Raw genomic sequence first — 107,953 nt, forward strand, 5'->3', positions numbered from 1 at the left:
CGCACTGACTCTTTAATTTTATATTTCAATGTTTTTGACTAGGAGTGGGTCTGAACTTTTTGCAAGTTTTTATCAGAGATGAATAAACATGCAAAATACTTCCCAGAGATTGCTCTGCAGCCCATAATCTAGTATAATTTCAGGTCTGAAGTGTGTAAACAACATGATCAGGCAACATGACAATTGCCATATAAGGTAAAACGGCAAGAACTAAGTTTCTAAAATTCCAAGCAGACTTTGGGGCTGTGTGGTAATAGTTAAACATATAAACTCCAGCTCTCTTAAGATAAACAACAGAAATCCACCAAGGCTGACTGCACTGAGGTATGGATGGATTTTCAGAGATATCTACTTCAAAATGTTTGTTAATCAGTATGGGAGGCCAGCTTTCTTGCGTTAGCTTGAAACTCTCCCTCCAGCAAGGTTATAGAGTGGCGTTATAATTTCCTAATAAGATGTAGAGAGGCACAGGAAGAGCACAGTCTTCCCAGTCATATGTATAAGACTATTTTGAACTGAAGGCACAGGGCAGTGCCTCACATTAAACGATGGGAAATTATACAGCCCAGTTATAATATTGACTCAGAACTTCACACAGCAAAGTGCTTCATCTTAAGTCCATCCCTTTTCAGCAAAGAACTTATTTTTGTGGGAAGCTTTAAGCACCAACACAAGTCAGTCGATTTTAATAGCTCTTTGCTGCATACACGCAGCTCGTTGAAACTAAAAACAGAAAAAAAGTTTAGCAGGAGCCATCCGGTTTTCCTGGCAGAGACAAGGAGGCATTAGCTCCTACATTAGCTTTTCTTTTGAGACCCCAAAGCAGAGATGAGATTTTGCTCCCTGCCAGCACAGCACCTTTGCCTTTCTCCAGCCCCTCGGCTCGTTTGCTGGCCGAGGGACAGGTCTGTCACTGTGCCAGGCTGGCGAAGAGATGCTTCTACTCTGGTACGTGACCCAGCGCAATGGCATTTCTGCTATTCCCTTCCATTTCCTGCTTGCATCTACCCCAGCATAACTCTTCTCATCGCTCCTTAGAGCACGGCAGAGACAGTAATCAGATATCTGACTCCATTTCCTTCCAGGCACCTGCTCACTTGCAGACTATCAAGGGCAGCAAGTGCTGCGAGATTAGAAGGATAATGAGCTAAAACCTTATGCTGCCAGATCTGCGAGGCTGGTTATGAAGGAACTAGGGAAATTTAAAGTCAAAAAAGTTTGTACCACGTATGATCTAGGATTGCAGTAATCCTGCTGATGGCAACTTACTTATGCACAGACACAAAAAAATCCATATACTTAAGTCTGCTGTTATACACCTATGATTTACCATCTTGGTATTCATCATGGTGTTGAAGCCGTTGCAAAGCAGGTAACCAGCATCAGATGGCCAGCAAACACACAGGACTTCAGAGTGTCATATGTCACTATTTGTGAGAGGGACAGAGATACAGAGGACTGGATGTATCATCCCACAATGAGGTTTGGTACCGCACTGCTGCTCCTAACACAGAACCTGCAAGAGCTGAAGTTGCTGAGATCTCTCTGGTTTATAAGGCCCTTATGAACCACTTAATCTTGTCTTATAGTATATTGTTGATATTTCCGTATAGGAGGGGGATTCACCTTTTCTAATTACAAGAAGGTGCTAGAAAATACATGAAAACAATTAGTAATAAAAGACAGATCTCAAGAGCATTGAATCCAGATTATCCATTGCAAATGTGAACTGAAGGCAGCTAAATGCAGAAGTCTTTGGTCTCTAACTTCTCAATTGAAATACTGGGGCTGAGTTGGTGGCTGTATTATAACACTATTTGCAGACACTGTGTGAAATCACAGGTGTAATAAATCCAGAGAAGGTGGTAGTGAAATTGAGAGGGAAATTCACACTTCATTGAATTCAGTGTCAACTTCCATTTAATTCAAAGGGACGTAAGAGTTTTCATGGGGTTACTGAGGATCTGTAAACATTTCCAAGTATGCCCCAAGTTACAGGTTTATTTTTCAGTTCATAGAAACCAGCCAGGCAAAGGTATGTTCATTTCTTATTATAGAAATAGGAGAGCAAAGAAGAATGAGATGATAGGCTTGATAAGAGAGAAGACATCTAAAATATTGATTTAAATCTTATGATGTTTGGGATGCCACACTGTTGGGAATGCCATTGCATAAGGGGAACCTAATCTAATATGATTTATGCTTTTTTTTTAATGGGTCCTGGCAATACATATTCATTCCAGTGTGGCCTCAAAGGCACTCAGCATCCTCACATTTCAGGTCTGATATGCTTCATGTTGAGGCACAGATATGTTTCACACTGGATCTTGTATTAATGAAGAAGATTGAAATGAGGAAAAACACCACCACTGTGGTGAGGTGAAAGAGCTCTTGTTCAAATAAATTTTCTTGCTTAAATAGCATAGGAAAAAATTAAGAGAAGAAAGATATCTAAACATTTCAGTGATAAACAAGATTTAAATCTGTGCCCCTCCCAACACTAACAGGAGAGGCAATCCTGAATGCTACAAAAGCAAAGTTGGTTTCTCACCCTTTTCTAAATGTGTGGTGAAGGTCATCGACACAAAAAAATTGCAATTCTTGGGCATGTGTGGCATGTTATTACTTGTACATACATCTTAGTTATAAATACGTGCTTAATTGTTTTGGAGTTTTTGTGTATGTGTGTCAAAGTATAACCCACGCATTGATGTCTGTTGAAAGAGCAATTGACTTCTGTTGAAGGAGCTGGGGTTGGTTCAGCTGCTAAATTAGGGTTCACCTTAAAGCTGACAAGCTCCAGCTGAAAGGCTGTCATTGACTTTAGTCACGTTTAGTTGAAGCTTCTAGTACAAAACAATGAGCCTATTTGCAATTAAAAAAAAAAAAACAACAAAAAAACAAACGAAAACAAGTAATCTTGGAGAATGAAATCAAAAGGTGATTGCAAATAATATCATAAAGTTTTCTTGAAATTTTGGGTTTTAATTGCTGCTCAGAGGTAAAAGGGCATACACAATACCTGGGGTAAACTCCGTCAGCCTGAAGCTTTAATAGTTATAAAGAACCACGTAGAGGGGTAGGAAAGACAAAATGATACTTGTTAAGAAATGGACTGCAGTTGAATTCTGTGTATGGGGACACCCTGGGTGGCAAACATTATGGAAAATCACCTTGTCTTTTTGTTTGTTTGTTTTTATGATAAAGCAAAACAGTACTGAGGGATCCTGCAGATTTTTTAAGGTTCCATGCACTAAATAACAGTCCAGGCAACACAGAGAGGAAAAGTGACAATAAAAAAGAGGGATACAAAAGGAAAATAGAGAGATTACTTAGTTATCAGTGAGAGATATTAATTAATGACAAAGGAAAACGACCTGAGTGTTTTGCTTACGTGAATTTGGATTGAAACTGGAGATTAAAAGGTATCATAATCAGGTGAACGCTGGATTCTGCTGTAGAAAAAAATATATTTATTCACATTATGTAACAACTTGGATTTTAACAATCTAAATATTGACTGGGATAAGTATTGCACATACACACAAAAGAGAGACTATTTGACTAGAGGAAACGGTACTTCTCTTTGAGGACTTTCTTGATTAATGAGTTTCATCTTTTACTATTTTACACTCCAGGTTAGACACAAATCTAGGTCTGAAGTTCAGTAGCTGTTAATCCAGTTGTTGGTGATGTTGCTTCTCTGGTTGGAAACCTGATGAAACTGAGTTCCACTAAAAGAAGCAGCAAAAAGTTTTCCTTCATAATGCAGGTAGAAGTGAAGAAAAACAACATTGTCAGCAGTTCTGACCACCTTTCTGGTTGTGTTTGGCAAGCCTGAAATCTACAATCAATCAACGAACTGAGCTTCTCCATAAAGTGTTGAATTATAGTGTGTCTCAGAAGCAGCTAAGATACCTGGCTAGAGAACTATAAAGTGAAGTCGAGCAGATAAGACCTGATTCCCAAACAATGAATGAGAAGTTCCATAATTCAAACAGAAATACTTGTGCAGCAGTACATGTATTTATTGCAAACCACAATTCATTTCTTTACATTTTATTTTACAAATTCTCCATTACTTGCTTCAGTTACAGTGAAACGGCCTACTGTATTTCAAGGTATTTCAAGCTGATCTTGTACTTCATTTTTCTCTGTCAAGAAATATTCAGACAATTGAACAATCAGATTACTGAAAAGCTGTTAAGTGCCGTGCGATGCAAGGAAGTGTGAACTATTTAAGAACTAATGTGAAAAATGGAAACTTATATGCTATCAGGTAGGTGTAAAAGGGAAAAAAAGTAAGAATAAGTCAATATGATTAGACAGGACTGTATTAAATAAGCACACTTTTGTTTTGAAGTTGTGAGAGAAGAATGATATTTCTTAGGAGATTTTAGATTGTAGAGGAAGATACTCTCTATGCTGTAATATGTCTTTTGCCCTTGCAGTTCCCAGACTTGGTAAGAGGAGTCTCATTAAAAATAATTAAATACACAGAAATAAGTATTTTTTTTACGCTGGTGAAGCTAAAATGAAGCCTTGCATTAATGATAGCTGTTTGGCAACTCTGCAGAGGTTTCTCTGGCATGAGAAGCTGTCGAGTTCATTTGAGTGGACACACCACAAAACCATGACTTTAAAAGGCTGGCAACTTTGACCAGCTCAGTGCCACATAAAAGCTGAATAAAAAGTAGAATTGTAGAGTCTTTGTTTTGCTGTGCCTTATTGATTAAGATTTCCCAAGCCCTCAGTACTGAACTAAACCTGCTTGCTCTGAGGTTAAACAGGTAGATAAATATCAGTGGATGAATTCCCACATCACAGAGGAGCAAACTGAGGCACAAGAGGTTTAAATGAGCATGTCCTTCTTTTGCACAAACTTTGAAAAAGCCCAACTTGCGCTCAGTTTCTTTCCTGTATGAAGCAGGCAGGAAGAAGTGCTGCTGTCCATTCTAATGTTGCGTGCTTTTTTTTTCTGCAAGATTTGCAAAATGGATAATTTAAGGAAAAAAGGAAAAATGACTTCACTGCAAAACCACAGCACCGCATTGAACAAGGTATATGTGAGTGAGCAGCTTCTGAACCAACCCATGGTGTGTCCCAATGGGAACAGTGGGTCTGGGTCAGCCAGGAGTAGAATCACAGAATAGTTTGGGTTGGAAGGGACCTTCCCAGCTCCCCCAGTGCCCCCCCTACCACGAGCAGGGACATCTTCACCAGCTCAGGTTGCTCAGAGCCCCGTCCAGCCTGGCCTGGGATGTCTCCAGGGATGGTTCATCTACCACCTCTCTGCACAACCTGGGCCAGGCTCTCACCACCCTCATTGTAAAATGAAATCTGGGTTTCAAACACCGAGGCTGTTCCAACTGCCAAACCTTCACTTCCCAGACTCAGAAATGTCCCTTTCCTGTAGCAGTATAATTTCTGCACTGGGCAAGTTAACAGCCTGAGTTTATCTTGCTAAAATTCTGTCAATCTAAACCATATTTATGTTGCACTCGAAGTCTACGTCTGTCTTGGAAGAGACTAGGAAATTGGCAATGCAGAAAATTCAGTAATTCATGAGTTGTGTTCATAAAGTGAGAAAAGCCTTATTTCAGAAAATATGGGGGGGATTACACTATATATCCAAAACATAGCAGAAACTGTGATTTTAATGGAGTCTGTGGAATGGAAATACAACCAACTTTCATTAACATTTGAAAAAGATCTAAGAATTTATGGTAATTGAAGATGGAGTGCTAAAGAATTTACCAGAGACAGGTGCCCATTTCCATCAAAATTTAAGTCAATGACAAGCCATTAAGATATTTTCATTAATTCCAAAGGATTACAAGGAAAGTTTATGGGTACTTTTAATTATAATATTTGGTATCAATATATAGTTACAGTAGTAGATATACCCTATGGAAAGATGGTATTTGTATGAAGGTGAAGAGGGTCAGAAAAAAAAAAGCATGTTCTACAGAAAATAGGGAATATGAGTGTTGTAATTAGTAGATCAAATTGCCAAGGAATTGCAAAAAGGATCAGAAGGTAAAAAGATAATTAGCAGGTCAAAGTATAGGAAGTCAAATGTTGAAATAAAGCAGTAGTGATACAGACAGCTAAAGGGGAATTATCGACCAATGATTGAATTGCTTTAGGCAATGTATGCTTTGCTAGAACTGTTATTAACAAGGGTTTTAATGGACTCATCTATTTTTATAAATGTGGAGTTAAGAAGGTCGAATGCCATGAATTCACTGTAGAGCCACAGTGTGTAACCTAGTTTTTAGGAGTTTGTAATACCGAGGGGAAATAGAAGGAACTGTGGCCAAAGTAGATGGTTATGTGGTCAAGGAAGCTTTCTTTGAATTTAGAAATAACATAGAGTGTGATTTGCAGAGATTTGATTCTTACAGCAACATAAATTACATAGTTTATTTGGGAATGGGTGACATCCTGGGCTAAAGCCTCCGTGAATCCTCTCCATTGCCCTGAGTGACTTTTCTTCCCTCTGTGATTCAAAAAGCTTCAAAAGTCTGGCAATGGAAGACCAACTATTTTCATGCTACAGCACAGCTGCCTCACCAATAACGAGGTCAAATTGAAGGAGCGAAAAGCTAATGGCAATCCAGGTGTTTCCAATTGTCCCCTTAAGTGCTGTCTCACCAAAAGGGTGAGACCTCTCCCTAAGTGGGGATTTCAGTCCTGTTTTCATCAGCCCTCTGGGTCACAAGCATTGGGTCCTGCTATGGCTGGCACCATGGGACACAGCCAGAGGTTAAGTAGGTGGAAAACATAGGTAAGACCCTGTTTTTACCCTGTATTTAGCTGACTTCAGCATGAAGTGTTGCAAGAAACCTCATACTATTGCTGTTTTACCACTGTTTGAGGTAGCTAAAGCTGTTAATCTGCCATTATTGTGTCCTGGGATAGAGAAAAAATTCAATGAGGTTTTCTTTATTGACTTCCTTGCTCTGAATTGTTGTCAAATTGCATTTCTCAGGTCCAATCTGGCTGTTTCTTGGACTCAGACTAGAAACTGGTAGGATGAGTTTTGATCAAGATCCCTCTTTGCAGTTCTGGACGCACAGGCGATAGTCACAGGCTTGGGAGCTCCTGAAGCAGCTGGTTGTCAATACCCTTCTCTAAATAGGAGTTATTGAATATACTTATCTTAATATTTTTAATAATACGTCCACTATCTGAGTGGGGATAGTGATGGGAACTGCTGCAGTAGGATCAGATTTATGGTACAGCCAGGGGTTACCAGAGGATAATTTGGGTTTCTGCTTTGATTTTTCGGAGTCCTTTCATTGGAGAGAGTCCTTTCATAAAAGAAATATATAAAAGGCAAAGTAAACAATTTAGTGGCATTTTTAGTTAGTATCTAATGGATTTTCCACCAAAGAGGAGTACATAAATACAGTTTGTCCACAGCTTTATTCTCCCATTTAGTTTGTCATTAAGAGGGGAAAAAAAATAGTAAACACCTTCTAGATTACTAAGTGATAGAGAAGATTGAAAATGTCAGTCAAAGGAACTCTTGTACTTCTACTGAAGGCAATGACAAAACTTTAGTTAAGTGAAAGTCACTGACAAGTCTAAAAATGGGAGTGCTGAGGTCATTCCCAAAGACTGATGCAATATAAAACTTCAGTTGAATAGGGGCAAGTGTGAGTACATAAGTATATAGTTGCAGTTTTGGTTTGTAATAATAATTCCTGGAACCAGGATTACACCTGCAGTGAGAGCTATAAGATTAAGCTCTTTATAGAGCAGAGGCTGAGAAAAATTACAGCTATTCAAATCACAGTAACACTGAAACCAAAACATGAAATAAGATGAACATCTAGATTACAAAAGATATGTTGAAAGATGATGAAACAATATTTTTCTGCAATTCTAACTCCTAATTAAAAGAAGTTAATATATTGGTTCTAAGCCAGGAAAAATGAGACATGGTTAGTGTTATTTAATGACTGATGTAACTCCTGTAAGCAGTATCTATAAAATTTGTAGTTCTGTAATTAGCGAGTGGGAAGAGTTTAATATTTTAGAAGTATCACTTTGGATGTGTGATTCCAGCTGGTTCTAAGAGTCCTAAATAAGGTCCATGTGAATTCCTTCCTAAACAATTCCTGATACATGACCAGTCACATCTCTTGTTGCCTTTTCTGGGTTAATACCCTAACTTACCTCACATGTGAGATAATAAAATAAGATCAGTCTGAAAACTCACTTGAAATGTATCTATTTTGTAAGAAATGGTGCTGCATAGGCTGTAATAGAGAGAGGAGAATGAGGTACCCTGAAGTGATTAGACGTGCTGCAAGAGGGAATTTAATTTGGAAGATGGAGAGGTGTGGAGATAACTGCTTTCTGCCTGCACACTTTTACCACTACTCAGTATAACTGAGGACTAATAAATACTTTATAAATTAAAGAAATTAAGCACAGCACTCCCAAACTGTGAGAACCACCTGCACCATTTGTACATTGTTCTACGAATAGCGGCTAAAATGTTAGCTTCTGCAACCATGGCATATATTAAAATGGAGCAGAATTGAAAAGATCAGAAGCTGGTGTTCTTTTTCCAGGCAAATATATGGATTTGGAGGGACTAGATACTTTTAAGTTTTGAAACAACAGTAATTTCCTGGCTATGTACAGATCCCTTACCAGAATGACAGAATTTTTAAAAATGATGGTGATATCTGTAGTGACCAGGTTCAGTAAATCCCAACAGACAAACCTTCACAGCCTCTGCGAGTGTCCTCAAGCTGATGTGATTTTGTCAGTGCAGAAACTTTTGAATAGTTCACTTTTGCGTAACAGATCCTGTGCTGGAATTAAGTTGCCTTTTTCCTCCTAATTCTCCTCAAACTATCTGAAATCATTATGTCACTAAATCCCCCTCAGCCCAGCACTTCTGCCTAGAAGCCTTATTTAAGCTCACCTACAATCCAATTAAAAGCCTCTCAAAAATTCACACCTGTGCTAATTGTAGATTCACATCACTGCTTTGTAGTCATTAAGTCTGTGAGTTTAAGTTTTTTATGAGTGCAACTAATCTAGTTTATCAACAAAATGCTGGAAGGTTTACGTGCTGAAAGAAGATAATCAGTATTCATGCTTCAAGATTTCAGCAGGGGTCAGGAAGGAATTATCTTGTCTTATGAAGCATTTCAAAATGGCTAATTATGTTTGTTCATAAGATTTGGTCCAAAAACAATTGAAATCAGAGTAAAAGCTTTTGAACTTTTAACTGTGAATGACTAATTTAGCTGAGGAGTTGATTTATATCAGAAAGTCCTGTGATCATGTTGTTGTTCAATAAAAAACAAAAAGATACACTTTGAAAGCACATAAAACAAATAACATATAAGCCTCTGTGTTGCCAGCAAAGGTTGGAAATACACTGTTCATAGGCAGCTTCTGATGCACTTATATTACTGTGTGTGTGTGCATGGATGTATATTATCTAAGAGACGTGATTTTAAAGCCAGTGTTCTCTCAGCTCACAGAACCAAGTCGAGGTTGTTAAATATTAACCTTGTGCCCAAAGTTCCCACATACCTCTTGTAGTTCCCATATATATATGGTATTCAAAGTGTCTAAAATTTTCTATTTTGCTGGTGGTTTATTTTTTTGTTTAAGGTGTCTTCACCATTATACAGCAGCAATCACCTAGCAATAGAAAACCCATCTAGAACTTTAGACAGATGAGGCCAAGGAAAAACAGCAATGAGAAATTCTTGTAATTCAGCCAGGAACTTTTTGTTTTTTTTTTTAATGGGTTTTTGCTCCTGGAGTAAATCAACAGGCATGTGTCATGTACTAGAGATGGATCAGCTGTGGTAAACATATCCAGCTGCACATATCTCTGCCACAGGTGCTTGGTTTAGACTCTCTGGATGGCCAAGAGCAGTCAGTTTTTGGCAAGTGCCCATAGTTGCAGGGACTGGAAGAGAAAAGCTTGACAAAGGAGGCAGCTGGCACCAGTGCTTTCCATAGCAGCCCCCAAGCCTGAGCCAAACCTGATGGCCTCATTCCTCACCCTGTATTCTGAATAACTGTCAAATTCCTAAACCTGTTTTGCAATCTAGTGAGGTTTTTTTTGGCTGGAGTTATCGGAACAGGGACACTGAGATACTTAATACCTCTGGGTACAGTACTAAGCCCTTCAATTGTTGATTGTTCTGGGGCAAAAGTGCTTGTGCAGGGTTTTTATAGTCTGTTTTTTAACACCTTTTTTTCCCCCCCTTGCTGCTTTTTCTTTTCCCCTTGCAGCACAGGCTGCTCTTTGCTCCCTGGACACGCTGCAGGTGTAACTGCAGTACAGTGATGTTTCTTACATCCCTCTAAATAGCTGCTACTGATGTTGCAGAACTGGTGCTGATCCAGTAGAGATGCATGAGCCATAATCAAGGCTGAAAGAAAATGTCATGATATTGACAAATACATATCTCTCCACTGTTATGTTCAGATTAATCCTGGTGATATCTGCAGATGACAATGGGCCAAATCACTTGCTGATGATCTGTTGTGATAGAAACATTAGAGAGGCCTATAGAGGTCATATTAAGCTTGTACATAATGAAATATATATACTTTTTTGATGATTCCATCAGTTTTTCATAATTTAAGATAATTCTCTCCAACACTCTACTTAATTATTAAAAAATACTTATATTCCTTATGTTGCAAAGATACCGTTCCAAATGTGAGCTGATATCTTTGCTATTAACAGAAGCATCTGAGTTGTCTGCTCATGAAGATCTAGATTCTGCACATACATCTTTGTGTTTATAGAGCATTAATATCTGTTCTATAAATAGCCTGAGCCTCTAGTGACCAAAAAGGGCCAAAAATTCAGGCTTCTACTTAAACAGAAATTTGACTTTATCAGTGTGATAAACCTAGAGCAAAGGCTAGAACTTAGCACAGCAAGGACTAACAACCTGTCCCAAAAAATCCAAGCTAGAGTGTAAAATCTGTAATTAGGAGGGAGTTTGGAAACCTTTTTGGGGGGTTTTAGTTCTGTTAGAGAAAACCTTTTTGGTCTGAGGACCCCTGTTGAAAGCTGGAAATCTTCAACCTTCTCTGGTCCAGCTCTGCAGATCTGACCTAGAGCAGGTACCTTGAATATCCGAACTCCATCATTTTTCAGTCCCCCCACAGAAGCACAGATGGGATGTCACTGAAATAAGGTTTTCCTGAAAGCTTATATAACCCAAATTCATTTAGACAAAATATTTAAAATGCAAGAATTGGTGTTTTTAATTAAATGGAGGTTTTTCTGGGAAATTTCTGACTTCAGTCCTCTTATGACTGTCACTAAAATATGTGTGAAGTGTCTAGAATTTAATCAGTGTGCTGGTAGCTTATAAACCTAATGACAACTGGTTTAATGCCAACATTTTTGTTGGCACTGTGGTTCATTTTATTATAATCTTTCACCAACTCTGGCACTAAATTCAGAATTCTTGCTTCAGGTATCAAGAATGATAAGAAAAAATTAACACATTTTCTCTGGTTTCACACAAAAACCTTAGTTTCTTGCCTCTTTTGAGCCAAGAGAGAACTTCAACTACGTTGTATCTTCAGTGAGGTCTGGGTGAGATCTCTCTCTAATATCTTTTTAAGCAATGACACAGTATCCTCAAACAATTTCCAGCATAAATTTGTTTGACCTTTAGTTTGAAGCTACCCACAATGTGGACTGATCTTTTTTCACTCTTCATTAACTTAGCTACTTACATCCAAGTACTTAAGGCTTTCCTACTTTTGCATAAGTGTGGTATATGAATATATGACTAAATGATATATTGATTTCATATTAATGATAAATGGAGACATTATTTCCCAGCATATGAAAAAATACGAAGCTAGCAATTTATTCACACCAAGAAAATCAGTAAAACCACAGTTCAAAAAGTGGTTTAACCTTTGTTTTATTCTGCTTTTTCCCCTTCCTTCCACCCTTATTCCTCCTAAAGAACATCACAGGCATCATATACATACTGTGGAAAGGATATCAGTCTTCATATAGACCTTCTCCAGCCTAGCACACAACACAGAGGACACCTTCCCAGCAAAATATTTTATAAACTGCTTTGCGAGCTGCCCTTCCCAAAGGTTATCTTTGTATTTTAATTAGCTCAGATTTCCCCCCCCCCCCCCGCCATTGATTAGGCTGATTAGACAGACAGTTAAATGGCCAAGAAGTAGTTATCAAAAGAGACAAATGCTGTTTTTAAATGTGCTTGGGTGTTGCTGGTGTGACAAGGTTCGCTGTGGCAGATCAACACCCATCACATCTATGAAGCACAACCCATAAATAAATCAGGGAGTGCCAGAACTGGCTTAATGATGGACAGAAAGCTCATCCTTCTGGCTTTTCTTTTTATTTCAGTAGCTCATCACTAGCATGAGGAATATCTGATAAATACCCAATACACTGTAGGCAGACGCAGCTCTCCATTAATCTATTAATAGCAGTAACTGTGCTAATATTTGTAATGAGCTAATTACCTGTGGTATAAACATGAAGTGCTGCATAAAGAGGGCTTTTTAATCCCAGATAATTTCAAGTTTTAATCAGCTTGCTCATAAATGATTGGGTTTTTTGATTGTGTGGGTTTGATTGTAGTCTTTGGAAATACTGTGCTGAAAGGTGGTTTACCATAATTTAGTCAGGAAATGATTGTATTCTCTCAGAAATAATTGAAAAGATGATAAGCCATCATTTCTTGCAGAATTTGGCCTTTCTGCAAAAAAATAAAATCTGTTCAGTGCACTGATCCTGTGTGGACAAAGTGATTGCCAGAAAGAGAATACTCTCATTATATGGATCTCTTCAGACTACTCAATTCGAGAAGGAATTTTGCAAGAGCTCACAATGACTAGAACAGAAAATAGATGCATTGAAATGTTATTACATTTACAGAAAGCTTCAGGATAATTTATTTATGAGATGGGTTGTTGCTTTTACATGCTCCTTATGTTTATCAAATTTTTGGCATTTATTCTTCCTGGTTGGGCCAGTGATAAGCAGCTCCTATTAAGGTGTTATTCAGGCATGCAACTTCCAACCCTATCCAGAAACAGAGAAGTAGAAAGAAGAATTATCCAAGAGTTGTGGGTTTGGATTTTGTGTGTGTTCGTGGTGTGTTTTTTTTGTGTGGGGGTGTGTGTGTGTTTTTTGTGCTGTTGTTTGTTATTATTTTTGCTGTAGTTGTTTTATTTGTTTATTTGTTTTGGTTTGTTATGTTCAGAAGTTTCTAACAGATTCAGCTCAAGTAGGCAGAAAGGGCTCCAGGAGATGCCTACTTGCATGGTAGCCAGAGCTTACTTGACCACGTTAAAAATTTGGGTCCTTCCCAACAAGGTCACAACTTCCGTCTGAAGTGATGTCCTTCCCAATCATCCCCAAGAGGACCAAGGGTTTTGCAGCCAGGTCCAACTCTCCTGCTGAGCTGGCTGAGCAGGACTTTCATGGCTGATTTCTGATGAACCTGTTGACACACAGATCAATACTCCTCTTCAGGTACAAAAACTCGTCCATCATTTTCCAGTGAACTTGAGGTTGCCCCTTGACTTGGAAGCAACTTGGTTGAGAAGAACATATCATAGTTGGAGCTCACCTCCATAGTGGAATCATTTACTAGTTGAAACCAGTGGGGAAAACTGAGTTCATTGCTTTGTCAATCTGTAGGTCTTTGCTCCTTGAAAATGAGGACAGTAGAAGCACCAGTTTTTCTGGCTTGTTTCACCATTGCACTTGCACACAGAGTGCCAATGATTTAGCTTGAATATTCGCCTCCTATGGCTTTGTCTTACACATTTGGCCATAAAGAAGCAATGATTTGGGCTAAAATGGCAGTCTTAAAAATGTTTGGTCTAACAAGAAAGTATAATTTGGGGTGTGTGTCCAACGAAGTTATTATCTATTTATGTTTATGTCAATTTAATTATATCTGAAGTAGGGTTTAGGTGTGGTGCATTTCAGCTAAAGATTAAAACTGATTGTGTTTTGCATGGCAATACTGTAAAACACAGCTATTTCTATTAAAAAAAATCCATTTCTCTATAACAGATTACATTGTTTCTTTGAGGTGTGAATTTAAGCAGCTAGTGTTTATAATAATATGTACATCATGAATTTTCAGACTTTAATCTCTATAGTCCTATTTAACACAGTGCAGCTTCAAAGAATATGAATGTCTTATTGTTTATTGAGATAAAAAGAAAAATAGAAATGAAAGATCTTGGGAGTCAAAATTATATCCATAACATCCTTTAAATCTGCATGATATATTTAATGCTAGATGTCTTAGAAAGCTACCTGTATATTTATCTGATGAACTGTAATACAGACATACTGGAAAGGGTAAACACATTAATTAGTGCCTGCACATCTCTCCTTCTTGCTAGTGTAATCATTAAATTGATTTTTCCAGTCTGACATGTAATTGTTCCAGCGATGGAATCCTGCTTTCCACTCTTGTTCTGCCTCATCAATATTTCCTGTAAAACATGAAATGGGTTACATTTAATCTAAATTTGAATCTCTTTATATGCTAATTGAAAAATTATTTTGATTATCAACGTTACTTGCTCCAAATACACCATAGGATGGTCTTCTGTATATTTTCTTAAACCTTGGAAAAAAAAAATGAAAATTTAGTGTTTAACACTTTATCTTTACATTGGGAAGGAAAGACTGCAAAGTTATTGTCCTGGAACACTGCAGGGTAATAAATATACTTATGTATGGGGTTGTTGCCTTTGGCTAATGCTTCTGTCCATCTAATTTGTCATTTTAAAGCCACTTTTTTCAATCCTCCAAATATTCCTTTGGTTCAGCACACTCCACAGTGAAACCCACACACCCTGCACACTATGATATGCAAACTGAGATAGTGGCTTGTGAAGATGCTGTGTAATTGAAGCATTGTTCAAGACAACAATAGCCTTGCCCTTGGTTTCAATGGATTTCAGTGGACAGCCAGGATTTTGCCCTACTATGGAATAAATCCACAAGCTTAATGCGTAAGGGGCAGAAGTTTGGAGAAGGATATTGTAAAATGTGCGCTGTGTCAACATGAAACCATCTTCTCTTTTCTTTGGAGTCTATAAAGCATTTGCCAGCTAATTCTGTGTCCCAAGACAATATTTATTGTCAAATTTGTTATAGGCATCAGAGCAGAGGGTGAGGATGAGAAGAGTAATAAAAATAGATCATTTTACAAGGTTCCCAGAGTATTTTACAGACAGGGATCACTTCTTCCAGTCCCAAAAGGTGACTAATGCCAGGGAGAAATGCAGTGACCTTGCAGGAACAAGCCATACAACAACCAAAGGAAATATTACATATGTAGGCTTTATCACATGCTGTGTCTTATTTTGGATCAGTTGTAGACTTTTTCTTAAAGTTTAGAAACCATTATATAACCTGTGAATGCCTTTATTCATTCTGAACTTAATTATCTTGGTGTCCCGTATTGACATATCTTGCTTCCAAAAAAAAGATTGGTAAATGTGTTCATGAGAGAACAGTTCCATGGTTTCTTTATGCTCTTTTGACTTTATGTTCTGCTGCAGTGGAGCACAGACCTTTTCCCTCTGTAAATACACCATTTCCTCCTTTTTTTATGATCTGCCAGCACTGCAAGTTTAGCTGGTTATGTGAAAATGAAATACTTTTGTGTTTTACACATCAGTAGAGAAAATATTCTGGAAAGATGGTTAACAGAATCAGAGATTAAGTTTGGAGAAGCATCCAGTAATTTGGTTGCTTATCTGCAGTTTAGCTCAATGTTTCCAAACCGTTTTGGTCTAGAAATCCAGATGGTAGTTTAATGAGACTTTGAAATGAGAGTTACATTACTACTTGGTTTCAGGCAGACCAGAAATAAAACTAAGATACTTTTTCATGGGGAGGTTCTATATTCCTGCTTGTAGTCAAGAGGTAAATTGTGAAGAACAAATACGTTTAAAAAATTAGCTATGTTCCTCTTCCCCTAGTTCAAAGATGTTATCCTGGTTTTGTCCATGTCTCTTTTCCTTTCTCTTTATCTTCCTTATCATTCTTCTGATCTAAAGGAGAGGGTGGAGGGAGGGTGAGGGGTAACAGAGAGCATCTGTCATGGTTTGTTGTCTTGCTTTAAGCCTTGACAGATGTAAATAAACTTTGTTACATCATAGATCAAAGATAAATTGTAACTTTTTTTTTTGCAGGCCGAAATTGTCATTAACTCAAAGCAGATTGGTAATGCTGGTAACAATAAAACCATGTTTTGATTCCTAAGCTATGCAGATGTGACTTGCAGAACTATGAGAAGACATGAACAACATTTTACTGTCCTGACTGTAAGAACTTGCCTTTGCATGTTTCTTAATTTAAAGATGTAGCTGCAGTCTTGGGTAAAGACCAGATTTTCCACATATTTCAAATGGATTGGTGTATTAAACAGTAATAGCATCATTTGGAGAAAAGTGCCTCAACAGCATTTCTTGTCTTATTCTTGACTATGGGTATCAGTTTTATTAATCCAGACAAAGTCTCCACTTATGAATTAAAATACCTTGTTCCTTCTTTTTTACTCAGGTTTAGATGTGCTTGAAGTCTGATCATAAACCAGAAACTGGAATACCTTTACACACACATGTTCCATTAAAAGTCACTGTTCTAGAGTATAGATTAATGAAGCATTTCAGCACTACTTAAAGATCATGGCAAAGTAGTGAATCAGCTAGAGAAAGATGAGAAATTCAGAGTAGCCACCATTATGAATCTAAAAGACAAAAGTAGGGGGGAAAACACTGAAATAAGAACTTGGATTGCCATTTGTTTGCTTTTTTTTTTTCAGTGATAAGATCCAAATTGAAGTCACAAGTCAATGCATCCCATTATCACCAACATCATCAATCTCCTTGAAGCAACCACCCGTGACTTAGATGAGCTGACAGGAGCGAGAATTCTACTTGACCAATAGTTACAGCTCAGAGCAGTGCATATTACAATGTGATACTGGGGAAGTCAGCTAACAACACAGGGAGCTTATTTTGCTGTAGGCAGTCATTTAGGCTATCCCAAACTTTATAGTAGTACTAATCAGCCTAACACAGAGCCCAGGGAAGTTTACAGGGAGAAAAGGGGAGGTTTCAATAGGCAATGAATAACACCTCAGTGCTCAGGTCCCAGTATAACAGGCAAAAAAAATGAAAGGTATGGTGTGTGTTGGCTTATTTTTATGTTTTTTGAATATTCTCTGGCAGTGTCAGCACAGACAGCTGGCTTTTCTTTTCTTTCCACACAGGCATCCAGCCCTTTAATAGCATTGTAGCGGAGTTAAATTTATGTCCATACCATCATTTGTTGAAGTGCTAGATGTGCCAATAAAGTGCTAATTTTAAATGTATTTTTGTGGTATTAACATTAAGATTGGGACAAAGGCCATATAGTTGTTACAATATAATATCATTAATAAGGGATGACAAGCTGGAATTATTTTTTCTGTCCTCATAAATGTGGGTGCCTGCAAAGTTTTTGATTCATTAGTATGATAAATGCTACAAATTTATCTATGCTGTGGATTTTCATGGGGATAGTTTCTACACAAATGTTCAGAGAGGAAAAAACAAATAGTATCTATACTTAAGTATCTTTATTCAATGTTCTTAATCAAACACTCTAAATATCAGTGTGCTCTTAACCACAACAGTGTGTGTGTGTGTGTGTGTGTGTGTATATATATATATATTTTTTTTTTTTTTTTTTTTTTGTATATATATTTTTAAGGACTTCAAGACTGGTTTCTTTTTAACTTTTGGTTTTTATTTTCTTCTTCCAAAAGTCAATAGAGCTCTCTGGGAGATGAAATATTGTAAGGGCTTTTATCTCTCCTGTGACCTGGGATGCAAGGTACTGAAGTCTGAAAGAAATCAGGTTGTTAAGGTAGATATTTTATTCCCCATAGGTGCACTGAGCACAGTCTGCTTTTGTCAGTAGGTGCAGTAGTATTGGTGGGGTTATTTTTGACTAGTTCACTTTTCTGTGTGCATAATGAATACAGAATCTAACTCTATGGAAATTAAAAACTAATTCTGATGGTGAATTTTATAATTAGTCACATTTTTTTAAATATTACTACCATGAGTATTAAGCTCCATGGAATCCAGATATTATTTGGAAGATCATACTAAATACGATCATTTTGATTATTCACTGCTCAAGAGGTTCAACTTTTCTGTCTCCACATTGAAAATCTTTTTAGGGTTGTTTTAAAATATAATGTATTTATGTTACCTACTTTGGTCTCTATAGGTGATGTATGATGCAGTAATATAAAATAATAAAATATGTATTAGGCACACAAAAATAGTAATGGAACACAAATGGAGCACTCAGCTCCCTGCAGCTTTCTATAATCAAAAAGCAACAGGCATATATAAATAGTTAGGGCTCTAGATGCATTAATGATTGTGTTAAGGAAGTAAAACTTAACATAGATGCTTTTATAATTAACATATGATTGCTCTAAAAGCTACTTAAGAGTCACTTACTGTTTACTGTTCCCTCAGTGTGTTTCTTTTAGAAGCAAGTAATCAGAAAACAGTTCTGCTTGTGTCTAGTTGGAACTGAGAGCCTGTGTAAGGTACTTCCAGGTCCAGCTTACCTGGTTAATGATTATATTATAATTAAGCTAGATGCAAAATAATGAGCTTTGACTCATGTTTTCAATTATATTTTTATGTTTTGAAATTGAAGAGAAAAACATTGAGAAATCTTCCAAAATTGTACAAAACACTTGTGATATATAGGCAAATATTTTGTATATGGCTGTTACTGTTATGTTAGTGTATGAGGCTTATTTCTTTCTTATCAGTTTCCTCAATCTGTAACCATGACAGTTTTTTTTGGAATGTATCAGATTTTGTTGCTTGAGGAAAATGGAAAATTTTGAATCGTAAACATGGCAGGGACCAAATATTTTCTTCTCTCATATATTTAACTGCCTGAAGGAACCTGTCTTACCCAGCCTGTCGTGGGAACACATTTGGAGTTGGCCATTGTACGCTGAGAGGACCCCAGGAGGGATAACAAGTCTTGTGCCAGGAGTGGATCAGTAACTAAGCAAGTGGTTCATTACCGAGCACATTCATGTCAAATTCTGACCTCTTGGCACAATGAGAAATCTCCAGGCAATTTCTGCAAAATAGGCCAGTTTGATTGTACTCTTAAAGTTCTACCTGATATAATTCCACTTTGTCTATCTGAACTATAACTTGCAATAATAACATAAAATTCCCTTCTTGTTCTCTGTTATCTTATATCGTAACCTATTAAAGCAACCTTCTTTTTCTAAGAATGTTTCAATGGAAGAAGTAATAGAAAAGATAGACACTCGGAAAATGAGAAAATACGTGTATTTATGGCATGCGCTGTCCTTTGTGAATAAAAGGAGATAGGAAATCCAAAATAATATTCCAGTGAAGAGAATTATTACAATATAAAGTATTAGATCATGTTTGTAAGCAGAATTTTAAGGTTTCTTTGTCAGAATTGTGTAAGATTGTATAGGGAACAAATGAAAAAAACATAGTATTTCTGCTACAGTATTTCAAGAACTGACAGATGTAGACACATGGCAAAGCATCACTTTTATAAATTATTCATTTTACCTACTGATTTTGTTTCTCTTGATTTAATTGAAAAATATCTATTGAGAGGGGATAAAAGTTGAGCCATAATACAGTTATAGGAATAAATTATTTCTGAAAGAATCATCTGTGAACTGTGAAATTTTACATATTTTTAAAGACTAACATTCAAACGGAATCTTACAGAAAGCATGTAAATTACTAATCAAGATTTAGAAATGATATTTTATTGTTTGAAATTGAGACTTCCCCCTGCCATGTCCCCTCAGTCAAACTGCAAAATGAAGCTTCAGAGCTGCAAAACCACTTCATAAAACCAATTCCTTTCAAAGTCCGGAAGCTTGGTCTGTTTGGGTTTTAGAAGGACATTGGCATGGAGTTTCTAAAGGAAACCTGAGTCCTTTGTGTTCAACTAAGCTTAAAGGTTCAAACTTCCTCTTCTATTTTTCTGGGTAGTGAAATGTCATGAACTCATTGTGTACACGGTCAGGTACAAATCAGTTCTACTTTGCATAGGCAAATCCTGAAGTGTCCTGGTTGTTATCAATGATTGACATTCTAGAAATAGAACACAATCTCTTATGAGATGTGGAACAGAATCCCCTTTTGGCAACAATGACGTGCTTAATATCCTCTGTGGATTAACTGTATAATAATATAATCCCATAAATAACAGATAATATTATCCAAATATAACATCCCATAAACATATCTTAGACACATGATGTTAGGCACATTATACTCTCATCATAACATGGACAGTTTTATTGAACACCTGAGCATCTCATGGAAATTCAGATTTAAACTGAAGTATTGTGTTAACATCAAGCAAATAATCCTTGTACAAAAGTTATATAAAAGCATCTCCAAAAGCATATTTACCTGTCATTTCCAGAACTTTGGGGTAAAAAATATTCCAGAATCGACACTGTTGGGCACGTAATTTTGTTAGTATCTCTGGAGTGTCAGTATTTAATGTCAAATATTTTTGTTCAGTGCTGGTGAAGACTGGCCATCTTGTTCCATTAACCAAGGTCCCATTTGGAGTTCTAAATGAGAAAAGAAACATTCCATTTGGAGTGAGAAATTACCTCAGCACAGCAATAAAGCATTATTTGTTTTTTATTTAACAGTTATTTCAGCTTAGTTTGGAATTACTGAAGGAGACTTCTGTAAGCAACAGGGGAAAAAGAAAGGTACCTTTTATTTAACTTCATTTAGAAATAAAGAAAATTATTTATATTTTCCTTTTGGAATGTTCTGAGTTGACCTAAGGGAGAAAAGTTAACAAACAACTATATACAAACTATACTTGTTGAGTTTGGAAGTTCTCATGGAAGCTGTAAATTATTATGGATGACTCAAGAGCAAGCTAACCAACCAGTTTAGGAAGCTGAGTGGTTTATGTTTTTAGCTTGAAATAATAGATTGGACTTTAATAGCTCAGATGAAAAAGCACGCAAAGCTAAAAATAATGTCTAAACTTTGTATGACAGCTATATTGGGAGAGAAAACAATTGTTCTTTATTAGGAAGGAACAGTTCCTCCTTGAAGCACACTGAGCCCCAGTAGTGGAGTGCCAAAGATGAGCAATCTCTAATCTTTTGGAAACTAGTAAGAGGTACAGAGTGCTCAGCCCTTTATAAAACAGGCTCTGAAAGTTAAAGGATCACAGCTGTCAGTATTAAAATTGTTGTGATAAATACTTATGATACAACAGAATTTATAAGGTTCTAGGGACAGATGTCCAGTTTTTCCCCTCAAAAAAAGACAGTATGCAGTATCTAATAGATAAAAAAATAATTGGTTCAGGTGTGTGGAGGAAGAACAAAACAAGGAGCATTCCACAGGGAACAAATGAAACTAAATACAGTTTTCAGGAAAAGATAACTTGTGACTGTTGAAGGTATTAATTTATGTTAGCTCAGAAGTAGTTAAGACTATAAATTAAATATCTTATTGCAGTGCAAGCAGGAGGACTAATTTTATTTTCTAGAGGCTGATGCCAAGGAATCTGGAGTTTAGGGCAGAACAACTGTATTGGTTGATTCTTGGTGGGATAAATGAAGGAGCACTATTAGCTAAGTGAATTCAGTGATCTCTGCTTCACTTTTCACCAGGACTCTTCCCAAAAGCAGAGGTCACAGTGGGGCCCGCTTGAGTTCTGCTTCCCAAGAGTGGGAACAAGTTGTCAGGTGTAGGTGGAAGCAACTAAAGCACAAGAGTCAGCCATTGAAATAATATCAATACCTCTTATTTCCTTCACAATGAACCAAGTTTTCTGCCCTTGTTCTAGTATTCTGCTTTATTCTGGAGTCTTTAGCACCAGGTTACAGAAATCTGATGTTAGAGTAAGGGATTCAGCATGTCATTTCCTGAATTGCTCACTTCTTTACTAATTTTTCTTTACTAATTCAGCTCTGATTAACCTGTGGCACCCTTCTTAACTGCACATTTATTTGTGGCTCATGAGAATGGTGTCTTAAGCAGAGCTGACTTGCACTTCAGTTCAAGATCAGAACGCTAATGGTGCTGTCAGTACTCATTTAACAGCTTTTATGCTATGAAATAAATCATGACATTCCACATTATAATTTACATGTGTGGGAGGGATTACACAATGGCTACAGATGTATTTTACTAAAAATGATTGAATGAACTGTCAGAAGAACACAGCATTTTGGAATTTGTGAACTTTCTGATTGTGACACTCTCCCTGCATTTCTAGGAATTTCCTTCTTAACACCATTATTGAAAATTTCCCAAGTTAAAAAGTACTTCCAAAATAGAGCAAAACAGATCACAGGAGTATAATTTTTAACTGGTAAGAACAAGACATATTCATAACCTCATTGTTCTATCATAATCACTGTTCATTCCGTCTTGCTAATAATTTCATGATGGGAATTGCAGTGCCCAGAACAGGCTGCAAAAATCACTGTTCTTTGCACCAAACTCAAAGTATGATAACATCCATATTGAAAATTGAAAGTATTGTGGGAACATCCTTCCTGAACAGAAAGGAATCCAATACACCGCGTAAACTTTTCTTTGTCCATCTGTGTTTGGATGGACAATCTTTGCTGACAGATGATAGAAGCTTGCTTCTACCGAAACAAAGCTCAAAATTTCAGTTGAAACCTCTATCTTATAGTCTTTTATCAACTCCTCAAACCTCTGTTCTTTCATCTGCTCTTACTACTTAGTCAATTCTTCTCCAGTACGTTCTAGTTTTGCCAACCTCAGTGTTGTCAATGGGGCCTGAACGTGTCCCAAAAGGGACACGTGTCTTCAGGATGGATCTACTTTGTTAAACACTAATTGCTTTTCTTTGACCTGTGTCCATATCTATATGCTCTAGTCAGGAAAGACTCTAATTTTGTTCAGGGAAAATGTGACCTGCTTCACTGAATAGAAAGAAACCAACTCTTTTTCTACATGGATTTTAATGTTTGTAGGAGCAAGTCTTATAGCAACTATGAAATACAATTATTTGAATTACTCATAGAGAAGAAAAGTAAGAGGGAAGGAAAAATCCCATACAAACAAAAAAAACACAAAAGCACCTGTGTTTAAACTTCAGTGTAAACAAAATTTGTTTCATTATTTAAGCTACTTTTTTCTTTGCATAAGCCCTGAAGTTATGCACTGGACTCTCTGTACTCTCTGATAGTGGTACAGCAGCTCATTTATAGTTAATGAAATAATTCCTTAAGATATGTCTTTAAGGCAACCAAACTTATTTTCTCATTAACTTGAAAAACAGGGTATCTTTTTGAGCTCAGTTTGCAGTAAAGTTGCTCTCATGTTCTACCTTTATACATATGGGTGCTCTTGGTGAAGTTCATGAGCCTTTTTTAATCTTGTGCTTGGTGGAAGTTGCTTGGAATTACTTGCTGTTACTAAGATCAGGTTCTTCCCATTTTGGGTATTATATGTCCATAATTGTCAATAACATTTAATTCTCTCGACTCATTTTATCTTAAACATGCTAGATTTGACATAGGAGTGAAGAAGGTTTTAGAGGAGCTTATTTATTGTTAATTTCTGTATATTTAATGTTCATCTTCAATAACTTTAGAAAGTTAGTTTGGTTGAGATGGAAAATGCAACAACCTGAATATAGTTCTTTTAGTCACAATAAATATACGTAGATTACTATTCTCTTTAATACAAGCAATAGAGCTTGAAATGCAATATTAGCTCACTGCATGTTTGTTACATAGCTTTGCTTTTACAGACAGTTTATCAAACACGTAAACACAACAATTTAATTCACCATCTAAGACTTTTTCTTTTGGTAATCATTCATAATATAAAGTACCCATAAAATATTCACTTTATTTTTGTGAGTGAGCTGTGAATAGTTTTCACTTTGCTGTGGCATCACCATTTAAGAGATTCTTTTGCAAAGTTATGTTTTAATATAGCTCAGAAAGAAAAATTTTCTCTGATAAGTTGCTTGAAAACAGTTTTAGGCACCATTTACCTTCCTAATGAGTGCTGTCAATGCTAGCCATACCACATGCTAGCTTAGATTGTCCCAGGCTTTCACTATATTCCTATTTAGCTGCTTTATTTGTAAATGGATCAGGTTAACATGTTGTGTGTTTCTCTAGAGGAAAATAAAAACAAACCCCACATCACTTTAGCCATCTAACACAGATGAATTACACCAAACCAAACTCATGAAGACATTCACAGGCTGAAACACAATTTTACTTCTAGTCCCCAGTAGCCCCTTCCTCCAGACAAACAAATATTTGTTCTGCCTGGCTGAAGCTGTTCATAGAGATCCTGCTCCCTGTGAGGATGCACACACTAATTTCACCTGAGCAGTGTGTTATTGCTCTTAATTCTCTTCTACTGCAGCTGGTTCCCTCTGACCTGCTCTGAGAAGAGCTTGTTTGCCTACAGCTCATTCCTCCGTGTTGTGTGGAGCAGCAGAACATGGCCTCTTCATGCACAACCTGCCTCCCTCCTGCTCTCAACAGGGCTGTACCAACCCCACCAAAGACACTAAGTTCACCGTAAAGCAATTTCTTCCTCTGTACCTTCTGCAGGTTATCACCAGCCTGGCATTCTGCTGGCATGTGTCTCATTAGCTGAACGGGTTGCCCGCTGAGATTAATGAAAAGTTATGAGAATGCCGCTGCACCCTGTGCTTCCCCTGTGCAGCATGAATTGAAATCAAATTAGAGACCTTTTCCTCCTCAGTGTGACTTTGACTTCACCCAGGTTGCAACTGCTGATGTTCATTTTCAATTTGCCCCGCTTTTTCTTTTAAACAGCTGGCTTAAAGGGAGGAGAGAGTAAATGTGAACCATTTTTTATCAGCTTTCATGCTTTCTGGTAGCTATCGGGCAGTACCAGCAATCAGCTGTTTTTCATGGGATAGAGTTTTACAGTGTGTTGCCATGGGCACAAGGTAACAGGGAGGGAGAATGGCCTTAGAGCAAATGCAACAGCAACAATAACCCTGTCTATTGCGCGTTTTTCCACAGTTGCATTGCAAAGCCTTTAAGAATTATGGAAATAGTTGGCTCAGCATCAAATAAGAAGCAATGCTGTGAGTCTTTCACCCCAGGGGTAGCTCTGGGGATGAGGGATGGTTCTGCATGTGTCTGTGCTGCAATCAGAAGGAGCTGCCAAAGCTCAGGCAGTTGTACCCGAGGTGGCTTCAGAGCAGACAGGTGTGAGGGCTGCCAGCAGCACAGTGTGGTTTCCACCCCTGCAAACAATTGAGCACCTCAGTACAGGTATAAAACCTGCTAGGAGTGAATGAAATTAATAATCCTTGTGCCTGTGGAATTACATAATGTTCTGCTTTTTCTATGGCATTGTAAATTTTGGATGTGTTGTCTCCTATATACATTTTTCTGCCAAGTGAAAGGGAGTAAGCACAAGGTAGAGAAATCCAAGGTTCAGGAAGAATGAACAAAAAGCAGAGAAGACATTAGCTGGGCTATAGTATCAACAGCTGCTTTCAGTGAGTAAGAGTTTGGAAGCAGAGTTGTGGTATACAACAAAGACACCAATCTAGCAACTGGTACCACAAATTAAGCTGTCACTGCACCACAAGTAAACATACCTACTCGCTTCAATGAAGCTACAGGTAGATTTAAAAAAATTATAGGATGGTAAGAGCTTCTTGAGAACATCATTATGTGACAAGACCCTATAAAATCTCTGGCCTCTAAATCTTGCTCCTCCAAGGGCCAGGCTATGCCAGACTTCTGTGCTCGTTTCTGCAGCATGGCCAAACCTGAGCCTCTGCTGCTGGTGCCTCATTCAAGAAATAATCCTGTTGTCTTCAGAGAGTCAGATATCATACTCTTCGAGAAAAGGCCACGAGGCTTACATGCTAAAAACTTAATTCAGTTTTACAATTGCTTTATTAGTGGCTGTGTTGGGTAGAATGCCTCTGTTAAGCATACTGGCACTAAACAACATACCAAATCAAAATATGTTTTCTAATCCAAGTGGATGAAATATGGGGTTTTTGTCTTTTTGAAACATTTTGTTGTTTTCCCTCTCTCTCATTTGGACAGAAGGGCACTCCTAATTAGCAGGAGAGCTGACGAGGAGCACCAGGCACCGCTTGCTGCAGAGGGGCGGGAAGTGTTTGCGGCATTAGTCAGGCAAACGCATCCAGATGTCTCGCATAATTTCTAAAGGCCACGATGCATTATATTTATACCTATGTTCATTTTCTCATTGCAACGACAACTGCCAGGTTAATATCAATTTTGGGCCGTGGCGTGATCCTCAGGGGGACAATGGTGTAGTGACAGTGTATGTTTGTGTAAGAATGGTATCTTAACAGATAGTTTCCAGCCCAGTCCTATTAAAAAGCAGAGCAGATTTTACTGTTAAGTACTGGTTGAATCTTCTCAAACCCTCAAACAATTTGGCTTAGTGCCGGTTTCTTCATACCAGGCTATTAGTTTCAGATGACTCACTGTTAAGTAGGCACTAGAGAGGGCTGTGAGGCTGGAGACTCAAAATTCTTAACCTGAGGAGCAGTCCTGGCTATTGGAACAAAGGAAATGAACCTGTTCTGGGTTGACAAGGGAAAGTATGAAGAAATATCTGTAAAACCTGTAAAAAAACTTAACTGTAAAAATATCTGTAGTAGCTCCAATTACTGTATAAGTTTTCTGTTCAGAGGTTGAAGCCTGTATAAATTTGAAGGCTTCTCACTGCATGGTGTACATCTGATGCCATGTCACCATTGACTGGGTCCACCTATATATGATTTAGTATAATGAGTTTTCTCTTAGATTTTTGAAATTCAGACAGTTACCCCCCAGAACATTTTCCCAAGTCAACTAATAGTCTATCACCTACTAAAATGGTTTGGAGGACTCCCTGGATTAAATCTTTACATTCAGTTGTATACTTTGAGGCTTTCAGTTATTAGAAACAGCAAAAGCAAAGACAAGCTGACAGGAGCACCTTTGTGTTCATTATTCAAAGTTTATTAATTGGCCCATTTAGAATAACAGGGCAAGGGGAAGTGGCACCCCTACATAAGAGAACTGGAAAGCTGACACACTATCATTTCACAAATACATGTATTACTTTTGATGTCATTACTGCTACCAGTTGGTGCTCTTTATACGTGATACCTCATAACAAGTTACCTTGCTAGTTTTCATTTGAGACAGCTCTTCAGAGTATTCCCTAATACCAGCTAATCAGTAACCATCCTATTTATTGAACTGATGGACCCTCTGTACAAATGTGCTGCCACACTTAATGTTTTATTTTAAAATATTCTCTTAAGGTCTTTATCCTTTTATAGAAATGGGAAAGACAGCAGCTATCTAATCTATCAGCCGAAAAGGGTGAGTGGTGCCATTTGTAATAAACAAGCCCTAAAAACTACCATACCAAAAGGTGACAATTCAGACAGGGGTACTGTCAGCCTGTGCAATACTGGGTGATTGGAAAACATCCGTGATTATCTGTTTCAACCACTAAGCTTCCTTGCAGCCTCATGGCATGAGCATTTTCAGGGTATCAGGCCTGTGCTGTTGTGACATTATGAAGGGAAACTAAGAAAAAAAAAAATTGGTCATATTTTAAACCATTTTTTTATTTATTAGAATTTAATACTTGTGAGAAGGTAGTAAACAGATTCTGAAAATCTGTAGTAGCTAAATCTTCCTCATTTACTTGTTCCTTAATATAATGCAAAGTCATTGGTCCTGATTCTGTGCCATTTGAGCCTTACTCCGATTCCCTCTGTAATGAATGAAAGTGCTCATAAGATTAAGTAGTACAAGTCTGAGAGAGGCTGCAGATTTAAATCCTCCAAATTAATTTTCTTAAGCAGCTGTTTATGGAAAGCTCATTATATTCTGTTGTGCTCGGTTCTCACAGATCACACACAAGTTAATAATCTAGTGACTGTGAAGTGCCCCAGATCGACAGCAAAAGGAAACTGCTTTGCAAGTTTGCTCGTAGGTAAATGTTATTTCTTCTGCTGATCCTTGAAGAAACCTGTAGGATTCAGCTATCATACTTTTTAACTGACAGAAACTGGAGAAGGACCTGTGTGTCTAGTCTTTCTTACACCTTCACAGGCTAAATAAAGCTCAGGATATTCCTTCCAGATTCCAGCTTGGTGACAGCACTTGTGTGTCTTAAACTATAAATTATTGTGGCATGCACTGTTACAACCGATATCAGTTTCAGGAAATGAAGCAACAAGCTCCTGCTGCTTTTTTGGTCGTCTTGTGCTCTGCTCAAAACAACCTCATGAAGCATCCATCAGGTTGAAATAATTGTGTGTGCATGTCTTGTTACTTATTTGTGAATTCCTGCAATATATAAGGGGTTGACAAAGTAGCTCTTAAGGTATTGGCCATAAATAATATATACTATTTGAGAAATTTAAATCCAGGATGTTCTGCCTTAGCATTTTGGGCATGCTTGCAATGCATTTACGAGCTGAGTGCCTCGAATCCCTGGCTCCTGTATTGGAGTCTGCTCTGGTATGAGGAGTAACAATGAGCTGGGTCAGTTGAGCCAGAGCTAATGAGCCCTTCAGACCCTGGCTGTGTAATTTCAACCTCCTGTGCCCACGCTGGCACTTCTGCACATAGGTGTCCTCCACCGTGAAAATGTTCCAGTAAAGAAAGATTGGTGCTATTTCAGGAACCACTGCCCCAAACTCCACTATCTTTATAGCATACGATGAGATGTCATTATCACACAAAGTCTGGAACAACAGTCCCACTGCTCTGAGAAACTTGAAAATAAGTTAAAATGTCCTCTCCTGAGCAACAGATAAAGATAAACATGGCCAGACCTTTCTCTAAATTTAGCTCTAATTAATAATGAAGACCATGTCCTCTCAGCAAGTCCATACTATGGTCCTAAAATGACATTCAGAGATCCCACAATATCTCAGATGGTACATCTCAAAAAACAACAACAAGACAAAAACCAAGAACAACAACAAAAAACCCCAAACCACTCAATAATCTTCAGCCTAATGGTATGACTTAGAAAGATTTGAAATTAAATTCAGTTCAGGGAAATACATGAAATTTTGACATTAATATGGAGACAATTTTAAATCACCAAAAATATGTTTTATCATGTCTTGTTTTAAAGAATACTTATCACTCAGTGTGATGCTCAGTCTCCCTAAGCTGAATGTGACAGGTGTTTAATATAACATATCTATTATAGAACACATAGTTGCAGTCATTTACATGGTTAAATTCTGTATCGTGATAAGCAGTAAAGAATTTTCAAAGTTATTTTATTCTTTCTGCTTAACATGTCTTGTGTCTGATGTGTTATTTTACATGATGTTTGAAGACCAGTCCAGCACTTTTTGAGGTGAATCAGCTTACTAGTTAGGGGCTGATCCAAATCCAAACAAATGGAACAGATTGATTGACGTCAAAAGCTTTGGATCAGGTCCCAGCTGGAGAAATACCTGTAGCTGTTTACAGAAGAAGTTTCTTTCCTCCTGGACAGAATTCACAATGATGATTTCACACCTTCTCCGGGACTTGGGGTTCTGGTGTGAATATTCACAGTTCATATTATATCATTGAATAGACATGAGAAAGGTTTAGTCCTTTACTTTAAAGAAAGTATTTTGTGAGATCCTTATGCTCTTTTGTATGGTGTCAGTTTTAGTTTTCAAGGCCCACTTTTCAAACTTGTATGTGTGTGTATATATATATATATTTATATATATATATATTTTAAATCGGCTGCAATATTATATCAGATTAAACTATACTTTTTAATCTTTCTTGTAGAGGTTGAAGAGAGTTATTCAGATATGGAAGAAGGTGCTGAACCCTATTTAGACCTTGAAGGAGGAAGTAACTTCCACAGAAGGTAAGGAAAAGAATAAGCAGTCAGGAAAGGTACATGATACTTGCCCTTTTACTCATCCTCTGATACTGGCTTATCTCCTCTACAACCTCACTTCTTCTCATGGCCTGGATAAACATTAACTTACATAGTATCTTAACCACAATTGCTCCCTGGGACAAACCTAAAGTGACTCTATAAAGGAAGAGAAAAATGCTTTTATTGCCATGGAGCTCTTAATACTGTGTTTTAAATTCCCAGTGGCTTTGGTAAAATTCATCAGCCCAGCTGGTTGTGAGAAAGAGTAAATACCATACTCACATGAATATGATTGCTGTTTCCATCTCTTCCTTTCTCTCCCATTAATCGAGTTCTTCCCAGACACTCAGAAATAGTTAGATAAATGGATTCAATGCTTTCCTTATCTCTAAAGACAAAATTTTCAATACAGACTGTGTAGTAGATACTATACTACGATATAATGTTTAAGATTTGCTTTCGATTGGAATTGCCCTAATCATGATTTCTTTTCAAGACTGATGCTCCACATAGCCCTACACCAAATAAAATAAACTAGATTCATTGTGTCTCAATGGACTTCATCATAGTAGCATTTCTGTGGTATTTTCCAGTACTGCCACTGTTTTATTATAGAATGGTTTAGGTTGGAAAGGACCTTAAAGATCTCCTAGATCCAACCCCTGGCCATGGGCAGGGACATGTCCCACTACAGCAGGTTGCTCAGTGACCCATCCAACCTGGCCTTGAGCGCTTCCAGGGATGGGACATTCACAGCTTCTCTGGGCAGCCTGTTCCAGGTTCTCACCAACCTCACAGTGAATAATTTCTTCCTTATATCTAATCTAAATCTACCCTTCTTCATTTTAAAGCCATTACCACTTGTCCTATCACACCACGCCCTTGTAAATGGTAGGAAGAGCATGAGTCATAAACCCCAACTACCATGTGATCTAGGCCAAATTGTGCAGTCCCATAAATAAAACCATTAGGCAGCTTTCACTAGCATGAATATGTTATTGCTTTCTCTGGAACAAGATCATTGATACTTCATGATGAGAAATGTGAATAAGAAGTTATAGAGTTCATAAACCCCCAAATAAAATGGTTATAAATAAAAAAAAATATGATTAAGTTATTTTCTTATCTCTGTTATAAAGCCATTATAGGTTTAACATTTACAAGTGGAGATCATGTAACTTTCTTTGATGAACACATTCAGATTATGTGCCAGCTTTATAACATCCTCTGGATCTGATTTGAACTACACCAAGAGGGAAATCTCCAAATACAAACATTGGACTGACAGTCATGAAAGATGTGCTCTTAAGAAAAAATAATATGTAAACAGGGGAGCATATCTAAGTCTATTCAAAGTCCTTCTCTTTCAAAACTGAGGAGGCAGGCTTTGTGGAACTTGGAGTATGCAGACTACTTCATAGCTAGGAAAAAACAACTGTTTAAACCTCTAAGCATTTTCAGTTATATAGAAAATTTCACCTGGAGGCTCTTACTTGGGAACATCATGGTGAATAACATTCGAGAGGCAGATATTTAAAACTTCATTAGTTAAAATGAAAATCACAGTATTTGAACAGCAGCTCTAGTAGAAAAAGGGTCTCTCTGGTGTAAATTTGAGGCAACGCTTTAGAATTTGTATTGTATGAAATTAGGAAGTTGTCTTATGTTCCCTCAAGGAAAGGTAGAGAACACAGATGGCAGCCAGAGATGTCTGGGAAAGCAGACGATGGCAGCTTTAATTTTGCATCTCTGTTAGCATGTAATTGTGTAACATCCCTAAGTATAAGATGCCTGATTTCTGCTTGTGCAGCTTCTAGATTTGTGGGGACAGAGTGTCACAAATCCTGTGACTAAACTGCTAACTACATTTACCCACAACTGCCTTCTCTTGCAGCTGATGGAATAAAAATTGAAGACCGTATTGAGCTACCTTCAAAAATATGGTGTTAGGTAACCTCTGCTGCTCCTCATTTCCTCTTTACTCCCCTTTGCCACCTCCCTGAAACAAGCCAATCTCCTGCATTGGGGAACAAATTAAAACGTGTACCAAAAGGTTTCCATTCTTCATGGGAAATTTCTCAGTAGAACTTCAGATTAGTGTACCAGAACCACCTGGAAAAATGGGGTTTGTGGACCTTTTAAACTTCAATTTCTGTCTTTTGATGATGAGACAAGGACTAAGTTGTAGAAAAGCAGCACAGAAGAAGAGTGCCCCATAAAGAGGATTAACAGCACATGAACACTAATTAGAATTTCACAGTGGCTTTTGCAACCATATGTTCACATGTCTGCAAAAGTTTTGATATAGGGAAAGCAGCCCCTAATCCTAACTTATCTCCGAAGTGTATCACTCTTATAAGTGAATGTGTCCTACATGTGACTCCTAATAAGTTTGTGCATTCATTTCCTTCATTTTACTGTTAGCAAGTCTCTCAGACATTTTCTTCTTCCCATCTCTTTGTCCTTTCTCCCTTCTTTGTGCCTTTATTCATTCACTTAGCCTCTTGCATCAGTTAACACTTCCCTCTCGTCTCATCTTCCTTACCCATGTACTTTCCATCAAACACTAAATTATTTCCATCCAGGGTTCTTATTCCCACTCCCAAATCTGAGGCAGCAATCATTCTATGATTTTATTTCAGCTCTTGGAACAATTGTATCTCTGCATTCCTCTGCTTTCCCCAAAACATATCCCTGTAGGCTCTGTGCCAGGTCCTGGGCACAGCAGGGAACCACATCCAAGACATTTCCCTCTCTTCTTGTACAGGGTCAGTCAAAGGCAGCATAATTGTACAAAAATCCACTTTGTAATTTATTTTCTTGAGGCTGTGTGTGTATGTTTATGTGTGTCTGACTGCAGACACAGGGAATTCACCTTGCCCAGTCCCAGGACTGTGAATTATCACTGGTGGTTTTGATTCCATAGCCTTTGACAATTACATTAGAGCTTACCCCTTTCTATAAAGCTTTGCCAGTGTTACATTTAAAGCAAACCTTTGCATTATGGTTTCAGGTTTTAGTTTTATGTATCATTCAATCACTCCTACAATATTTGGATATTTCCTTAATAGATGTTCTCATATCATGTTTGAAAATTGTCATATGACTTGTCTGTTGTAGAGAACAAAATCTATATGGACAGAATCACATTTGCTGCACATATGGAAACTAAGACAACATCCTCTTGTAATTTTGCAATATTTGTAGTAATATTAAGCCAATCTAAACAATGTGTATCCCAGACCTATTTTCAAAAGATGACTGAATCAAATACTCCTGTTTTCAGTTTTGAAATTCAATGACAGCTTGTCAGTCTGCGAGCCAGGGAGAGAGAGATGGCTGCCAAATGCAAGTCTCTAGTTACTGATTTTTTCCATGATGCTCTATTTCCAAATAGATTGCTGAAAAGGTGTTTCCATTACTGATTCTGAATATAACAATATATTTGGACCCTGGAAAGAAGATGAGTCACTCTTAAGAACCCAAAAACCAAAAGGGAAGGAGAAATAGTTTCCTAAAATTTGACTTTTTTGTTGTTCATGATTATGATTTCCCCAATATTTTTCATGGCTCTCAAATTATTCCTGTGAAAGAGAACAAGTGTGAGAATGCCTGTACTCTTTGGGGTCAAAATTAAAGCTTTGCTTTTCCCTAACATGGGAAGGGAAGACTTTCTGTATATCTTTTTGTATTCTTAGAAACACCTCCCATGCTGCAATTATACTCCTTCAGGTTTTACCTGATCTGTTCTGGATTCTTGACCTGATGTGGTCAAATCACTAGTTAAGATGATAGAAGATTTATTCAAGATAAATGTGAGATGCCAGAAGCAGCAGCCTCAGGGAAATCCTCCTTCTGGTCCCACTGAGCTACAGCTCTAGGTTGTTTTGAAGACCTTGGGAGGACCAGCACCAGGTCTTGTCTGAGTCCATCAAACTTGGACAGCTGCATCTCTTCCTGTGAAAGGGCCAATTTCAGGAAGAAATATTAATACAACCCACAGTAAATCTCTTATCATGAAACGGTTGAGCGGTACCTAGAACTTCCTAGTTTCTGAAGTATTAGAAAATCAAAAGTGGTCAGAGTTTGGTTTTTCTCCAGTGTATTAATTTCCTTCCATACACAGTGTATAGGTCCCAAGTTCAGTCTGCTGTGTGGACTCTATATGAGGCTGTTGTTTTTCTAACCACTGCTCTGAAACTACTCTCTATAAACATGTGATAAGTCGGTAATAAAAGCACTGGAATTTATTATATGTCTACCAGAGGAACATCAGGGAAAGGCAATAATAACCAAGCAAAGTGCTTCAGAGCTTTAGTGGGACAATCAAAGCCTCACAAATTCCCCTAAAACATAGGGGGAAATATTTCAGAGGCTTCACTTTATAGAAAAAGCTGCAAAGATTTGTTTCAGCAGTTGTAAAACTGGCAGTGAGACAAGTTTTGCCAGTTTCCTTTTATCTGAAACATTTTTCACAAAGCCTTAAAAATATTATCTTTGTGTGTAGCACTACATTCTTATTTGAGTTTTCATCTCATCTGATTTGTCTGTCTCTTTGTCACTTTATGTCACTCGCATCTGAAGAATACAGTTACCAAATCTAATGAATAAAGTAATGCAAAAGGCATAACCTAGCAACCACTGATCTGGGATGCCATATATTTTTCCAGGATAAATAAAACTTTCTCTTACTAGAGTTAGCAGAGCATTCTGCTGCTTATGATTGATAGTACCTGTTAGTGTCACTTGCTTACTTTCAAAAGCTTTCTGAAGAATAACGAAAGTGCAGCAGAGAAATGAATTTTAAAAGTGTTTAGAAAGAGAAATTTGAATTCTTTCAACACGGCCATAACTTAAAGTGTGCCAGAAAGCATTCAGGAGAAGGCCACTGAAAACTAACTTAATATTGTTAAAATGAACTTTACCTATACACGAACATAATCACACTGAGACTGATCCAGCCCCTTCCATATGATATCACACTGGTTTTCTGCTGAATTTAATTTTGTCACATCTATTTGCTTGTCTAATTTTGATGATGTCTGGCATTTTATCAAATTATTTTAAGGCTACTAATTGGTATTCAACTTGTTATATTCTTAAATACAAGTATCAGCTGAAGATACCCTATGTCAGTGTAATGGAAAAATTTTAAATCAAAATGGAAATCAAGGAGATTGGTTTTGAAATCTATTCTTTCCTATAACCCAAATAGTTTATTATTCTTTATTTATTCAGACAGCACCAGTAATAAGTTTTTTTTTTTTCTCCCTTGCTGGTAGAACAGGGACTTTTGAGGATGGGGTGACAATGTTGTTCTTCCTATTGCTGTATAAAGCCAGCATCTAACTTCAAGTCTCATAGATGAAATGTCCGCTCCTACTGAAAAATTTCCATTACCCATTTCCCTTTCATATTCTGAAATTGAAAATCTTTATCCCTGTTAATTTTCCAGCAAAAATGGTCAGTTATCACTATTATTTATTTTTAACAGAGGTGTGAAATAAGAAATGCCTTGAGGCTTAGAAAGTTGCATCAGCTATTGATGGGGGTGATGGTTGAGTAGGAAACCCTTGAGCTGGCTGACAATTTCCTTTTGTTTACTGAGAAATGTTGAAATTAAGAATTCCAAGTCCACTCTTAGCATCCTTTGAAGGAATCCCTTCTCTTTTTCTCCCTAACATATTTTCTTTTGTTCTACATGGCATTTAGTTATTTCTAAGAAACAGAAAATACTCCTACAGACCATACCTTTGACTTTCCATGTAATACTTTTTATTCCTAGTGCCCATGTGAGAATGAAAACCAGAGATCAGTAGGATCAAAGTATGGGCATGAAAACCCCTTATGAGAAACAGCTGCTGTGAGCTGAGTCACCTCTTGGTCCCTCCCAATGAGAAAGTACCAGGAGAAAACCAATTTCTTTCAGCTTTTGTTGACTCTACCTTATCACCTCTCAGGCTGCTCTTCCTTTCCTTGTGCTTTTGTACTTCTGTGCATTAGAATATTGGGTCAAACGCCCTCACTAAAAATGGTGCTGTACAATATTGCTGATTTTCATCTTTAGGCTGATTTTCTCTTCATCTACTGGAGATATCATGGTAATTTTCCCCTCAGATGTTTGCACTTTGATCATGTCAGATTTTACTAAAAACTTTATGTCAAATGGGTCTTCCTCAGTTCTTCATAAATGCTGCTTCTGTGCTTGAAAGTGTCAGGAAAATAAGTATCAGTTATTACCTTTGGATTTGCTAACAATTTTTGTTATTTTCCCACTAATCATACACTATGAATAATGTGTTACAGAGCCTAAGGCATGTGTTCTGGATGATGAGAAAAATGTCATATAATGGGTTAATACTGATCTGATCTTTAACTGGTGCATAAATTACATTATTGTGTTGTCTACCATAATAGTGACGTTTTTGATACTTGTGTTGGAAGCATAGGGAGGGATTATTTGCTGTTTGCTGTGGAAACTATTTGAAATTCAATCCTTAGGCTAATCTAATTATAGTGCGAATGATAATCAGACTAGATGATGGGACTGTCTTCTTTAAACTTAAATGTGAATGTACGTTATGTTGTCTAATTTTAGCTAGCTACAGTGACAAGGACAATGTACTCTATCTTGCACAGCAGGTTATTGAAATTTTATATATACAAAATATGTGTGTGTAATCCAGCAGAAATCACAAAAATGTAAATATTGTGGTGCAAAATCTAATATAGCCATGAATTTCTCTTTTCCTACTAAGAAATAGTTCTGTTTAATGGAAAGATCTGCTATCTCAGGTATAAGATCCTGATTGCAAACTCCTGTAGAGCAGACTTTACAGCTGCAGCGTGTAATAAGGAGCCTTCATGCTCAGTCTGCTCTCTGCTAAGGGCCTGATGACACCAGCTTCAAAACGATGTTGTCACAGCACATCTTCATGATGCAGGAATTGTGACCAAGTTTTACCCCACCTCATTGTGCAGACTTCATCTTGGCAATCTATCAGATGCATTTTTGGCATTGATAAATCAACCACACAGCTCAATTCCAGAACATACAGCCCTGCTCAATGCTTTCCTCTGTGCTTTGGTATTTCACACCAAATTCATATGGATTGGTGTCATCAGGCACCAAGTAAAGAGGGAAGCAGGAAGAACTCAGACAAAACTTTAAATTAAGTTTCACAAGAATAAAACCTGTATGAAGACATTATGCAGTGATGAGTATAGCTGTCTGTACAGTAATTTTATGAGTTTTAATATGCTCTTCACTTATGGGAAAAAAAAAGTTACAGGCTTCAACATCTAAAGGGAACAACAGGGTCAGAATAGATCACTGAGTCACACAGCAGCTCCTGATACACCACCAGGGTCAAGGCAAATAATATTTGCTCAGATGAATAATCAGGGGAATATTAGTTTGAAAAAGAGGGGAGGGAAGAGGGGATGGATGACATCTCTAATTAGGACTCTTTGGGAAGGACAGTTGTTAATTCCAACAAGGAAAGTACCAACAAGAAGCTCATGAGTCATGGTTTTAGAGAAGATGAACAGTTATTATTGAAGGACCTGACATGCATTATAGTGAAAGACTCAAGAGTAGAACCTGTTTTATTCAATAAAAAAATTTAAAAAAAGATTAAGGGTTATTTGAATAGACCCTAGAATTATCTCTATATGGAACACAAATCATAATATAAAGCTTAGAAATTGCCAAAGAAAACACACAATGTGGAAAACAGAGAAACAGATTAGTCAAATGCAGACCAGACACAAAACTTCCTTTTATAATTGTAACAGTTTTAAATGTAATTAAGCTTTAAAACAATGTACTAACATTTGTTCTGGATTTTCCATCATTGGAAATGTTTAAGTCCCACCTGTGTATTGTATTATGTACAAGGTTATACAGATTAAATGACCACAGTAGTCTCCTCTGATTTCTAATCTATTAAGAAAAACAGATCCTGTTCCAAACTTGATTTCAGCCTTTACAAATCCACATATCCTCCACAAATCTAAGGCAAAATCTACTACGGAAGAAAAAAATTATGCAGGATTTTAAAATTTAAGTTAATTAAACATTTTTAAAACATGAATTAAGTGTTTGATAGCATGTTTTCACAGGTACAAATATTTATATAGGTACTTTTTTCAGGAGCAAGTACAAACTGAGCTTCTGAGAAGACCAGATACCTCCTCATCACATCAGGCTTGTAGATTTGAGACTAATTGTACGTGACTGTAGTAGCGGCTGTTTTTCTTACCACACTGAAATGTTTTCATTTCAAACTGAATATTGCATTGAAAGCCCCACAACCCAGCCAAGCAGAGCAGGGGCTGTCTCACTTCTCTTGGACTCCAGCTAAATAGACTGAATGAGGAGTTGCATTTAATCCCTTTCAAACATTCAAATGAAAAATGCTTATTTGCTTCTTATACTGTTTAGGACATATTTCCTTTAAAGACGAGTCTAATGGAAATAGCGAGAGATTTTTCATCAGCTTCCGCAAAACCCAGGGTTATACACAGTACACAGGGGAAGATTTCCTTTCTGAAAAGAATATCCTGCAATTCCAATCACTTCATCATGTGAACATAACATACCTCCTTATTATCCACCTGCCTGTTCTGAGCAAATTACTTCTTAAAGGAAATTGAGCTTTTTTTTTTGTGTTCCTCCTACTACTGTTGGAATTCTTTCCTAGACTTTGAAATATTTGGTTTCTAAAACCTGAAACCATTATCATCCTTTGTAACAACTGCTGCCATGGAAAAAAATGTTTTGGATTTGCTTTGATAGGTGGATACAGATTGTTTTCTTAAGCTTGTCCAATAGCATGAGCCACACATCAAGAGTTTATTTTACTAAGGCAGTGTTTTTAATCAGACCTAAACCAGGAGTTCTGGATAGCTGCACAATTAATCCTTTCTCAACATTCTTGTCAGGCTTCAAATCACAACCAAAACGGTTAAACTTTTCCCCCTGACCAATCAAACAAACTGCCACAGTGAACTCACCCAGTTTTCGCAAAAGTTGCCCAGTATCTCAGCATGGACCGGCTTAGGATTTCTTCAGCTTTGGTGTAGTTCACTCTTCTTTCTAGGGGCAATCCGAACACAAACTCAATCTCATAACCATGCATCACTCCCATCCACTCTGGCCAAGGGAGCTTTGAGGATCGATGTTCAAAGAAGTAAAAAAATGCCTTGTGTCCCAGTTGTGCAAATTTTTTGGTGAATTCTATAGCAGGACATATTATGTTGTAGTCACCAATGATATCATCCATGGCATCACGGTAATGTTCTGGCTTCTGCTCATTTTCCCAATCTGTGTACTGAAAAACAATCGATTCTATTGCAAGCTGGCTTGCTTCTGGGAAGGACAGAGTTAAAGTTGCTTCAAATTCTGTTTTATTGATCAAGCCATCACCATCCTTGCTGAAGCTAGGGACTCTATATGCTAGAAATTCTGACCCTTCATCTTTATTAACACCGACTAAGATCTGTGTTTGTTTGAAAAGGCCATTCTCAATCAACGTTTCTGGCATGTCCGTGAGAAAATCACCATCCACAGTTGGACAAAAAAATATTTGTAAAAGAGGGTCGTATGTTAAAACTGAAACTTCATTGTCCAGTATATCCTTTGGGTCCTTGTCTTGGAGGCAGAGAATTAGTTCTGTCTCGTTGCTGGTGGGACACTGGAGTTGTTTAGCTAAAGCCACTGTTCTGTTTCTGGCTTCAGCTGCTGTTATTGCAGCCCAAGGGGCATTTGCGGATCCACTTTGCATGATGGCTCTTGTGAATAAAGCATGGCTTTTCGGAGAAAGGATATGGTAGCTGACAGAAGCCGAACCAGCACTTTCTCCAAATATAGTCACGCTCTTTGGATTGCCTCCAAACGCTGCTATGTTCTCCTGGACCCACTGAAGTGCCAATCTTTGATCAAATAAACCTGCATTTCCAGGAGCTTCTGGATTTCCTGGCAAAGCCAAAAATCCTAATGCACCAGTCCTGTAGTTCATGGAGACTACAATGACTCTTTCTACCCTGGCCAGAAACTTGCCATCATAGACCGGTAAGGAAGTTGACCCAGCCTCAAAGCCACCGCCATATATCCACACCATGACAGTTGCATTCTTAGGTTTGGGAGAAGGAATCCATACATTAAGATACAAGCAGTCTTCACTTAGGTTAGTTTTTGGATTCCACATCTCTGTTCCAGGAAATCCTGGATAAGTTGTATCTATAAGCTGGTAACAAGAGTTCGCATGTTTTGTGGCATCCCAAACGTCTGACCACTTCTCATGAGGTTCTGGTTTTTGAAATCTCAGTCTGCCAGTGGGTGGCTGTCCATAAGGTATTCCAAGGAAGGCTGTTACAGTTCCCCCCAGTACCTGCAGGTTTGTCCCCCTAACTCTGCCATTCCTGGTTGTAATGATGTTATCTTCAGGCATTACCTTCCTGATGAACATATACAGGAGAAGAAGCCACATAAGAAATTTGGTATAGAGACCTGTACCATTTGTCCAAATCATGATGCCTGAAGCACAGGAAAAAAAGAAATTCAGAATTAGTATTGCAACATATTAGTACCAGAGCTGAAACTATTTATTCAAAAAGGGTGTAGGTCATCCCAAAGGCATTGAAATTAATATGGTGCTGCTGTGCAAAGCTCAGCAGTGTTGAACAATAAGTTCTTCTTAGTTAATTGTGTTGCAAAGTCTGTATTTAGTATTTAGCATTTGGTGCAGTGTTTCAGAAAAATTCTGTCCTTGAATAAAACATAGAACTGAAGATTCCAGACCAGAGAAGGTGAAGTCATATAAGCAAACTCTGACTGCTTCAGTTAGCTTAACCACTTGCATTTCCACTGGCATGATGAGCAGGACAGTTTATGATCTGTGATGGAAAATGCCATGCCTGACTAGACATTACTCTGTTAGACGTTCCTTTGGCAATTTGTATTCTCAAATCAATAAAGAGCAATAACAAAGATCACCAGACACATTTTTCCACACATAAACTTGCATTCCTTAAACGATGAAAAAGGGCTTGAAGTCAAGTCTTAATCCAAGGATTTCCAGGTCCACAGAAGTTTTGAACTCTATGCTTGGGTCACAGAATCACAGAATGTTAGGGATTGGAAGGGACCTCAAAAGCTCATCCAGTCCAATCCCCCCACCAGAGCAGGAACACCTAGATGAGGTTATACAGGAAGGCCACCACAGATGCCTTGGCTGAAGCAAACCGTTGAGATGGCATTGCTATAAACCTAAAGCCCAGGGTGACTTCGTTGTCCTACTCATATATCTCAAGATCAGAATGTGTTTTCACAAGTACATGAAGTACCTCTGAACTTACTGTCAGCGTGTCAGCTCCTGTGGGTGACTGCATGGTCAATAGGTACAAAAAGACCTAAATGAAACATTTCTTACAAGGTCTTTTTTCTCTAATGCAACTTAACCAAGTTTACAACCATCACAGTAACGACAAGTAATTCTGCTACTTAGAATGTTCTAAAATTCTAAAAAGCAAAGGAGTGTTAATACATGTAGGTGGTACATAATAATTTAAGTATGGCCTGGTCTTCCTGAGAACTTTTTAAAGTGATTATTAATATTAAAGGTAACAGTATAGATGCTGATTATGTACCACATTTAAGCATACTATTAATAGTAGTCCTATTTACCCCAGACATTTCAAATATCATAAAAAACCCCATATCTTCCCCTTCAAAGTGAAAAGTCAAAGACTATCTGCATAAACCCATTTCTATGGTTTACATATTTGAAAATGCTTAACAAAGCTTCCTTCTATTTTTTGCTTGTTGCCCTGTTGTACACAGTGTACTCTGTCCTACCACTTTAAACAGGCCATTCTTTGTTAATGAGGAGCACTTGTGTCCTTAAAAGGAATGAGGCTAATTGCTGAGGAAAGTACAGCTGTGGCCTAATCTGAGCTCCTCCTGCTTGTTTGTGCATTCTTGAAAATCAACTAAAAAATAATGCAAGAGGGGGAAAGGATGATTTCAAGCAAAGAGATTCCTAACTTTGAGACAGCATCAAAAGAGCAGGGAGGGATCTTCAGAGATAATATTTTTAGCATTTCTATAAACAGATAGAAAATAGAGAAATTTTAGAAAACATGAACATTAAACTCTTTTTATTAAAAAAAAAAATAGATAAGGTGGTGCACGCGAACGATAGACTTCAGAGTTGGTCTAACACTCCACCTAACCTTCAGCTTGACTTACAGAAACCTGCAAATGCCTCCATGTCTACTAAACTTTAGAGATGTGAGGAGTCAATCTGGACGACACACGTGGTCCAGCAACTCCTGAGGAGTTTGAGTGAGCAGAGGCTCCCTCAGCATCCCTCATACAGGAGGCACACATCATTTTGTGGCATTTACCCTGTTTTGCCAAAAATAAGCCCTAGCCCCAAAATAAGCCCTAGCGTGATTTTTTCGGGATTTTTGAGGATGCTCAAAATATAAGCCCTACTCCAAAAAGAAGCCCTAGTTACAGTTCTTTAAAAAAGTCAATTCAAATAGTGTCCAGACAGCTATACATGTAAAAAAGTATGCATCTTTTGGAACAAAAATTAATACCGACCCTGTCTTATTTTTGGGGAAACAGGGTACCTCCTCTCTCTGTGTGCCAGTCATCTTTTTAAAATCTTAATTCATTCCCATAATAAAATCTTTCAAGAGCTGGGTGACAAATGTATGTAAAGATTAGCTTTCTGCAAAGCTCTCAGCACATCTCACAGCCAGCCACGGCAACCGGAGTGAGAAATGTAAAGGTTAGGGATGTATAATAGTCGGGTGTGTGTGCACCCAATGCACAGCACTGGGAGATGGGAGAAGGGATTTCTATAAGTCCGTCATTTCACTGACACTGTCTTTTTTGACATACTTTTAACACACTACCCAGAACCGAAATACAACAACAAACTGGAAATAGTATTTCAAACATTGTCATTCTGAAGGAAATTACACCAAGAAAAACAAGACATTAAAGCTCGTAAAGCTTTAATATCTAAATAGTAATTAAAATTAACTCACCTCTGCACTTTCATGTTAATTGAAAAGGAATGGGATGGGAGGAAAACACTGTAACATTGCAAAACACAAAGGTATAACTTTTGACCCTGAGAAGTTTAAGACACAAGTTTTAGGAAGAAAAAAATACTAATAACAAATTAAATTCTGTACATTTTTAAGTAGCTCTGCAAAAGAAAAAGTGGCATTTTAAAGAAAAATCTTGCAATAGATTAAGCTTGAAAAATGCAGAATTTTTGCACTACTTAACAAGAAGACTCATCTACTCTCAAGTTACTCTGCTAATATTAATAAAAGTAGCAAGTGACAGAGGATTATTATTACACCTTGAATGTATGGCAAATATTAATAAGGTTTTTAATGCTGCATTAATACAAACTCAACAACGTAAAGCACACTGAGCAAAACAAACATTACTCAATAACTACTATGAGAGTAAAAGGGTAGGAAGATTCCTTTAGCTCATCAACCTTAACCCAGCAGAGATACATCACATAATGTATTTGCACACTTTAAAAAGCTACTTCTGTAGTAGTTTCCTCCAGCAAAAGTTAAACAGACTATACTTTTGTATTCTTATTCAGCAAAGGAACACAATTTATCTCAATGATTTCTTCCTCTTCTTGCAAATCTTTACCCAGCCAAAAAAATCTATACACAAGACTATATAATCACTGTTTAAATAGAAAAGATGGTTGAATTAGTAAGTGATTTCTAGTTCAGCTTAATTTACTCAGCCCAGGATCCCTTAAATAACACCAAGGTCTGATACACACGCCTGCTTACTCGTTCCATTTGCAGAGCAGAGTGAGTTTTCCCAAGAGAGCAACAAATGGGCAGAGCGTAACATTTTAAAAGATCACAATCCCCGTGCAAATCAAGCTGAACTGTAAATTATCCTGGCAGACAGAGAGGCGTAAATAGAGAGTCACTTACCCCACCTCTATTACAAGAACTACAAAGTTTTTAAGAGTCAGGATCTTTGAATACTTGAGGGAAAATGAAGGGTGCAGCTGCTGCTTTAAGCCCGTAAATTGGACAGTGCTGACATTATAATCAACTGTTTCTGACACAGAGCTCGCGAGAGTTGGCAGCAGCAACTTGATCTGCAGGCAGCCGTCCCTTCCGATCCGACATCTGCCCAAAGGCTAATGGTCTAGATGTGGAAATGCTACAGAGATAAAGCTGTTTTGGAGAGAACTGTGAGTGAGCCCCTACAGCAAATGGAAGATGCAGTGATTTGCTCGTAGCATGGAGAAACTACTGTATAACCTAGAAAAATAAACACAATTATAAGTATAATAAAATCCTGTCTGTCTTTCTTCTTACTTAGAGCACCGATCTCACCTGTGCTTTTTTGCTGTTGTGCAGGTCAAGATTAGCACGATTTTAAACTATCTCAAACTTTCCTTTTCGCTGTAAGATAAGTAGTTATTTTTGACTGTGGCAGATAACAAAGGAGCGTCTTCTGCAATCACATGTCAACAACTTGCAAGCGTCAGTTGTATTACTTGACTCATGGCCATCTGTAGGCTACTGTGCAAATCTGCGTTGTCATCTTCTGATGTTAGGCTTAAAAAACGGTACCCATGTGGTTTCACACACTGCTTTCTCTCTCAGGTTTCAAGTAGGATATCGCCTCTGCTGCCTAGTATACCAAATATCCTCCTTTTCCTTGAACCTCTCATGTATTGTTTCCACCAGAATTCAGTGCTGCAGGTGCAAAGCCAGTCTAATGAAGGCAGAACAGAGGAGCGGAGAAGATAAATAACATACACACCCATTACAAAGTATCAAACCCACGTCTCCGAGCCACCACATGAAGCCAATTCGCTGGTGAGGCTGCTGGTCCCCAGCAGCATCTGCTCACCAACACTGCTCTGAAAAAAAACCCAAAGTTTCCACAATTTAAGGTTTTCTTCTGCCAAGAGCCTTTGCTCGCCCCGTTAGAGCTGAAGACAATTACTTCCTCTCTGCTTAATAATCAAACTCCAGCTCTGTTTCAATTACACAAAAGCAATATTTGGCAATGCATAGAAGAAGAATAAAACAGAAATAAAAAGTATGAAGTTTATAGACCTTAACATGGTCTACCAATGATTTTTTAAAGCTAGCATGTGAAATAGTGTTTTAATAGAGAAAAGCTTGAGAAAGCGTGGTCATTTAGTTTTTCCCAGTGATTTTGCAGTCTACCTTTAGGATCAGACGTTTGAAAGGTACATTTGCAGGGACTAATCCACTGGAGAGAACATGTCCTAGTTTAAAACTAAACCAGGTTTTAAACCCCTACACTTTTAGTATTAATGTGTTCAATAGAGTTGCTAGTTGGGAACTCAGAATTCTTAGCCAAGATTGTTATGCTTGTAATGTGAATAAAAATATTTAATAACTGAGTGGGATTAATTCAGAATCAACTCCAGTGGCAACTCTTGCTGACCAAAACTTTCCAAGTGCAGTTTCCTACAGGAAATGTTAAGTTGTGCTCTTTAAATTAAGGCAGTTTGCAATGTTCTGACGTGTGTATTCATTGATTTTGTCTAATGCCTCAAATACTTTTGGAAACATGGCCAGGTGACATGTATTTGCTTCATTTCCATGACATTAGAGAAATGAATTATAAGCTATTTAAAACCCTATTTAAATAGGGTTTATCTGATGCTTATGACAAACCGTTGTAATCTCAACCCTCATCACTACCTTCAGCAGTAGGGAAACAGCAGGAGACTCAAACCACTAAAAATGTTTGTGGCATTTTCCAGCATTGCCTGTGTTGTCCTACATCTGCTGCCACCACCACCCCTCTCTGCTCCCTTTGACCGTGTCCAAGACACCCAAAACAGCCTCCTCTGGGTCAGGTACACTTAATAAATATGAAATGTGGAGCATTTCTGTGGACCCTGACAAGGTGACACTTGGTAAGTGAATAAACTCTCTCAGTTTATCTTGGGTGGTAGGAAACACCAAGTACAGCCTTGGGGCTACTTGGAAGCCTTCAGGGAAAGGGGGCATTAGAACAGACTGTTTAGACCATTATACTTCTCAACTATTATACTTTTGTCTAATCTTAGGCTATTATGCTGTACTTTTTGAGAAAACTAGGCCCTCTTCTATAATTTTTCCTTTAATTAAAAAATTAACATATAAATTAAAGGTTCATAACTGTGTGCTGTGAGAGGAAACACTTATTTTACTTATTACTTAGCTTACTAAAAATGCCTGCAAGAAATTTAGAGATTAAATACACCTAATGCCTTTAGTAATTCTGTGTAGAGTGGACATTTTCTCAGTTTTCTTTGGGAGATTGTAAGGAGGTACAGAGGTATGTATGTATGTGTATATATAAGAGCTGTTATACATACACATATAGATGTAGATATACTGGTATTTTTAAATGTCTGTCCATCTAGCTACCTATTTATAATACTTATTTTTCTTTTGAGGCCATACAATTTTTTATTTAAGGCAATGTTCTTAAAAATCACCAAAGAGAAAAGTGTCTTTTCATTATTTAATGTGTACATATGAAACAGATCTCACACTGACATAAGAATTTTGTTAAGAGAGATGTCTCAGTCTCTTAAGAAATGAAACCAAAGGCCAGCTCTAGGAAACACTGGCATTTAGTGGGCTAAGAAGCTTAGAGAGTTTAAATACTATGCATTATAGAAATATTAAACAATTCTGTTATGATTTTGTTCATTATTAAACTGCCCTTCAGGGTATTATTTAAGCATATGCAGATGTTTACACTTATTAATGTCCTAAATTATTCATATACTGGGTTATCTTCAAGACTTACCTAACAGAGCTGAGAAACTTATGAGCAACAAAAGTGTTTGGGAAAAGGCGTATCTCAGATATTTCTAGTGGAAAACATATTCCTCTCTCCCAAGGTGCCCTCTGAGCTTTCAAGGTCTATTAACACATGGAGTGACCCATTCACCAAATTTGACCCTGTCCTTCCAAGCCATTTACAGCCTCAGAACAAGCACCTGGGCTCCTGTAAAGATAACTGGTCTGAAAAGCTTTGCAAATGTCACTTCACAGTAAAGAATATCCCATATGAAGTGTGCATGCATGAGGAAATATTTACATGATAATGGTATGCAAAAGTAGTGAACATTCTTATTTGTTTAATTGCTGAGAGGAATATCAAAAGGCAAATTATAGCTAAACTATATAAAATGCCATTCGTATGAAAATGTGGGGAGGTTTTGTTTCAACTCCAGCCTTAAGCTTCCTCAGGGGGTTCAGCCATCTCTGATCCCAGGCTGAGTTTCCATGCTGAGCATCTGTGTGACCTTGGCTTGAACCTCTGAGAAAACTGCTATGGTGTGAGAAAAAGCTGTGAAGAAAACATGTAAACTCAAGCTGTACGAGGCACAAAAGGTGAAATTGCAGACAGGGGTAAGATTGCTGAGATGGGGACAGTTTGCAGTTCAAGGACTCTGAGAGAAAAACACCAAAGCTGCAAGCTGTGAAATTTTCAGGTAAAAACCACAGATGACAGAATCTCGGCAGCAGCAAGAAACTACTGATGCTCAGCTTTGGGGCTTTCATTCACATTATTCTACCGTGTACATCAGGAAATAAATCACTGCCTTTACTTTTGAGGATACCCCGCTTGCCGAGCATCTTTCCACGGTACTTACTCAAATACAGTGGCCTTGAAGGGTGACACCTTTCTCCTCTTTCTGTATTTGTTTTGCAAATCTCATACTTGATACTGCACACAACACCTGTGTACACCTATGAATGTAAAACAGGGACACCCTGAACAAACCTTGGAGAGAATTTAAGTGTCACTCCAGAAGATGGTAGCTGGTGGTCAAACCCATTTGAAATTCTGTTGTTATGCTGATTTTTCAAACCAGCCTCAGTCCAGAGGAGCTTCCAGGACTAGCAGAAGTTCCCAACAATACATCTGAAGGATAATTTGATAACATTAAGAAAGGTATCTTAGATACATACCATGAAAATGGATGCAGATTTGTTAAATATACAGAAGACACTTACACTCATATAAGCCATTAAACATGATTATATTTTCTTCTTATTGATTCAGTTATGATCCACTGTACCTTTTTCCTCATTACTCTAATTATAGTTTGGTATAATTTCCTCTTTATTAGCACAATTATGGCCTGTACTTTTAGAAAATTTTTGTAGAAATCAGAGTCAATAAGAAAACATAAGCAATTAAAAGATGAAGTTATCATTATTATTATTTCTTTTGAATGTTCACATGCTCCTAATTCCTTATGGTACTCTTACATAGCTCAGTATTTTGTCTCATATAGGGATCAGATTCAATAAAGGAAATAAAAAAAGTGATTAATGTATACACAATATGTCTTGCATGACATTATTATAGCCTGGTGCTTAGCTTGTAAGAAAACAAGCAAAACTGGAGTGTCAGCAAAGAGCTGAAATCTTGTGTAAGCATGATAAAGCTAATTTAAGTTAGGTTTTGCAGATTTCTGCAGAAGATAAATTAATTGACAATATAACTGTTTTCCCTTTCTGTTTCTCTTTTTTTCTTATGGATAGTAAAGCTCTAATTGTTTAAAATTATGTAAAGATACCTGAATAACCAAGCTTGCTTGCAGTGTGAAGTTTACAACAATAATAATATGTCCTCTCATACCCAAACCTCTGTGAATAACTAAGAAGTCTGATGGATAAATGAGCTCATTTGAATCTGTTAAGTAGAATTTACATCTATAAGCTCTTCCTTATTCTTCCAAATCTCATTATTTATCTTAGGCCTTATCATTAATATGATCCCACATCTTTCAATTTCCGCACCCACAAGAGACATACACACGTCTAACGAAAAATACTGTAGAGATGTTCAGAGGTTTAACTTAAGCCACTACAGTTTTCAGATTTCAGTTTCATCCAGCGTGTTGGAAATAGGAGGGAAGGAATTGAGCCTCACACCAGGACCTGCTGGGACCTGCAGGTGGGAAGTTATAGAGGAAGTAAGTTCACCATGCCCTAGTCCACTTGCCAATAAGTGGGTCACAGCACCTGTACATGTCACAACTATGGATTTTAGTGGAAATAATTAGGTGTTTGTCATGAAAAATCTCATTACAAACATCTGTGCAACTTCATTTAGGAAGATTCTGTGACTGGTGAATATCAGGTAATTCATCACACTGCCAGCTGCTTGAAATAGATGTCAGAACAGGTGGTTTAGTGGTAGAGTCAGGTCTTACTATATGTCTATATATTAAGTACATAATATTAACTTAAAGGTAGTATGATGTTCAAAATACGGTATTTAATATGAAGTTCAAGGATACAAGTCAAAATATTGGTGGCATTTTGATTCCAACAGTGTCCTTAAAACATTGATAAAGTACAACTATTAGAAACATTATTTTATAAAAGGGTAGAATTATTATTCATCAGTAATTTTCACTAGTCTATTGGCAATATATTCTGCTCATTATTATTTTGCCCTACCCAGATTCCTGACGGATATATCCACCCCATAAACTCACCTTTTCTTATTTTTGGGTTGTTTTGGTGTTTTGTTTGCTTAGTTGGTTTTTGTTTTGTTTTTTGCATCAAGGAGATCATACAAGCCCAAAACAACACTGACTTTTCCCAGTCCCTTTCACCTTACCATGTAGCAGCATTTTAAAAACAACCCATAAGTGTATTTTCCCTTAGCAGGGGTTGCAGCAGGTTGACACAGGAAAGGAAAACTTCAGAGCATGGACAAACACAAGCACCACGGGTAGACCTGCTGGACCCCAGCTGGGGACAAGAGGAATTTTTAGCAGGAATGTTAGGACTCTCCACTCATTCTCTCACTTTTGCCTGAAGGAAGATTCAGTACAACAATGGTCTGTAACCTGAAAGACTTTCTATTTAAGTTATCAAACCCAGGGATGTGGGGAAATTAAAAGATGTGCCCAAGATCATAAGGAAAACTGAATTGCATTCAGACACCCAGAACCTGCAAACACTGTTTTTCTTGGTTTGTTTGAAACCCCACAGTTTTATGGCTGCAGTGTGGTAGGTTCTCTCTCAATGTATTATTAAAAATTGAAGACATTTTTGATGCTAATCTGGCATAAAAGCTGTATTTCCACCCATTTTCCACAGTAAACAGAAGTCAGCCCGTGGGATTTAGAGGCTGCATTTTCTAAAAGTCACCACAGGCAATCATCAAAAGAAGTTACTGCAGAATTCTCCTGGGTTCCGGAGCTGGTAGATACACCATGGGGAAGGAAAACCACTTCACAGAAGCAAGTCCAAGAGCTGCCAGGAGCCACCACCACAGCTGTGAATCATTTGTGCACAATAATTAACCATAATAAATGTTGTAGTGAGGATTTGGTCTGGAAATGGAGTTAGAAGGCACAGGCAGAATAAGAGGGCACAGAACCCTATGCCTTCATTTTGGTCGAAGTAGCAACTCACTTGAAGTGGGAAAAAACCCACAGGCAGGTGCTGCCAAGTGAGTTTTAGTTTTATAGGATTTGCCTTTTGGTACCTATCCTGCATAAGCACAGTTTTAATCAAATGTCAGTCTATTTCCCAGTGTCGCTGGAGGAATAAAGTGAAACGCTAACACTTGCTCAGTGAAAACATTCAAGTGATTTTAATTTTTGTGTTCATGAAAACAAATAAATAAAAATAAATCCCATCCCCAGCTGATGAAAACCTCAAAGGTTTTGAATGTTGCACAAAGAAATGCGAGTGCCTGTGGTGTTGCCTTTCTGATTAAGCACACTTGTACTTATATCAAATATGAACTGTCCTCCTCTGTGAAAGAGCATTTAACAGTGTTTAGGATTTAACCATGTAAAAGTGAAAGGCAACTTGCTAACACTCCTATGCTGCCTTTTCTCTCCTCCTCCTTTTATTCCACTCCCTCAATTTTAAGTCAGCTATTTGCAATGTTTCCAAAAAAATGTGCAGTAATGTTCTTACACACAGAGCATAAAAAAATAAAACGAATAGTTTTTCTAATAAATGCTAACAGCAGGCATAAAACAGCAAAATAAAATAAGGAAAACAATCAGTGAAAATCTGTATAATTAAGTATTGGTGCATGAAACAGGAAAAGGAGCTGAATCAGAGGAATCCTGGAAGCTATTTCAAGAGAAGATGGGCAAAGAGGAAAATTTATCAAATGTTTCTGAGTTAATTATACCAGAACAGACAGAAAACAAGATGTTTGACCAAAGGGAATGTAAGTGAGTGGATCCAGCTCTTTTCTATTCTTCCCAAATTATTGTCCTTTTGGGTTTAAGTGATGCCAGTGTGTCACCATGCAAATGATTTTAAGCTAATGCTGAGACAGATGTTTCAGCGATGGGTGCCTGGACCCCAGGGATTTAGTTTGGGCTAAGCACCTAATTCAGTCTATGGGACCAGTCTAGAACTTAGACAAACTGGGAACGGGAAAAAGAAAGAAGCCCTGCAGTGTGTGTACACCACTGGATCCTCAGAACTGGCTCTGTTGCTTTCACCAGGCTGCCCTGCCTGCCATGGGCACCTCCCTGTGCCAATATGCTCACCCAGAAATGTCCAAATCATCCCTGCAAACAAACCCGAAGACCATCTGGTCAGCAAGCAGAAGATGGGACCGTGCACAACCAGTACCTACCGGCCTTCAGAAAGGAGCCAGAGGAAATAAAAATAAGCATTTATTTTGGATGATCAAAGAAAGAGTCAATAGAATCAATACAAATAAGTAGCTCCAAGCTCTGGTTACATGGGCTTTGGTGTCTGTTCTGAGGACCAAGAACTTTTTACCCTTGAACAATCCACGTTAAACATGGGGACAGCCCCTCCATAAGCAGTTGGAGGGATTTTTGAGCTTGTCTTTTGGTACCTCTGGCATTCTGGATATGGGATAGCCATGGGACAAGCTATCAAAGGGCTGAGGGTTTATGTGTATTAAGCAGAGATTTTCCCTCTTAACCATTTCTTTTACATACGCAGAGTCCACATAATTTCTTCTTTCATCTCAACAGCTATTTATTCAATAAAAAGACAAAGCCAGACAGATTGCCTCTTCCTCCTCACCCAAAGATCGCTATAGGGGAAAATACACCCTGCTAAAGCCAACAACCTCACTTGAATAATGGATGTGAGAGTCACCGAGTGTAAGATAACACCAAATATCTGCTGGAGATGGTAGCAACACTGCAGCAAATGCCCAATTCAGTGGTGATAACCAGCATTTGTCATAGGAAACATCCAAAAAACAACTTTCATTTACAGATTTGTGGCACTTCAGAAACCAGTGTCACCTCTGCCTCATTACTTGGTTAAAGATATTTATCAAGATCTCTTTGAAGTTACTGTAGGGAAAATTTATTGCATATTTACACAGAGCAAACTCCATGCCTGGAGTTTCAGTCACGATCAGGACTTTTCATGTAATGGGATATGCAAGCAGATGAGCTATGAGCAGCCTTAGTGAAAACAAACAAAACCACCTTTCAATTTAAGGTAAGTGGCAACTGATGAAAGCAGAAAGACGGACACACACTGAAAGCCACAAAGCAACATTTGTCAGCACATAAAGCAAATACCCACATGAATGTCAGACAACAGAAGGTGACAAAGTTGTGGGGAAGAGCTTGTGGGAATCTCCTTCCCATGCACTGAAGAACACAGAGGTGTTTGACTGAGACAGGGTCAGCCAGAAATGAAGTCTGGAGTCTTTGACAAGACTTGGCATCTCAGCAGCAGTAAAAAGAAGAGGTAGACTGAGGGCAGGCACTGAGGACAATTCATCCAGACTTGGAGTTCAAGCATCTGCTTGCTAGCTCCTGTTGTCCCCATGGTGCCTCCAAGTCACATGGAATAAGCCTCAGCTTTGCTCACGTTAACTCAGTTTCTATAGATATTTGGCATGGAATACAAGATAACATCAGTAAAAATCGAGCAATTAACACGTGGATTTTTAGCACTATATAGAACATGCCTGGCATTACTGTAGTGCTGGAGCAGGAAGGGCTCAAGCGTTGTCCACAGCAGTTATTACCCTGTCCACCTCAGCCAGGATGCCTTGAGAGTTTCCCCACCAGACAGCTGCTATATTACATCACGTCTGTGCACAGGATAGAGCTATTAATGACTTCTAATGCGATACTCTGTATCCTGACAATGCATGCCATTAGGCGGTTCTTAATCACCGGATCACAGGTATTGATATACTGAACCCTAAGCGCTCTGAAGATGTATGGTACCAAAGAGTCCTCCCCATGTGTGCAACAGTATATAATAAAACCATTAGGCAAAGACTCTTATTTAGCTCAAAGGAAAATTATGACATTTCAAACATGGGCATCCACAGATCCAGTGTACTCTAAAATAAATCAGAATTTTCATTTTCCACGTGCCTACATATTCTTAGATTAATGACTGTTACAGCCAGCTTTTCAAAAATATAACAAAAAATATCTTTGCTCATTTTCCTGGCAGACTGCTTGCATCACTTTAATTTAGGAAGCAAACCCTTTTTACAATAATCACAGACATGTAAATGAGCCAAAAATGGTGTTTATTTTGTTGCTTTCCAAATTTAAGCTGACCTAAATAATTTAACATGAAATTTGTAGCAATGAGAATACAATTTGGTGGACACATATGGGAACACATTAAGCTTTTACTACAGAATTGTTACTCCTCTGAGTAAAAGATGATTCACCCTCTAAATGTACTGTAAACACTGATCCAGCTCTCACTGTGGTGGCACGAATGGCACTGTGGAAACAATATGGACCCTTCTCTGTTCCCTCCATTTCACATGGGAAAAAGAATCACAGAATCGACTGGGTTGGAAAAGACCTCAGAGATCATCAAGTCCAACCCTTGGTCCAGCTCCAGTCCATTGACTAGATCATGGCACTAAGTGCCATGTCCAAGCTCAGTTTAAAAACCTTCAGGGCCAGTGAGTCCAGCACCTCCCTAGGCAGCCATTCCAATGCCTGACCACTCTCTCTGCAAAGAATTGCTTTCTAATCTCCAGCCTAAATTTCCCCTGGCAGAGTTGAAGCCCATGGCCCCTTGTCCTATTGCTGACTGCCTGGGAGAAGAGACCAAGAAGTTGTTTTCACCCAAGCATGACAACTGGGTACATGCTTGTTCTCTGAGGGGGTGTTTGGTACCCATTTTCAAGACTGGCAGATGTCCCCAAGCAGTATATTAAGTTGCTGCTGACAAATTTTTGGTTAATATTAAAATATGGCATAACTTCAGCAAGCATTAGCAGATGCAGAGTAGAGGACCAGTCCCATCAGCGCTATCTGCTCCAGTATCACATCACCTGCCTGTGGTTCAGTGGACTATAGGGGAAGGTTGTGAGCAACAGGATTTAGTCTTTGACCATTTTATCCTCTAATTCAGCACTCAAGGAAAGGAAAACAATTCTTTCTTTCTTTTTCCTGCTCTTCCCTTTTCCAAAGCTGTTTGTACAGCTCCTCAAAAATATCTTCACTGGTCTTTGGAGTGTTTTATCCTATTTATGTAACAAATTATTTCCTCCATAATAAACTAAAGCAGAATAATAAGTATTTTTGTAAACTTCAGCACACTTTACAGTTCATATATATTAAAATACATTACAATAAATGAAACTTAAGTGTAAATTTAAATGTGCTGTTCATACTTCCATGTGAACTAAAGTGTTTTCTTGGACCAGGTTTGTAAGTCATACAGCCATTAACAGGACTAAACTACAAACATGCAGCAATGAGAAACCTCAGCATTTACTTGTGATGACAAGTAAAGAATCTATATTACATATAATAATCTTCATTACATAAAAATAATGCTACTTTTTGGTTCAGAGCACTTCAGCCTTTCAGTGCCTTGGTAAGCAGCTATTTAGACACCTTTTCCCTCAGGTGCAAACCCATGCAAGTTGGAATGAAAGGTTCTTTCTATCAAGTTAAGCAGGAGTGAGGAGTCTCTGTTTTGACACCGCCTGAAGAATAAATACTTGCACAGTCTCAGGACCAGCCTCAGCATTGGACTAGCACTGTCTTTCTAGTTACATCTAGTGGCTTTTGGCCCATTCTGTACAATCAGTAAATGAACTGAATATGTAGTTTGCAAGAGTTTTGTTCAGCAACCGCACCAGTGCCAGCTGCTTCACTAGTAATAACATAGCCCATCCTTCAGAATCAGGCAAAACAGAAAATGTAATTAACTTTATTTGAACATTCTATCTGAGCACATTCGGCACCCTTTTCATTTCACTGCCACATCAGAAGAGACACTCTGACCAACATCACATCCCCTGAAGACACAGAAAAAAAGAGAATAAATATTATTATTTCTGTTTGAATACTCAGCCTATGTAAATGCATTATATACTTTGCTTGGCTTCATCATAATAGAAAAAGCAAACAAGACAAACTTGTATTTTTTGCTGCACACACATTCCTTTTGTCTTTTTTCTCCAGCTTTTGCATAGTGCATATTGCAAGCTTTTCTTTTTAGTTATACGCTTCTAGCTATTACCTTAGAACAAAAATTCAGACACATCCAGCACAAAAACACATGAAATGGCTCATCATAGCGCTGCCTCGAGGTTTCAGAATCATATGTGCTGGAAAGGAAGAGACCTGTTAATTTATATTTTTGCATACGTCCCTGCAACCTAATCTTTTCTACTTATTCTGAAAACCTCAGGTAAAACAGTATTTTACAAATGATTTAATGAAAAACAGGATCAGTTCTCTACAGGCGATAAACTGGTTTCTGGGGAAGGGAAAGTCCTCTGTTTTCTTGTGCAGATACTTGATGTGAGGCATTAGAATAACCATAAACCACCAGGTTGTGCTGTTGCCCTTAAGCAACACACATCACCACAGAGCTACGTTACTGTGCTCATCCCATGGCTGTTCTTCGGCTGGAAAGACCCTAAAATCCCAGAAAACCAGAAAGAAAACAAGCCTCAGACTCATTTTCCTTTTGATTTTACAGCTCAGGATTTTCCACAGGACTTTGTCTCACTTTGGAAACCACTGGCAGTGTTTGCTGGCTGTGGAATTCAGGTATAAAAATAAATAACCCATCTGCACAGACTCAGGATGCAAACTGCAAAGCTGATCCAGGAGTTGATGTTGCACTCAGTACAGTTTCCAGTAAATGATCTATTAATGTTTATCACTGCAGCTTATTTTCACTATTGCGTCTCCCCCCACCTACACAGACTGTTTCAGTTTTTCAGAATTATTTACTGCTTCAAAAATCAGGAGTGTACTGAGGAGAGAGCTCAGAGGATGCCTTGAATAAGCAGAGATTGATGAAGATGCTGGACACCAGGTTTGTTTGAAGTTGGAATCTCAATGCTGCTTGCATGACTAACCCTTTGAACCTTATAAGCACCTCTGGCATTTTGGACTAAACTGTAATTTTTTCAGAATATCTGTCAGATTACCCTTTTATACTTGAGCTTTTTCTTTTCTTGCTGATTTCTAAATAGATTTAATTCTTTCAGGTTCCCCATTACAGAATTTCTAAGTAAATCACCGCTAAAAAGAACAGATAGACCTTTTTCTACAGGATTGATCACATCAGTGATGCGACTCAAAATTACTTTTCCACTATGTATGACTAAAGAAATATGTTACCTGCAGAGAAGTAATAACATCTTCCGTTAAATAACAGAACTGCTACGTAAGAAGAATGCATAAGAATCCTCATGCTGAGTGAGACCAAATGTAGACCAACAAATGTCAGGGAAGTTTGCAAAAGTAAAGTGGAAGAACAGGTTAAACATATAATGACAAAAGTAAAACTTTCCAGCCAGCAAAAAATGAGCCTCAGTCAGAGGTGATATTTTTGTATCTTATGGCCACCCAGAGGTTTTTCTTCCTTAAATTTGTTCAGGAACTTTTTGTGACCTTGTAAACATTTTGCATCCGGAACATCTGGCGACAAGATCCATTGCATAAGTACATGAGCCCTGGAAAAACTGTTGCTTTCAGTTTGCTTCTGAGGTCACCACCGGCTAGTTGTACACCAAGTAGTATAAAGAAAACTGGGCCAAGATTCAAAGCTGGATCCTGATACTTTCCCTCATAAAACTAGATAATTAGGTAAGATCTGTTTTAGGAGTTTGGGACATGAGAGACAGGACCACCCCACAAGAATTCCTCATTTTTCTTACCCTGTAAAAAGACAGTTAATTTCATACTCTTCAAATTAATATAAGAAGTGGAGGTATAAACCTTGATTATCAGAGGGAGATGATATAAATCTTTCCTACACTCCCCCTGTAAATTACCAAAAAACCCACAGAACCAAAACCAGGATCTCAAGTCTTTAAACGTAGGTAGAACAACTCAGAGATTATTTAATTTAATTTTAACTCCTATGTAATTAAATATTTGGGAATATTTAGAAGATAATACATAGTCAAACCTTTTGGGATAATTCTCTAGCTCCTCTTCAACTTTTTGCTTGGTGCTGGAGCAGCTTCTCCATGTTCTGTGCTTTGCCTTTGATGGATGCAACACCTACAGTCTTGTGTCTGCCCTCAAAGTACTCCAGAAAAACAGCTTTTAGCTGTGCTTAAAAAGAAGAGGGGCAAAGACTCCTTTAACTCACCTCAGTGGGAATACACTGGATCAGGAATCATCCAACACGAGAAATACAACTCAGGTTATTAAGCTCCCAGTGGGGACCTGGTACCATCCTGGCTTGTGGATCACACCGGAGTTGCAGATGATGTTCTGCACAGTCATTTTCTGCCCTAAAATAGTCTCCCAAAGGATGCAACCAGATTTTTAGCTATTGAAAATCACAGTAGCACTATTATAGAATGCTTCTGTACCTCTGTTTAGTTAGGATGTGAATGTGTCAGAAGTCAGGTAATTGTATGTGAATGTGTCAGAAGTCAGGTAATTGTATGTTGCAGATTTTCTTCTGTCTGAATTATTGAGAAGCAACCACTACTATGTCAAGCCCAATGTTTTAGAAGAGGTGAAAAATGTGAATATAAAAGTCCAGAACATTTACAAAGTCAGGAAATAGGGAAAAATCCCTCCTCCTTGGAAAGGTTAAAAATCTTGCCCCACAGATCTGTTCAATGCCAACAAAAAGGTTAAAAGCAAACCTAAAGAGGTCATTCAATTGTCATTTTAGAAGGCTTATGACACAACCCATCACCAAAGCCTCCTATGGAAATTTAAAAACTACAGGGTAAAAGGTAAATTTAGGCCACAGATTAAAACCTATTCATAAAATATAGAAAACAAAGAAGAAAGATCTAATTGTTGACATACAGAGAGGTTAATACAGAGTGCTTCAAGTCTTACTGCTGGGACTGATTTTTGTAACTCTAAATCCCTGGCATAATGCAAAAAAGTACTGGCTTACCCAGCAAATAATCTCCACTTCTCTATTGCAACAAATACTCCTGTTTGCTCACTTTGTATCGGGCTCCCAAGTATGTGCGTTTTAATTGTAACAGCACCCACAAGACTATCAGAGGAAACTTGATCTCAATGTGGTTACACTTCAGTAGAAATATCCCAAGGGGAGAGTCTGTGTTACTTGTGATTGCTCATAAATCAGAACAAAGACATTTCTTTTCTTTTAAACCAGCCAGTAAGTCTGGAGCTCTTCAAAGTAGATAAAATTTATTTTTCCCTTGTATATTGAAAAAAATGTGGGAACCATGCTGCTTCTGTGGAAATCATTGGTATTATGTCTGAATGAATAGCATTCAGTACCAAAAATTTCAAGTAAACTCCATCTTAAAGGTTTACATTATATCATGGATGTATGCAGATGTTCAGCATGCAATTAAACAGTATAGATTTCATTTTCCAGTAAGTGTAGCCAACTGGAATCACAGAATGGACTGGATTGGAAAAGACCTCTGAGATCATCAAGTCTAACCCTTGGTCCAACTCCAGTCTATTGACTAGATCATGGCACTAAGTGTCATGTCCAAGCTCAGTTTAAAAACCTCCAGGGCCGGTGAGTCCAGCACCTCCCTGGGCAGCCATTCCAATGCCTGACCACTCTCTCTGCAAACAATTGTTTTCTAATCTCCAGCCTAAATGTCCCCTGGCAGAGTTGAAGCCCATGCCCCCTTGTCCTATTGCTGACTGCCTGGGAGAAGAGCCCAATCCCCACCTGGCTAGAACTTCCCTTCAGGTAGTTCTAGAGAGTGCTGAGCTCACCTCTAAGCCTCCTCTTCTCCAGACTAAACAAGCCCAGCTCCCTCAGCCTCTCCCCATAGGAAGAAATGGTAGATGAAGTTTCATGCAGATGAAGATTCATGAGTCTACCAACACAGACACTAATGGATTCAGAGATGGTTGTTTAAATCTTACTAATAATCATCATAATCATCATCATCATCTAAACAAGAACTCAGTAAAAATCTCTGCTTATTTTTCAAAAGCAGCCAAAAGTGGTCACTGTGTTGCAGACGACCGGTAGAAAAAAAAAATAGAGTGCAATTGAAAAGTTTGCTGTTATTTCACATCCTCCTGATTTTGAATTCACTTTCAATCACAGCACAGGAAATGTGGAAAACATTCTGAAGAAGCACAACTGAAATATCTTCGAGGCAGCAAAACCTTTGAAAAGTGTAAAAGCAGTTTTTTTACACCTGATTCTGCCCTTTTTTTCACCAGCAAAACCAGGAAAAGTCTTTCAACTGTGCAACATCTCAAAAGCTGAAAAGCTGCCACGGTCACAACGATTAGAGAAATCTGACTCAATTATCCTGTGCACATATATCAAGATAAAAATACTGAGTACAATGAATACTCAGAGCATAAATTGATTAACAGTCAGTTCAGCCAAAAACTTGTCTTGGTGGTGTATTTCATAATTAGGCATCATGGCAGGAGGAATTGGCAGAAAACAAAGTTGAACATTTAATTTCCGTTGTCAGTTGATGAAGCGATGATCTCAGAAAAATCAGTTGCCTTACGCCAACCTGTATTGATATACATGACTATGTAATATTTTCATTTGCATCATGGATAATGATGCCTATTATATACCTAAAATATAGGGTTTTTTTTCTAAAAATGTGATTGGAAGCCTCTCCAGCTTATATGGTACAGTTTCCCTTTTGAGTATCATGTAGAAATAAAGTCAACAACTGTATTTTATTTCAGGTTGTGTGTGGCTCATACAAAACACTCACCTTCTATTCTCAGTATAAGATTAGCAGTTGTTAAGTCTTAATGGTCCCTGTGGAGGAACTGATGGAAATCAACAGTTTCTATCCGCCTACAAAGGAGTTCAGAAAGTACCCCTGAATTCTATATGTATTGCTAAGGACATCTACAATTTTTTTCAGTATCTCCTTTTCCTTCCCCTTGTTCTCAAATACACGGATTAAGGTAAGGCTGAGGGTACTGGTTTATTTTGTTAGAAATTTAGCATCTCAGTTTCTTTAGATTCCTCAGTGTTATACTTAGCTGATAAGAACACAGTTTAATTGAGCTGGAAAGCCTATTAACTGTAAAAATCCCAAAAGCATCTGTTTGCTGGAGCAGACGCTCAGCTTCTGCCCAATTGTTTTCCTTTTGAACACGTTGTTTCACAACATGTTTTTTTTGTATAGCAAAATTCCTTAAGACTTTGTACTCATCACATCCAAATCTCTTCTGTTACAGGAAATTTTGTTATTTAATTCATTACTTTATTAAGCATAATCTTTTAGCATAATCTTGCCCACTTTACTCCTAATAGAAGAACATTAAACAATCTCAGTCACTTGTGATTATAAATCTTGATCCCATTTCCTGAATAAATGTATACAAAATTATTTGTATTATGAGCATTACAATTTCCTATTATGTTTCCCCCACTTGGATATTTCTGTGTGGTTAAACTTATAAGAAGGAAACAACTGCATCAGCTATGTCATTTTTCTAAGCTAAGCCAACCTGTTTCAGTCTGGCTTTTTGGGTTTAGCAAAGAGTTTATTTTCCCCTCATCATTCAAGTAAACCTTGTCCACCCTGTCCCTATTTGAAAGCATCACTCTTGACGCAAAGGGATAAGAAATATATTCCTCACTATTAGCAAGTACATCAATATGTTATTTTTCATGTCTTATTTCCATACAGCTACTACGATGAAACTATTGTAGATTAACCAGCGCTGTTGAATTCTACCATTTGTCCCTGAGTGCATGACTTGGTTTGATTTGACATTACAAAACCAAATAAGCTTGCGTAATAGTTTGAGATAAACAAAAAACCAGGAATATTGGGAAGTCCTCTGAGATGTAAATTCTGCTTTCCAGCTATTCTGCTGTGTTTCCCTGGCTACTCTGATCCGGTACAGGGCTCGCTATCTCAGGTCCAGAAGTCATCAACAACAGCAGTAAACTGTGTGCTGGTAACTGTGTTATTACAGTCTTATTTGAAAAAAAGAAACTGAATCCACAATGTTTTCAGCATTGCAGAATGATGTGCTTATTTGAAAATACAATCTGCACTTTATATTCCCCAGCCTATCACAGTTCTAAAACTTCATCTTGTTTCTTTGAAATCAGTCTGGCGGAGAGTGGTCCATCAAAAGAGATAGAGCCAAGATATAAAAAAAGAGAAATAAATACTTTTGGAAAAGCAATTATTCTACACAGAAAGAGAAGGGCACTGGGCTATTCAGTCATTGCTTCTGCCTTCTTCACTGGGTTTATAGCACACTGGGTTCTTCCCTCTGGGTTCAACAACCCCGTCTATTTTGCAGCTTTGTTTTGGGGTGGGAAAAAAATGAGGAAAGATAACTTCTTGAATCAGAGAAACTCTGGGAACAGGGATAAAACAGCAAAGGAAATAAAAGCAGGGCAGGTTGTGCAAAGTAGGGCAGGTTGTGCAAAGTAGGGCTGAGAAGACACGGAGCGAGACAGGAATATCAAGACCTTGTGTGTTATTAGTAAGTGAGGTGGTAATTCAGCATCATCATTAGATGGTCTGTGAACAACACCTCTTTGCATTGCCCTGAGACAGGAGGAGTTTGGTACCCAGACTGGTTCTTTTTCTCCTCTTTTTGTTCTCACTGCAGCTTTGCAAAACTATTCCCTTTTGCTTGGTACAAATAAACTGCTTTGGCTGGAGATGGGAGACCACTGCATTCCCTGCCCACAGCACGCACCCACAATACACACCCCCCCTCTCCGTGGAAACTTGTTCAGATAATTTATCTCTTCAACAACCTGCTTTGTGTAATTCCATATGGACTGAAAAGATTTTCAGGGGAAAATACAGCCCAATTAAAACCAGCCACTCTAAAAACATGGAAGGAAAGTTGCTGTATAACACTCATAGTTCTGCCAAAGAAAAACAGGTGTAGAAATTAAAGACTTTCTAAAGGTTGAACAACTAAGAAAACCTGGGAACTTTATCTTCCAGAATTCTTAGAAATGCAACGATTTACTGCTCTTGCTCGCTAAAACAAGTATGCAAGTTAAGGTAGAAGTGCAGAGATGTTTACACAAAATTTGAAAAGACAAAGAGCCCAGGGAGCCCCACACAGTCTGACTTCTCCTGGATCCAAAGACCTGAACACAAACACTGACAGTCCACAAGCAAATCTGTGCAATGAGATCAATCCCAGCAGGAAGGATGCAAAGATTTAACTAACCACTGCTGCAGGATCACACTTGTTAATCAGCTTGATTACCTACAGCATTGCCCTCACCACTATATCAGCTAACTATTAACTTCATTTGTGCCACAGTCCATCTCTTGTTGCTGCAGGTGCCATCCGAGATACAACAGGCAGGGGAGAAGGGAAGGAGCTGAGCACAACTTGTGTGTGCTGAGGAAGCCAAGGAAGGAACAGCCACTTCTCTGGGCTTCAAGCAGCGAGCTGTCAGCCACAGAACATTAATAACTGTAATTTGTAACTGCGAAAGCTCTAGGATATCAGCAGCGCCTTGATGAGCTGTGACCAAGGATCAGCTGCAAACCACTGCCTTGTGCTGGAGGAGCTTCCCCAGACCACAAAGTCCACAGCCATCCCAGTAGAAAAAAACACCTCTTTGGAAAAGCACCATCAATCGATGGTAAACTTCAGTATCCGGGTTTTGCTAATCTGCAGTGCCAAGAGAAATACCTTTGAAGTATCAACCTTATTGCCAACTGTTGTGTGCAAGCAAGACTAGCAGGAAATCAGCTGGGAAGTGTTTGCTCTATTTCTTCTGTTTATAGCATGCTTTGCACAAAAGACATCTGACAGCATTGTCAGCTAGAGAGAAACGGCTGCAAACTGCAGTGTAATTTTAAGTGCATTTATTATGGCTGGATTTTTGATGATTGGAAAGTTCCCAGTGGGATCCAGGAGATGCAAGCAACTGACATTTAAAACATTTTAATTTCACCTTGATGTCCTGACAACACTTTAAAGAGGAAAGAGTACATGCAGTTTCATTCCACACTGATGCATAATTTTATCTCATTCAGTTTGCTCAACCTGATGCTAATTCTCACTCCAATATTACTTTGCAGTTCTAAGGCTGACATTTATTTCTTTGACCATGACAGATTTTATATTATGTCTTTTCCTGTTAACTCCTACATCAGTCCCCTTTGCACAGGGGAGACCCCATGTAAGCTGAGTACAAATAACCTCCTTGCATTTGCTTTTCCAAGTTGCAAGAATCACTGGGTGCCCCCCAGTGTGACACTAAGGTGTCTGTAACCTCTTTGTGGTTGTCCAAGATGAGATTATTTATCTGTAAAATATAGTGGTAAAGTATTGCAACATATTTAACATTCGCCTATGGCATATTTTTGCATTTTCAACAATAAGGAGTATAGAAAGAAATGATAACAGGGTGGTTTTAGCCATCAGTAAATAGTTAATTCTCTCTCAAGGTTCCCACAGAAGGAGAACCCACAGTTTCCAGCTTAACACAATTTCTCCATCCTTTGCACAGCTCAAAGCACAGGGCAAGGTACATCTAGCAACATCTTCCAGGCTTCGGGTGCAATTCAGTTCATTTTCCCAGCCCCACGCTGTGGGATTTGCAGGTTTGGGCACCCGGCAGCTCCTCTGGTCCATTGCCAGGGACAATCTTTACAGAGCAGACAGTCCAGAGTCCAGGACCAAAGGACACCAAAGCACCTGGAGCCCCCCCAGTGCTGCTTTCATCGTTTACCCCTAAAAATGTCAGACCCATGACACCGACAACAAATTAGCACAGAAACGGGGGGAGGGAAAGCAGCACGTATTTGATTATTTATTCTAACCTGTCTGCTCAAATCAGTGTTTCCACCCCTCCCGTTTTTAACGCTCTTTCACCTGAAAGGGAAACAGAAAAAGGACTAACCTCAAAAGCTGATTTTCCTGTCTTGCTACTTCTTTCTTGTTTTTCAGGCCAAGAACCAACTACCAAGTAGCCAAACTACTTACATCCACAATTGCTCTTTACCCTGGTGTCAGATAAGCTTCAGGTGAAAGAGCCAGGAACATCACATGACTCACAAGGTATGCTGCTTTTTATATGTAAACGAAGTACTGAATTAATGACACTTTGATAAACAGCTGAAGGAAACACATTTCTGCCCGGCTTTGTTTACACATCTGTGTGTTTCCCACTTTGCAGAGACTTTTGCCTATTATCGCATGTTTTTATAGCTGCTGATAGGACTCGAGTTTTTTGTTTGTTTTGAAATTCTTTCTAAGATCCATAACAAGTAGACGCAGATCTAATGTTTTTTTCTTTAATTTTTCGCAGTTTTAATTCACAAGGTCTATTTGTCATTTGAGTGAAATGTGCTGAATTCCACATTGCTCTTATCAGAAATAAAGAAGCATTAAAACCTGATGTAATGTTGGAGTAGCCATCCAACTCATTTATTCAATTTTCATGCCTGGTGTTACTTGGCTGCACGATTGTGGGATGTCCGTTCATTTCTCAGGACTGAGAAATAGCTTTGTAATTCTGGTCATATAGTGTCTGTGGCATTGAACTGCTTCCTTTTCCACTTCCAGTTTTCTGATGAAAAGTTAAACTGGTTTTTGTTTTGTTTTAAATGGTATTTTCTGTGAGTATTTTAATGGTATAAATGCCCTCAATTTTTTTTCCAGAAATAAAATACCTGAAAAAGAATTCAAGTTGAAGTAACTCTACTATTCAGTTCTCAGCAAATCCACAATGTTGTCGTTTGATTGTATCCTCAGTCCTGGATGTATTTGCCATCCGCATTAGAAACTCTTAAGTCTGAGCCGTTTATGTCCCGAGTTTTGGCCACCTAAGCAACACAAAGAAGTTAAGCTGGGTATAACCTTCGACCTACCCCAGCAGCTCACACAATAATTCACAGGTCAAAGAGCAGGTTGATGTTTTGCTCTTGAATCCATTAACTGAGACATTAAGCATCTTAAAAAGCTCAACCTGTACTGCTGGGAGAGACTGGAGCCACTTTTCATTCAGTGATAAGCTACAAATGGGTGTTTGCAGCACAAGTAGGCACAGCCACACCTGAATCATGTTTAGCTAATTAGGCTAATGCTAGTGATTAACTGGAAACGCCAGTAATTGTGGTGGTAACAAGTGGCCATTTGAAGGAGAGGGTGCTGGGTGGGTCTTCTAGTAGATACACGTGTATTTTTAGTTTTCAATAATATTGTGCAGAAAAGAGCTAAAGCACAGCAAAAGAACCTCCCATGAGCAGAGGTCTGGGTGAAGCTGGTGGGTGCAGCAGGTGTGTGTGATTGACCTGTGCTCTTAGGGAAAATGGTTTTCAGGATGACAAACTCATAAGGAAACCAGATTGGAGCATGTGAGTTGGGCTTTCTGTTTGTTTTTACAGTATTTAGAAAACATAACTTGTTTTATGTAACATGTAAAATAAATATTATTGCACCTAAGAAATACTTCACTTTTGCCAACACTGTATTATTTTATAGAAGGCTGCTGGAGTTATTTATTCTGACTATTACTCTGAAAAATGTTCACTGAGACTGAGATATTTTACCTGTGGATATCAGGCTTATTCTATATATATTGAGGTAGCTTTGATTTTCAGTATTGTAATTTAGGAACATAATTTACAGACACTTCGCAAGACTTTGCTGGCACTTTTGATCCTTGACCTGTTTGTATAGTAATTATTAACTAGCTTAATTCCAAGAACTGTGTTCACATTATGTTTTTACACAAGATATTTCGGCATGATAAAATGATGCCTATTACAAGTCAGGGTTGGTTTTGCTCAACAAAAACAGCCACGTTAATTCTAAATTCAGTGTAAACAAGAAACAGAATAAATGTTTTCCAAGTAGAAGAGCAGACCTGGCAAGGAATAAAACATATTCTTGCTTTTAAGTGCATAGAAATACAGAATTTCAGTTTTGAAGAATGTCAGAGTATTTTACAGTTTATGGTGGGTTTTTTTTGCCTTTCATTTTGAGTTAATTCTTCATCTTAACCAGCCTTAAACTGTTTAGTTTCAGGAATTTATAATTTGTCCACATATCCAAGCCTGAATTTTATTTGAGTCTGAGTTGGGACTGTTTCTGAATATTTTATCAGACAAGTGCAAATCAGAGCAGTCACTGACTGAAATTATCTGAGGATAAACTACAGCGCAGAAAGCTCCCACTACTAACTTAATCTGACTCACATAATATCAAGACTTCCTTGATGTCAAGGATACTACCATAGTTTGTATAAGGATCAGAAGATTAATTGGTTTTAATAACTTACTATTAGATGTTTTTTCACATCGGTGTTTCCTTGACTCCAAGCCAAGAAGGTCATCTCCTAAACTATGCTTGGATTCACCAAGTGCATTCAGTTTTGTAACTTTGTTTCTATAAAACATGTTTTCCAGACATCCTGCCATTCTTTTTCTGAACATTTTCATTATCAGTTTGGAAACTAGGCGGCGGAATTAAACAGATCATTGGGATCATTGTCTCCCCGCTGCTGCATGGGCATGTGCCACCGCTTCGCTGCTTTTTCTTCTTCTTGTCCTTGTGCCTTCAGGGGTCATGTCCTTGCTCTTTCTCTCAGCATTATACTAACACTATATATTCAGCTTGTTATCTATGATTCTTGTTCCTGCAGTGCAGGATATGTCAATTTTCTAAGCATAGATATATCTGACATTGCAGATGTAGAAAACATTTGTCTATATGAAAATATATGTGATTTACACTTAGACGTGGCAAGCCTTCCCCAGTATTTCCTTAACCCACAATTCATTTTACATTATTATCAAATCAAGACAGACTCCTGTCAGAAATGGCCTGAAGCTGTTTTTTAATTTGTTTTGCTGTAGACTGTAGTAGTATGTAAAGTCTAAAAATAGTGGTTTAATGTTGTCTAAGTCTACTGCTGGTGATTAAAAATGGTATTACTGTGAGTGAAGTCCTGTACTTTAACACATACTGAGATGTGATGCGGTGTAGATCCTCCACTAGTGTAAATAGTCACGCTGATATAAAAAGGAATGAACCTGTGATCATTTATACTAAGTAAGAACTGATATTTCCCAAGTTTACAAATATTTATCTGCATTTTGAATTGCCTCTTTCATAATGGAAGAAAAAATTCCCTTATTTTTAATCTAAAATTTGTCTTTGCTTCTGACATTTGGTAGAACCAAAATACAGGGGGTGGAAAATGGTAGAAATTGCTGAATAGAAATATCTGCCTCTTCTATCATGAACCATCTTATGGAATAAAAGTCAGCTTCTTGCATTTTCTCTTTGCTTAATATTTTTGAGTTGAATTTGTTGCTATGTGAATGAGTGGACACGTGCAAATGAACCAATATACTAATGGTCTTTAGTGTTATCAATAATTTTAAAAACAAAACATAAAAAAAGAAAATAATATGGCTAGAGAAGAAAAATCTCTGAAAATAAGTCTTATTATTGTATCACCTGTAGACATTATTTCCAGTAGAAGATAGAGTAACTTAAGACAAATCATAGTAAAAAATTACTAACAAAACTTTGGGTTATTGCTGCAAAGATCCCCATTTTCTATCACAGTAAAGCCTTGTTTGCCTCCAAGCAGAGCAAAGCAGTTTTAAGATATTGGCACGAATACTAGATTTGAGAAAAGACTGTAATCTTAATCAGAGAGGGGTGAAAGTAGAAGAGAAGATTTCGTGATGAAAAGATATGAAGAGCATTTATTCATTATTGAGAACAATTTATCCTATGCTATTTCTGCATCTCCTGCTTGAAAACATATGGAACCTGCACAGGAAGAGGCTGGAAGAAGTTATGAGTCGTTTTAAGACAGATATATTTCATAGCATCGCGGGGAATAGAAAAGCTTACTCTCTGCATTTCAATAGCTGGCACTCAATTTGATTTTTAAAAATCCAAAACCATATGACTTCCAACTCTTCTATTATTCAACAGTTTAATATGCTGCATTTCCTGATATTTATATCAAATGTCTTTCATCCCTTACCTGTTAAAATCCCTTACCTGTTAAAATTGTACTTTCATATAACAAAGTGAATAATTATTATCCTTTCTATGAGCTTATGTCATCAGACACTTGGAAGCTGTTATTGTGTTTCTGCTTATTCACTATTTGGCCAAATTATAACAGCTTAATTTTCCTCATTTTTCTTCCTACTTCAGTTCTCAAAAAAAACTTCATTTTTTTTATTCTGTCTCTTCTCTGATTTCCTTCCAATTTAACATATTTCTGGGAGAGCATTAATCATAGTTGCATGCAATGGCCATGACAAGGTTGCAGAAAATCCTTGTCTTGTGACAGCCATCCATGTCCAAAATCCTTTAAAGTCCATGGCTGAACTTCCATTGGATACAAAGAGCACTGGATCTTAAACTTGCATTTTATTTTTTAATATTTATTTTTAATATTTTTTAATAATTATTTTTATAATTCTTATATTTTTTAATAATTCTTGTAACATCCTCCACTCTTATCCATCACCACTGTTCAGTTTCCTACATTGCTTATTCTAATGGTTCATCTTCTGATTGGCTGTATGGTTTTTGTTTGCAAGAAAATATTTGTACTCTATTGATGAATCTTTTTTGGCCATGCTTCATCCATGTTTCTTATCCTTCCCTTTTTATTTCACTGTCCTTATTGGCATTTCAAATCTAGAATGAGCCTAATCTGTGCATTTCATTAAGATCTTATTTATGTATCTTTTTCTAAATCATTAATGAAGATACAAAGTAAACCCAGACTAACAATCACCCCACTGGACATTTCCAACCATCTTGTTACACAGCTGTTCATGATAAATTTTTTCATTTGTCTTTTAGCCAATATTCAATCCACACACAATTGTCTCCAGCCAAGCTGACTTGAATTAATTTTTCAGTTAAGATTTCATGACACAGTGTCAAATGCTTCACTAAAATCCAAATATCTGTCAACTCCTATACTGTTTTTTTCCTCTCTTCTCTCCTTTTCATTTCTCTGTTTACAGCTCATTCTTTCAAGTGCTTCACGCAAGGACATCAACAGCTGTTCCATGTTTTCTGATTATATGTGTGGAGCACTTGTGCTTGCCAAAAAGTAGGTCGGAATTGCTTCTTTGTCTAAGGACCATTTGGCTCAGGGTTTGCAGACTATGGAAGAGACATCTATCCCCTTGACTCTTTGCAGGGTGACTCCCATGTGAGCTGAGGAAGTTACAGAGTTCTCCTGACTAAATCCACTCTTAGATTCATAAGTCCCTCCATTATTTTAGTTTACACAGCTTGAAAATACCTTCTCTCCATTCCTCATCATCACATAAGAAGCAGGAGATGAATTTGTAATTGCACACACAGATTTTAATGCCAATAAGGGAGATTTCTTTCCACCTACAGACATCACCTGTGTCTGTGATGTGTCCAAGCCATCAAATCCAGGCTTGTTAAACCTGCTGTGCTGCTCCCCAAAGGGTCTAAGGATTTGAACTTTGCCAGTCTCAGTCCTGTACACTAATCCTCTGGTATTTCTGTTGCTTTCAGAGGGACTAATCAGGCAGTGAAGAGCTGTTTATTGATAATTTAAAAAGTATATCCTGAACGTTTTAGACCTGATCAGTCTTTCTCTCATGGAGGGGAGGTAAGGAAAAGATGGTAACTCAGCATATTTATGTATTATTCAACATTTAGTTAATTCTTTTTATTCACTGAAAACAACAGTGAAAGTGATTGTTATTGGCTATACAAACTCAGTGTATCCTGGATGGTCACTCTTTAAAAAAGAAATTTTATATGATGAAAGAGATGGTAACTTTCTATGAAACAGAATGTAGAACTCTTGTTTGAGCCAACAGTAAATGCCTACCCACCAGGATAGATTTCAAATTAATTCATGATGACCACATATAAGGTGTTTCTTCCTTGATTCTAGAAGAATTTATAATCTATTCAAACTTCTGCCAGTGTAAGAGAACCAATAAGAAACTGTTTGAAGGGTTAAAATGCCTTCTCCTTCCATGAGAAAAATACAGAAGGAACATCAATGCCCATTTTTTTGCAGTAGCAAGAGACTTACATTAATTCCCAAAGGATTACGTGTTTCTTTTAAAAAAATTGCATCTGAATCTATGAAAGATTTAAAGAGGCCTTTGAATAATGAAGAAAACCTTTGAAATTAAAGAAACCCACTGGCTTCTATTTTATTGCAAACATATTTTAAGACTTGACAATAGTTGCAGTGTTCCCCTAATTTTTGCTATAAAAGGGAAGTAAAACAACGGTTTATTGTAGCAATACTTCATACTGCCCTACTTCTGTAAATTGTCTTTAAGCTCTAGGGTAAGGATGGAACATTCATGTTTTTAAATTGGATACAAAACCAGTTTATATGCTGCGGTTGCTGTAGCATAAATTGCTACACAGAGACTACCAGATATATCTAAACATACTGATGCTCAGCAAATTGTGAACATTTTTTTGCCTTCCTTTACCTGTAACGCTTATGGTTTGTGCTCCTCTTAAATGCTTTCTAATATTTGGAAGGTGTAACACAGCACCTAGGAATGTTGCCTGCTTGCAGGGGGTTGCATAATTCTCCTTGAAACAGACCCAAAACTATCCAAGCCATCCTAAGTTTTAAAATGTTTTAGCATATCTAATTTATAATATAAATTGGCTGACCAGTGTGAACCTGGATCTTACTCTGCAATTTTTTATGGGGACATGATACTCTACCCATGATAATGGAGAGAAAATAGTGCTTATTAAAGTTTCATTTGATAGCTGTGGTGGGTCACGCACCATGTCATGGAGGTGACACCCCCCTCCAGACCCCACAGAGGAAGGACTAAGGGGAGTTTTGCCTCGTACCATCTTGGACAGGTAATAATAAGTTGATATATTTGCCATGTTGGCTGGTTGCATTGGTGGCCTCACAGGCACCCAGTGGTGTCCAGAAAAAGGTCCTGGGACTGCTCAGAAAGCAGCTGAACATCTTGTGGGTGGTGGGAGGCTGCTCATATCTGTTTGGTGTTCCAGATGGCATCTGTAATAATTAGATTTAGTGAGACTGCTAGGAATGGAACTGTGCCATTAAGAAGCCCTTGCGAAAGCCATTTGAACTGACTGCAGTATTTTGCACACAAGTACATAACGTGATACTGAGCAATTAGATGTTGAATTAGCAATTAGATGTTGAATTGAGTAGATCTCTGATGTAGGTACCATCTCTGGAAACTCCTTCTTTTCTTGTATCTTCATTACGCTTCCTTAGTTGTTCATTACAGAATAGAGTTTTACATTCTCTGTAGGAAGGAAAACACATTTTAAAGGCTATTAAATGTTAATGGTCGGATTGTAAGGTCCTATTACCTTATTTTTTTATTTATTTTAAGACATTCTGTGCAAGAGACCAAACAAGCAGCACAACTTCTCCACAGCATCATTGAGAAGTTCGGATGAGATTAGCGGGAGGCTTTTTGCAAGAATGGAAATGCAGCTTTTGCGTTCACAAAGGGTAGGAAGGCCAGTTGTTAACTGCAAGATTAGCTATGCAATCATCTGATATTTTAAATAATGCGAGAGATCTGGAACATGAAAACAAATTAAGCCTTGCTACGGATGAGAAAACATTACCTGAAAATATGTATGTACTTAAAGCTCAGCTACAGCAACAGATGCTGCACCTGAAAAAAGGTTTATACAAAGACGTACAAAGTTGCCACTGTATCTTACCTCCAAATTGCTATAAAACTCACAGTAATTACAAATCAACTTTTAAGAGAAGAAATGTGTATACACACATATAAGCAATGTGCAACAATATTTTCTTGTTTCTTAAATTAACAAATATATTGAGATTTAATTGGCAACGGTTTATAAGGAGAATGTTTTTGAAAGTAATATAACATGTTCATATTTGGCTTTGGTGCTTGGGTGCTAGATTTGTTTTTTATTATTTCAAACTGATGTTATGAAACCTTGAATTTGATATAATAGGAAAAGTAGCAATGTTTTTTATTGCTGTTTTCTTGCCCTAGAAAAAGAAAATGACAAACATGTCTATCATACTGTTCAGTTCAGAAGACACAGCAAAATCTGGATGCAGTGGAAACCCATTATATTTTTGAGGCAGCAAACATAGTTTCTGTATCTCCAAACTAGTACCTAGTTTAAAAGTAAATGTTCAATTTGCAGCAAAATGTTCAACTGCACTTTTCGAGTCTTCTGAAGTCACCTGCATTTTCAGCCCAGTGGGTGGAATTTGGTATGTACATTATTCATAGCATTATGTATCATTTTACTTGCTTTCCAAGCCATCTCCAGCCATTATTCTTGGGTATTAACCTTCTTTTTCGTCAGCTCCAACATATGCCGGCTCCCTAACAGGCCTGTAAGATGGAAATGAGAAGGTGGTCAAGGTTGATGCTAAATACCATCAGCTGCCTTCTAAGAATGACCTAATTATTTTTTAACCTCTGTTTTTAAAATTATATTTTGTTCTTCATAGAAAACTTGGTTGTCCCTGATATGAATACTGTTCAAAAATGCAAGTCTTCAGACATCAGCATACACTCATTATATACTTCTAATAATTGGATTGTCTCTTGGACTCCCTTTTAGAAAAGACAGAGGATAAACACTTTTTCTGAACTAGCCCTACAATGCATTGAACTTCGAGGGAAGGTCTGAAGAAGAGGTTGCTGTGGCAGATCATCCTCATGAAAGATAACGGCACACAGGAGAGAAAGGACGAGAGGTAAGATGCCCTAAATACACTACCTAAAAAAAAAATCCTAATTCTGAAATTAAAGAAAGAAATAGATCTGATCAAGTAATTTTTCTCTGTATTTAAGTATCTTATGATTTTCTTCATAAAATATCTTATCTAAGCCTCCAAAGAAGGCTGACAAAACTATATTTTTGTAAATCCTAAAACTCCTTACAGAGTCCATTCATTTCTACTGCTGTCGAAAATGTGTGAATTATGGGCAACAATGTCAGTATATTAGTCTTTCCCAAGAGAGTCAGAGTAGAACTGCAAACGTCAGTACCTTATGCCATCTTCGTGTTGTACTATTTTGGACCAAACTTTTTTATAAATGGTGTCCTGGAGCAGGTTTTGTTTGTTTTTACATGATTAGAATGATTTATTCTTAATATTGGATGCATCGTAGAAGAACATGTTCACACAGAACAAACTGCATTGTTACCATCTAGATATTATTAGCTTGACACTATCTTTGTTGGGAATTTCACTAGATAAGTGTTCTCATGTTTTTGTGATGATCAGGTATCAAATATGTGCTGTTACCTAACCGTGGCTGCTTTTAGAGGATAAAATGGACAGTGCAGAGTGATGGTCAGGCTGTATATGTGTATTAATCAGCTGGGAGAGCAGAGACAAGGTGAATCTCTCTGTAGGCAGGTATCAAATTCTGATGTTGTGTTATTTGATGCTAAGTAATATTTGAGAAGCAGTTAGCCCATAGAGGAAGAGCTTGTTTTATGTCAGATGTGCATCATTGTGTTTCTGTTGTGACATAGGTTTATATTTTATGCGAAAAATAGAAAATCTTTATTGAAAGAACAGCAACATTGCCCACAAAAGCACTCAGTTCAAGCACTCCTTAGCTTGTAAGGTCTTTGTTTGCTCTTTGACATTAACTTTTATTATAATGTAATTTATTAATTTTCCACCATATTCTCCCACCTTCAACTGATATGATTCTCACTACTCTCTAGCAAATATAGTCATTAAATACGGTGTCTAATCCTTTTTAATGGATGAATTGCCATTATTTTGTGCGTATTCTTCAAAATGAGGTGGTTATTCCTAAGTAGATGGAGAAAGAAGGGGGAGTCCAATCTCCCCTTTACAAGTTAAAGTAGTGCCTGAGATATAGGGGAAAAAAAAAAGTTTAATCCTTCCCTTTATCTTGTTTATAACCAGATTGCTGCTTCTCCATTTAATACTTGAGCTACCAGCCTATAACGCACTGGGGGGGGGAGGTGGAAAAAAGAACGAAGTAATGCATGACTTGACAGGAGGCTGGGAAGAGGGGAGGATGTGCTCTTTGCTGACAATTTAACACGAGGAAACCGAAGTGGAAAGCTGTTATCTTGTCTGTGAACCTGCGGTGAAGGGTGACGTGAATTGGCAGACAGATCATAGCTATTTGCTAAACAAATAAGAACGCTGAAAATCAGGAATAAATCCTAGTTTTTGTGGAAGTGTGTATTGCAGTGGCTAAATAACTTGCTGCTCCAGTTGCCTCTAATTAGACCTTATAAAGGTCTGTTCTACCTTGTATATCTGCAGATATTTTCTCTTCTTTTTAAGTGTTTGTTAATTATACCTCTGCAAAGCAACATTGCTGCCTCCTTTCTCCCTCTCTCCATTTCATCTTTATCTCTACCACCCCTCCCTTCTTTCATCAGCCGTAAATTTCCACTTTTCCTCTCCACTTACTTCTTCTCTTCCCAGGTTTTGCTGCTCTTTGTTCTTGTTCACCACCTTTATTCTCGGTTGCCCCCCTCCATGTTCAATATTCTATATCTCTCTTTGACTCCCATCAGGAGTTTCCCACAATTTTCAGGTGATCAGGGGAACCAGGAATAGCCCCTTGTTGTTTTTCGTGCTTCTTACCACAGTAGGTCTGCCAATGGGAAATTACTAGGGCAGGAAAAGTCCTAATCAAGTGCTGCAGTGGAGAGTTTGTTTTGATCATGAGCAGTGTAATTAGTAAATAGGAGGTGAGAGAGGGGACGGCATGGAGAGTGGAAATGAACTGTCAGATGTGTTAGCATCTTGTCTTGATTTCTAACAAGTGTCTATGTGCATACTGGGATTTTAGAAGCTTGTTATGGAGCCAAATTTGGATTTGGGAGAATTCTTTTGGAGGGTTTCACTACATTAAAAATGATTGTATTACATGAAACAACTCCATGCTAGCTTCCCATGCCCAGAAATACAAATTTATACTGTCCTAGATTTAGCAATTAACACTATTTCTGATCAATGTTGCATTAATGCAACTTGACTAATTTTGTAGAGTTACGTGAGTTCTGGTCAGGAACACAGTTCAGCTGAAACTGGCTCGAAGAAGTATTGAATCACCCGCTGTGGGTATGTTTTTATTGATATAGTTATATCTGTATCCATATCTATATTTACAACTCATTCCAATGCCTAGAAGTGGTTTCTGCTCATAAAACAGCACTGAGAAGAGTTTCCCCTTTAACTTACAGAAGTCTGAGGTATTTTAGAAGCCAGATGATCACCCCCGAAGGCCAAGTTTCAGCATGATGTAGGAAATTCCCCTTAACAATTTGTTTTGCAACATTAAAACCAAGTGAAAGTGAACCTTTCCAGTAAAAAATTGCAGGCAACCACAACTGCAAGTGACCCATAAGAGAAAATGATAAAGTGTCTTTGAACTCCGTGCTACTGTTCAGTGGTTTATTACTACATGTCATCTTAGATATTTTTCTTATACTAAGTGTTGCAATTAGTAAAAATCCTTATTTAAAGGTAATTAGGTGTCAGCTTCATTTCCAGTTAAGACTGTACGTTGATTTAAAACTACTTTATAGTGACATTAAGCTGCAAAGAACAAGTAAAATAAAGCATAAGCCCGAGATGTGCACTGTCGGTCCCCATAGATTTAAATTTAATTAAATGAGAAAACTACAGGACTTTGTGTTCACACTGGAGATTCCCAGAGCTATCCCACAAATGGTATTCAGTTATTGCAAGTCATGAGCTCAGCTTGGAATATTGTTTTATCGTTAATGCCGCCAGTCAATCCCCAATTAGGCCTGGTATCTAAAATGGCACACTGCGTGATGAAAACAAAGGGCCTTGGCCTCGTACTAAGTGTGTCCTGGGGATGCAGCCTCTGCAATCACACCGGTTTATCCATTTATTAACACAGTGAGCCAGTTGTTTCAGACGTGAAATTCAACACTGAAGTGGTGCTATTTTGAGAGGTGTTAACCACCTGTTCCTGGATGCAATCGAGCTTTTTCCTTCATAACACTTAGAGTGTGGTGTTATGCACCTCTAAAACCAGACCTCTGTGGCATCCCTGGGACCTGTGTCCACCTGAAGCGATGTCCAATGTGTCAGCCCATTCTTCCCCCTCTTCGGGTGTCTCCATTTCCCAGGCAATGTGGAAAAATGCTACATGTGCTCCCAGTAAATCTGTTTCTTTTGTTTTTTCCTCACAAACTATGAGAAAAAAGAATGGACTTTGCTTCCTAACCCCTCAAATAAGTTGCTGCCCTTTGAAGTATGGTATTATTAATCTGACATTTTATCTTGTCTATCTGCTAGCATCACCAAGCCAAAGATAACGTCTTTCAGCCCAGTTTTCATTTTTACTTTAATTTTACCTTTAATATTTGCAGTTTTTCTGTTCTCCAAATAAATTAGGAAATAAATGAGCCCACAGACAATGCTGAGAATATACTATATGATAGCAACAATATACAAAGGTGAGCATGAAAATGTCATCAGTTTCATTGCCAGATATGTTGTTAAATCAGTTTTCTGAAAAAAATATTATAGTGTTGGAGAGAGAAATAAAGAGAGATAAAAAGAGAGGAAAAAAATAGTGGACTCAGAGCTGTACAAACCTACCTCTTTGGTCCATCTTTCTTACTTCAAAAAAGGGTCCTGTTGCCTTCCTAACTACTGAACTTTTTAAACCAGCCTGTTCTGTGTGTGAGGAGCTGTCCTTTCAAGCAAACATTGTGACTTTATGAGATTAAAGGCCAAACCATTTGTTCATGAATTTGAATGTAAACAAAATCAGCTTTTTTTTTTCCAGATCTCTTTTTACTTTGTTGGGTGGGGTGAGAAGGAGCAAAATGGCCAAAGGGTGAGCTGAAGCATGCTGTTATGTATGTTTTCATCTCCAGGTGAATCTTATCCTATATGCTCTAAAGAGATCACATTTCCAACAAAGAGACCTGGAGTACAGCTTTTCCAAAACACCTCTAATAGAAAAAGAATATAAAATGAATTCAGCCCTTCTGCCTCTTCATGGGTTTCTCTGAATTTGCTGAAGTATATGCTTCTACTGAAACAATAATCATTAATAACATTATTAATTTTCTAAGCATTTTGTACATATTCTTCTTAATTCCTATAATAGTTAAATATTTCTTTATTTGCTTGGATACCTGGGAAGAAGCACAGAGAAGGCAGAACTCGCTCCTCGCTCTGCAGTGATGTATTGACAGAACTTGGGCTAAAGCGTGGTAGCTCCAGCTCCATACCAATTAGCCTCAGCAAATATTCGGGTCAAGGTGACCTGTCAGAGGAGTTCACAAAGGAGTCTCTGCAGAAGGTAACACCATCTTTTCTTACATCTTTTCTGTCCTGTGGATTCCTCAGTTGCAGAAGTGAACGTGTTCCTGGCACAGTTATTTCAAAGGAGAGCTGATTTTGTAAGGCCGTTCCTGTCCCCAAATTTTTGCCTTTCAAGGTCTCCTGCTAACTAATGATGCTGATGCACCAAAAATGCCATCTGCCATTTCTGAACTGACACCTGCCCTGTGCATAATTTTGAGCCTCTGCTATGGTTATGCCAAAGAGACATTCAGGCTTTAATCTCTACCATCCATCTCTCTCTCTTCAGTCTTACTCAAACGTAGTATCTCTTCTATTAGATATTCCTGTACATACTTCTCTCTATAGCTCCAGCAACAGCCAGAGATATGCTCTGGGAATTAAAAATGCAGACTCTATGAATATTTTTGGGAAGGAGCATAACTCCTATTACTTTACAACTTCACTTTGAAATTTGCAAGACAAGAAGTACTTTCAATTTATTTTATCACTGTAATTTAAAGGCACATATATTTTTCTTATTTAAAACCAGAAGCCTGGATGAATAACTACACTTTCAGGTATATTTGCTCTAAAATAAAAGGAATCATGCGACTGGTTTTGATACCTGCAGTATAATGGTACTGAAACTCCTAAACTGTAATATACATTAGGCTTTCCTGTAATACACTGAAATAACATTACGATTATGACAAATTTTGTTCATATCACCAAAAAATGGCTACATCAATGTTTGGCCTTTTTGTGCTGAAAATGCTTGTTCCAGCCTGAATTTCTCCAACAAACAACAGTACTGTGGCAACAGCTTTAAGACTTTTCACAATTTTCTACCTCCATCTCTACAGATATTATAATTTTGGTCCGAATTCCACTTGACACAACCCACCAGCTGAAACATGCCTAACTCACTCCAAAAAAATGGTACCTTGGCTCAGCTTCTCACTGAAATGAAGTTTTTTGTTTACAGCCGCGCGTTACCTTGTACAGCACTTGCTCGCTCTGCTGCATTTATCGTGTATGTGCTGGAAAAGCCACTCGAACGCTGTGTAACAAGCTCAGCTGAATGCTTCTCTGCCAAGGATCAAGCTACACCGCACAGCAGGATGAATTCTGGCTCTTAGCAAAACAAAGTGCGGCAGCACCGTCTGATTGCTCTTCTGCAAAAAGGACCACTTGAGAGCACAACGCTCTCTCCACTGCTGTGACTCAGGACCAGCACAACCAGGTTATTACTTACTGTTTCTTCTTCAGTGGCCACTTGAAATTTCTGTTTTTGAATTGTAACAGCCAGAGGTTAAGATTATCCACACTCACTCCTAACTTCTGTCCATCATCTTCCTTTCAACACAGTAATACATATTTTTGTTACTACATCCAATACAGGCAAAAATTATACTTGTTTTTCAATTATCCACTCTTTTTTTGTCCAAGCTTAGCCAGGTTTGCTCATAGGGACATTCTAGGCACACATCCAAGCAGGAAGCTGTAGGCTTCAAAATGTTTGGGCCATATGCGGACACTGGGGGTTGGGATGCACAGGAGTCACTGGGATGCAGCATCTGCATCCTACAGCCCTCGTTGAGGAATTATTTGTATTGTGTGGCCACTCAGGTGTCAATGATGTTGAAGATGTCCCTGCTCATTGCAGGGAAGTTGGACTAGCTGACCTTTGGAGGTCCCTTCCAACCCAAACTATTCTCTGATGCTATAATTCTACAAAGTTCAAGACGGGAGGATCCCAGGTTTGGGGTATTACATGTAGAGCTTGTTAGATATTTAAAGTTTCAGACACGAGATATCAAAGTGACTTTTTCTTTCTTGGTGGTGTTCTAAACAGCCCTAGAAAAGTGAATTTCAATCCTCATCCTCCTCTCCTTCCACAGACACAATTATTTTACTTCTGTGAATCTGGTTTGTTCAAAGTTGGCGGCAGGGGGAGGTATTACCTGTTATATTGCACTTCTCTATTCTGTTCATCAGAAATGTTATACAGAATATAAATAAGTCTAATGATAAAAAGACATTGTAAAACAAACAAATATACAGCACCTGCTTTTAAATTACTTTTGCTCCTAGTTTCTGACACAAATATTGGTCAGAATGCAATGCTCTTGCATAAATCACTTCCATTTCAATGAATCCATGGGTGCCAACAGGAATATATTTACACCTTAGCTTTTTCTATCAGCTTCTAGGCTGCACATATCTCAAAACAACAGCTAAGCAAAAAATATTTTAGGAAGCTACAAAATGATAGAGATTTTCTTGGCCAAGAGAGAGAACTTGAAGGATGAGATACTTGAACTCTAACATCTCTCGGCATGGCCGCATGGCAACAGTAATGCTGAATTGACAAAAATTACTTACATTCAGTTCAGCAATCCAAACTATTTTGGTTCCAATTAAGTAAAAGAGAAAAGGTAGAAAACTGGACAAAATGCATCGAGGAAAAAATACTGATTATCTCAACTAAAAAGGCCAGAATGAGTAGGCTTAACTACACAAGAGCAGAACAAAACAAAACACCAAACCCAACCAACCAGCCCTGGTCTTTGATCTCTCATTTTCTCTGTTGAAAATATATATATATATATAATAATTTTATAAAATGGAGCAACTGTTTTTATGCCTTCATTATATTAGCTGATTGACTGTGCCAGGAGAGTGGTGGAACCATTAAGTTGAAACACAGTGAAAATTAGGTTCTTGGTCTGTATTACAAATTCCTTTGAGTGTGCTGCTGGAGCCGTCTGGCAGCAGCCACCCAAGATATTTTGTCATGTTAGAACAGCCTAATCCACTTCAGAATTGAATGTCTTTTCTGTTTGCTCTTCACTTCATTGATGCAGTTACTACCCAACAGAAAGTGGCACAAGGCCTCCGGAAGAGATGATGTGACTCAAGGTGTGGTCTCAGCGCTTCTTCAGCCTCAATAGTTCTCTTGAAGGACAAAGGGAAAGAAAATGACGAAACATATACCCGGATTTTTCAATCAATCTATCTGTAGCACATATTAAAAAACCCCACATTTTGTTAGTAATTAGCTAGTGGTCCTTCAAGATAATTCTCATCCAGCTGCCACTATTACATTCCTGTTGTCTACTATGGAAATTTGATTTAATGAAAATACACTGCTTGAAAATAAGTGTAAGGAACTAGAAGGGGACTGCCATTGAAAGCACCAGTTCCTCTCTGCACCTGCTTTTTGCTGTGTGTTTCAGTATTGATTTTTTTTGTCTTATTGACATTTTGGGAATATAGGATAGCATTCAGCTACACTATATTGTGTCACAGTGTGTGCAATAAATAAATTCAGGCATAAATATGAGAGATATGAGCAGATGCATATACTAAAATAACAATATGTAGCTCCTTTCTGATACTGTGTACCCATTGAACAAAGTGGGGTTTTTTTAAATGGAGAAACCTATAATTATTTTCAATTTTACTCTAAGGCCTTGACCAAATCTTGATCTTAATCTTTTTGTTTGTTTACTACAGTTCAATGAGAAAAGTTTTTAATAGGACTAGTTAGGAAATAGTTGGTCCTGTTTTCAATTAACACTTCAAAACAGCAGCCTCATGTTAACTTCATAATTAAAAAATGCGGAGTTTTCTACTAAAACATTCCAACTAAATGTCTTAATCAGTTGTGTTGGTTGCTAATTTTGTGTTCCACTTGTGAATGATTCACAGCCTTAAAGCTTCAAAGCAGAATGCAGAACCTGGTCATCTGAAGCACATGGTTAAAGGAACACAGAAGTTTACTTTTTTATTTTTATTGTTATTATTCTAGGTTTCTATTGTTATTTAAATTTGATTTTCCACACTTTACTGTAGGGTATTGATTTTGTTGCATACCATAATCTTTCATTTTTGCAGCATTTCTAGCTGATGTGATGCAAGACATTTGATCCATGTAGCTTACAAATATTTATTGATGCTTGCATTGGAAATGAAAGTCCAGAGTGGTTTCTGTGGCAGGAATAGCATTTTTATTGCTTTATTTAATCTCCCGAAGAAGCTGTTTGCTGCTATTCTACCACTTTTATTCTCCGAGTACATCTCAACAGAGGTGAGGTGCAGTGAGAGGTCTAAGGGGATCAATAACCACACACCCACAGACTTTCATTTCTAGACCGTTGTTGGAAAACTGGCTTTTGACCAAACCCATGGCAGTTTGACAGCTATTTGGCCATTTAGAAACTGAATTTGTGGCCTCCATCCAGTTGCTAGCACAAGGAGGTATCTGCATTCAAATATTTAAATTAAATTAATACCTTTATCTGGAAATCTCGGCAGAGCTGTCAGGATTGGATGTCATGGAGATTTGCCTCAGGATGCACAGCAGTGCCCTGCTAGTACTTACCTGGGTCTTGCTGGGCTTCACAGATAAATTTCCAAATATTTCTAAGTCTTTTAGGGATGTGTATCTCCCAAAAAAATCTTTCCATCTGTCTTTTACAGAGAAGCACGACAGCGATCACAGCTGGAGCAGGGACCAAAACATCAGCTTCTCACTGTACAACTCATTTAGCTTTTTTCAGCCTTAATCCCCTAGCTCTAAAATTCAGAAGAGATAGTAGCGCTGTGGATAACGTCAGTATCTCACTACACTGATACAATATACGGTGTTTCTCATCTCAGTACCTTTCGCACCTCGAAAATCCCCTCTGATTTCCCAGGCTGGTGTATTGAATAGAACATTTCACCTGTCAGCATTCCAGCTCATGCCTCGAGAGCATCAACCCCCCCACGCCTCTGTTGGCACCTTCTCTTAATTCTCGAACTAAAACATTATTTTCCATACCGTGTGCAAGAATCCACACCAAATTTTATTTAATTAAACATTGATAGCATACTAATTTAACGGTGTGGTTGCAGCAACGGTCCTGGCAATGAGCCAGTTCCCTCATTGGAATAAACCACGCAGCCTCCGGCTTCATGGTTTATTCATTTGGGGACTGTGTTACAGCCTCATAAAACAGCGCGATAGTACTATTATCACTTAATTATACAGCAAGCTTTTTCAGACTTCAGTGTCTGCCTTTCTACATCAGCCACAGAACCCCAGAATGTGCAAGAAATACAAATTGGTCTGTTCAAATGTGCATAAATGTATCTCAGAGAGCTGTTTTGCCAGTATTTGGAGAATTAACAATATATTATACTCAAATGTGATAAATTACTACCCGAGAACAAACCAACGAATATATTCCTGATAGAATTAATTCTAACAGCTAATTCTGAGTCATCACCTGTAATTCCTTACATTAAAAAAAATCCCAGCAACAGAAATGTGCGGCTAATCTGAGTAAAGAATATTCACTGGGAAACAACAGCAACAGAGAAAGAGAGACAAAGAAATGCTGAAATTTAAACTACATAATCATTATCACTAATTGTTAGTATCTGCATTAGGTATTTCTGGAGGTAATTTCAAAAATAAAAATATCTAAATGTCACACATAGCCACAATCTATCCCAGAAGATCAAGGTTCCTGGTATTTTCTCTATTTGATGACTAATGGACTTCTTTCTGTGTTGACTCTCTTGTTAAAGTGAGGAAATATTGTTAAAAAACCAGCCAAGATAAAAGCTAAACCAAAATAATATTAATATTTCCTAAATCCTGGTTATTTTCAGTAAGTTTAAGCCACAATTTCACATAAACTAAACAAATTTAAAACATAGGATCACTTATTTCATATCATATTTCTATAGCTGTTGCCATTTATTAAGTATAATCACCTTTTTTTTAATACTCATACTGATTTAATTAATACTCAAAATGAAATTTGAGTTAGGTTCATATCCAAATGAAAGGCTATTTTCACAGGCTATTAAAATACAGGGGTATTAGCTAATCCGTATCTGTCTGCAGTTTGACAGAATTGTTAGAAATGCTGAATGTTTAATTTCCATCGAAACAGGTTTGGAAATGAGAACATTTGACTTATGTGACTAAACAAAGATTCACGCACTTAAAAGTTTTAGACGACTTGCCCAGCCCCTTAGGTTTAATGACCTCATTAAACCCATCCAGTTCTTTCAGGTCTCTCCTTTTTTCCTCACTATTCGCTATTTAAACCCCAGTTATTCATCTCCTGTTGTAGCACAACCAGCTGCCCAAAGTCCCTCCTCCTGATAAAAGTGGTTTTTAGAAATTACATATACAAGGTGACACTGGAACAACTTTTTAATGCAATATCTCGCTCTTTTTTGGAGGTTTGTTCAACATCAGCGTCTCAAATATGAAAGACGACAAGTATGTGAGGAATGGAAATACCGTGCTGATTCTGTAATTTAAGGCTTTGCCATTCTTCCTGTTGATATTGATATATTTAAAAAAATCTAGTTGGAAAACTGAGTGGTTTAGAGTTTGTCATTTTTCATGTGAAAAGGAACAAAACTGAACTTGATTACTAAAATTATTAAGTTATATGCCTATACTTTATAGGCTTTTTTTTTCTTTTACAACTACTTATTCAAAACCCAAAAATGTAAAATACATTTGAATTAGTTATGTAGAAGGGGAGAATAAAATTTCATACTCTCCTTGGAACATCTAATGAGTTTAATTTATGACCAGTACCCTTTATAGTTATTAAAACAGTAATTAAAATTATTTAAGCATAGCATACCATTAGAACTTCTGATAGTTCTCAATAATGATGAGTTCCTAAATACTTTGAATGATTTGACTTAGTTGTTTTCTCAGATGACGGAGCACATGGGAGTAAAGCTCCAGTTTGGATTTCATTTTAATTGGCTCTTATAAGACACCTGCAAATGTCACAGTGAGGTAAAATGGGACATCTACTTCAGATATGACTTTTGCCTGGCAAAGAAATACTTATTTGAACACATGGCCCTTTATTTTTGTATTTGATTGTGAAGTGTTTTTGTACATGAAGACTACAAACAAAACCTTTACCTATTTAAAACTTACATTAATAGTGATAAATGACACTGAGTTAAAAGTCATCTTGAAGAAAATATAAGGCCAAAAGTATTTGACACATTTTTGTTTCCCAGAATACACAGAAACCTCTTGGTGCAACGTAACTCATACTTTTGTTTACTCAACTGCTTGCCAAATAATTGCATTATTTATATTGTATTAACTTCTCTAATGATGTGCACACCATTTAAACGTAATGGCTAGAACATAAAATAATGCTATTTATGTGCAATTAGGTGTCTACTTAGCATTTAAATACTGTCTTCAAGTGGATTAAAAAAAAAAACCACTCTATTCTTTTGAGACAAGCAGGTCTTGGCGAGCAGGAGAGAGAGTAAGTGGTGGTGTCCCACCAAAGACAATGAAAATGAAGTTCTCTTGCCCCTGCTGATAAGAAAAGGATGTAAAGATTGAATCATTTGTGTCTCCTTAAGCAGAAATTTACTCCTGAGATACCAGAGATACCATAAGAACTGCGTAAACTTCAGTAAACCTTGAACAATTAGTGCTCTGTAAATCAATCTTTCTCTTTATCACCTGCTGTCATTCAGATCCCAGTTTTCTTATTCATTCACAGCTGACAAATAAAGACAAAATACTGGGACCCTCCACTAGGATCTGTGACTTATCCAGGAATAACTGCAAAGCAAATTCCCCCCGTTCCCACCAGTCCCTGGCGGATTCCCCATCCTTGCTGTGATATGGGACAGGTGCTATCAGGTCCTGACAACTGCACTTCCAGCCCAGAAAAAAATCATCAAAGGAACTCCCCAAAGTAAATCCAGAGATACAGCTGTCTTGGAATGTGTCTCCTTTCCTAATTTGTTTTATTTCTGCTTATCTATGTAATATATCCATCATTTCTATATAGGTGGTAGTAACACGAAGCTATTTTGCGTAGAGCAAAATATTTATGACCCCTGCTGCGTGATGCAGAGTAGAGGAGTACAGGCCAGCAGGGGTGGCAAAAAAAAGGGACTATAAGGTGCTTCTCAAGCAGTAAATTCTGGCACAGAGAGGAGCTTCAGGCCGCTGAGGAAGGAGCACGGTGCACAGCACTGCGATACACCAGCATCGTGCAGCCTTGGTCTGTTAAGCAGGGAGAGGATCCAGCCTCGTCCGTGCCCTGCTATGAAATCCAGGGCAAGAGGCTTTGAAGGCAATTGCTGATACTGTAGCCAGCTGCTTTTTCACAATAGAAAATGTAAAAATAAAAACGCTGAACTACAAACTTCAGCAGAGGAGTAAAGTTCAGCTGCTGCATATTCATAGCCCTTCTCTGAGTAAGCCTTCCATCGACACATACCCTTCCTGCATACCAAATGCTAATGCATATTTATATATTCATAAAGCATACCAAATATTTCAGCATTCATGATTATTTACTATGCACAGGTATGCAGTCAAAAATCAGGTGGCATCTAATTTCCCCATACTGTAAATTTGTCTCCAGACTGTATTATTATGCTCTGTGCACCTGCAGAATCATAAGGTATTTCACCGCTGAGGATTTTATCTTCAATTATTCCTCAGCCTCCATACTGCAGCTCTTACAGCATTATGCAACACACAGCCAAATTTATCTCCAGGTACATATTATCTAAGCTTATATGCCTATAAGCATAAATAGCCTATCATAATGCTAATGCCGGTATTAGAATAAAGGCAGGAATCGCAGCTCACAAGATACAAGGAGGCTTGTGTTGCGGTTTCTTTTTGTTTTACACCAGCAAACAGTGCAGATTCTTTGAATCTTCCTGAAGAACTTGGAAAGGGAGTTACTGGTCCTCAAATAAACCAGTGCCAATAGCACACTTGGCAGAAATTCTGAAACATCTCCTAATTTCATCTTTCTACAAAAATGGCCATTTGGTTGGGAGTGAAACAGCCCATTCTACTCACTACTGTGATTTTTTTTTCTCTCTTCTATCCTTTGCAGAACTAAATGTAGAAACATAAATGCACAAAGTGCTTAATTTTTATGCTTTATTTAAAGAAACTAAGAGGTATAAAAATAACTGAGAATGATTAAAAGTTATTCTCTTGTGCAGTTCTGACAATTGAGTTCTTGTCACACATCACTCACTGTACTAGTCTAATTTAAAAATCAAAACCATAGAAATAAGTATTGTTCTATTCTTCGGATGTTTACCGTCATGTCTGAATCCAATTCTAACAAACTACCATAAATAAATATGGCTTTTTTCAGCAGTAGGATGAATATGTCATGCTTCCTAGATTGAATTAATATCCTAGGCAAATTCTAACTTGATTATTTATTCCCACGATGGAAAATAATTATGGCATTTGTTGCCATCTACAACAGGAGGATCTTTCTTACCTACTGTATTTGAGAATTTATTAATATTTAAAAAGAGAAATTCAGGCTGTGAAACAAGATATTCAGCAACAAAAAGATAAACTGAATTATTTCACTTTCCAGATAAGACCAGCAGTAGCATTGGTGCATTATAGAAAGGCATGTGTTTTCTTTTAGAGGGGTATACGCATTTCTGATGAGAAAATTACTTACAGATAAAAAGCCACAAAGGGAAAAAAACAATGCATAATAAGAAAATATGTAGACGGGCATGGAGACAGAGGAACCTAATCTCAACACAATCATTTCTGGAAGAAATAGATGCTGTCAAGGCTGAATACTCCATATAAATCTTACCACTGAGGAGAATAGATTAAAAAGATGTGTGGAAGATACATATGTACCCAGATACATTTGAACATATCTCCTTTAAGATTAAAGTGAAAATACAAACACATTCCATTGTACTCGCTGAAGTTTTGTGACTAATTCGAGACTAAAAAAGAATATAATGCTAAATTACAGTCTTACAGTTTGAATATATAATCTTCTCTTCTTATCCACTGATAGTCTAAATAACTCCTTTCTATTAATCCTATCCAGACAGCAGTTAAGACCTTCTCCTGTAAGCTGTGATAAGATGCTTCTGTTATTTATTTCACAGTTATATATCAGATTTAATCTTCAATTCCCTAAGATAAAAACCTTTTGTTTATTATAAGCATTGGCAAACCCATTGCTGTAGAGATTTGAAGGGATGCATGCATTCCCTTTCATCTGTAATTGGAATACTTATTTGCCTCATGTTTTAGCTGGGAAATAAAATATTAATGTACGTAAGGAATAAAATATATGCTTAATAACATTTTCTATTTACTGCTATTTTTTTATTGTATAGGAATTAGTTATCATTGTGGTGGTATCTTTTTTCCATAGCTCGCCAGGATACTTTATTCATGAGTTATCATTACTTCGTCAGGTAACAAATGACATTATATTTTAATAATGAATGTAATGATATTTAAATCATGATTGTAACACTTGGACCACATGAGATGTGTGTTACAAAGGTGCTACGATGCAAGCCAGCAAAATAGTCTATCATCTCCCCAAAACAGCATTTAAAAGCAAACTTTGCTGAAGTAAGGCCCTCTCTAAAGTATTTACAGTCCTTTTATATAAAGACCTCACTCACTTAGCTCAAACATCATCAGACTTTTTTGATACCCAAATTTCTGTAATTCCAAAGTTCTCTCTGCCCAGTGACAGGTATTACAGCTGTTTTTTTTTTTAGTTAAGTAAAAACTGTTCAAAACGAAGACAGTTGGGGAAACGGTATCTACAGAAGAAATAGAAGCCAGACCACTGCTATAAATGTGTACTGAAGAAAACAGCTCCTTCTATTTGCACCATGTAAGGACCCAGCATTTTGTATTCTGGCAAGACATCAAAAAATTTCATTCCTGTGAATCGTCTACAACCTGAAAGAGAGATGTCTCAGAAACATGTGCCTGCTTCCAAATATTCACGTCTCATTCTTGTATAAATAAAACTTCAAGTAAAAGAGAAGTTGTATCGTGTATGCATATTCAAAGTAAATATATCTCTGGAAAAAGCTTTAGAAAAGCAAAACTAGTCAAACAGACACTCCATAATTTGTTGCAAGAGTTAACCTTTTATTTAGGATTATGGGCTTAGACCTACTGCCATTACTCACATGAATAACTTCCCTTAAGTGAGTAGTACAACTGCATTGCAAGGGGTTTTCACTAAGGAAAAAGCATTTGGGCTGAAACTTAACTGTAAGAAACATGTTTGTTTAATTTAAGAACTGTTTGTGTAAGGAAAGAATGGCAAATAAATTTCAGTTAAAGTCAATTCTGTTAAAACCTTGAATGTCTGCTATAATAAAGACTTCAGTGAAAATGAATAGTACAAATACTTCACAGGAGGTTTCAAGTGCTCGGTATAATTCTGGATAACTAGGCAATCCATACCAAGATTCGTTTGAGGCAAAATGTGGGGTTTTTTTCTAATCTTTTCAAAAGCCTTTTCCAAAGTGTGTAAGAAACTTCAATTCAAGCTGCTTTGCCGGCATCCAAGCAAATTATCCTGAGTTTGATTATGCAGATTTTCCTGGACTCCAAGCGAATATTTATTCTTGCAAAAAAGTTATAGATTATATCAGGTTTCAGCCCTGGCTACAGATTTCATAGGAGTTTGGAAATGCAAAGGACAAGGGAACACTATCTGCATGCCATCAACTAAATAGCTCCATTTCAGAACTTGTACAACTTGCTGAAGCTTTCAGGGATATTTTCCTCTTCAAGAAACCTAGTTTTAAAGGACTTTCACCCTATAGAATCTTTTATTTGATTTTTACGGTCCTCTGGTTAGATTAGTACATGGTATGCGACCCAGGATGAGGCAGCTCAATCCTTGCTAGAAGTTTCCTCACCCTATAGTATATAGAAAACACCCTATGGCACCAGAATGGTAAGAAAGGGCAATACTCCTCCTCTCTGCGGGTGATGACATTCAAAACCTGTTGTTTGTGCTGGAAAATCGGGGTGTTACTCCTTCGCAAACACAGTCCTTGTTTCTGCAGGTCTGTTTTCTACAGTTTCTTTCCCTCTGCAGATGGTTGATGTTGCAGATGGACGTGGGAGAGTCGGGCTGAGCAGGACAGCTGCTGCTTGGCATCCCTCTTGCTACGATCCTGAGTGTTTGTCATTTTTACGTCGCTGCCTTTTTGTTTGGTTTGGGTTGGGTTTTTTAAACACTTTGTTCATTGGAAAAACAAAGAGGAAGGGAGGACTGGCCATATGGCAAATAAGGCTGAGCTCAAGAGAGAGAAGAAAGAATCAGGCAATCTGACTTTTAATATAAATATAAATCCACGTGGGGCAATGTATGTAATGCAAAATTTAAGATGGCATTTTACATTTATACTCCTTTTTGACTTTTGAGCTGTTTACCTATACTTCAAGCACAGACTGAAACCATCACTGAAACAATTACCGAGAACAAGAAGTCCACAAAATCCAGGCAATATCCTTATTTTGCGATGGAGGAAGAGCACCTATTTTTAGAGACAATGCTTTGATGTTAGGTATAGTCTAGTTTGGTTTTGAAAACAAAGAAAGGCAACTCTACATAACTGATATATCTATGGGAAATTTTTAACTAAAATTCCTAAGCGCTAAGGAATAATTTAATGCCAAAAGAGTGTACTTGACTGAAATAACTACACGTCTCAAAACCTGCTAAAATTGTAACAGTTTATCCTGACTTTTCAGTTCCCCCAACACAACATGGTTTATCTGATACTGATAAGCTGGAATTGATTCTGGACTTGTGCAAAACAAATGAAAGTCAATGGGAAGACTTTGGTGTGTGGTGTGGGGGAAATTAAAGCACAACATAAGACAAAATCCAAGGTCTGATTTTGGGATCCCTAGAGAGCACACAATTTACTCAAATAAAACATCTCCTTCAATTAGTAAAGAATAAGCGAAAATAGCAAACATTTTCTACTGTATTATTTCAAGACTGGTACAGACTAGTGGCCCATCATGAGTAGCTATGATAGCATTCTTCCCGATCCATGTTTATAGAGAAGTTTTTGGACTGAAAATTATTCTTTTAAGGCTGGATTTTCCATACATTTACTCTTGTGAAAAAGTTAAAGCACTATTACTCTGGAGTATCTTACATCCTGCCAGTCCTGATTTTTAAATGCAATTTGTCATTTACATTCACAATTAACTACAGGCACAAATATTTAAGCTGCCTGCCTTCAACTATCAGGCACAGTAAATAGGTAGCTATCCCGTGTTTTTCACTGCTTACATTTAATAGTGACTAAAAAAAATAGTTCACTACAGTAGTAAACTCATATATTCACATTAGAATCATGATCTGCCTCCTTTTCACAGTCAATATCGCTTTTGGGGGTGTTTTTTGGGTAATCAGTACCATTGATCTCAGTGATACCGGCTGATAAAGAGAGCGTTAATACTGGTAGGGGGATAAGATTCAAGAAGGCAACTCCGGGTGAATAATAACCTAAGCACCCATTTAACTTTAAGCACTTCTTTATGGTCCTAGAAGTTAATAGCTTTACACATTTGGTCAAAGTTAAGCATATGCTTAATGCCTCTCTGAATTAGAAATTAGGTCTTTGAACTCCAGTTTTGCTTACATTTTGCTTATTATTTTGTTGGCAGAACCATTTTAGAAAGATAGGAAAATAATGTTCATTCAAAATGATATCTTTTTTGCAATTAAATGTTACCCGTACAGTATATTCAGCACACCAGCAATTAACATTTTTCTTCTTAATGTACATTTGACTGTATAACAGCTATTAAATGGAACTAACTATACAATTGTTTCAATTAGATTTTTCTAGTTCTCTAATCCGAGCAAAAGTGCTCAGAGTTAAGACACAACAAACAACCAAAAACCACAAAACAACAACAGCAAAATAAACCACAATACATCTTATTGCTGAATTTAGTTTTCTATTACTTATACAAATGGCTATTTTTCAGGCTTAGTTTTTGCTTTGTGTAATCTAACAGTTTATAGTAATTTTCCAACTCGACTTATACTTGCTGAGTCCTATGTAGCATGTATATGGCACCAGATCTTATGCCTGTAAGAACCACAGCCTATTAGAACAACTATAGAAAAGCACTTTTTTAACTTCATATACAGGTTTATTTATAATTTGATTGTACTTACTGGGAATTAAGGAAATCAATGCTGGATCTCTACAGTGCTGCCAGCAGAGGGATGTGGCAAATGGCATGCAGAAGCAATCAGTTGTTATAGGTAACAAGATACAGATGATTCACCCTCATTAATTGCATTTAATTAAAGCAGAATAAGCAAATAAGCCTCATAACCCTTCTATTGGTTTCAATGGGAGTTAGATCAAGCAAAGAATAGTTGAGTGTTAGTGATGCTCTTAAGGTTGTATGCAAGGAAATTCTGGAAGTGGTGGATCCTCTGTTACAAGGTTATATCACTGAGGTCAATTTCTGCTTTAAAACCTGGTAAATCAGAATCACGTCCATAAAATCAGAATTTATCTCCATAAGAGTCTTGCAAGTCAAACCTAGATATTAATAGGACTTCAGACTTCAATTATCCTTAACTGCAAGCTTTCCAAGTTTCTTTTCTTGTCCCTATAATAACACTTGTGTTATCTCATATTAATATTAGATATGTATTGTTATTCTAATAACTAATTACAGGATTCATAATGCTAATGATGGCAATTTAGTTTGTAATCCCATCTGTTCACTTTACCAGAGCTGTTTATTTTCTTTCCTCCTTTCAAACTACTCTTGGTTTGCAATTAATCATGTATTTTGACTTTTTTAATGAGAGATTTGCAGGGGTTTTTTTTGAAATAAAATATCAGAAAGTATAAACAGGGACTGGCATGGCACTGCAAAATGAAAATATTTCCAAGTTTTCAATGACCAAATAATTGAAAAAAAGCATACCTAGAAGTGACTAATGGAACAGCTGAATAGCTTCTGTCATAAAGAATGAGTTTATCCTTTGCTGTCATAAAGTATTCCTGGAGAATCCTCAACAAATGTTTCTGCTCTTTACACATTCAATCCTAAAGTTGTCTTTGCATATGGGGCATGTTGCATTTTTACTTTAGCAAGACTGGCATTTGCACTTATTGACACTGTCCGATGACTCGGCCCATTCCTCTGGAAGGCAAACCTGTTGAGTTGAAACACTGCACAGAGAACTTGCCCAGGAAAGCCAAAATATAGTGTATTGAAGATCCTAAAGCACTGCAATGAGTTAATATAAGTGTTCATCTATTTTCTCGCCTATATTGTTCTCCATAATTCTGTACTCTCTGACTCTCGTTCATGACAGATCAGAAAGTATTTCCTCATGTGAATTTACCTCATAGTTTAAGGGGCAGCTAGGTATAGCACTTTGAAGACAATATTGATATAAAAGTAATTATACTAATTTTAAAGGATAGTCAAAGCTTAAAATTCTCAGGCTCTTTTTGCCCCCCATTCATTGGCCATATGTTGAGTCAGAGAAAACAGAGCGAAGGACTTCTCAGAAAACTGAAGGTACACAAAAGTACAAACTGAGAAGGGCAGTTGAAGAGCTTCCTGAAGTCCCATCTCGGTGAATTAGAAGGTCTTGCTCATTTCAGCATGAATTTGCAACCACCTTCCTGAAGAAAATTCAGAATTTGGTTCAGCATTATGCGATGCTCATGTATAAACACTCTCCTCTGCCATTATTCTTGAAACTAACTTTTGAATAACCATAATAATCATTTATATGATACTGTCCTGGCTATGATAATTGTTCTAAGAGTTAAAATGCCTTGCTCTCACATACATATGTAGACCAGCCAAGAAAAAAATCTTATTGTTTCTCTATATTAATACTTCTTACTTCTTCAGGCAATATGAAATATACTTTCTTAGGAATGAGGGAAGAAAAAGAGAAGCTAAAACATGAAAAATTGAAATATTTATACAAGACATTCGTGACGTACCTCCATAGGAGTCAGATTCCCAGCCCTTATAGCAATTGGTCTCCTGTGAATGTAAAGATTAATACAAAGTCAGTTGTTAATTTCTTTAAAACTTTCTCCTTTTCCCTACAGATCTTTGAATTAAAAAAACATATCTATTTTGGTGATATATTTCTTGGGCTTAATTTGACTATGCAGAAGCAAAGGGGTCTAAAACAATTAGCTCTCTGAGGGAGAAAGTTTCCATTGATGTCCCAGAATAATGAGGTTATCCTATGTTGGGTGTATTTTAGTATCTTATATGAGTACTGAAACAAATTAAAACTAATGAAAACATTCATTCTCTAATTACTTTACATTTAACTTAGATATTATTTCTAAAACTATAATATAGCCTAGCAATCTTTTATTATTTCTAAAGCTATAATATGGTTTGGCAATCTTTTTCTGATACACTTTTTGCTCTTTAACGTGTTTTCCCTCTTCTCAGCAAGGGACAATTTAAGTACTCTCAAGCTTTATCCTGTTTTCAATATTAAAAAAAAAAAAAAAAAAAAGTAACTAAATTTTGGAGTTTGTTTGTTTGTTTCTATCTATGCTCTTCCAATTTGCTAAAGTTTCTATACTTTTTATAAACTGACTTTTGTTACAGTCCCTGCTTTCCAAGGTGGGCAGCTATTACTGTAAATGCTAAGAATTCCATCCAAATGGTTAATAAAACCTCAATCTATATTTTTGTTGTGTTGAATTTTAAAGGCTTTTTATTGTTGTTATGTGGAGGGTTTTTGTTTTGCCGACCCTCTACATGGAGCAACCAATGTCTTATGTTATTCTGAGTTTGAGTTTTGTCTGTTTGTTTTTATAGTTGCTTTCCTGACTCCAGACTACGCACTGCTGGTCATGATGCAAGAAAGTAATTACTTAAGACAAGAAAAGTCTTTTTTGTTGTTTTTAATTAAAATTCCAACATATATACCCTTCCTTCAGCCAGTGCTATGATCAGAAATGTTTTCTTGTGTTTGAGAATTGGATTGAGACCTTCGTCTACATTCCTGCATTTCAACGCAGGATCAAAGCAATAAGTTTACTGTTTGCTACGGATCTTTTCTCCATGGTGCAATGTGAAACATCAAACAAATCTCATTTGTGTTCAGCTAACACATACATAAAGAGACCAAGCCGTTGTAATTACATGCACGTAACCAAAACTGAATTCGTTTGGAGTTTTGTCTGCATGAATAAAGCATATTCATACCTTCAATAATCACAGCTAATGCCCAGTCCTGGATACTGATCAGTGGTGGCTGTGAGATATTAAACGCTTCTAGGAAAGATATTTTTATTTTATAAGCGTTCTTCATTAGCGAATACCCAGCCCAAGTGGCTGTACTAAGAGTGGTGATGGAAACATGTTTTATTTATTTAGCTGTCTTTGCTACGAACAGCTTTCCACAAGCCTCATCTATTGTTTGGTTCTGCCCCTCCAACTGTCCATGTTGCTAATGAGGATTTCCAAATGTTACCGCCTAAGTGTTAACGCATAAAGCTTAGAGTTGAGAAATTCTGACTGTCATCACCAAGGGATTAAACAGCAATTTATTCAGGTAACTCAGAACAAATATTCCTCTATGAGGTTTAAAACAAGTCATGCATCTAAATTATCAATCTTTCCCTGCATAACAAAACGGCTTGCTTGTATTCTGCCATATGTACTGCCCTTCCGGCCAAAGGACTTTGTTATAATGTATCCTCATTTTTTTTAACTTTTAAAAAAATGCGTGGAAATGGTGTTACTGATGAATTAAAAATCTTATTTTAGCAAATTACCTCAACCATCAATAATCACAGGGAGACTCCCCTTTTCGTGGCAGTCAGACTTGAAAGGGTTTGATGTCTCTTGGGCCGTGCAAGCACCATACAGCTTCTTGGAACTCATCTCCACATCACACCCTCCGATCAGCAATAGACAAGTAACCTGGGAAGGAAGAACAAGGGACAAAGTATGTGCTTACTGACAAATTTGAGGTTTCCACAAGTGCCGCTGCCCACAAGCATGGGATAATATTCCCAGTGACCGAGCAGCAGAACTACCTGGAGACAAATTCACCAAAATCAGTGACTTTTGGCTTCCAAGAAAACAGGGGGAAAAGTATAATATGAGCACCATACTGCTGATGGATAAGCTGCCCATAATGCATCCCACACAGTCTGTCCTTGGCTGGGTGACTTTCCTAATTTTGAAGCCACAGTGCAAGAGATCAGTGAACACTTTAATTGCATGTAAGAGATGATCAGCTTTGGGCACAATTTATCACTAAGGTAACTAGTTCAGAAATACACGGTTCATTTAATTTTAAAAAGAGGGTCTAGTTTAATTATTTATGCTGTATAAATAATGAGATTCCAACAGTCTGAGAAGTCACTGAAACATTATGACATTAAATCTGTGCAAAGAGACAGGAGGTGAAGGGAGAGAGTCTTTTGTGTGAGTATAAAGTGTGAGGATTAGCAAAATGTGGATTAGTAAGGGCCTACTGCATTCAATAGATAATTTAGGGTGATTTATTTACTGTTAGTATTACTTGCTTTCAGCTTATTAAAATTAACTCTACGAGTCGGTAAATAATATAAAATGCATTTGATCAAAGAAATGCTATTTTTTTTTCTAAGAACATTACTTGAAGTTATTTAACAAATACCATTTACTATTATTTATTAATAAACAGCAGGAAGCCTTCGATAGTTCGTGTTCAAACCTTGAAGCACTTGAAGCAGATGGATCCTATTTGGGTTTCAACATTAAATCTCATTTCTATTTAGAGGAGTTTGAAATAAAACTCATGCAAGACAGAGAAGAAACACTTTTTGTCCTGGGCTCCTGAGCTGAGAACTCAGCACTGGGTTGACTGCACTAAAATAAACCGAAAAGAGCTGTCCTAAAATAATGTGCTCTCTACTAAACAGAAAATTAGGCTGGAGTCTGACAGCCAGGGGAAAAGCACATTTCTGTTCCTAGGGACGATGGGAGAAATTCCAGGAAGGTGCAGTGAGAATTGTGAGATCCATTGTGTTGTGTAAGGAAAAGCACCACCAAGGTCCTTCACAATCACCCAGGAGCTTTAAACCTGTATGTGAGGTGACACTGAAGGGGGAAAATATGTGGGGGAAATTGGAGGTGACAGCTTTGTTTTACAGGAGACACACAAATCCGGCACCAGAGACTATTATTATATAGGTGACTATAATTGTTTTGCCTAAACCTTGGACTCTTTCACGAGTATTTCTGAGTCAACATTTGTTCATATTCCATAGGTCCTGTTCCACGTTTTGTTACCTTGAGCCTTTATTGCTTCCATTTAATTACAGGGTAATCACCGCCGAAGTTTATGTTCCTGTCAGTTATTTTGCTTCTGTAGGAATATCCATCAGCAGCACAGAAATCTCAGACACGCCACATGTCAACATACACCTATTTTTCATTTTGACATGGTTTATAGCAAATGTCATTACGGGATTGCATTTAAGCTGCTGGTGACAGCATGTCATTGTTCAATTAAGTTTTTAGACACCTCTTCTAATTGTATATTTCAACACTTCATATTCCTATGATTGCTGCTGGTTTTTACCTTCCCCAGTTGTTTAAAAGGCAGGAAACTCTCCCTTCTTACCTCCAAATGGACAGATTCTGTTGATGTTATTTTGTAAATGTGACATTAGATTTACACTCTCAACATTTCCATGTTCACAAACCTGCACAATGCAAAACTTCCTCTTGAATTGGAGGGACAGGATAATTCACCCATTGCCGCAAAACTGCAGAAATCTCTTGAAATTTCCCCACAAAATGCCGTGGGGAAATTTCTATATGAATAAGGGCACATTTCAAACATTGTTATAATGATGTCCTTGACCAATCTGCTGAAGCACTTATAGACCATCCAAATTTCAAAGTCTGTGGGGCTTTGTTTGTTTGCTTGTTTTCAAATAGATGTCAATTGATAAATATTGGTAAATGGATAGAGAAGTGAAATAGCTGAAAAATCCAAAATCTGGCTAAACTATCTCGCTGAACAGAGGTAGCTGACCGTTTTCAACATAACTATAAAAGAAAAATTGAGGTGTTTGGGGTTTTTTTACTAAAATAAAAGCTGGTTTGGGGTTTTTTGTGTGTCTGTGGTTTTGTGGCTAGATTTTTCCTTCTTTTTCCTTTTTTTTTGAAAGATCACTTCTGGACTGGTTAGACAGAACTCAGGTACCATTTTGAGGAGAATGATGAAGTTGTTGATGTTCTCTCTTTAGGTGAATGCAAGCAGTTCCACTGTTCCTTAGAACTGAAACAGATTTGACCTCCTTGAATAAGATAAATAGAAGTAGCTGTATATAAGCAATGTAAATCCATTATAATTAGGAACAGCCAATCAGCCACAACTCCATTTAATAATTAAGACAGCTTTTGTAGGTAGGTTGCCACACTGAGGAACAGGTTTTGAGTCTTGGATCTCTGTTTAGGACAACTTGGTCTGTAAGCAGAAACATCATGAATTCCCTTTTGAAAGTTGATCTGTAATACTCAGCAGTTTGATTTCTTTACACTTTCACAAGTGAGATAGATTTTGTAGTGTCTTCCCAGTCCCTGCAGCAGCACTTTACAGCATTAGGCTATTTTTGCATGCAGTGTGAATATATATTTTCATGACACGCTGTTTATTTTAAGGGGGGGGGGGAAACCCACACCTGTTCAGCATCTCTGTGACAAATATGAACTAATGCTTCAGAGGAGTGAATTTAGATAATGTGCAACTTCAAGGCATTCTACATCATGAGGCTTCTTGAGGCAGCAACATAAATGAAAAGGTGCAGTGAAGCTGATATCAAACAGATCAGCCCTCTCATTTACCTGATGAAGCCGAAGAGAAACTTCACAGAGGCTCTCAGAGGCAGTTAATGGCACTGTTGCAATGTAATCCTCACTGGAATGTTCAAAATGAATCATCGTTTAGTATCCAAAATATGCGCCGAGGATTTCGATAAACACTTTGTCAGCTGGTCTGATCTTTGATCGCGTGACACAGCAGCAAACATCTGGAAAAGTCATTTTGCATGTGAAGTATTAAAAAACTTAATGGCAAATAACTATGTCCAACGATACTGCAAACTGATTTAAATCCTTGTGCAAAACAGTGGTTTTTAGAAGGCAATATTTTAAGTGAATAATTATTTAATTACATTTTTGGAGATTTGGAAGTATTTCTAGTACTAATGGAGGAGGTAAGAACACAGGATACATCTGTGCACGTCAGTGAAGAATACATTTTCTAGACATTTATTCTCACCTTTTCTCGTATTTTCCTTTTGCCATTCTCTTCCTGTTTTTTTCAGCTGCCATCTCCTCCTAATTGTATTCATATCCTCTCCTTGTACTAGATATATTGTATTTCTTTTAAAAGTATTGTCTATTTGAACATTGCAAAGTCCATGTCTCCTTTCTTTTTCTGATGTTTCATTAACATACATTATTTCTTATGTAGTACAAACCACTATATATTCAGAGCTTTTGTGGTCTCTGAGCTCAAACAGACCAAGATATGATTTGGGATCCTTTCTTCTGTTTGTTTTGTGTGTGTGTGTGTGTTTGTATTGGTTTTAGTTTGTTTGTTTGGGGGTTTTGCTTGGTTTTGTTTGTTTCTTTTACTGGTTGCTTTCATTACTGTAGTCTTTCTGTTAGTAAAATAAATCTTCCAATGCGGTGGAAAGAATCTGACCCATGGTACTGCTTCTTAACAGATAAAAGTATTGCATGTGGCCAGGATTTCCAAGATAGGTAAATTACACATCCAACTACCATCAACTTCCATTGGAACCTTCATGACCTTTGAAGAAAATTGACCATGCATTACTTTTATTTTCTTGCATTTAGAGTATGTATTGTTCTTACAATATCAATCTCAGACACCAATAAAAGAAGAAGTGATAAGCAAATATTTCTTTAAAGAAAGGTGTGTGAGCAAGGGAGCAGCAGACCAGAGAACAAGCATGTTTCCTCATGAGAGAGAACACAGGAACAGAGAAGATTAAAACCACCAGCAGCAGAAACTCTCACAACAGTAGGAATTATTACAGGGAGAAATCTAGAAAGAGAATAACGCCCATCTTAACACAAACTTTGTGTAAAAATCTGTCAAAAGCCAATATTTCTGCAAAGGTCTACAAGAAGCTGAAAGTATTTTGGGGGAGTGGAATTTAAAGCTGTGCTGTCTCAACAGCAGCACTTGTTAGTTCTTAATTTGTTTGGGGATGATAAAGGTTTTTCATTACTTGAATTCTCTCAGTCAACATCAGGCAGTTTCATGAAAGATCAGGTGTAGCCCAACAGTGTGATGGACATGGTGGTGGAACCAGTGAAAACTTTTGGCTGTGCTATGTAGAGATCCGGCTAGAAAGTCATAAAGGATTCTATAGTCATGAAATAATGTTTTAATCATTATAATGTTACATGTATCATTAAGAAAAATAACTTCATTAAAAATAAAAAGGGGAGAGAGGTTTATACCTGCTTTGTATCACAGTATCACAGTATGTTTGGGATTGGAAGGGACCTCAAAAGATCATCTAGTCCAATCCCCCTGCTGGAGCAGGAACGCCTGGGTAAGGTCGCACAGGAACATGTCCAGGCGGGTTTTGAATGTCTCCAGAGGACACTCCACAACCCCACTGGGCAGCCTGTTCCAGTGTCTGTCACCCTTACTGAGAAGTTTTTTCTCAAATTTAAGCGGAACCTCTTGTGTTCCACTTTGAACCCATTACCCCTTGTCCCATCACTGTTTGCCACCGAGAAGAGCCTGGCTCCATCCTCATGGCACTCACCCTTTATATATTTATAAACATTAATAAGGTCACCCCTCAGTCTCTTCTCCAAACTAAAGAGCCCCAGCTCCCTCAGCCTTTCTTCATAAGGGAGGTGCTCCACTCCCTTAATCATCTTTGTTGCCATACACTGGACCCTCTCCAGCAGTTCCCTGTCCTTCTTGAACTGAGGGGCCCAGAACTGGACACAATATTCTACATGGGGTCTCACCAGGGTGGAGTAGAGGGGAAGGAGGACCTCTCTCAATCTACTAACCACCCCCCTTCTAATCCACCCCAGGATGCCATTGGCCTTCCTGGCCACAAGAGCACAGTGCTGGCTCATGGGCAGACCTATGCAACTCTATCAAGCAGATTAAACAAATCTAAACAAATGTGAGAAACCTTCCGCATTGTCCTCACGCTTATGATGTTCCTCAAGGCGAGACAGAGGAAGAAATAAACGACAGCTTGAGGGGAAGTGTGTCTGGAAAAGATGCCATTGTCATTGAAAGAATAAATGAGGAAGCATGGCATGTAGGAGATGAATTAGCAAAACAGCTCCTGACATTTGTTAGCAAGAGCTCCTAGAAGCTGGAGACAATGCAATAGTTCAGTGCATGTAGGAACACCACAGAAACTGAAGATCTAATAACCCCCAACTGGCAGAGAAGGTGATTTAAAAGTGCAAACAAACAAACCCCAACAACACCAAAAAAACAAAGTTTTCATCGTGTTAAAAATTAAATACATTTCAAATTTCACACAGTTAGTTTATGCAATTCATTGTTGCTTAAAACTGTGTCTCAGGATAAAAAGAAGGAAAGCCTCCAGTTGTAAACCAGAACAAGCTGAAAATAGCTTAAGGACCTTGTATTTGACAAGTTGCAAAATCAGCTTTGCAATATGACTTGGTTTCAAAACTCTACAGCCTTTTGCTAGATATAAAATATTGCTTCTGTGAATCCGTCTCCTGGAATTCGGGTTTGCTTTTGTGGTCTGAGGAGTGGTGGAAAATAAGAAATTCAGTGGTGTGATCAGGTCTCCTGCTGCTCTTGAATCTGAAAGTCGTGTTTCCGCTCATGCTCAGAGCAGCTGTGGCAGAGGTTTCTAGATTATACCGAGCAGTCAGAGCATGAAAAAGCTGTATGCAGGAGCACAGATAGGAGAAAATTATTGTCCTTGACTGAAGCAAAATAAGCCCTGAGTTTGTCAGAATCAGGTGTTGCTTCTAGCAAGTCACTGGGCTAAATATTCACGGAAAAAAACTAGTATTTGATGACTTTTAAATTGAGTCTTTAATCTCTATAGACCTCTTATGTTCTTTTCCTTACAGAAAGGGGTTTAGAAAGTATAAACATACATATTCTTTTAAGCACTTAAGACAGTTTAGAGAAAACATTCATGCATAGGTATAAAAAAGTTTAAAAATATACACTAGTTTAATTTAAAGCAAAATGAGAGAACTTTGGAAACTACATTTCATTCACGGAGGGTCCATTGAGATTTATATCAGACTCCATAAACCGTCCAGCTTTCCAATAGTCAGAAAGCAGCAGTGACTTTTCAGTTTGGAATTCGCTTTAACTGCCTGAAGTCTCACAAAGGAAATTAAGTGCAGTCAACCAGATAGTGTGTTGCATTGGTCACCACTTCTGCATTTGTATTTGAGTTGGACTTACCTCCTGACCAAATTTCATCTGCAAATATAAATGTTTACGACAACAGAACTCTGTAGAAATGTTACATTTGTGCTCACCAATGGCAAGAGCTGGAAATTCAAGTCTCCATTTATGCACCTACTTGTTCCTGCATAGCGAATGGTTGGGTATGAAATGCCATTACCAAAAGCCTGCAAATATATATTTTGTGAATAACCATTTGAACACCAGCATAAATATAAGACCCTTACCTTACCAAAATCTACCACAATAACAGGCATTACCTCCTTCTGGTTATGGACCTGTTTGTATTTTCAGAATTAAATCATTTAGGGGTTATCCCATCTTATGTTTCCTAGGAAGTCAGTATCCATGTTAACTATAGACTACGGGTTTCCTTTTCTTGTAAATGGCTACTTCGGCTGGATTTAAGGGGAGGGAAAAACTATCTTAATTTTGGCATCTCTTATTCAGGTCTATATTTTCCAGCTACCCTGTACAAACTCATGGGTTAAAGACCTGTTTTTATGAAGGCTTTTATCTGTGAAAATAAGAATGTTAGATACATTGGGAAGTGGGATACATAGGAAAGTGATGTTTGGAAGCAGAAAATTCTAGCAATCAACTATGGTCAATCCCCATGTCCCATCAGGGATGTGGTAGGGAGCAGAATACAACCATTCCTGGACAGCATGAGTGGTCCTGGCACTATTTCCAGCTGCCCTATTTCCTAGACAAGCATATGAAAACCGAATGGAAATTGTAAACATTTGTTTCCAAAATCACTTAGTTAATGACAGAGAGTATAAAAAGCTGAGGAAATTATAATTTGGTGGAACATTATTTTGAGATCTCTGGAAAGCACAGACATAGGTAGTCAGTTGAAATGAAGTCCAATATACATGAACTTCTCAGGAAAAAAAGAGAAAAAGAAAACCAGATGTGAAGGAAAAGCTGTATATATTAGACAAGATTGCTAATTTATGGGAAACAGCAAAAACCTGTGCTTTATTTTATGATATTACCAGAGTGCCAGTGTGTAAGTAGACTCCAATCCATTATGTTTTACACTTACATAATTTATTAGACTCGAATTGTGATCTTTATTCATGCAAATCTCTCTTCTGAATTCATGGCAGTTTTGCAGTCATTACTCAGCCTGTATGGATTCATATATTTCTATGAATTAAACCGAGAAGCAATTTTCTAATTAGCATTACAACTGTTAATGAAATGGAAGATTACATGAGTTCCAGTGAACAGAGAGATGTAATACTATCAGGCATACAAGTCAGACATATTTAACATATACAGTCCTTATTTTCTGAAATTCCCACTTCCAACAGTCTCCAGAGTTTAGCAAGATCATAAAACTGGAGCAGCATTTCATGGAGTTCCTCTTAGTTAATATCACAGTATTAAAGAAGATCTTTTTCTGCAAGGGGAAGAAAATGATTGTTCTCTCTCCTAAGCTGACTGGGTAAAATGTTCTTCAATAAAACCCAAGAAATTAATATTCAATGATTTACAGTAAATCTCCTGAGCACAGGTTTGCTCTAGACAGGAAAAGCAAACACTTATGGGGTACATTATGATGATGGCTTATGCTAATTAAATTGAAGCAGAAATGCTTAATTTATGCTTTACCATCAAGTGCAAAGGGGAAAAATCTTTCTTGGTTCAAGCTTTATCTTGTTAAGAAGATTTACCTTCTTATTTCCTATAATAAAGAGCTATTTTTGAGACTATACTGAGAAAGCAGAGGCTCACAGAGCTTTTCTGCTAGTTGCTATGACACTTTGGATCTCAACCTACAGTTCAATACAGTAGCTGCAATTAGGTTAATTAGAGCATTATCTCAAAGTACAAAGCTATTGTACAAAAGAAGACACATTCTCACTGAATATGCTGCTTAGTCACCAATAAATATATATATTTTTTAATTACGTTTTCTAATTATAATGAATAATTTATTTCTCCTGGGGATGTTTGACATCTAAATATTGTAACTCAAAAAATAAATACAGCATCCATCTAATATCATCTTAGGACATTTGAAATTTTTCTGACCTTTTAGTTATTTTCTTCTATAAAATAACAAGAGAAAAAGAATCTCTGTAATACAGGATTATACTATTTTAGCTCATTAGTTATTTCCAAACTCAGAGGGGTCTTAATGAAAAAATCATAAATCATTCACATATAGATAAATGTCAATCTTGCTAAATGAATTTTTTTAATTATAGTATTCCCTCCTTTTGTTTGCAAAAGGTGACTAAGATTTTATGCTTGTTTGTGTTTTTGGTTTTACTATCACAGTATCTAGAAGCTTTTCTCTAAGGAAAGGAATAAATTGTGCCAGGTGCTGTACAAACTAAATAGACAAAGCTTTCAGTCTGCATGAAAAATGACAGACAGGTGTAGACAGACAAAAAACCACAGGAAATAAGGAATGAACATGATTAGCACAATGAGTGGGGGTGCAGGTCCCTCAGAATCCAACTTGTCTTCATATTGTTTTTATAGTAATTATGAAAATGAAAGCTTTAAGGAGAAAAATCAACGTTTTATGTATTTTCTGAAAACTCGGCTCAATCATTGAAGGATATGATAATGTACCAGGAGCATGTGGAGAACACGCAGCTTCGTGGAAATGAGCAGGACTCTTGGCACCGATGTCAAGAGGGGCAAATCCAATTTTTAAGCATGCTCTGTGTAAATTGTTGACTTTAACCTGTTCGCCTTCTGAGATAAGTGTCCAGCCACCTCAAAGTATTTTCTCTGGATGTACCTGAGTGACACAACTGGCACTCAAACCATGTGGGCCACAAAGAGGGCACCTCTGTCCTTCTGATGTGACCAGCCAAGGTTTCAGACTGCCCTGGAATAGCAACCGGACCACTGATGTGTTCTGTGGTCTCTAAACCATATTCTGGTGCGCTGCCTGTTTCTTGGAGAAGCTGAATGCGCTGTGTAAACCTGCCGTGGGCAAGGACTTAGCAGCATACATCTCATGAATGTCGGAGCTGTCGTCATGAAATATCAAATGCCAAGAATTTTGTAATTTATTTCCACGTATTTGACAGCCAGGGACTTTTTTGAGCACAGGAACTCTAAATTTAACTATTTGATTCTGCCTTTTTGTGTCTCAAATTTGTTCCCATTCCCCACTCCATTTATCTACCATTTTCATTAATCGTTACTGCCTGGATTTATCTTCCATGATCACTGACTTTCTTTTCTCCACATCTGAAGAAAGAGAAGTTGCTGCCAGACATTATGGAAATTATTAATATCTCTGTGGTGAAAAGATCCAATATTGACCCCATACAAAATTATAGCAAAACTCCCTTAACTTCAAGAAAATCGTGTTTTTGCTGATAAGAAGTGTTATCGACCAGATGCTCAGCTAAGCACATGAGCATAACTCACGAGAGTGAGTTACGGTACTCTTAAGTTCTGGGAAGTATGCCCAAAATCCAGGAACACAGTTCATATTTTGCAGGACTTTCTGAGTTTGTTTTGATTTGATATTTACACCGGTTCAAACCTCTAAAGTCCATTCTTTCTTTTTTCGTATTCCTTCACTGATTTGCAAAGGATGATGGTTCTGTAAGGCAATTAGATGTTTGCTGACCTGCACTTTAGGTATATCTCAAATTAGAAAACAAATTAGAAACAAACCCAAAAATAAATATAAATGCACATAAATCTCAGCTAACATTAAATTCTTACTTTCTATAGATCAAGCGCACCACTAAATTCCCACTCGAGCCCAAATAATTTATTTTGCATTGTGAACAACCTTGAAGACTAACAGAGCAAACTACTTCAGACCACAAGATGAAACATTTTTATCAAAATGAGGCCTTTTGGTTTCTTCTTTTGAAGAGGAAGGAGAGATAAAAAGAATTGGTTTAGATTTGTCTGGGATGCCTGCATTTAAAGAAAGGTCTTCAGTGGTCTTTTGCTTCACAGCTATGCAGCTGCTCCTAGAATTAAACCTGATGAAACTTACCCAATTTAATTCCCAACTTTTCTGTGTCTATTTCTTCATTCAACCTTTTCCATTGCTTTACTTGTTCAACAGTGTCTGTTCCATGTATTTACAGGATACGTACACAAGTGTACCCTGCATAATAATATAACATGTGGTATTATTATTTGAGTGAATCACAGAAGAAAAAGTTGCTATCTCCTCCTTGTACTTAATCAAACAACATAACCATACCCTTGGCAATCAATTGAGAGAGGCTGGAAATGTGCAGTGGTAGATGCTTTTTCTCTCTCAATCTGCAGCATTTCCTCCTCTCAGTTCTTTTCAGCTCTCCACCGAGAGAGATAAAACATTAACAGTTGCCTAAAGTTTGAACTCAAAGTAGCATTTGGTCTTACAGCTGAAACTCTTTAAAACAAACAAGGAAAAAGCTTAAATTGTGCTCCCCAAGGCAATGAAACTCGAATGTGAGAAAACGATATAATGATAAAATGTGTTGATGGGGGTAAATACACAAATATCAAAGACAGCAAAATGTTTATTTTCCAATGCTACTGTTTGTTTCTTGTCTGTTTTCACCAAGTTTCACTAAAACATATCTCCTTCCTCTGCTGTTAGCCCAGTTTCACATTACTGTGATGGGAACAGATTACAGGGATATCTCAGCTCCCTTTTTCTCTTGTACTTATTCTAAAAGACATTCTACCAAAAGCAAGAACGTATATTCTCAGCTTATCTAACACCTTTTCTCCCTCTTCTCTCACCCCCGTCACAATGCTTGTGCCCTTTCTTACCTCTTTGCTCCTGTCTAGCTAAGACCCTGCTCACTTCACCCAAAGGATCTGACAAATTGCAATCCCTCAAACCATGGCAGTAATATCTCCTGCCACTTGTGATCTGGAAAACATCAGATATTACCTTGTCTATTTATACTACAAAACCTTCAGTGGAGAGATTATCCATTTGTATAGCGCCTGGTGCAAATGGAAACCTGTTCCCAACTGGCCTTTTGACAAGGCTGAAAAAAGGAAAATACACTTGTGTGTGCCTGAGAGTTGGTGGCATCCTTGTGAGACATAAAAGATCTTTTGATTCATTGCTCTCGAACTTCAAGTGATTTGTCATGCAATGTCTGTTCATAATCTCACTGATCATCCTCTAACAGGAGCTTTCTCTGCAGGTCTTTTATAAAAATAATAGAGCATCCTTATTCCTCTGTAGAGCTGCCTCCTCCCTCACACACCCTTTCCTTATTCTGCTGCACTTCTTAGACTTAAATATGAGAAAAGGATGCAATGGTCCTCAGGACAGGAGAGACACAAAGGAACAGGGACAGAGAAAGAGAAGACAGACCCTCAAAACCCATCATCTCTGAATCATCATCAGTAGAAACAAAAGCAGCAGGTAGCTGGGTACTGGAAGGTGGGAATCCAGAAATGCATCTCACCTCTGTGATACAACAGCCCAGTCCTCAGTTTTACGGTATGTTAGGTGGCCATGCCTCAGGCTGTCACAGTACACTTGTTTATGGCAAATTTCAAAGTAATTTATAACAAATATGTCATTAAGAAAAAGGAATACCCAACCCCACCAAGGAGATAATGCATTTTTTACTGGAATATCAAAAGCAATTTCCATTTTCTTATGTGAAACAGTAATTTCTCTGTGTTTTGCAACCGTTAGTTGACATCATTGCCAAAATTATGGGTTTTTTTCCAATCAACTCTCCAAGATTCTGTTTCCTACAAAATTTTGTAGAGAAGTTACA

The 107,953-nt window shown here is 37.6% G+C and overlaps 1 protein-coding gene and 2 long non-coding RNA genes across 8 annotated transcripts; 1 reads left to right on the forward strand and 2 right to left on the reverse strand.

Annotated features, from left to right (window-relative positions):
- Positions 1-12,169: 12,169 nt before the first annotated feature.
- Positions 12,170-91,979, reverse strand: BCHE (butyrylcholinesterase). 4 transcript variants are annotated; one of them, XM_005512957.3, is made up of 4 exons: positions 64,411-64,546; positions 39,064-40,585; positions 20,542-20,708; positions 12,170-14,520 (listed from the first exon to the last, which is right to left on the reverse strand). In XM_005512957.3, exons 2-4 carry the CDS (start codon positions 40,578-40,580, stop codon positions 14,393-14,395), a joined length of 1,812 nt encoding a protein of 603 aa, XP_005513014.1. In that variant the 5' UTR covers positions 40,581-40,585; positions 64,411-64,546; the 3' UTR covers positions 12,170-14,392. The 4 variants fall into 4 exon arrangements, with proteins under 4 accessions (XP_005513014.1, XP_005513013.1, XP_005513012.1 ...); XM_005512956.3 differs by lacking the exon at positions 64,411-64,546 and adding an exon at positions 44,044-44,255; XM_005512955.4 differs by lacking the exon at positions 64,411-64,546 and adding an exon at positions 43,884-43,958.
- Positions 54,911-90,993, forward strand: LOC102095601 (uncharacterized). 3 transcript variants are annotated; one of them, XR_010474602.1, is made up of 8 exons: positions 54,911-56,418; positions 64,458-64,568; positions 70,050-70,146; positions 72,702-72,771; positions 73,128-73,263; positions 77,666-77,860; positions 78,830-79,087; positions 80,712-90,993. It is a non-coding gene; the product is annotated as an uncharacterized LOC102095601 (long non-coding RNA). The 3 variants fall into 3 exon arrangements; XR_010474601.1 differs by lacking the exons at positions 70,050-70,146; positions 72,702-72,771 and having other exon boundaries at positions 54,962-56,418; positions 78,830-90,993; XR_010474603.1 differs by lacking the exons at positions 54,911-56,418; positions 64,458-64,568; positions 70,050-70,146; positions 72,702-72,771 and adding an exon at positions 65,387-65,866 and having other exon boundaries at positions 78,830-90,993.
- Positions 91,980-93,196: 1,217 nt separating the features above from the next.
- On the reverse strand, positions 93,197-96,197 carry LOC110355038 (uncharacterized). The gene is made up of 3 exons (XR_002407382.2): positions 95,512-96,197; positions 93,706-93,748; positions 93,197-93,375 (listed from the first exon to the last, which is right to left on the reverse strand). It is a non-coding gene; the product is annotated as an uncharacterized LOC110355038 (long non-coding RNA).
- Positions 96,198-107,953: the final 11,756 nt, after the last annotated feature.

This window comes from Columba livia, chromosome 9 (assembly GCF_036013475.1).
Source record: "Columba livia isolate bColLiv1 breed racing homer chromosome 9, bColLiv1.pat.W.v2, whole genome shotgun sequence".
NCBI classification, from domain to species: domain Eukaryota; kingdom Metazoa; phylum Chordata; class Aves; order Columbiformes; family Columbidae; genus Columba; species Columba livia.

Excerpts from the sequence above, each read along its gene's own strand:
- BCHE (XM_005512955.4), bottom strand. Across the intron at positions 20,709-39,063 it reads GCAACTTTTGCGAAAACTGG|AACTCCAAATGGGACCTTGG; the intron begins GTGAGTTCACTG and ends TTTCTCATTTAG. Across the intron at positions 14,521-20,541 it reads CAAAGTTCTGGAAATGACAG|GAAATATTGATGAGGCAGAA; the intron begins GTAAATATGCTT and ends CATGTTTTACAG.